We start from the raw sequence: 144,179 nt of genomic DNA, 5'->3' as shown, positions 1-144,179 counted from the left end.
CAAGAATATTTGTGGTTACACAATAATAGAGTTGTCAATTAATCTGACTAGTTCACAAGTCTTGGGGTTCCAAACAATGATCAACTTAAGACATAAACATTTTTGAAAGAACCTTAAGTGAGACATTCCAGTTCTCGGCATTATTCTTTGGATCAGTACGCATTAGCCCGAAGTGATAGAAGGGTCCCAGAAAACATCAAGGGTTCATTTGAGACAACTTCATTGATCAGTGGGCTGATACAAGCTTTAGTTTCTTTGCAGTGATAAGTGTTAGCTCTAGCTATTGAGTAGACAGTTGCCTAGGGCCACTGAATTAACTATGTTGTGAAGGAAATAATCATCAATTTTCTTGATAGGGGAGCCTCCCAAGTGAAGCGCTGTATAGGGCTTCTAAAAAGTTAGAAATGCTCCTATTGTCTACTTTTCTACAGTATGTAGGTTGGTCTTCTCAAGCAACCAGTCTAGCATGTACAGTGCTCAGCATAAATGAGCACACCCCAACAGATTTGTCAGCAAACCTTCAGTTTCCTTTCAGAATCAATATTTTCTATAGGACACTATACTACAAAATACTCCCACAAATGTGGGCCATTGATTGCAGACAAGATGTGTAAATTTTCTCACACGAAAAGTAAATGTCCTAACAAATTCATTCAAGACCATGTTGCAAAAAAGAGTACACCCCATTGAAAGTCTTAAGAGCAAAGCTAAATTTTAGACTATAAAATTCTCATTAACAATAAATCAACCACAGGTGAGTCTAATTATTCATTAAAGAGGCATTTGGACTATAAAATGGCATTACTTAACAAAGAAATCCCTTCCCATTCCATGCTGTCAGCGATGGCACTACATGGAAGAGAAAAGTCACAAGACCTGAAAAAGAAAATAATTTCTTTACACAAGAAAGGTGAAGGTTACAAGAAGATCAGCAAAGCTTTACTTATCAGTGAAAATTCTTTAGCAAAAGTTGTACACAAATTTAAGAAAGATGGAACTACAACCATATCACAGAGATGTCCAGGCCGTCCATGGAAGTTATTCTTCTGAAGGGTTGAAGAAAATTCCCATGCAAGTTCACTGCAGTTAGCTAAAGAAGGTGAAAGCCAAACTGGGGTGGTTGTCCCATGACATAATATTGTGTACACTGCAGAGGAATGGCATGCGTGGGTGTCCACGAAGGAAGCCTCTCCTAAAGCCCATGCACAAAAAAGCCCACCTAGAACTTGCCACTGCCCATGCTGAAAAAAATTAAGACTACTAGTACTCTATACTCCAGAGTAATGACACCAAGATAAATGCTTTTGGAACTGATGGTGTCGCAAAGGTGAGGAGTGCAAAGAAAAATGCATGGTGCCTACAGTCAAACATGGTGGCAGCAGGGTCCATATGTGGGGCTGCATGAATGCTGTTGGTGTCAGGGAGCTGCATTTCATTAATGGTATCATGAATTCACAGATGTACTGCTCTATACTGAAAGAGAAGATGCTACCATCACTCCATGCCCTTAGTCATTGTGCACTTTTCCAACATGACAATGATCCAAAACAGACATCTAAGGCCACTGTTGTATTTCTGAAGAAGAACAGGGTTGATACAGTGGCCAAGTATGTCTCCTGATCTGAACCCAACTGAAGACCTATGGGGAATTCTGAAGAGACTTCGAAAGTTGAGCATCCCTCTCCATCCAGAATCCAGGCTCTAAAAGAGATCATTCTTGAAAAATGGAAAGAGATAGATGGGGTAATATGTCGTCAGATTGTTTATTCCATGCCTAGAAGACTTGGTGCTGTCCTTTAAAATCATGGAGGTCATACAAAATACTAGATGTAGTACTTTTCTGTTATGGAGTGTATTCATTTTTGCATCACCTGATTTGAGTAAAACTGAAGATTTTGTAATCTAAGTTACAATATTATTAACCGCACTTTCATGTTCATGAGTTAAGAAAAAGTTCTACAAATCCCAGTCTTGACAATATTTTGGAAATTGTTCTTGTGTTCATTGAGCTATTGATTGAAATCTTACTTTTCAAAGGGGGTGTACTGATTTATGCTGAGCACTGTACTGTATATACTTTTTTTTTTGCCGAATTCCGATCACAACATAGAGAAGATTAATAATTCTACTTAGGGTAAATAGGGTTAAGTGAAGAGTCTTGCTTTTTAACAATTTTACCATAGGGCTTGTCCACTGTTCTAGAAAATTCACCATCTGGTCTCTTTTCCTTTCCCTTTTGCCAAAATCTACATCACCATAGCTGGTTCCCTGTCTTTGCCCAAAAATACTCACTGACCTGGCAAATCTACCCATGCCCCTGTTCAGTTTTTAAATAAATATTTTAAATATTTTGATAAATTGTGTTTTACCCGTTACAATTAAAATTCACTAATATAATGTACAAAATTATTCAGTTTTGTTATCAAATATTCAAAGATTCAGATTGACCATATCTTTACTGGAAGTCAAAGCCTCATAATTTATACTTAAATTAAATTAAAATATACAGAATAAGAGTTTACAGAAAATTGATGGATGCCTGGCTAATTGGATGGATGGATAAAATATGCTATCATATTATAATCTATATCATAGATATCATTAATCATAATCTATTGTTCTTAACATTTTCAGAGAGATGGCATGTAGCATGGAGTCACAAGAGTGCCATAAAAGAATAAATCTGTAAAAGAATAAGGAAATAAATGCTGAATAACAAAGTGAAATGAAAATTCTTTTCATTATTGTTTTTGCTTTTTCTGTACTGCTTTTAATTTTGCTGGATTGTATTTAATTTTATTGGATTTCTTTTACTTTTACGGTATTGCTTTTAATTTTGCGGTATTGTTCTTAATAAAGGGACACGCTGTCAATCAACTGGCTTTAGGCACGCCTTCCTGTCCAGGTTGAGTAGTCAAGTCCAGCACACATGAATCCTGGTTTCCACTTGTTTTCCGATTTCCAAATTTGTGGCCAAACCAAAAATCTAAATAAAAAAAATGTGCTCACATTTAATTTAGTTTTTTTTTCATCTTATACAAGAGGCATTACCCTTGTATGTGACAAGTTACTTTTTGAAAATTTAGGTAAAATCATGGTCACATTTCATTAGTTCTATCCCACGATATGTTGAAATGTGGGCATGTTTAAGAAAAGGCATTTTCACACCGCAGAAACTTCCGGAGCCTGAATCTTAGAAACACCACTCGATTGTAGTTCATTGGTTGTTTCGGAACACTTTTAAGTACCTATACTCCAGACTAGGTACTTTCCCCACAAACAGGAACTACTGGGAAGGCACAAGGTTAAACTTCCTGACTAGGTTGACGACAAGCACCAGGGTTAACTGAGAGGGGTCCAGCTGCAGACGCCTGTAGAGTGGAGCTGCACCAGAAATACATTACCTCCACAGGAAACACGTGATCTCAACTCTGTGCTACAGCGAATAAACCCTAACCTTAACCTCAACCCAAACCCTAACCCTAACCAGAGCTCCACTTTACGTCCTTAAAGATCACGTGTTTCCTACAGTATACTGGTTTCTAATGCTTTTCAAGTATTGTGACAGTATTGTACAAATGAATTAAATTACTGAACTGTGTATAATTCAAATACACCATGTACAGTACTATACATAAAATATAGCTTATTGTAGTTTTGCTGTTTGTTTTTCATAATTTATCATAAGCTTTGATTAGTCTGTATTTGCCATGATTTCTGTGCACGCAGCATTATCCTTGAGTAGCTAGCCAGAAGCAGACAGGTTTACCGCGAGGCAAAACATGTTTTTCAAATTAAAGTAAAGAAAACACATAATATGTCCCTCAAAATTTAATGCTTAAAGCACACTTTACAGGACATGTCTGTGCCGTCTAGGTGAATACTTATTAGTTCATAAATAAATTCCATGTTTTGTATTTGTATGGTGAAATTAAAAGCAATACGGTAAATGTAAAAGCAATACAGAAAATGAAAAGCAATACAGTAAATGTAAAAGCAATACCGCGAAATTAAAAGCAATAAAGAAAAACATTCATTTTCTTATTCCTTTATTTTAAATTTCTCTTCCTTCTGATTTTACATTTATTTGTATTTGTTTCACTTTGTTATTCAGCCTTTATTACCTTATTCTTTTACAGATTTATTATTTTTATAGAACTACTGTGACTCCATACCATTGATATTGATGATATTGACATTTTTGCCCCTCATCAGATTCACTTGTGCTTAGACTCATTAATGCCTTTTATTTAGTTGGTTTGAGTCATGGATGCTACACTACAAGTTTTCTATACAAGTTTTATATTACGGAATAAATCAATATGACTTTTCTTTGTTCTAAAGCGTACTCTGTTACCTTTGGGTTGCTCAGTAAATATTTAAGATCATGAAGGAGTTGGCCACTGCTTATGAAGAATTGTGCTGCTTCATCGTATGGGATACTGATATCAATACACCTGAGTTCTCTCTGATGTAACCCTTCCATTGTTACTGAACTATTGCATCACAATATCCTCTATGACAGAGAGTGTATGGTTACAATTGTCTGTCTGCACCCATTTACAAATTCTTTAAATTAATACTTCCAAAGAATTCCTCCCAATCGACCATGCCCTGCTTAAACCTCACTTCCCAAATGACATTGCTTCTGGCCTAACGGACAGACATCACCCTTCATACCCAATGAGCATTTCAAGTATAAGCCTCTGTGTACCATGACTTTTGAAACACTGACTAGATGGTTCTGATGGTCACTTTCATAAACTGATGGTAACATTTATGTAATTAAACATTGGTGATGCACCAGCACTAGGATTTCCAGCTTCGGTTGTACTGTGTGAAAGTGATTAATTTTGTAAATCCACCAATAAGTTCAAGAATGTTTGATTGACAGATTGAAGGTGCATCGGATCCAAAGGACAAGGGCTATGAAATCTCAGTCAGAATTCTCATTTCTACTTCAATCCTCATGTGTATTTAGAAAGAAAAAAATATTTTCTTGATTACTTTTTCAGTTTTTGCTTACTGAAATTGGGTCATTTCTAATTACTGTATGCATATATCAACCAAATGCACCTAAACTGTAACAAATCATAAGTAATTGCTTTAATAATTCTTTTTGCTGTTGGATTGGTTATATAAAATCAACACACCAACAATTACAAACTCATTACTGATGAACACTTAGATATCAAACATTCATCTGGCAGTTGCTTTGAGTATAATCTTTGACCATTTAGTTTTCCCGAGTACTGTCCCCTGCTGTGAAATTAGAATTTTATGCTTGAAAATGAAAATGGTAACTACATTAAAGAGAAAACACGCATGGTGAAACTCGCTTGAGAAAAGCTAATTTATATATATATTTTTTACTGAAAAAGATACACAACAGGGTGATAGTAGGCGAAAACACTGTTGTCTTTCCGCTACAACAGTGAGGGTTTGCATCCTGTCTCTGTTCTATGTGTGAGGAATTTGCATGACCTGCTTGTGTTATGTGGGTTTACTCCAATTTCCAATTAGCCTTGTGATGGCCTTGTATTCCATCCAAGGTTTATTTATGCCCTATACCTCCTGTGATAGGCTTCAGATTCCCCCTCTCCACACACACAACTGCAACACCGACTAAGTGTTTGAAGGGAGGGTCATATAACAGCATACCTTATATGACCAGTGGAAGATATATTGATGTTTGTACAAGGTATAGTTCACACCGAAAAAGTATTTATGAACTCAATACTTAATTACACAACCATAGTCGCTATATTTTACTGAGTTCTCCATTTGTGTGTGTGTGTGTATGTGTGTGTATATCAAGTTTGGAGGAAGAGATTCATGGGAATTTTGCCAAAGGAAAATAGAAGGCTGGTTAATGAAGTGCCCACTGTTGTCAAAGGGACAGGTTCCTGGTATTTTATGACCAGCGAAGTGTAAAACCCAGAAGGCACTTTGGTGGGCCGCAAAATACCCATTGCTGATGAATGGAGATAATAAAATTAACAGCCTATTTCAGACCCAGGATGGGGACAAAGCTGTGTGCCCAAGTTGTACTTGGAACTGGAGATGATGAAGCTTTATTATATTATTGCTAACTTCAGCATAGTTGGAATATTACTTCTTTAAAATATGGAGTTTCTGGTTAAAATATAATCCTCTGAATTTTTTTAATTATATTGTAAACTACACAAAATGGGTCGTTGTCAACACTTGAACATTGCTTACTTTAGAATGGGCTTTGAGTTTATGATTGGTAATCGCAGACAAAAACAACAGGCAAATAGACCCCTGCTGTTTTCCCTCATTCTTGTTTGGTTTCTCAGACTAACATGCTGGTCACTCCTTGGTAAGACCTTACCAGCTACTTATTCAGTAAAATGTTAACTTGGGTGTACTCATCTATAGGTCAATGTAGGTAACAGATTTTGCCTGGATAAAGCAATTACTCAAATAAGGCCATAAATTTCACTGATATCTTTATATATCTTGGAGGAGGTTAAAACCTTCAGAATGTGATGTTATTAATGAGACACAACAAAATGTCTTAAAAAATTAAACAGAGTGCAAGGCAGATGAAACACTTGCATACTTGATTAGTAAGGGAAGGTTCTTTTTGTTCAGGAACATTTCCGTTTTTCTCTTTCAACTTTTCACTTTTCAATTTTATTATTATCCCATAACTTCTACTGTGAGTAAATTGTTATTCATTCCCATTCTGGCTATTTTGAAAATGACATTTTGGCTTTGCTCAAAATATCAGTTTTCATGTAATGTAATTGCTGTAGATTTTAGGGAGGGGAACAGCCCATCAAAGGGTACAGCACAGACAGGGGACTAACCCATCATAGGGTACAGCACAGACAGGGGACTAACCCATCATGGGATACAGCACAGACAGGGGACTAACCCATCAAAGGGCACATTGCAAACAGCGGACTAACCCATCATAGGGTAAAGCACAGACAGGGGACTAACCCATTAAAGGGTACATTGCAAACAGGGGACTAACCCATCATAGGGTACAGCACAGACAGGGGACTAACCCATCAAAGGGTACAGCACAGACAGGGGACTAACCCATCAGAGGGTACATTGCAAACAGGGGACTAACCCATCATAGGGTACAGCACAGACAGGGGACTAACCCATCATAGGGTATAGCACAGACTGGGGAGTAACTCATCAAAGGGTACAGCACAGTCAGGGGACTAACCCATCATAGGGTATAGCACAGACTGGGGAGTAACTCATCAAAGGGTACAGCACAGACAGGGGACTAACCCATCAAAGCGTATGCACACAAGCCAAATTACGGATATCTAACCAGCAACTTTTGGAAAGCAGGAGGAGACCCAAACAACAGGAGGAGTACAGGCAAACAGCACAAACACAAAATTAGGATTTGAACTCCTAACCCTGGAAAGGTGAGGCAGACGTTTCCAGCTGGTCCATCCAGTACTCTTAGAAATTGTACAGGTTGGTGAGTGTGGGAGGAGTGTATGTATGTATGTATATATATATATATATATATATATATATATATATATATATATATATATATATATATATATATATATATATATCGCTGTGCCCACCTCCTGTCCTTTATGTGTCCGTAAGACTGACTCCCCTGGCTACCAACTCTTTTGGCTGTGTGACCCTAACAATGCTCATCGATCACCAATTCCATTTCTGTTTGCCAGATTCCTCAATAAATCCCCTATCTACTGTATTTGGGTCCCCGTGTTTCTGTCCTGAGAGTAGTAGTGTTCAAAATATTCTATTATTGGTGGTACATCTGACACAGAGATGTAGTTTATGTAGGTTTTGAACATTTAAGGTTGATATTTTACAATTTATGTTACTTAAACAAAATTACTCCCAATGGAACTAGTGAAACAGTCCATGCCTGTTCTTTGCAATTATATAACTTTACTGGTGAATATCTAATGCCATTAGTGATGGTTCATGTATGTCAACATTCCAATGGTAGTAAACTGCAAAATTGAACTGTGATTTCTCTCCAGCAGTAAGCCCACTCTGTATGTTTAAAGTCACACAACGATCATGGGATACCAGCTAAGAGAAAAGGAGATATCGAGGAATCTTTTGTCTATGACAGATAATGGGAATGCATGGCACTGAGGTCATAGCAGGTGTTCAGACTGTGTATATCTTTAAAAGCAGCAGGCAGATCAAACTGGTTCCAGAGTGCTCTCCCTGTACAAACACACCAAACAAAAACTCCCCCAATTGGGCTTTGTCACCCTTTCATGCTGCACAGCACCTGCACATTGTGCATAGAGGTCCTCTGAACTGTTCATATGGCTGCCTTCTGAGGAAAGGGCTTTGTGCAGCCTCATCAGAGGGGTACCGAAGTTCCTGCTGACAGACACATAAAACAGGAGCCTACTCCTTTCAGGGACATCTGTCTATTACCCAGCAAGTATTACCCTGCAGCAGCTACTTGACTGGCATTAAGTTTTTTAGATTCAATAATAGCATATTAAGTGCTACTTAAGGGTATCCTATTAACACAGATCACTGAAAATGAGTATTTTTTGAAAATAGAATATTTTTTCAGTTTACAGTATATTAATGAACTTCCAAATAGCCTTTTGGAACAAACTCAACATATAGTAAAAATCTTAGACAGTCAAAAAAATAAATATTTAAAGCTATTTATCTGAGTAATAAATGTATATTTACTAAAAAAAACACATACACACAATTTAACATTAGAACATATGCGCACTAATAATCATATGATAAATAATAACAACAATTTTTTTCTTTGCTCCAACACTTTCTGGACTTCGGGTAATACATATTTTAGCACCGGCCTGCTGCCACTGCTATCTCCACCGCTGCTGCAGATGTTTTGGTAAGGCGATAACTCCAGGTAACACATCGCAGAGGCACTGTATGGGTACCAAACTGGAACTGAGGAAATTTTGAGACAGACCACCTCAGACTGAAGCAATGCTGCAGAGTGACAGCAGAAAACAAGAGCAAAAATAAGTAAAGACAATGCCTCAAAAACCATGACACAGAACTTTTGATTAAGTGGAAGTGATTAAATTTTGAATACACATTAGATGGGTGGACCAAATGACAGGATTGCCCAGGGAATACAGTGCTGTCATTTCTGACAGGACCGTATCTGGTTTAATTAACTCCTTTAGGTGTTTATTAGACGAACCTGGTGTGCTAGGGGTCAAGTCAAAAAATACATAAACATATTGGACAGTTACTGCAAATACTGGGGGTGATTTTAGGAAAGGTTTTGAAGTGGCCATGCTGACACACTGACACATAGAATCATACGTTTACACTGTCATCATTTAATTTTGTCTGCCTAAGACTTTTGTACAGAACTGTATGTTACCTGTTCAATGTCCTTGTTATGCATTACCTTTTCCATTAGGGGATTTCCATGACTGCTGTAGAGGTATTTTAACCTCTACTTGGCTAACAGGTCTGTGTCTCTTGGGGCTTCCCACCCAAAGTTGACCGGAGGCCTCATCAAGACTGAAAAGCAAATTCCTGAGCACAAAGGCCTAGCATTTTTCTCCATATCATGTAGGCCCTCTGAAAGGCATTATGTTGTGTGGAGGTGCAGCCTCTGAAGCTGGCCTGAATAGACCCTCCTGATAAAAGAGATTAGGTTTCTGCATGAGGCTGAGGGCTTTCGATCAAAGAGTAGGGGGCTATTTTTATCATTATGCATCAGAAATGCAAAGGGGAAAGAGGGGAAAACAAGGTCATTACAAGCGATGAATGTGGCGCAAAGGAGTTTGAATTACCTGTCTGCAGCTGAATGTGGCTCAGGCTTAAAACAGTCCCTGGAAAAAGGAGCAGTATCCCAACTGATCGTAAAATTGGCTGTTTTAGGGAGTGGATGGGAATTTGCACAATGAGACTCTAGCGTGTATATATGACACAAGTCTCGCTTACCGTGAAACTACTAGCTAATAGGCGAATTACCTTGAACAAACATTATTATATTTAGAATATACTAATGTAATTTCTCAGTACAAAAAATTCTGAAAAAGAGTAACATCTATGAAATAATTATGAAAATGTATAAGAACAATAAGATTTTAAATATTTGCTTTCAGTTGCATGTGACATATTTAAATAGGAATCTTAACAAATGAAAAAAGAATGATACTCTAACAGAGTCTGAGATTCACAAAAAATCATCTGTGTATTTTATTTATTTATTTTTTTTGGTTTAACGTGTGTGTAGCGAAACCTGTGATTTGCTTAAACCGTGAATTTTGGTATGGTTAGGTTTTTACATCAAAGTAGAGCAACTGCAAGTGTAAAAACTAAAATTTGCTTGTACAGACAAATGTTGCACAAGTAAAGACAATTTTTAAGAGCTGCACCATCTCCCATCTGTAGTTTTTTCAGAAGTCACAGTAGTTAAAAAAAGAGCAAATCCAGTAACTGTAAAAGTAAATTTAAACATGTGCTCATACCCTGTATTTGGACAAAACTTGAATATAAACCCACATTATGTCAATTTAAGCCCTGGGCTGTTTACAGTGGAGTTCTGCAAGTTCCATGATTATACATTTTCTCTTCTGAGGTTCACTTCTCTCCTATTAACCAGAGATAATTGCTTCCATCAGTGACTATGTGTCTCATTGTTTTTAAGCGGAGAATATTAAATCCAAGGCAAGTCTTTGTTGGAAAGGCTGAGAGGCAACTGCAGCAGATCACACTGGCCCAAAACCGGGTGGGCTGAACTTCGCCTACCTAGCATGCCCGGGAGGGGTAGGCAGCCAGTTGGCTTTGGGTCCTCTTAGGTCTTTGTCTTAATAGTGCAGGAATTCTCTTCCACTGTCTTCCAGGATTTTATGCCTGTACAGAGTTAGGTGTGTTATACAGACACATGTGCAATGTTTTGTGATATAAATGCAATTAAAGTGAATTAAAATAAATTTTCAGTGAAGAGGTTTCGGAGATGGGCCATCTTTGGCCTCTGTTCTTGTAATGGTAGGAAGGAACAGGTCTGCAATGGTGGTTTTTCATGCCTTCTACTTTTATGATTGTGTAAATCTGTCACAGGGATTTTTTCCTGCTATGGGTTTGCTCCTGGGCAGTATGTTGTCTCAGTGGGTAGCACTGTTATCTCACATACCCATTCAATGTGTGGCACTCTCGCCGTATCATTAGGGTGTCCACTTGATACTTGTCTTTCCTCCTGCAGTTTCCTCCTGAACTGGTGTCTGTAAATTTCCAATGTGTGGGTGTCTGTACCCAGCGATAAATGCTGGGGAAAAGAATAAAATAAAAAATAATAAAATGATACAATTAAAATGAAAATAGAAAAACCAGTACACAGCAATGCACAACAATGCACAAGAGTGCAAAAAACACAAGTAAACAGTGCATGTAAACAGACTGTACAAATAACTGCAACAGAGTAGTGCAAATGTGCATTTATCAGTGTTTACAGGGTAGGTGGTAGGTGAGAAGTCTGATAGCCTGGGGGAAACAACTCTTTTGCACCGAATGTTCCGGAACCTTTCTCCAGATGGAAAGGTGTGAATAGGCTGTATGAGGGGTGCGAGGGGTCACATGTGATGGAGAGATCTTTTCTGCTGGAGGGATATGCTGTCTAAGGCTTTGCGGTTCCTGTTCCAGGCTGTGCTATGGCTGGTTAGGATGCTGTCTATGGTACACGTTACATTATTCTGTTTGAGTTCTTGCAGACATCGCTCTCTGGCTATGCCACTGCAGTAGCAGAGATTTAACAGCACTGGATTCACATTGCATAACATATTTTACACATTGTAGCCAATTTAAAACAAGGAGTAAAAATGAAGATGTCAATTTTAATCCCTTATTCCATGCTAATATTCTCTAGTAAACATTGCAGAAGTTTCAGACAACACAATCACCACTCTGGATTCATAATCAGTACGTTTACATGCGCAGCTAAGTTGAGCTACAGTTATAGTTACATAAGTATGTCCGACTCCGCTACAATAGGTGGCGATATGGCTCCTTTCAGCTTGTCAGTATTGGCTTTTTCCCAGTTGACCTATTATGTCACTGACGTAAAACGTAACAAAATGAATAATAATTTTAATAAAGTATTTTTATATACTATGACAGCATGGTATTGGAAAATTTTCAAATATTGCAAAATGTGATTTTGTTGTATTGAATACTGGGGTATTTATGAAGCAACGTAAATTTCTCATGAACCCATGTAGGAGTGATTTACACAGCAAACATGAAAATGATTATTATTGTTTCAGAGAATGCATGTAGCGTTCATGCAAAAGCAACAGAAGTAAATCTTTAAACTGATTTTTAAACATATACTGGATAACCGTGAAAAGGAAAAATCATTAAAATTGCTAAACTTGCTACGTTTTTTTCCTACGACAGAGTAAACAGGTTTTAGTGAGAATTAAACTCTCTGCTCTATAATATTTGTACCAAACTGAAGGAAAGAAAAGGCCTGATCTTAATCTAACTGACTAGCAATGTAAGAATTGTATGTGCATAACATGCAATGTTGGTATTCATATCGCACATCGTCCAGTCCTGTAATGTATACTATAGCCTTTTTTTTAATTCAATCATTGAATGTGATTCGCGTCAATACCAGTTTCCATGCTAGTGTAAATCCAACCCCTTGAAGTACCTTCTTGAAGTACCAAAAGGGACTGTGGAGAATGCGTACAGCATCTAGGCCAGTTTGAGTCTGATTGAGCGCATACATGCAGGACTAAATCTCAATTTCATTATCTGGGTGTCAGTCCAATTTTGGGAAATTCTATTTAGTACGATTTCAGTCGAACCAACATGTTTACATGCACCTCAAAAGTCCGTTTTTAGTTGGTTCGATTTTACAAGTAGACATACTGGATGTCTCAGTGTATCAGTCCATTTCCTCCAGAACTGTGAAGACTGGTGTGCCTCTGTGTCCTTTAGAAAGGTCCTTTCAACTGTTGAAATGATCCCTGTTCACAACTTGGGGGGTGAAACAGACTGGTAGTTCTCGAAACATTTTCAGTTACCATTACAGTGTGTTTCCTGGAACATGCTGTACACATCCAGAAATGTGCAGATTTAAAGCAAGCTCCCTTCTTCAGGGCTGGAGCTGAGACTAGCAAACCCACAGCAGTCTCCCAGGCAGCGGTATGGAATCAGTCAGCGGAGACTGAACTGCAACACAGGTTTTATTTTATTCCATTGTGTTATTCTTATGGTAGAATGCAAGTGTGAGTCAAAGACAGTGAGAGGAAAATACAAGATTAGAACTTGGAGCTCACAATAGTGGGATTATAGTCACCTTGGGGTCATATAAGGAGTAAGCACTCACTCCCTGTGTATAATGGACCGACAAAAATGGCAGTTATATAAATACTCTGGGTCTTGAAACACACCATCAGGCACACCTGAGGAAGTCTCTATGTAACTGTCCAGATAGACAGAATATCACAAACATGTATTTAGTACGACTATTTAGTATGACTAATATGTGTTCTCTTCAGCTTTGTAAGAAGGTTTGCCCTGGAAATGTAACAATTTATATGTGCCGTTTAAATATTTATCCATTATTATTTAGAAATGGTCTAACACCATTAGATATTCTACCGGCAATAAAACACTTAAGACGTAAAAAACAAATCACCCCGGCAGTAATCACGAGTAATGTGTCTTGTTAAAAAGTATTTGCACTGACGTAACTGAGCACATGTTACTTTGTTCCACATAAACTTGGCTTGTGAAAATAAATACGATGAACAAAACATGTGGACCACCATCACTTTTATTTAGGTATATTTTCAAGGGACCCCAAAAAATAGGCATTTCCTTTAACTCTGGATATGCTTCTGTGGGCAGCAAAAATTAATCAGTAGTGATTACCAGGCATAAATAGGCTATTTGAATAATAGCAGTGCTCTTAGGATTTGAAAGTAAAATAAAAAAGTAAACGAATAGATGCAGGGTTGCAAGAATTAGAAAAGGCTATCTTTCAAAAAAAACATTTCTATAAAATTCTTTCGGTTCTTTTGATACTGGGAAACACAAAAGGCAGGCTTTAAGAAGATCCATGATTATCAATTACCATTTTAGATTCAATCTGATGTAAAGATCGCTGCTGAATTATTCTTACCCATTTTTAAATTAGCTGAATTTCACCTTACATAAACAGTTAATTTTATATCATTTCACTAAACTGAAATATTCTCTAATAGTAGCAGAAAAACTTGGAGTGTCAATTTGGATTTTGTATTGCAGTCCCACCAACACGCTCAGTCTCTCTCACTGAAATACTGACAGCTGTGTTTCATTGTAGTTTCAGTTTCGTTAATTGCTGGTCCTAAATAACCTGTCTAGATGGTTCCCTCAGTGTGAGGAATTGTCTCGATGAGCAACTGCAGAGCATCCCTGCTTTTCCCTGCTTCTTACCCTTCCTGTGTGTTTAATGTGTTCTCCCCACTCCCCGGCCCCGTGAGTGTGTGTCCCTACCTCGTTCTCAGGGTGAGTGTGTGCACCGCTTCTTCTGTGTCTGCATGTGAGCCTGCCTTACCCTTTACTCCTGGGTCAGACCTTCTGCCTTCTTGACCTTTGCTTTCGTCACTGACTCTGATTCCTGCTTGTCATTCATGTCATCTGTTCACTCCGCATGTAGGCTCCATGACCAAGAAGATTCTCATTTCAGGGAGAACATACTGTACAGCATGCTTACAGTTATACCACAATGTGTAGTTATGGTTATATCACAAGGAGAACATATAGCATGCTTATGGTTATATCACAATGAGAACATATAGCATGCTTATGGTTATATCACAAGGAGAACATATAGCATGCTTATGGTTATATCACAATGAGAACATATAGCATGCTTATGGTTATATCACAAGGGGAACATATAGCATGCTTATGGTTATATCACAAGGGGAACATATAGCATGCTTATGGTTATATCACAAGGAGAACATATAGCATGTTTATGGTTATATCACAAGGTGAACATATAGCATGCTTATGGTTATATCACAAGGAGAACATATAGCATGCTTATGGTTATATCACAAGGAGAACATATAGCATGCTTATGGTTATATCACAATGAGAACATATAGCATGCTTATGGTTATATCACAATGAGAACATATAGCATGCTTATGGTTATATCATAATATGTGGTTTATATAGCACTTTCTCTACTATCTTTGTGTCTTATTTGGGGGGCTTTAGGTAGCATATGCTGTCTTTGGTTTGCGGGGGTTCATCTTGCCTTAAAAGCCTTTCAGTGGGGATTGCTTCATTCTTAAGTTATTCAGGTGCTTCTATGTACATTCAATTCAAATGAAACGTGGGAAGAAGCAGAAGGAGGATGTCTATGGATTTGGACTGGAGGCATATGCATGTTAAATATTCTTCATCTGCATCTGCTGAAGCACACAAGCTATTTAGGGAGGGCTTGCACATTTCAGTAACAGATATAGGACTTAATAAATACATCATGTGATACTGAATAATAAATACTCATAAAAAGTACTCACACATCAACTAAATAATGAATAATAAGTGACAAGTCATTAAAACCTCATTATACAGCTTGATGACTGAAATAGCACCATAAATCTACACTTATGTACACTGCCTTGAAAACTGAAGGCAAGGAAAGTGTCAAGAAAATTAATGAATGAAACGCGATTTGTTCTTGGGTATCATTTATTACTATGGATATGAAAGAGGTTCATTTTATTGTGCTAGCATTCAACATGTTTTGAGGCTAAAACTGATGTGTAGGTAATATGTAAAGATGTATACAGTGTACATATAATGTTAAACTACTGTTACTGCAGGATCATCTGGCAAATTCAGAGGATACTAATGCACCCACTTGTCATCCATTTGCAGCAGCTTAACAACATGGAGAGATAATGAACGGCAAATGCTTACAGCGACGAGCATGTGATTTTCCAATGGGAATATATGTCTAACTTGATGCTGGTCCTCATCCTTGTTTGGTTCTAACTGCCAAACCCTGGCAGGAGGAAGCATCCTTTTTGTGTCACTGCTGAAGGAATGTGGCTGACAGGACACACTTAACAGCCAGAGGACCAAAATCCTACCCTTCATGCCGATACCTGAGAGCAGTGACCAATTTTGAATTCAATTTTTTACCCCCCGCATTTTGACACATTGGAAAGCAGCTCTCGTGCATAGATTTGCAGGGGGGGGTGAAAGGTCCCTTTTGTGTTTTGGTGAATGCACATAGGCTGGTAACCAATTACGGTCGGATGCATGGCAGCCACAATCCCAAGTGCCATTGCAGAGCTCCCAGCGGATGCTCCGAGTGGCTGCTAATGACGCTGGCTGTCTGAGGCTGTTATCTCCAGGCTGGGACAAGGCTTCACCTGGGCCAAGGGACCTGCTGATTTATTTATGGATTTCTTTGATTATTTCTGTGGAAAAAAGAGGAGCAGACAATGGAACATAAAGCTGCCACGCCTCTTCCACATGCGCTTTATATTAGATAATTAGTATATTTCCTTTTAGAACTTGTTTTCAGATTTGGTTTTGCTCTCGACAATTATTGCAATCAATCAAGTGGCTGACAACCATCTAAAATATCATATTTGTTGCTTAGAGTGTTGAAAATGACAATCTTTCATGTAGCAGCTCAACAGCTTTTGTCAGAAATATGTCTTTGTGCAGTGGCCGTTACATGAAAACTGGGTTGTAATCAAAATGAGTGTATCTGCATTAACCTGGTAAATGTTCAGTGATTGATGTTATTCAGGTACCTAAGTAATGCAAATTTTGCAGCATTACTCTGATTTTTACTTCACTGGCTATTCTTGTGTAAAATTAAATTGTAAAATGAATCCCATGGTTTCTAATGTCTACGGAACTGTCCTGCATTTTCTTCACCATCTACATTATATCTCTGTAAATCTTACCACATGGGTTATTAAATCTCGCTACATTCCGAGGTATATAGGATTGTTTATTTATGAAGGAAGGGAATTTGTCATTAGACAATGATTGGCAATTTATCTTAGGGAATACTGCAGTTTTAGCACCTCAAACTCATTGCTTTCCTGTTGGGTTTTTAAAGGTGTTGACCGAATTACACTTTCACTAAAATCTATTCGTTTTGTTCTTGTGCTTCTATCATGCAGACTATGTATATATATAAATGTATCATTTGGACTCGTTTTATACATTATTCGTAATTTATGATTTAATGAAATATACAAGATACATCTGGAACAAATTTGAAGCTAATAAACTTAAATTTGTTTAGACAAATCATCTCCCTGTTCCCCACGTTGCGATAAATATGAATCTAAAAATTTTGGCTCTGTCCTCATGGTTTATTATTGTTTTCCCATGATTAAACCGCAATTCTTACCACCTAGTAAAAACAAACATGTCCTTTTATGATTTTGGTTTCTGAAAAGGAGATGTCAATAGCCAGGAAACATCGAAATGGTTTCTATTGATCTGTGATAATGTTCCAGTCAGAATTGTTACATAAATGTTGTCTTTTGTACAAGGCTTGCAAAAGAGCTGTCCTTTGGGAAAAGGGTCAAATGACAAATATAGCCTGGGTATAACACAGGTATCCTGAAGTACACATACTGTACAGGCTATTGCATTTGAATTTCAATGTTGTTGCAGTTCAAAATGGAACAAAACTGCTGGACTCACAACAACAACAGGTTGTTGACAGTGAAAGACAGCCTTTTTCCATCCCTTAGCTGGAGATCTTTTTCTTCTTTTTGGGGATTAACAACCCAGCAGCTGCATTTGCGACCATGGTGCTGGCAGATAAATGAATAAGATTCTGGCAATTGCCTTTGTTATAAGGAAGGCTTTGTATGAATATCAAGACCTTTGCCTTCTCAATGAAGTTGTTTGCATTATTACATGAAATCCTTCATGCCTGTTGTATTTATTGAGCCGATGAAATGTCAGATTTCACTGCTGTATGAAACTAACCTTAATCCACCCAACCTATTAACAGCTTACTTTTAATATACATGTAGCACCACGATAAAGATGGAGAAAAGACATGAATAGTACACAAGGTGCACGTCTGCACATGCCTGTAAGCAACGCAGGTAATTAGTGGTTTTGCTCACTTATTTATGACCTTGCATAATCAAAAGAAGCACCGCTTTGATTGAAACCCGCCTAAAATCTTCATGCCCAGTGGCATTAAGCAGCACATCTGTGCCTCTCTCAGTTCCTTCCTCCCATCATCCGCCTCCAGCCCCCCTGCCTGCCCCGCTCACCCTCCTCTATTCCCATGAGCCATTCTGTGGCACTGTGGCCGCCAGTTCATCTCATTCACAGCAATAGTCTGGCCAAAGCCATACAAGCTGACCGCTCTTCCACTAATGAAGGAAGTCTTTGCGTGTGAGTGTGCCTGCGAGCATTGCCATCTGTTCTGATCTCCAACATACAAATGATATGTCCCTTTACATAGCTGAAGAAAATTACCGGCTGGTGCGTGTGGGCCATGCAGTGTGTCTTATTCTCAGATATTGTCAGATAAAATGGGATAATAACAATAATTTGCTATTCATTTTACATGTTTGCACATTACCCTTCCAAGCAGCAGCTGCAAAACTTGTTAAATAGCAATTGCTGAAAGCTATTGCTATGAATCGGGAGTAATTTATTGGAGATTACAGGACGTATGATATCACAAAGCTTTCTGAAAAGCTCTATTTTTAGTATTTGGCAGAGGGGCTCCAGAATATTCTCCACAACATGCCTGGGCATTTTGGGAATGATTTACCTGAGATGCTGGATTTTAAAGTACATCAGCGGCTCTATTAAAGACTCAGCCTTTCGGCTTTGCATAGCTTTTGCACACACCCATAATCCATAGGGTTATTTGCATACGCCTCCCTTAGCTTAGTGCCCATTTACTCCGCTGTACATTTTTCACAAAAAGAATTCATATCATTTTTTGCTGCTATAGCCAACATTTCCTCAAAAGTTCCTATCACAGCAATTTTCCTCCACCTAAAATGACACGATTCAAAACCCTTACAGCATACTGCTGAATGTCAGTATGATAATCACAAGCTACAAGTTTGCTCAGGTTCGACACTGTTTGTCAGGTTATGTTGCCGTTACGCATTTATATACCAACAACACTTCCCAGTCGGACGTGTGTGAACAGAGGCAGCGGTGGTGCAGAGGAGCCTCTTTGCTGAGGTATGGCCTTCAAAGACGTCACACATGTTTACTTCTGGCATTTCACATTCTGTAGACAATTCCCTGAATTCTTAGTTTGCGAGATCCATTTGGGAAACACTGGATCTGGGCTTGGCCTGTCATTTGGATCATCTCAGAGAAAATAGTTGTTTTGAAAGCATAAAGAAAAGACCCCCCCACCCCCACATAACCTGAAATGTATCCTGATTTTTATGGTTTTTACTGGAGATTTGTTGTAGTGTGCTTACATTACCAGTGCTCTTCATATTCCTGAATAGCTGCCTTATAAGTCAATTAATGTAATAAATATAAAACAATCTTTGCAATTTTTGTTCCAAAATCTGCAGAGTATATAGAGAAGAAAAACAAACCAGACATGCTACTTAATTAACCACACATTCAGGCCCCCGGCCTCTTCTCATGCATCTCTTTTTAATCGTTTTAAATGTAGCCTTTGAAATACAGAAAGGAAAATTTTTTATTTCCCAAACACCACAAACTTTTCAGCATCTCAGATGTATGGAATTTGTCTCAGACTTTTTGCAACACTGGGGTAAAAACAAAGTTAACCAACATCTCCCACCTCGAAAAACACATACTCACCCAGCAAGAAGTGTTTGTCCAACGGAAATTTTAAGTGTCAGTCACTTTCTCTGGAAAAGTGCACTGTTTTGTGGTACATTCCATGGATATCTTTGCAGTCTACATATTTTCCATTGTCTTTCAATTCTGCTGACTTGGAAATGACAATGAATTAAAGCCATATACTGCATGGGGGGCACATGCTTCCCCCAATGCAGTTGGAGCCAAAACCCTGTCAATTAGCCCAGAGGCAGCCGTTCATGCCAGACTGACATTGTTGCTTCTTAAGCTAACTCTGTTTTCTGTCTACCTACTAGACGTTTCTCTTACTGTATCTTGTCATACATTAACCCAGGGTCTTTTGCTTTCCGTATTCCTCTAAGTGCAAAAAAAAACATTTTTTTGTATCCAGAGAATGTCCTGAGAAAGATGACATTACTCAGTATCTCATCTGAAGCTCAGCAAATCCACTTAAGGTGACACCTTCTTCTTTTTTTCAGAAAAAATGGCAACAATTCCCCATGTATTTGCATTCATCATCATGAAAACTCCACCCCGTGTCATTTTTCTGGAGTATTTCATCAAACAGTGTTACTTGCTCCCTTTTATTCTGGTAGTTCAGCCTGTTTCTGTGGAGAGCACAATGAACACAGTGGATTTAAATATTTATTGGGCAATGAAGATGCATGTGCAATTAGCAATTTATGGACAGCATGAGATGGGAAGTGGGAGTTCACAGACTGATTACCCATGATCAGCCCCAGTAAAAAAGTGCTCCTCCAATCCTCTTCAGGCTGGATGGAGCTCTTATGAAAATCACATCCTTGAACTGCTGAAAGTAATGAAACACAAAGAAGAAATGACACTGCTGGATGACTGAATGCTTATTTTGGGTCCAGTGCCAACAAAATAGAAAAAGTTAGCTGCTCAAGGGCAGAGAGAGCAAACAAAGATGCATACACACGCGTGCACACACACACGCACACACCCAGCCACCCACATACACACAGGTTTGTAATTATATCTTTGTGAATACTCTCCATTTATTTCAATGGGCAAAACTCTAATCCCAACCCCTGGCCAGCTCTAACCTTAACCATAAATAACCAAACAAAATATGAGACTTTTTACTTTTTTTGAATGCATTCACAGATCTTTGTGGGGACCTGAAAAATGGTCCCCACAACATGAAAATAACAGGTTTTTATCATATTGTGGAGGAGATTTGGTCCTCACAATGTAACATAAACCTAATCCACATGCACGCACGCACACACACACACACTGAGAGCATCAGTCTGCCAGGAAACACAACATACAGTATTAAATACTGAAAAAATATAAAACATCAATATTAGGGACGGAATAAGAATGGAGTTATGAAAAATAGTCGACTATATGTTTATGAAGAGTGCAGATTTGCTTGAACTATATTATGAGTGCATACATAGTCAGTAATTGATGGTGCAATTGAAAATGCATCATAATCATAATGACTATGGAGTCAAAAAGTTAAGTGACTTATAATATCCATCTATCACATACATGAAACATTTTTCCACGGTCATGGTGATCTGGCACCCTCCCAAGGAAACACGGCAAGCAGGGAGGTCTTTAGTATAATTACACTTCAGAGGGTGGCACGCTGAGCCAGTGGCTGGCTGGGGATTTCAATCACACCTCTGCTCTCTGTGTCCAGAGTTCGCTTGTCTTTTCAGTGTTATGCTTTACTCCCACAGTTTAAAGACATACAGTCAGGTTAATTGATGTCTCTTGTTGCACATAGTGTGTGTTTCTATGTGTCCTGCGATGGATTGGTATCCCATCCAAGCCATACCCCAGCCTCGTGCCCTGTGATGCCTGTGATAGACTCCAGGCCCTCCCACAACCCTGACCAGGATAAGTGGTCAGAAGATGGATAATTCATAGCTATTAACTCATACCTTTAATAACGAATGGAAAAATGACCAATATATTTTGTTTTCCAGACTGCAATATTGACTCTTTGCAGCCATGTCATATGAATTACAGCATTCATCACTACAGCGACATATTACAGAATACATCTTCATATCTGTTCCCGGAGGAGTCTAACATCTGCTCGAGTTGTGTTCCAGTCAATTTACATTAATGGTGGCTGACTGGGCTATTCCATACAATATTCTTCAATAGCCAAACAAATGTATTTTGTGTGCATACATGTTTAAAAAAGCCACGTGTTACACTGCTATTTGTTAATTTGTGTGCCTCTGGCCAAAGTATAAAACAGTCTTCAGCTTCAATTTAAGTTTAATCCATCACTATTTCCAGTGCCTTAAATCACCAAGCATTTTAATTAAGCAATAAACTGATTATAGTAATTGTACATTGAACTCTTATTTTAAAAAGTTTTGTATAATGCAAAAGACCCTCAGGCAATGAGATTATGTGCTATAAAGATGTCAGTAATGTTAATTACTTTTAGCACAATCCTATACAGTACATGTGTGTAGATGTCTTCTTTCAAGCAGATTTGCTGTTTTAAACTGTTTGAGTGTTGCAGGCCGGTATCTGAATCTGTCTGAACAGATCTGTCTGTTGTTGGCTGTGTATGTGTGTCCATATGCTGCCTTGCTCCACAGTGCACTGACAGTCAGCCAGGGAATGCTGCCTTTGACAACATCAGCTTGCTTTTAAATTAAGCGTTCCAATTAGCACCGTCAGTAGATGCACCTCAAACAAGAACCTGCTGAACTGTGCCATATGTAGTCATGAATATTCATACCATGAAACAGACAAGTCTCGCACCCCCCAGCTCGCTAATCTGTGATTGTGTAAGTCTGCCCCCCCCCCTTTTTTTATTAAGCACTAGTGAAAGCAGCACAAGTTATGGAAAAAGGGAACAAATAAAAGCTAATAGGATAAAGATCTTTTTCTTTTAACATATGGAATAAAACAAATGGAGATGCACTGGGCATCCATGAAGGGGACATGCAGTGCCGGTGCTGCGGTATGAAAAGGCCAATATCATCCGCCTTGGAGCCCATGCAGCACTGAAATACTCTGGCAAATAATTCCCTGTCATTATTCCTCATTAATACCACACTATTATTCTTCATAGATTCAGTCAAACAGACTTGATATGAGACCACCTGCATTTGAACTAATTCTCATTCTGTGTCCCCTTAGGCATAAGCAAATTGTCCTAACCCCATTAAAAAAGAACAGACCTTGGCCTTGTACCACCCGCACTCCCGTGCCCACCACCTGTACTCGAAAGACTCTCTTGTGTCAATGTGATGGAACATTCGGATTTCATACTGCCCCTGATTGATCGCCAGCTGTCAGAGCAAACGCTGCCGTGTGAATGAGCTCTGCACAGCCATAGTTTTAAATGCACTTCCTTTCACTTGGGTGCACAGACATCACTCAGCTGGAAGGGGTACCTGGCTTATGGGGACTGCAGGCCTTTGCGGCTCACCTGAAAAGGAGGCTACTGCCTGATGTATCTACAGTATGGTCCTGTGTAGGGCTAGGTGATATAAACAATATATTGAGTTATTGTCAAATAAAATTGAAACGATAAGAAGGGGCAGGGGCAGTTTGAGGATTCAGTGACTTCATAAATCACAGATTTCCTCACCAAACAGATCACAGTCAAAATTACTTAAGTCTGAATGACTTATTCCATATCTGATATGGAGTTCAGTAACACAGGGATGCCTCATGGGATAGTACTGTCATTTGTATTTCTTTATTACAGAATAGATTTCAGGTACAACTCTGCTCATATTGAAGTTCTCAGATGAATCTATAGCCACAAGATTTATTGGCAAATGAAGAGCAGTCTGATTGAAAGTTATTTTGGGTGCTCAATATCAGAAAGACCAAAAAGCAGGCTATGGCCTTCAGCCAAAGTCAAGAGCTACTGACTGTTCTCATCATCCAAGGGTTCTTCCACACCAATCCTGCCCAACCATGTCTTTATGGACCTTGCTTTGTATACTGGGGCACAGTCATGCTGGAACAGAAAAGGGCCTTCCATAAAACAATTCACACAAAGTTCGAAGCATGCAACTATATAAAATGTCTTGGTATGCTGAAGAAAGGTTCACTGAAACTAAAGGGGCTTAGCCCAATCCCTACAAAACAACTCCATAGCATTATCCCTCCTCCACTAAAGTTGGCACAATACAGTCAGGCGGGTAACATTCTCCTGACATCTGTGCTTTTGTGCTGAGGTCAATACAAGAAAATTTGGAACTCTGCAGTTATTTAGTCGGCAGAGCTTTGGCAACTTTTATGCACTATGCATCTCAGCATTTGGCGACCTTTACCTAATGGTAGCTGAGTTTCTGTTGTTCCTAAAGGCTGCCATTTTGCAATAATACCACTTACACTTGACAGTGGAATATCTAGCAAGGAAGAATTTTCACAAACCTTATTGCAAAGATAGCATCCTATTACGGTACCACGCTTGAATTCACTCACTATCAAGCTCTTCAGAATGACCCATTCTTTCAAAAATGTCTGTAAACCTGGCTGCATGACTGGGGTGCTTGATATTTTACACCTGTGGAAATGGGTCTGAATGATTAAGTGTGTGTTCCAATACTTTTGTCCATATAGTGCATCATACATTATTAAAAGATTTGAGCTTACTAATATAAAACCCATAGTATTCACACACTTCACTCTAGCTTCTGACTTTGTGGTCATGTTTTCTTTAGGCATGAAACATGAAGATGAAGAACATGAAATAATATAATGTTAAATTTCGCTAGACTAAAAATTATTTGGGGGCTCCAAATGGCAAATTGAGAATACAAAAAAGTAAGCCCTACTTGTAATCAATGAAACCCAATGGGTACAGTATGGTTAGAAAAGACTTACTATAGGGGATATGCTGCTGTATTCGTGACATGAGGAGCATGTTGCCCCCCATACCCAAGGAATAGCCTTGATGTTGTCAAAAGCAACACAGAGAGCACTCATTGGATGGGAAGCCCGTGGCCTGAGGACCATCACAGCCTCTTTCTGAATGAAGAAGAAGAAAATCTTTATGAACATAGTGTGGTGTTATGTACTGGAACTGATGGAGGAAGAGGAGTCAATCGACAGTAGATGGAAGAAAGTGAAAAAAGTTGTGACGACCACATGCAAAGACATTTTTGGGTTTATGAAGCACCAAAATATGGAATGACTGTAAATATAAACCATGAAGAAGATCAAAGACAGGAAGTAAAAAAAATCAACCATCAACAACAGTAGAACAAGAGCCGGAAGAGCAGAAGCACAAGAGGAGTACACAGACGTCACCAAGAATGTGAAGAATAGCATTAGACGCGATAAAAGAAGTTACATTTACAACCTGGCAACAGAAGCAGAGAGACATGGAGACAAGAAGGAATTGTACTCTATGTTGAAGAAGTTGTCAGGAAAATTTAGCAAGTCAGACAGATTAATGAAAGACAAGGAGGGAGAAACACTGATGGGAGAGGAACAACAGTAGAAAAGGTGGGAAGAACATGTTGAAGAGTTGTTAAATAAACCAGCACCACCAAACCTGCCAAATATACCATCAGCAGCAGAGGATCTACCTATAGACTACTATCGCACACCAACCAGAGAGGAAATCTGAAAGGCAATAGGATAGCTGAAGAATGGCAAGGCAGCAGACCCAGGCAACATAACAGCAGAAGCCCTGAAGGCGGACATAGACACCATGGTGGAGATGCTCTTCCAACTGTTTGAGAATATCTGGGAGAAGGAGCAGGTGCCATCAGAATGATGGAAGGAAATCTCATCAAATTACCAAAGGAAGGCAACCTCAGTATCTGTGCAAATTACTGAGGGAGTATGCTCCTGTCCGTACCAGGGAAAGTGTTCAACAGGATAATGCTGAACTGAATGAAGGACCAAGATGCCCAACTAAGAGATCAGTCGGCGGGCTTCTGAAAAGACAGATCCTGTACAGACCAGATTACTACCCTTTGCATCATTGTTGAACTGTCATTGGAATGTAATTCTTCCCTGTACATCTGTTTTGTGGATTACGAGAAGGAGTTTCACAGCTTATACAGGAAGACTGTCTGGAACTTTCTCAATCATTATGGTGTGCCAGCCAAAATGGTCATCATCATCATAAACTCAGATGTTAGGATGACCGATAGAGTAGTCCATGGAGCGCAGCTCACTGATGCCTTTCAGGTGAGAACCGGAGTTCGTTAGGGGTGCCTACTCTCGCCTTTCCTCTTCTTCCTTGCTATTTACTATACAAAGAAGACATCAGCTGCACAAACAAGATCAGGAATACATTGAACACCCTTCGCATAACTTGACGAACTGGATTTTGCAGATGACTTGGCACTACTGTCCCAAACCCATCAACAGATGCAGGAGAAAATTAACAGTTTGACAACCTCCTCTACTCAAGTTGGCCTGAACATCAACAAAGGGAAGAGGTAGAAGCCTTCATCTACTAGGGCAGTGTTGTCAAAAAGTTAGATATAACCAGCGCTGACTTCTAGACATGAATAGGCAAAGCAAGGACAGCTGAAGGCTGTCTACAAATGAAGGTCAGACTGTTCAACTCCAACATCAAGTTAGTTCTCCTATATGGAGCAGAGACCTGGAAGACAACAGACAATAGTAAAGAAAGTACAGGCTTTCTTTAATATCTGTCTGTTATATCCTCTGGATCCGCCAAACACCATGACCAACCAGGACCTATGGCAGAGAACCAACCAGCTTCCTGCAGAAGACAATATCCTGAGACAGTTTGGTAGTTGGATCGGCCACACATTCCGCAAGCCAGCCTCAAGGGTCACCAAGCAAGTGCTCACCTGGAATCCCAAAGGAGAGAGAAACAGAGGATGGCTCAGAAATACATGGCATGGAGACCTTGACCTGGACACCAGAAGAATGGGATACACCTGTAGTCAGCTGGAACAAAAAGCCCAGGACTGGGATACCCGAAGATCCATTGTTGGCGGAATATTTCTCAGGAGGGGTAGTTGGTGAAGCAGTAGCAGCAATAAATCAGTATGTGTCACTTAGGAGCATTCAGGTAAAAGCACACTTATTAACGTTCACATTTCTAGATTATCTGTTCAGTACTTCTAGAAATTCTATAGGTTGGTGAGTGTGGGAAGAGTACGTATGGGCAGAGCAAATGAACAAGTTGTCTGGGTAATACAACACTGTTGTTCCAAAAGCCCCCCTTTCTAGATATTCATGTATTTATTAGAGTTGGGGGCATTTTGGATCTTAATACTGCCTTTTTGTAGCAAATAACACTAGTTACGTGAGAATGACGTTTGTACTGCACTCTTTTTTTCTCCTCAAAATCTTGATAACTTACAAAGGACATTCATCAGACTTACCACTCAATATAATATAATGTATAATTTGATGAATTAAAGAACCAAAACTGAAGTATTGCAGAAAATATGGACAAGTGCTTCTTTCAGGACTTCTGTAGCTTCTAAAATCCTATGTTTAGAGCAAATCATCACTGTTAAAAACAGGGATTCCACGGGGATAGTAAGGGTCTTATAACTGAAAATGAAATCGATATAGTAAATGTCCTGCCCCGATAATCCGCTCCTTCCATGTGCCACGCCCCTTCATTAACCCCATGTAGATTCCCCGTGTTTACCAGCTGTTTCTGATCGTTGTCATTAGTCCAACATATTTAGTCCGCATTTCCGTTTGTTTCCCCAGTCTGGTCATTGTATTGTCAGTCTGCATTTACCTCACTGTTCTTTAATAACCCCATGTTTCCTTAACTTCTGGCATCCTGCACTTTTGTCTGTGCTCCAGGCCCATTATTGCGTGACAGAAAGACCGGACTCACCCAAAAGACGCCTCACCTCACGGAGGAAGAGTACCTCGTCCTCGCCGATGAGGTGATCTATTGGCTCCAACAGCCCGAGGTGAAGGAATACCCAGCTGCCAGAGCCTTTGCTTCCCGTGCTAGGGTCTCCCCGCTGGATGACGCACACCAGGCGGAAGCGGTGCGGCAGAGCCTAGCGCAGCTCAGAAGCGGAGCCGCAGAGAGTATGAGCAGGCAGGTATACTTGGACTGTGGAGGGATTCCTCCTTTACCGTCGGGGCAGCCCGAAATCGTCATCGCCCCTGCTGTACCTGCCCCGCGTAAGACGCAAAATGTCGCAAATGGGGGGGCGTGTCCCAAGCTCTTCCGGGATCTCCCGCTTCGCTGTGGACACCTGACGTCTCTGTGGATGCCTCTCTCCTTGTGCACGACGCCCGTCTGCCTGCCCCTCCGCTTGGGCACGACGTCTGTCTGCCTGCAGCTTTGCCTAATCCTGCAGGTCCTGCTCGCTCCTCTATGGCCCATAAAGGTGTCAGAGCTGCTGAAGATGGGATTCCCTGGGTCCCCAAGCTCCCCAAGAAGGGGGCACCGGCTCCAACTCTTTTGGTTCCCACGCCCGAGATGGGAACGTCTGCAGCTTCACCCAAGCCCGAGACCCTGACCCACCGCTTCTTCACTCTCCAGGGGCTTTATTGGCGGATAATGGGGGAGCCAGCAGTGCAAACCTCCCCTGGAGCTGCCCTCATCCTGGAGCAGCTGAGAGGGGAGCTTGCAGAGATTACTCCCAGAAGCTGGAGAGAGCAGAGAAAACCATGAGGAGGCTGCTCCAGTGGATGGGGATGGAGGCCTCCCCGATAGGAAATGCAGTGGAGCTTGAGGTCTCTGCTGTGCCCACCTCCGTGGTGCATCCCCTGCCAGTGAGTCCTGAAACGCCCCCCGTGGTCCCTGATCCGGCGGCTCCAGCTCTGCCCCCGGAAGTTCCTGTGCGGACAATAGATGCTCCATTCCCCGAGGTTCCAGCAGTTTCTGCTTCACTTCCTGTGGTTCCTATAGAGGACAAGGAAGCCATAGTGCAGTTGGTTGTGAAATTTGTGAGTCAGGCACACTACATCATTTGAGACCATGAGTGGTGTTGGATATTTGGAACTAGCTCAGGGTTTAATCAACATTGGAGCACATGCAGGTAAAGGCTTTTGCAGGCTTTTGCCCGATCCAACTACTGTCTCTCGTAGACATAAAAAATATGCCGAAGACACCAGACAAAGCATTTCTCCTGAGCTGAGGTCACAGTTGACTGACAGTAATGGGGCTGCTACGCTTGATTTGTGGACTGATGATTTCTGAAAAATAGGTTCTCTGTGTGACCTTGCATTACATTAACAGAGATTGGGAGCTGAAGGAGCGAGTGCTTTGCACCCCGCAGAATGGGACAGCACTCTACGCAAAACAGCCGACAACATTAGACCAGCTGTAGTCCATTCCCTACGTAAATTTGGACTTGAGGAATTTTTTTCTAAACTGGTGTATGTAACGGACAAGGGCTCAAACATTGTCGCAGCCCTTCGCACAGTCACAAAGTTGAATTGCGCAGCCTATATCCTAAACACAGTCTTGCATACCACACTGGAAAAAACACGGAGGAAGATCTGTTTGGTGAGGAGGTATCTGGACTGAGTCTGCCAAATCACTTGTAGCTTATTTTAAGCAGTCACATCTCCAGAGTTATCTGGATAAAACATTAAAAGCACCCGTGGGGACACGGTGGAACTCACTGCACACAATGCTGAACTCTATCAGCAGCCAGTATGAGGCCATCCGTGTTCTCCTAGAGGAGCGAGGAGAAGATTGTTTGACCTCTATCAGTATGGAGACTTTGAATGACATCGTGGCTTTTTTGGTACAATTCAAAGAAGCAACAAAAGCCTTAGAAAAACTCCCACCATTCACTTGACAGTTGTGTGGTTGGAGCGTCTCAGACGTCATATTCAGCCGTGTTCAACTGACAGCATGACATTGTCATCACTGAAGGAAAAATGTCTCAAGGTTCTTGATGACAAATTTGAACTGCATCCCCTGCACAAACTGGCCATGTTCCTACACCCAAAATTAAAAAGCCTTAAGCTGCTGTCAGACCAGGCTGAAATAATGAAAAGTTTGGCTCCATCTGATCTTTTGTCCGATGTTGAGGATTCCAGCGATGACACCGAGCTGACTGGAGACGTAGTCTCTGCATACATCGAACTCAAGCCACCCAAGGGGGACTCTTTCAATGTTATTTTGTGGTGGAAGCAGCATGAAAAGACCTTCCCCAATCTGGCAATGGTCACACGGGGTGTACTCTCAATCCCTGCATCGAGCGCTGCCAGTGAGAGAGATTTTTCTTTAGCTGGATTTGTCATCCAAGAACACAGGACCTAGCTCAAACCTGGGACTGTGGATGATATACTGTTCCTACACAGTAACCTTGATTAGACTACATTGCAGCAGACAATGTATTGTAGCGAGCGGCACTACATGATTCATGCTCTCGTGAGGTGTTGCGGTAGGGAGTAATTTGCATGTAGGGAAATTGCGGGTATTTGTTTATGTTTTGGTGAAGATTAGAGGGGGAGTAGTTGTTATAAAATAGAAGTGGGGAATTGTTGTGGGTAAAACTTTTTGTGTTTGTGTTTTAATAAACAGTTGATTTGGGTCCTTCTCGCCAGTCACCCTGCTCCAGAACGTTAGTGAGTGGGGAGCTGTTTGAGTGTTTGTGGCACTGTAGAGTGTTAACAGCACGTAGCAGTGGGGGTGCTGTATCCTCTGTGTGCAAAACTGGTCTTCGAGGCTCGTTGAGCCAAGAAATAAAGAATCCCTGCTGGAGCGTGTTGTCGTATTGTCTCACCCTTGTCACAGTATGGATAGTTTAGATCTATCTGATTTGATTTTGTGTTAAATGGACATTTTCGTTTCAATTCAAAATTCATGTAGGCCTAGCACTTGTCACGTTGAGAGGTGCATAGAAAAAATAATCGTTTGTAATTTATCACGGGTATGGGTGGGTAGCGGGCAAAATGTTAATGGGGCCGGGCGGGTGCAGATTTAACACGGGTCCACAGGTGGGTGTGGTGCTGTATTGTGCAGGTAGGTGCAGGTCTCCAAAAGTGGACCCGTGCCTCTTGCTTCGCCCCCCATGGTACCTGTGCCTCTTGCTTCACCCCCCGTGGTACCTGTGCCTCTTGCTTCACCCCCTGTGGTACCTGTGCCTCTTGCTTCACCCCCTGTGGTTCCTGTGGCCTTGAGGCCCCTGCTGCTGTGGCTGCTGCTCCACTCGAGGCCCCTGCGGAGGCCTCTCTGCCTTTGCCCGCTGCTCCGCTCGAGGCTCTGGCTACAGTGCTGCCTCCTGCACCGCCTTCTGTGCTGCTCGCTGCTGCGCCTGACATCCTGACTCCGCCCGAAGTCCCGGCGCTGCCTCCTGCTCCACCCGAGGTCCCAGCTGCGCCCATACATTCTGCTCCGCCCGAGGCGCCACCTCCCCCTGCTGCTGCACTGCCTAAGGTGCTGCCTCCGTTTTCTGCTGCACCTGAGGTACCTGCGATGCCTGAGGGGCCTCCCCCGCCCGAGGCACTGCCTCCATCCTCTGCTCCGCCCGAGGTTTGGGCTGTGCCTGCGGTTCTTGGCCCGGCCCAGGCTCCGCCCCTTCCAGTCCCTGCTCCAGTCCCCATGATGGCCGCTCCTCTTGGATCCAGTCCCAGCGGCTGATGCACCGCCCCCTGAGGTTCCTGTCCAGGCAGCCGATGCGCCCCCACCTGAGGTTCCAACTCCAGCCCCAGTGGTCCCTGTGGTGAAGGTCCCAGCCCCAGTGGCCCCGGGACAGGCTCTGCTTCCCCTGGTCCCTGCTCCCTCGGCCTCAATCCTCCTGGTCCTTAACCCCTTGGCCCCAGTCCCCCGGTTCTTATCCCCCACAATACAGTCCCCGTGCCTCCAGTTCCCATGGCCCTAATCCCCGAGGAGGTCCCTGAGTTCCAGACTACCGCTCCTCCCTCCAGTGGAGCTAGAGGAGGAGCTCGAGTGGGACCCCTTGAGGATCTCCTTGACTTCCCCTACAACTTCCCCAGGGGATCCCCCCAGTGGGTCCCACCAGCTACCACCCCCTCATCGTGGCAGATCCCGGCCGGGTGACCGTGTCTCGGTCTTCCATATAGGGAGGGGACACCAATGTTGGGGTCAACTCCCTGACTCGCATTCGCTCCCTCAGGCCCCCGGCCTCGCCCGTGGAGGCTTGTCGGCTGGCTGTGGCCCGGTCTCGGGCGTTTCATCGGTCGCCTACGGGTCCCCCGCCAGCAGCTCATCGGTCACCTGCGCCTGGGCTGGCTGAGGCTGCACCCCCGCTTGCCATGGCTACGGCTTCCTTCTCCCATCCGCCACAATCCCCTTCGGCTCCCTCCTCACCTTCTCCACCAGCCCCTTTACCTGCTTCCTCGCCACCCTCAGCATCCCTGTCAGCACCGATTCTGGTCTTGGGGTCGCCTGTGGCTCCAGCAGCCCCCGCCTTATGCCCACCGAGGGTCCCTTCAGTTCCCTGTTGCCCCTTGCCCTTAGCTCCCTTGGCCCCTGTGTTCACTCCCCATTCTGTCTCACCGTCATTCCTCTCTAGTTCCTTTGTGCCCTCCATGTTTGCTCCTCGTCCTTCCGTGCCTTTGCTCCCTTCTGGTCCCTTTGTGCCCCCCGTGTTTCCACCTTGTCCTTCAGAACCTTCTGGTTCTTTAGTGCCCCCTGTGTTTCCTCCTCATCCCTTCGTGCCTTCGTTCCCTGGTGTGGTCCCTCCGTTGTTCCCTGGTCCTGTGTTTCCATTTTTGGTGTCTTTGCATTTGTCCGCGTTCCCCGTGGTTTGTGGCTTATTGTTTGAGTTGTCTTCCTTGTACCAGTTCTGTGTGTCTGGGCTGTTCTCTGTGCCCCGTTGATGTTGCTTTTGTCTCCCCAGATGCTGTTGTGTCCCTGGTCCCCGTCGCTTCGCTCCTCTTTGGGGAGGGAGGGGGTTCTGTCCTGCCCCGATAGTTCGCTCCTTCGGTGTGCCACGCCCCCTCATTAACCCCATGTGGATTCCCCGTGTTTACTGTTGTTTCTGTTCGTTGTCATTAGTCCAACGTATTTAGTCCGCGTTTCCGTTTGTTTCCCTCACCTTTCATTAAAAACCCCATGTTTCCTCAACTTCTGGCATTCCGCGCTTTTGTCTGTGCTCCGGGTGCCTTATTGCATGACAGTAAATGAATTTAATGATTATTTTACACAGGCGTTTACAATAGAGAACACAAGTAACTTGCCACCATTTAGTACAAATACAGCGTCTATGACTAATACATGTATAAATGAGGCTCACGTAGTACTAAGCCTAGCTAAGCTCAAAATAAATAAATTGCAAGGTCCTGATGGCATCTTACCTATAGGGATGAGGGATATTATTAGCTAACCTTTAACCTTACTATTTCAGAAATCCTTATCTATTGGTGTAGATAAACCTTCTGATTGGAAGCATGCTAATATAACACCCATATTCAAAAAAGGGATAGAAGTAATCCAGCAAACTATAGGCCAATCAGTTTAACATGCATAACTGGAAAAGTAATGGAAGCTACAGTATAATGCAAGTGAAAATGGTAGATTATCTGGATTCTAAAAATGTTCTGAGGGACAGTCAACATGGATTTAGGAGAGGTGGATCCTGTTTAACTAATCTACTTGAGTTCTTTGAGGAAGCTACATGAGAAATTGATTACAAAAGGCCTATGACGTGATCTACTTAGATTTTCAGAAGGGCTTTGATGTTGTTCCTCACAAACGGTTCTTGATTAATTTCAAAGCTGCAGGGATTTTAGGAACTATAGCAGCTTGGATCGAAAACTGGTTAAAAGACAGGAAGCAGCGGGTAGTTATTAGAGGCACAATGTCGCAGCAGGGGAGTACCATAGTGGGGTACCACAGGGTTCAATTTTAGGACCACTATTGTTCCTAATTTACCTTAATGATATTGACACCAATACATACAGTAAACTGGTTAAATTTGCAGACGACACCGAAGTGGGTGATGTAGCAGATACTGATGTAGCAGCACAGAGGCTACAACAGGATCTTGACATGATTAGTGACTGGGCTGATACCTAGCAGATGAAATTTAATGTAGATAAATGTAAGATAATCCAAGCAGGGAGCAGAAATATAAAATACAGATATTTTATGGGTTCCACTGATATAAAGGTTATGAGAAGGACCTCGGTGTGTATGTTGATGTTTCTATGTCCCACAAGAGAAGCAATAAAAAAGGCGAATAGGATGTTGGGTTACATCGCTAGGTGTGTGGAGTTTAAGCCAAGGGAGGTGTTGCTACGATTATATAATTCCTTTGTAAGACCCCACCTAGAATATTTTGTGCAGTTTTGGTCACCATACCTTAAAATGGACATTGCTGCTTTGGAAAGGGTGAAATGATTCTAGGTCTTTGAGGAATATTTTATGAGGAGAGGATAGCTGAGATGAATCTGTTCAGCCTCGAGCAAAGGAGACTAAGGGGGGACATGATCCAGGTATATAAGATTCTAACAGGTCTGGATGCTGTTTAGCCAAATGGCTACTTCAATATTAGTTTAAATACTAGCAATCTTGCCCATAAGTGGAAATTAGCAGGAGAACATTTTAAAACGAATTTGAGGAAACACTTCTTTACACAGTGTGTAGCTGGAGTATGGAATAGTCTTCCTGTTCATGTAGTGCAAGCTAAAACCCTGGGTTCCTTTAAATCAGAGCTAGATAAGATTCTAACAACTCTGAGCTATTAGTTAAGTTCTCCCCAAACAAGCTTGATGGGCAGAATGGCCTCCTCTCATTTGTAAATTTCTTATGTTCATACATTTCTTTGATTTTTACATTCAAAAATAACAATAAAGCACCCTTCCCTATGCCAGAATGTTTATGTGAGAGAGAGGGAGTGGGGAGAGGGTAAAGTGGTAAAGCAGAAACAATCTGTTTCTAATTAGCATCTCCACCGCTGCTGCCAGGAGGCGTGTCTAATTTAGCCATCGGTGTGTCACAGAGGAGCTGTAGCAAATGATTGCAAGCTGACATCTCAGTCCATCTGGTACCAAACAAAGACGGACCAGTGCTCACAATGTGCAATTACTGATTATCACAGAGGCGATGCAGACTGGAACAGCAACATTGACAAGCTGCTATACCTCTTAGTCTGTGAAATATTTGCTGCAATTTGCCTTTCTGTTTTTATGTACATGCATTAAACGTGCCTGATGCACCGAAATCAGCTAATACTTAACATTTCATCATAATGACCGAGACACAACTGCAAGCCACTGATTCACATTTTTTTTTGTATTGTTCACTAAAATCAATCTTTAATTGACTTAAAGTGCTTTTGTTGACTCCTGTTCCTATACATTACCAAAGATATATGGGGAAATGGATTACAGTTAATAATATGAATATACCTTAGTAACAGTAAATAAATCCAGGTAAAAGGGCACTCAGTTATTTTACCCCAATGATTCAAATTTCATCAGCCAAGAAGGGGAGTGGGACTTGCCTCAGTAGATTTTGCCAATGGGCAGGAAAGGAACAGTCTTGGTGTCTGGATCACATTGTGCTTCGGTCTGTATGTGGACCGGAACCCTCTTCTTAAGTACCCCTGTCCTAGTGACTGTGCATCAGCTGCATGGAGCATGATATTCTTCTCATCATCTCTGTCTGTGAGTGCATATGTACATGTGCTGTATGTTTGTAATTCATGCAGTATGTGGGTTTTTAAAATAGCATTCAATATTTCTGGAAATCTGCATTTTTGTGAGGGATTGGAATAATTAAGTGATATCTCCACTCTACTCCCTAATGCGATTCAGTGTTTCACAGCTGAGTGTGATTCTTACTCTAATGAGGGATCATTCCAAAGCCTCACCAAGCGATAATCCCCCTCCATACATTCCGGGGTCCATTTAAAATACACCTCATAACACCCTGTCAGCTAGGAGAAATAGATGCGGTTCCCCAGTTTGGTGCAGCTCTTACCCAACTTTGCATAATATCTGTCCTTATTCTACGTTTGGCAAAATAAATTCTGTGTCTAATGAGGTCCCTGCCACCACACAGGCACATACAAAACTGACTTCACTTTGAATTGCTGTTTCGAATAGAACTGGGGTGCACTTATGACAACAGTCTTCACAATATTAAGTCTATTTGAAATCCTTAATCAACTTCTCACACAATAAGCTAATCTTTCAGAATATGTGATGCCAATGTGAAAAGTGTGTGACTGGTTAACAGTAAAGGGGGTCATGTTGTAAGCTATAATTTTACAAGGTAGTAAGTAGGTTATAAATACTTAATACACTGACCTATAATCCAATGTACTTCCAAAAAAATCTGTTAATTCTATAAATATGACAGACAGAACTTTATCATCCACACATTTTTTAGTGCAAACATTTACACAAATAACAGATTTACACATTTAGACAAATAATAGAATGTATATGTCTCCTACTAAACAATATAATTTATATTTAATTAGTGCGAGGTCACAAAAAATAGAAAATGAGACGATTAACTGTTGCACTGGGTAACATGAAGGAGAGCGTAACTATAATATGAATTATTTGTAATAACAAGCAGTAATTCCAATTTGTCCTGTAAATATGTTAGACAAACACTACACTCACATTATTCCATCGAAATGATGAACTGGCAGTTCATTATTTCTCGAAACATAATTTTATTCATAGCACAATGTCATGATCCGGTGAACGCGGGTAATCGCACCGGCAGGCAGACGGGCAGGAAGCAGGCAAAGCAGGCAAGGGACGGGGTAAACGGGGATTTATTGTACGATCGGGAACAGGAAACATCGGACGCGAACTAACATCAATGACAGACCATCAACTGAGGCAAGACAGGGACTGAAATAGACAAGACAGATCAAAATAACAAGACATAGCTGGGTACGATCGGGGAAGCACACGTGGATAATCAGGGGGGCGTGGCACACACGAGGAGCGGACGAGCCGGGCATGACATACAAGGCCTTCACTTTTTTATGTTGTGTATTAGCTGCCTCCCTGAACAAAGAAAAAAAATGTTTGTGTGCAGCTAATGCTCCTTAAACTCAGGCAGAGGGACGGCTGAAAGGAAGGCAAGAGTGGATTAGCCAGATCACACCACTGTGGAGATAATCACTGTGTGTATCAACCTCAGAGACAACAGCAACTGTCAGTATTAGCACTGTTTATTTTATCTTTAACAACTCTAACAACTCTGAAATCTATCTCCTTAGATAACATAATATTCTACAGATGGATCTCTGTAAGCCTTGCTCAAGCACTATGGGCCAGAGAAAATAAATCCTCATCTGGCAAGGTAGTGGGAGACAAATACCATTGAATCATGTATCATTTGGAAACGGTAGAGCTATTATGGGTCCTTTAACAGATGAATGGGCACTAAGGGGTTGCTCTTCTTTGACTGCATGAATTCTCTGAACGTCAGCTCCCCACTGGCTCTTCTGAGGATTTCTGCAGCCAGTAAAATGAAAACAGCCCGATCAATGTCTTAACTTTGGTGCATTACACTCCAGGAAATACTATAAACATTTGCAGAATACCTCCTGTGTTTGTAAATGTGTCTAGAAATGAATAAAGAACACCTGGAAGTCAAAACAGACCTTGGTGCTTCATTTATGGGAGCCAAGTGTCCTGCTTGGCTCTTTCCCGGCTTGCGACCAGGCTGCTAAATCCAGCTTAACATGTGCTTTGTAGCAAAGGTTCCTGTCTTCACTGAATGGAGGTTCAATCAGGTTGTTGGATGGTGTGTGATTGGTCATGAAATTCCATGCATTATGCTGTCTGGGATGGGCTTCAAGTTCCCAATAACCCTGATCAGGATAGATGGAGGGATGTATGAATGGATGTAGTCTGATATTTGCCATGGGTAGATGTTTTGTGCTGAGTTCTGAAGATAATAAGTACATATTTTGGACCACGATGCCTTGAAGTAGTTTCACTGTGTCAGATATGTGTCCAGACTTCCCAGTGAAAATTAAAAGATCCCTGAGGTACAGACAGAATGTTTCAGAAAATTACTGTGATTTTATTCAACACTATTATAGGGAAATTTGAAACAAGATGGCAGTATCTCCATTATATTACACGTATTTCATAACAGATAACAAAAGGTGAGGCACAGTAAGGCTAGATGTTTTTACACAGCAATTTTGACCAGAAAAAGGTTGAGCCGGCAGGAGGGCTCACATCCAAGAGGATGGTTCTGAGTTTGTGATAAAAAGAAAAGCTTTTTCTCATTTATGTGGAGGAGGCCCTATTTAGTAGTGGGAGGGATTCAGTATTTGATGCTGTGTTCCGTTTACCTCGGAAGCCGGGGATGGGAATGATGTCACACCTGAGTTAAGCTACATTAGCCATTAGCAATCAGCAATACCAGTTCTAGCCAGGTTTATTGTTAGCTATTGTTATGAATACCAGCTAATAACAATACATGATAATTTAAAAAACTATAGCATGTTCCCAGATACAGTAGAGGTTGGACAGTACTGTGCATACGAGTCATTAAATGGGACACAAATAACTCAGAAATTCTGACTTCGCAGTTAAAATGGAATGTACCATGGGTGTTAGGATATACACTATAAGCTTATGGACTCTGAGCGCCTGGCCTGCCCCTGAGAGAGGGCCGGTCCATGTAGGGGCACCTTTTTGTCCTTCATGTCTCCATCACCAATCCAGGTGAGTCAGCAACCTTTGTTACTGCAAAGTCAGCTTTTAATCAGGCTGTGACTCTCTGGTGGATTCGGTGATGGCTGCTTCAGCCTGAACCAGTGACCTGAGTCTCGGGTGAAGAGTCAGTACAGATAGAAAAGATGGTCCATGAAAAACACCCTGAATAAGCAAATAAATGTGCTATTTTACATTATTGTATAGTTAGGCCATTTTATTTTCTTCTTTTTTCAATGGGAGAAAAAAGTTTGAAAGACACAAATTTTTTATGTAACAATCCACAAGGCACTATGAATTGTTGATGTTTTACTAAGGAATTTTATTCACTATGGATACTGCAGATGTAAAGCTTGAATTTACTGCCTGGAAAAAGCTGCATGAATACCCTAGTCATTTTAGTCCAATGCAATGGATTATTAAAACATAAGGAATTACAGCAACCAAAAATGGAGAAAAAATTAGGATGGATTTTCCATCATATCTGCAAAGTAATCATGGGAGGGAAAATTGTAGACAGTCCTGGACAGGATTAGCTGAAATAATGGAATGCAAAACATGTGTCTTTGTGTTGATATAAACTACAAATATAGAAGATGATATTTCAATCATCTAATCCCACAACAAAGACAAGAGTTGCAGAATGTCCATTCATCTGAGACTGTGCATTGTTTAATCAAAAATCCAGTCTGAATTTCTTTTAAAGAAATTAATAGGCATGGAACTGAAAATTGAGTTAAGTTTTTTTGCGGCCAGATTGCTTTTAATCAGAGCAGGCTGTGCATTTCTGTGGAATATCGCATAACCATGAACTCCCATTACAACCAATTAAGTCTCCATCCATCCATCCATCCATCCATCCATCCAGCCATCCATCCATTTTCTGTACCTGCTTGTCCATCTGGTAAAATCAAGCAAAGTACGCAAAGACCCCCACAGACAGGAATGGAGTGTATAAATCTTCCTTGCATAATTTGCTTTGGTGTATTTTGATTTGTCTATGTTTGCCTTTCACATGCTAATTTGTGTGCTCACCTGGTGACTTTCCTATATACCTGAAAAAATAATGGATCCATCATTGCATCACAGCCCTAGTGCCTGATTGTCAGCATTTCAAAAAGCTTTCGGTAACATTTGATTTGCCTTTATCATGCAAAAATGGGCAATTATTCCTATTGAAAAACAGCCCATCACAAACACTTCATTAAACAGTAATACACATCCTGAATGATTCTTGTCTTTTGTATCATTGCGCATAAGGTTAACTTTTATATGTCTGAAGTACTTTAAGCATGATGATAAATCTTTTATTTGTCATTTGCACAAGTAAATTAGAATGCGTCTGTTCACCTACCCCATCTTGCTCTCCATAGATTGGGGGTCACAGTCCAGGATCAGCCAATGTGCAGGGCCCTTGAAGCTGGGGGTTAAGGGCCTTGCTCAAGGGCCCACGGACATGTGACTGTTTTACCAAGGCCAGACTAGTGATCTTGTAGAACCAGTGATCTTCTGAGCCACTTATCGCCCTCATGGGCCTGCCCCCTTTCGTGCTCCAAAGGTTGATTGGTCTTACGGCCACCAGTGTATGGACCCCTCCAGCAGGTTCACATTTACAATAAGCTGGCCATTATCAGTCCTCATATGGGCCATCTTTTGCAGATGGCTTGAGGGATGCTTAAAATTCCTCATCAATCCATTGTACTTGCCAGGATTATTTTTCTGTGTTCTGTGCACAGTCTGTCTGTGAAATTTAGAAGACAAAGCTGATTATACACCACTGATTTTTGATCTTCTATATACAAGTGCATGAAAGTCTTTATATAAAAAAACGGTAGTATTACTTCGTGGGAATGAGGGCACAAGGATTGTTAACTCCTCAAATACAAATTAACAAACAAATGACTAGTTTGCATATATAATAACAATTAACATGTTCTATCATAATTACAATAGAGTCATATATCATCTGATGTAAATCAGTTATTTTGCATTATAGTCTATATTATATCTTCTGTGGAAGTAGGAATGGCAAGTATATCCCAGCAACAAGTTCTGAATAATAAGTTTCTGTTAAATAAATTATATAGCATCTGTCAGGAAGAGACAGTGACAAACCACAGAATGGAGTTTGGATATCCAGATTCACAGGTAAACACATCAAAAGACCTTTCTATGTAAGCTTTGTTGGGTTTCACCCTAAAACACTGGCACAGCGTGCACTCAGTTTGTAAGATGCACAACTTTCTCACTTCCACCCACGGAGCCTCTGTTGTAGCTTGGGTTTCCAGCCCCCCCCCCCCCCCCCCCCACACACACACACACTCTCTTATCAACAGTGTCTATGGGCCAATTAGATGGACTCCTGCTGGGTTACTAGCTTTCATTCTGCAGAGAAGGTGCCATCTGCAAACTTCCACTGCATGTCAATTAGTGTGCAGTCATATTGTGTCACTCAACCATAACTTCACAAGTTAAATCTGCATGCACCACAGGAAAAATGGATATGTTGATGAATTTTTATTTTTACGCATTTATAACTTGACATGCAGTCATCTTAGTAAATTTGAGAAAAAAATTTTTGACTGCAATATTTTGAAGTATCCACCTTAAACTTGGTCGAACATATGCAGGTATGGTGTAATATTAATATTTAATAAGCAGACCCCTGATAGGCTAGGCTTCCTAAAGGCTCTCTTTTGAAAGACTGCATGTGAAAAATTGTATCCAAGTGCAGATTCTTTATTGGGACAGTGAAATCGATCAGTACCAAAATGTAGTTCATACATGTTACTCCAAAGGACAAGCTAGGGTCAGAAAACAGGTCAGGTAAATGTCAGTTTTCCACTGCAGAAAGAAATGCTTATTTACTGTTTACATGGTGTACATTATGATTTACTATGCGCTGGTTTCCTAATTTTCTAGCACAGCTGTGTTAGATGTTACCATGAAGCGCTAGCAGAATTAGCATTCAGGTTCATAACCTACATCATGAATCCATTCAGCTTTTCTATAGTACTATTAGTACTATACAAAACAACACACACACACACACACACACACACACACACATATATATATATATATATATATATATATATATATATATATATATATATATATATATATATATATATATATATATATATATATATATACACATACATACATACATACAAATATATAAAATACCCTTTTTTCCTTCAGATAATCCATGATACACTGGTATCTCCCTTCATTTAGACCAATCAAATGGTGGTGATGCAACCAGCTTAGTTTGATCATGCTTTCAGTTCTGCTAGTAAGCAGGGTCATGTCAGCATGCTTACAGCTCGCATACTTTACCATGGAAAACTGTCAGTTCGGGGTACGGCTCATGCACAGCTCAGTTCTTGGTGGGAGTGGAAAACCCCTATTAGGTTCAGTACAGCAACCTCATATTGAGGAGTGGGAATGTTGATTGAATAGCAATAATGTGACATACCTAATTAGTCTGCCAGCATCTCATCAATGAAGTTCTCTGCCATGTCCTTCAAAAATGAGAGCGACCTGGTAAAGTGTCCATAAGAGTTTAAGGCAGGAACATTGAACTGTCTTGAAATGCCAGAAACATTGAACTGATTATAATAACCAGTCCTGCAATTGTCACCTGTCTTTTCAATGTTGCTCTCCTTCACTTCAAACAGACCAGATAATTCAACTGCAGATGTCCAGCTTCTCAAATTTACAAACATAGCTTGTTTTCTATGTGGCGGGAACACTCTTTTGGGGAATTAGAAGTAACTGGAGAGTTTACCTACCATTTCCTCTTCACGTTCAGACTAGATTATCAGTAGATACAAACATCTGGATGTACTGGTCCAAACTGGCTATATCTCTCCAACAGGCCTGTTCAGCATGCACCACTGATTCTTGTTAACATATGACCAAAATCATTGTATTGGGTCACGTACGACAAAGACTGTATCAGAAAACTCCACTTACCTAGATGCCCATTATATGCAGAAGAGTGGTTGAAACAACAGGAGTTAAAATTCCAGCACAGCTCTACATCATCACAAGGGTACTAACTTTTGAATGTGTAATCTTTACACACAGCTCCTGCATGTTGATTGGCTTGAGCTTGCCCTCAGCATCCCCGAATGAGTTTCTTCCAAAATAGGTAAACCTACAATTACACCATAGCCTTTCAAAGGTCTGATCTTGTCAGTCGAAGAATTGACTCTTAATAAACAACCACATACTCTCATCAGCACATTATTATGAACAGGTAACCTACATTTCAAGAATCTAGTGAGAGGGTTTATTGACATTCACAGCAGTTTGTTATACCTCAACAATATGCAATGTTTGGTTCAATCAATGCATGATGAATGATATCCCTGATTGTAAGTAGAACTGCAGAAGCAAGGGATTGAGTGTGAGAGCTTACCTGAACAAGGCTAAATAAGAAAATTTGCATTAGAGTTTTATCCAAGAAACCTCCCAAAAAATGAGAGAACCTGAAGCGTTTGGAAAGTTAATCTGTAAATGAACACTCCATTATCTCAAAATTCCTCACTGAGATTCAATTCAGTGGTTTGTTATTTGGCATCCATAAATGAAATTTTGTTCACCTGTAAAACTGTTGGTGAGATTTCCTTACAAAAATGGAAGCAAAATACATGTCCATACCCTGTGCCTTTGTCTGCATACTGTCTCCTAGGCCAACTGCCAAGCCTGAAACCAATGATATACTGTAAAGTCATTTGTAATCCTTTTCAGATCATTTCTAGTAGACTACATATCCTACCACAAGATAAAGAGGCTGAATTCATTACTATGAATTGCAATACCATATGGCTTTAGTTTATCTTTAGTGAAAGTCTATATACCATGAAGCATTTGGACCTTGTGTGGCCTAGTTTCTTCTCAGCTATTGTCCCCACCAGAGCTCCATGTTTTCGGGGTCAATCAGGTTGATCAGTTGTCTTATCCTGTCTTCAGTTATAACATACCCTTTCTGGATTTATCATAGTTGTAATTTTGGTACTCTTGAATTTCTCCACTAGCAGCTATCTCACTTCTCAAAAGTACTGGGAAAATTACAGTTAGACACCTATATGATTCTTCTGTCTGAACTGACACACTTTTCAGCAAAAAGTCTGTACATTAATTATGATTCAGGGGTCAAGATGAATTTTTAACCCCATTTCAAACTTTTGTGACTTGTGTCGCGTGATCACCATGTAAATCTTAATCTTGAAATTTCAATTTTAATCTTGACACTTTGGCTAAATTCTTGAAGTATAATTTGACTATTGTGAGTTTAATATAGAAACTTCAATTTCATTCTTGACATTTTGACTTGAAATGAAACTTCTCAAAATGCTGTTCTTGTTTTTCACTAGGTAGTCCCTAATACACTTCTTTAGGATCAGTGATGGATGTGAGATTCTTTACTGGGACAGCAAAGTTGAATATGAAATATGAAGTCAATATGAAAAGTGAGGGTTGTGGTACTCCAGTTTGGAACTGGGACTCAAATTCATTCTCCAGTCCACATTTTCTTGGTGTCCTTTGTGTTACAAGAAACAGGCAGCCAGTTGTGATCTTATTTTGCATTTCAAGTTGGATTATGTGAATAGAGATGCTTGTAAAAATGCAGCATCAAAGTCACAAAAATTACACCAAAATCCAGGAGCCTTGTTTCAGTAACTTCATCTCTACTGATTCAAATGAGATTGATGTCTTTAATATGTTGGCCATAAGAAAAAGTCATCAATTGAGGCTGAAACAAGTCTTTATTCTCTTTAACTGTCTTTTCATCAGTCAGAGAAAAGTTTACTATTCCTTTGGACAGAAAGATGAAAGTGTCAGATAAGGCAGGTACAGAGGTGGATGAAGACGTGTTTACAGATTTGGTGACGGCCAGAGATGACCATTACATGCTTATGAGCTGCAAATAGATTTGTAGTAGCACCACTTTCTTCAGCTCATAACAAAACTTTTTGACCCAAGCCCCAGTAATTAGTTTGAAAACAAAAGTTGGTTGTTCAATATTGCCCATTAATTTTAATTAGAAATCTCATTCTATATCAGCAGTTTTAAGTAGGCTAACATTAGTTGAATCAATGATTATAGTAGAACATTTATTTACTGCTGTGATCTGCCTGGCTGGCACTATGTGTGTGGTAACAGAGAATTAACCATCAGTCTTCTAGCTAATCAAATTTGAGAATTCAATACCACTGTGGTATAATAACATTTTATTTTAATATACTGCTGTTTATGCTATACTGTACTGTATATAGTATAGCACTGTGTTGATCTCTTCAGCCTTTGGCTTTTTGCCTGTGAACACCGTGCCAATATTGAGCCCTTCATCTTACAAATAATAAATTTGGCACCTGACTCTTAATATTGCAAATTGCTTAGATGATTTTTTCCTTGAGCTATAGTGAGGGAAATAATTATTTGACCCCCTGCTGAATTCTTAAGTTGACCCATTAATAAATTAATGAGAAGTCAATAGTTTCACTGGTAGGTTTATTTTAACAGCAAAGGATAGATTATCAACAAAACAAGCAAGAAAATGTCATTATGTAACAGTTACAAACCAATTTGTAATTCATCTCAGGAAATTAGTATTTAATTCCATGGAACACATGCTTTAGTACTTGGTGGAATAACCATTGTTTGGAAGCACAGCTGTCAAACGTTTCTTGTAGTTGGTCACCAGGTTTGCATGCAGATCATCACTCCTCTTTGCAGACCTCCTTCAAATCTTTAAGGTTTTTAGGCTGTCACTTGAATAGACGAAGCTTGAGTTCCCTTCATAGATTTTCTATGGGATTAAAGTCCAAAGACTGGCTAGGGCCCCCCATGACCTTAATGTGCTTCTTCTTGAATCACTCCTATGTTGCCTTGGCTGTATGCTTAGGGTCGTTGTCTTACAGGAAACCCCACCTGCTGAAGGGGTGGCTGAAGGAAGGAGGTTCTCATCCAAGATTTTACGGTACATGGCCCCGTCCATCTTTCCTTCGATGCAGTGCAGCCGTCCTGTACCCTTGATGTCAGGCACCCAGAAAAACACCCCCAAAGCATAATGCTTCCACATGTTTGACAGTAGGGATGGTCTTCCTGGGGTTATAGTCAGCTTTATTTTTCCTCCAAACACGGCGAGTAGAGTTGATGACAAACAGCTTGATTTTGGTCTCATCTGACCACATAACATTCTTTCAAGCTTAATTGGAATTATTCAGGTGTCCACTGGCATACTTCAGACGGGCCTGAACATGGGCCCCTTTGAGCAGGGGTACTGTGAGCACTGCAGGATTGTGGTCCCTGCTGCTTTGAGATCATTAGCGGGTTCCTCCCGTGTAGTTTTGGAGTTAGCCCTCACCATTCTTAAGATCATTGATGCCACATGTGATGAGATCTTCCTTGGGACCCAGACCGAGGGTAATTGACAGTTATTTTGTCTTTCTTCCATTTGTGAATAATTGTTAACAGTTGTCACTTTCTCACCAAGCTGCTGGCTGATGGTCACGTAGCCCATTCCATATTTGTGAAGGTCAACAATCTTGTGTAAGCTCTTTGTTATTTCCCATGGTGATAAGGTTGAAGATGTAGACAGGTTAGTGACCCAAGAATACTGCTTAACAAAGTAATGCCATTACATGACAATGCTGGCTTGGTATCTGTTAATACTTAATTAAGTACTACTTGTGTTGTGTTAGTGCACATGTACTTGACCTAATTTCTTGCTGGCTTGTAGGGGATCAAATAATTATTTCCCTAGATAAATGACAAATTGATTTGTACCAGCCGAGACCCTGACGGATAAGCGGTTTGGAAAATGGATGGATGGATGGATTTGTACCAGTTACATAATGATTTTTTTTCTTGTTTGCTTTGTTGAAAATCTGTCTTCTGGTGTTAAAATAAACTTACCAATGAAATTACAGACTTCTCGTTTTTTTTATAAATGGGTCTAGTTAGTAATTCAACAGGGGGTCAAATAATTATTTCCTTCACTGTATTTTTGAAGTAGAACAATGTGATGATACAGCATCACTTTGAAAAAAAGAGCCTTTCTTTACAAAATCCATGCTCATCCCAAACAGCATCCAGCACAAATACATTTTCAATTCAAGTCGGAAAAGCACTCTTAATATTTTGAGTCCTCTGCAAAAGAGAGCACACTCTGTTCAGAGGCCAAAGGGGTAAGAAACCCAGCTATTTCCATCCTCAAATAATGAGTTTTAAAGTGCATGTGGCTAATATTTATGCGTTGTTGTTAAAAGCAGAACTTTTTGGAGAACAGAATGAAATTTTTGTTAGTTTTTATTGTGTTACTGTTAATTGTGTAATGTTAAATTATGTTTTCTTACAAATAAATATGCACTAACTGGCAAGGCAAATAGCTTTAAGCATTTTTCACTCATTCCATTCTAAATATATATATGCTTGAATGTTTAACTTCTAATTTTAGACATCAGGTAATACAAAGAGTATCTAACAGTAATTTTGAAATGCTCTGATGAAGCGTTTGTGTATTTATATTATACCAGATTCCACATATTTTAACAGATTCCTGTGATTTTTACATTAGTTGTTTACTGTTGAGTATTCTTTTACAAATCCATCTGTTGTCCTGTCCATCCAAACATCAACCGACTTTCTAGATTCTCTAAACACAGATGGTCAAAGTAAATATAGAGAGGAATCTGTATAATGCTCTAAGTGCATTCAGACTAAGTCACTGTCAGCTTTCCGCTAGCCTAGAGATTTTGCTTCTTTAGGAGACGGATTAAAACAGAGTGATATTCTTAGTCCAGCTGTTAATAGCCTGAAAGGTACATCCCATTAATGTGCTTTTACTGTATCCTCTAGAAAATGACACAGTTAACACCTGCAATTGCTTCGTCCATGTCACTGTTTTTTCATAACTGGAAATAAATACATTGCTCCCTAATATCCATTAGATTAAAAACCAAAGGAGATAAAGGAGCATAAAACCCCCAAAACTCCCCTAAAATGTAAAAAGGAATTCAATCATTTCCCATAATTTTTTCCAGATTTGTACAGCCTGGGGTACAGGGATGGAAGGATCCCAAAGATCTGCACTTTTTGGGAAACACCGATTCTGAGCTCATTTTCCCCAAAGATTTCAGAACCTCAACTGGGTGTCATAATAAATGTAGTCTGCAGCATTGTTTATGCAGTATACGCTGATTTTAAATATCCAAATATCCATTAATTCTCCAGTCACAATAAGAACATTCTAACTGTAACACACACACACACACACACACAAGTTGGTCTTCGTATCTAAATGGGGACCGTCCATTCAATTCTATGGGAAAACCCTAATCCCAGTCACGACCCCCTTAACCCCCACCAGGCCTTACCTTAACCATAAGCAACCAACAAAAATACATGACTTTTGGCACTTTTACTTTTTTCATTGCATTCACAGATGTTTATGAAATTGAGGTTTTCCAAATGCGGAGCTGAAAAAATGTCCCCAAACGTAAAGAAGTTTCAGGTTTTACCGCACTTTGGGGACATTTTGGTGAACTCAGAGTTTTTTATGAAATCCAGGTCAACTTTGTGGGGACTGAAAAAATGGTAAAAAAAGGTAAGAAGTTACAAGTTTCTATGAAATTTTGGGAAAATCTGGTCCTCACAATATAATAATTAGCAAAATCCACACACACACGCACGCATGTAGGGTATACCTATCCTTCTGGGGCCTGCTCATTCACTTCTATGGGAAAAATGCTAACGCTAACTATGACAACCTTAACCCCCACCCTGCTATAATCATAACCATAAGTAACCAAGCAACATACAAGAGTTTTTGCATTTTTTACTTTTTCATAGCAGTCACTGATTTTTATAAAATAGACTTTTCCTTTATGGGGACCAGGAAACCGGTCCCCATAAGGGAAAAAAACGGATATTTATCACGTTATGGGGACATTGTGTCCCCATAAGGATAGGTATACCCACTCACATATACACACACACACACGCACACACATAGGCAGAGCAGAGGTAGGATTCATGCTGCAAAGCTCGGAGGTGTGAGGCACCATGCCACCTACTGTATGGAGTATTTGTGGCTAAAACAAAGGTGGATCATTGAAAAGCCCCGTAATCCTTCTTTGTCTCATTCTATATAAACACTATTCAGAGGCAGTGGCACACATACAGCCACACTCTGTTACATAAGATGAATAATGAGCGTGCGACAAGCCCACTTCTTGGGCCTTGTCTGCTCTCCCTTTGGGTGAAATGTGTACTCAGCTTATCAAAAAAAAAATTCTCATCTCTGTGTCTCTGCATTTCCCTGCAGCCCTGGACCTCAGCCGCATTCTGCAGTGACACAGAGTCTTGCCATGCACACACATCACTTGCCAGGGCTGCAGAACAACAGCGCATGAGAAGGCCGTATCCCTCCGGAATTGGAGATGCCTTCAACATGTCTGTTTGGCTTTTTGTTTCTTCCCCGTGGAACGTTGATGTTTCTCCATACCATATTATCTTTGTCTCCAGTAAGAATTATGAAATAAACCACATACTGCTGCATTTAATTTTTTTGGGATCTTTGGAAATTTTAGGGAAGCTCTTGATGAATGTTGGAATTCATTACATTTTCATATAACACTTTTGTGGACACTGCTTGCTAGAAAAAACTGTAAAGAACAGTTACTTTTAGTTTAGTTCTGATTTTTTTCTTATGTGAAAATTGAATCCAGGAACTGGGGATAGATGCCACAGAGTACATCCAAAGTACATGGCCCTGAGAAAGAACTGAATCGCCCTGATCATTTTTTTTTTGCTCTAATCTACTTTGGACTGACCAGCTCCTTTTTACAGTACATTACTGCTTTGAGTAGCAAAAGCATACGTCTGGTCACTGATTTCTAGTATGTGGGCGAGGGAACGCACTGGGGGGGGGGGGGGGGGTACTTTGTTTGTGAATATGTACCTTGGCAACAGCACAAACCTGCACTGTATAGACCAGATAGAGAGGCAGGGATCTGAGGAACGCCTGGACAGGGTCAGACACGCTTGGGAAAGACAATCAAACTATTTGAGCACATAATCTCATAGTGAGCCTCTTGTATGTCAACTAAATGGTACCTTGAATTTACCTTCTAGAGATGAGGCACACGCTAACCAAAGATTACTTTTTTGTCCACTGAATAGTGCTTTTCCACCATCCAATACATTAAGTATCGTTGAGAATGTTCATAAATTTAAATTTTGTGTAAATTCCCTCTCCCTTGCTGATTCTGCTATAAGCAGCATCTGCTTCTCCTACACAGTGCTCATACCTCATCAATTTCAGTAGAACATCTCCCCCTGTTGGATTCTTGTAATATTAACATCTTTCTCAGAAAATGCATGTTTGTGCCTTTGAAGGGTGGGAGCTGAAGAGTAGTACAGTAAAACCTCGGATTGCGAGGTTCATTCCAGAAACGTGCTTGTTATCCAAAGCACTCGTATATCAAAGTGAATTTTCCCATTAGAAATAATGGAAACTCAGATGATTCGTTCCACAGCCCAAAAATATTCATATAAAAATTATTAATACAAAATATAAAGTAAAAATACATAAAACACTATAACTAACGGAATCACTGCTATCTGTTGGCTCACTGCAATCTTTTTCTTTTTGTGCAACTTTAACAAGGAACCTATCCAATGACAGCTGCTTTTGCCTCCTTTCCGATTTCGCGGAAATGTGGACAATGTTACGCCCTTATTTGGGTGCTGCTTTTCTACAAAATTTTGACTATATGAGTGAGGCACGCCGACTGAGACCAAACATGGGAGACGATTATCCACAATCCCACAGCGAGAGAGAGAGAGAAGAACCATTGGCTCAGTTGAGATCACATGACGCTCAGCAGACAAAGCATATACGTAATACTCGTATTGCAAGACCTCGCTCGTTTATCAAGTTAAAATTTATAAAAAAAATTGTGCTCGTCTCGCGAAACACTCACAGACCAAGTTACTCGCAATCCGAGGTTTAAAAAAAAAAAAAATCTGTTGAGTCAGGTGTATATTCTGATTGTGCTTTGATGTACTTTCTATTTAAAGATTTAAGATGCAGCTGAGGTGGTGTATGGTGAGTTAATGAGCTATAACAGAAGACAAACACACCTGTCCTACATGAAGCAGCAGCCTCTCACAGCAAGAAAGGATCTAAACTCGTCTTCTTTCTTTGAAGATCACACCCTGCTTTGTGATGCACATAATTCAATTTGTTCTGTATTTTCTTGGCTCAGGGCCATGCAGATTCTCCCTTTGAAAAATTATGAATTGGATCCAGCTTGGTGACACAATAGTCTTTTGTAATTGTACTATATGTATGTATTGTGTACATAACAACATACATTTTCCTTTTTTCTCTGATGAATAAACTTAAATGTAAACGTAATGTGCAATATGTGTGTGTAATAATGAATGTTTTCCTCCAGAGGATAACACAGCTTTGAGGGTAATGTCACATAATCCTGACCTCCGCATGCATTTATCACTCCTAAGTGAAAACTGAGAGTGTGGAATGGAGATAACAAAGGAAGAAGATGGCTTAAAATTTATCTTTTTCCATTTACTTTTGTATTTGCACCTCTTTGCATCTCTGTCAAAAAAAAAGAATGTTCTTTGAGATTGTTTTTCTTGTTTCATATAACCCCAGAAAATGGTTATAAATGAGTTATGCTTCTTTGACTGCAGGTTCCATCGTGTACTTTTGACCCATGGAATGGGCAGTCTTCTGAGACGGAGGCCCACGGTGCTGCGGGGAGATCATTAGATCTAACACATTTAGTACAGCTAGTCCTCTCCCTGACCACAAACACGTATTGATACATTGGCATTTCTGTCTTTGTGGGGACCTCTCATTGATGCACACCACACATGTAGTCAATGATTCCTGCTTCATGTTCCCATAAATCTAAAAGAAAATGTTTCATCCATGGGGAAGTCCCAGAACTGTCTTTGATCTTTTCTCTAGAGTGTGTGTTGTTCAGCAGGCTAAGTCTCTGTGCCTATGACCAGAAGGTCACTGGTTCAAGCCTGGCCTCAACCTAACTGTCACAAGTCTGCGGGCCCTTGAGCAAGGTCCTTCACCTCCAGGTGTTGCAAGTTGGCTGACCCTTCGCTGTGACCCCAAGCTTGCTCTCACCTGCACGTGTCTCATGGAGAGCATCATTGTCTTTGCACAGCAATATTAATTCTATTTATTTTCTATTTTTCAAGCTTTGTACCCATAAATAGAACAATACTGACACACACACAAGCTGCTATCTTTGAGGACATCCAAAGATGCCACACACTCTTGTGACTCTCTAATGTCTTGAGTAGGCACATAGCAGCCAATCAAGATATGAAGACTGGGTCTCTAACAATAACGTTACAGTGTTATGGGAACAATGCCTTGAATTGATTATGTCTGGTTGCCAAGTGCAAGACAGAAATAAAGTTATTAGCATCTGAGTACAATTACTAAGCTTTTATGGTGTAATTTAATTTTGAAGCCTAATATGGAGAGATCACTATACAGTATATACCAATTTATTGTCAAGGTCCTTTCTAGAGTTTTTCATAAATCAATCAATGTTACAGTAATATGAAATAAAATAAACTTCTGTCACCAACATGGTAGAGAATGATGTTTACCAATAATAACAACAATAACAATAAGCAGCATCTACCTACTCACCCATCCATCTGTCCATCTTCTAACCACTTTGCAGAGACATACAGAGCAGTTTGAATTTAGAATTTTTACAGTACATGAATGAAACATGCTTATTTTCATGTTTTTCAGCCTTCATATTGTTATAGATAGTGAATGACCCAGTAGCCTACTCCAAGCTATTTTCCCTGCCAACTCCACACCTGGCAAAGACATTAGGACATTATTTAAATCCTCATTAAATATTTGGGCAGATTCTCCCTCCCTGTATAAATACACAGCGAGGAACTGATAGGCAGATATTTTAAGCACCTTAGTGCTGTCTCCCAGTTTCCTCCTTAGAGCCACGTTCAGTGGGCCAAATATATATATATATATATAAAACCATATATATGGAGGTATATATATAACCATTGTTTTTACTCACCCATGCATTGCTCAGCACAGTGTGTCAGAACACTTATTTAAGTCAGAGCACTAATTTGAGTCAGAACACTAGAACACTCATTTAAGTCAGAACACTCATTTTGCTGTCTCCCGAATCACAGTTAATGCATCAACAGCATAAGTCAGTTACATAAATGCAACATATGTGATTCATAAGATGGGAACTTGTCATCATGATAGACCAAGTATCTGACATATGACAGATGCTTCTGTTGATCATTTACACTGGGAAAAAAAATGTCTTTAGTACTAAAATGGGATTCAGTGTCAGTCCAAGCAATTTGATTATTAAAATATTGTAATGTCCTGATTTATCTCATCAGTTTCTCCTAATAGTGGATATAAAGTGTTTTATATAATGCCTTCTGGCCATAATTAAGCTATTATTACCAGATATGTAGGAGAACAAAACAAATGACTGGTCTTAGGAGACATTTAAGTAGCCATTCAAGAAATGCCTCAAGACCCAACTGAATTTCTCCACTAACCTGATGCCTTTCATGGTTCCTGAGCTCCTAGGCAATGTACTTAGTCGACTCTTTGACAGCATGTATGATTGCAATGTGCGATTTGCCTGACTTGTGTGTCACTTTGGACAAAAGTGTCTGATAAATGTGAAAAATGTAAATGTTAGTGAGTTGTAGCTTTTTGAACATTAAAATAAGAAACGAAAGTAGTAACATAAATACACAACATAAGGAACACCCCTGTCTGTATTTTATCATATTTTGTATTTTTATGACTACACTGAAACACAACAATATGCGAAAGCTCAGTTCTAAACACAAATGCAAAAAACCAGACTAGGTGTATTTAAAAAGTCTGTATTCCTAAAAATAATTTGCAATGATGGCATTCCCTCCCAGAGTAAGCAATAGAGTCATTCTTAGCTGCTGGTGGAAGCCTGATAGTCATGTGGCAGTATACTCAGATGTAGGAAGTAGAATGGTGCCATTATTCCTGCAAGCTGCTCGGTGTTCACCGCAGTTGCTTCCTATTGTCAGCTTACAATATTAAAGATTTATTGCACAGTACTGCTAGAAGGTCATTAAATACAGTGTTAACCCAGAAATTCCTTGACTTTTGTATTCATCCTTCTAACAGCCCCATCTCATTCCTCCCTTGATGAAGTTGTTTTCTTGGGACAAATTTATCTTATGTTGACTTGTGTAAAACTGAGGTGAGAGGCAGGCAGGGAATCTAGAGGGAATGTATGCTGATGTTATGCTGATATATACTGATTTTTCAACAAAGTCATTCTATTCAACAGGGCTCTGGCTAGTCAGAGCTGGGGTAAATACTGGGTAACATGCTGAGGTACGAGCTGGGGTATATACTGGGGAACACGCTGGGGTACGAGCTGCGGTACACACATTGGGGGATATGCTGGGGTACGAGCTGGGGTACACACTGGGGTACACCATGGGGTACATGCTGGGGTACACGCAGGGGTATGAGCTGGAGTACGCACTGGGGTATGAGCTGGGGTACATGCTGGGGTACACACTGGGTTATACGCAGGGGTACACATTGGGATATACGCTGGGGTATGCGCTGGGGTACACCCTGGAGTATATGCTGGGGTACACCCTGGGGTACACGCGGCGGTATAAGCTGGAGTATACACAAGAGTACATGTTGGGGTATGAGCTGGGGTACACACTGGAGTACATGTTAGGGTACACGCTGGGGTACACCCTGGGGTACATGCTGGGGTACACACGGCGGTATAAGATGGAGTGCACACAGGAGTACATGCTGGGGTATGAGCTGGGGTACATGCTGGGGTACACGCAGCGGTATATGTAATTTTGGATCATTTTAAAGTATCTTTGTTGTACTAAATGTGGCATTGCCATCATTTAATCAGTTTATTTTCTATTTCAAGTTTTTTTTATAAGAGCTCCCATGAAAACCTGACCGTAATTTAATATATTACCTCCAGATTGTTCTTCACTGATTGTTCACAAAATTCATAACCAACTTAATGCCAGTCAAATTACTTCATAAATCAGTAAATTGAATATTATAAAACGCGTATTTTTTGTGTCAAGACATCAAGCATGACTTAGAACTTAAATTTGCAATAACATATAACTATATTTTAAAAGGGCAAATATGTTGTAATGATCCCTTACATGGCCAGACACAGTACTAATTGTACTAATTGCACAAAGTAAAAACAGAATATTTTTCTTAAGTACTACATCTACAATGGTTACAATGTCTCATTGTTTTGAGTGGTTATGTCACAATCGAACACAAGGAATGAGTGACAATCCATATACTGCTTTGTTGGAGTAAACAGGACTTAATTACAGGACAGAACTCACAAAGGACCAAGAGGGGTCAATACAGGAGGCAGGGAGGTTAAGGCAGGAGGAAGAAATGGAGGTCTAAGCCCTGGGAAAGCTAAGGAAAACTACAAAACTGAATACAGACATAGACCATGGGGATCATTACTGAACAATCACAATGACCACCTGGGGAACTTGATATGGGCAGGCACTTATGTACAAGTATATATACACAGGGATATGACGAGGGTAAACAGGTGTAGGTCATTGACAATACACCAAACACTAGGAATCACATGGAACAGAAAACAGGTGATGGTAGATGAGGGGGAAGCTAACAGGATGGCAAGCAGAGACCTCTGCTGGGCAAACACGAACATGACAGCATGAACGGGAGAGACGGATCATGACAAGTTATAGGAAAATATCATGCTAATTTCTTCCAATCTTTGACTAAAACAAATCAGACACTTAGGATGTCTTAATTTTGTCTTTTTTCCAATGTATACTTTTGTTAATATTCTTGCACAATGGTCAACTTCAAACACAAGGCTTCACTACAAATGTATTCAGCTATTATACAGCCTAATGAACTCCTCCATATCTAAAGTACTCTGCCTCATTTTTTAATTCAAATTTTTTCCCTCATCAATCTGCCATTTCAAATCCATGTGGCACCCTTGGTAAGCATCACTGTAAATAGCAAAAACTTTCCATGAATCTGCTTTGTTCATGACAGAGAAAAAAATCCATATAGGCTATGGTTTTTAAATACCATGCCCACGGTAATTACTGCATCATCAAAATGTCCATTAGAATTTATCAGTGTTGACTGCTGAGCTAGACAGACTTCATCTACAAGACCTAGGTTTACAAGGGTGCCTAAGAGTGCATAGTACCCTTAAATCAGGGGTCTCTATCTCCGGTTCCGGAGAGCTACCTTCCAGTAGGTTTTCTATCATACCTGGCTTCTGATCAGCCACACCTGCTCTCAGGTAAATACCAGGAACAGGTGTGGCTCATCAGAAGCCGGGTAGGATAGAAAACCTACTGGGTAGTAGCTCTCCAGGAGTGGAGTTGGAGACCCCTGCCTTAAATTAATAGTGTACACCCTCAGGTGGAAGTAAACTACACTGACTATACTGTCAAAAAAAAAAGGTACAGCCATGGTACAGTTTTGTTTCCCATGGTACAAACAACATTGATATATCCTCAATGGTACAGAAATGTTCCTCAGAGTCCATTTCTGGACCTTAAAAGGTCCATTTACCTGCAACTAGATTACAACTGACAGACCCTTAAGGGTACAGCCCCAGTGACAGATAATTGTACCCTCAAAGGTACAAATTGGCTTTTTTCCTGACAGCATGTCAGATGCACCCTGAATGATTTTATTCTGGGCCCAGCACTGCTAGCTACCTGTTGAACTTACTAGATATGCATGCAATTCTGGGAACTATTAAAGTAATAGGTATTAGGAAAACTGTACAGTATTCTGAACTAATCGCAGGCAACAAGATCGGGGTCTACCCCAGATGGGATGTCAGCCCATTATAGAGGCTATAGACCCGCACAATCATACAATTCTTTGCATTTTAAAGACACCAATTTTCCCAGGGGTTTCCAAAGTGGAAACCATACCCACAATCGGTCTATTGTGATAAATCTAGGGGGACCACCCCCTGCATCAGCGAAATGGGGGCCATGAGTCTTTAGTACTCTTATTTTGGTGGTTGTCGGCTGAAAAGTTTGGGAACCCATGAATTAGTTTTAACAGCATGGTTTTGGTATAGGAATGAAAACCACAACACATGGGAAAACTAGGATTAGAAACCCCAGGCGGGAGAAGGGAGGGAGACACAAGGCTAACCACTAAGCCAGTCAAATCAAGATATCAGACTATGCCCCCTTGCTGCTTGTAAGCAATTGTATCGTCATTAAACATAATTTAACCTTGCTGTCATGTTGGGGTCGGCACCGACCCGTTTGTAGGTTTAAAATGCATAAAAGCACCACATCGATTTTTGTACTGCATCAAGACTTTTTGACTTTGTCAGGAACCTCTATTTATACAAAACAATAATAATAAAAAATCACTAAATTATAAATGCTCTGGTCAAGATTATAACAGCTTATAACAGACTTTGTCAGGAACCTCTATTAATCAAAATAAAATAAAATAAAGTAATTTTTCACTAGGCAAGGCATGCCCAGACATGTAAGGCAAGATAAGACCAATTCAGTTTATTTATATAATTTTCTTGAGGTTTATTTTACCATTATTTTTTTAATGAAAATGAGAGGTACTGTATGCTGTCAAAAGAAAGGTCCAGAAAGCCACACCAAAAATATTAAAACCGATCTTTTCATGGTTAAGGAAGCCTAACAAGGTAACCAAGAGGTAAGAAACAAATTGGATAATAAATAATTGTTTTGAGGGTATTTTATGGCTGATTTAAGACACGGGTCAGCACCGACCTATTTAACATAAGAGATAGGAACCGAAAACTAACACAGGACAAAGGATAAACATTATGAATATAAACATTTTGTATTTTAAAGAAATGACTAAAAGTAACTGCAATTTCAGGTTAAACAGCAAGAATTTGTTACATAAATGCTTTACCAGAAGTACATCAGCAGTAGGAGTATCCTCAGAATTATGAAAAACACGCAGATGAACAGAAGGAGAACACAAGGCCAATTCAGTTTCAGTGTCATTTTGAGTATTAGTGCTACTTCATCTAGGCCACAGCCAGTGCCCAAACCATTACATTAAGTATAGATAATGGTGCCACGGTAGAACTGGTTTGCATCTTATATTTATGCACCATTTCTGAGGTATTATCTGACTCTCTAGCAAGTCGCTTTTGAATAAAAATGTGGGTTTCTGTATCATTAGAGATGATTCTTGCAATTTAATGGCAGCTATGCAAATATCATAAAAGAAATGAAAGGGATAAGATGGACACAGGGCATCTAAATGTTCCATATCACAATACTGTGGAATTCTCGAATCTGATTGATTAATTTTTTATAACCACGCATGCAGTGCTGGCCAGACAAATCACAGTAGTAAATCAATGCAGAATTATAATCTTTAATTTTAAGTAACGTTACGTAATGAAATCAATAAAAGCAAAGAAATTGCTACAAGTCACTTAGACAACAGCAGTGCTTCAGGCTGAGGAACAGAAGCTGTAGTTGGTGATTAAATACCAAAATGATTTACTGATGTAATGCAGGGCTGCCAGCTCTCAGACATCTGGCGTGACACTCACGCTTTCAGACTAACACCCACGCAAGAAATGTTACGGCAAATATATATTATTCCATTATGGACCTAAAATTAGCCACATGAAAAGCACCGGGGCAATTTGCAAACCCTACATATTATTTATAAGGTAATAAAACTCTTACATACATGTAAATGCGTGTGCATGTGTGTGCAGAATTGAAAATCTCGCTCCAGCTGACAACCCTGTGCAATGCACTTGTGTCCAGTCATACTTTACAGTTCTGTGTTACCTGCCTAATCTAGATAGTACGCAAATCGGGTTTAAGAATGACACAGCTGACTAGCAGGAGGTACATAAAGCTAAATTAATGGAGCAATAATTATATATTATTATATAGAATATATGTAATTATAGTTCTTTGTCTTCGCAGCCATTCATTTAAGAAGCGAACGATGCACTTCTTGGATTCCATTTACCTGCTTATACCATGGTTACTACACACTTGGATTACTCCTCTCACTCCTTTATATATAAATATTCATATATTTATGTCCTCAGCTGAAACACTTCTCCACATCTGCTTCTATTCTGCACTAGAAATGAACACAATTTAGTGTCTGTCACGATCAGTGCCGGACGGAACGGAGATCGTGTGGGCAGGCGTGCAGGGAGCAGGCAGTAATCGGGGTAAAACTGGGGTTTATTACGGAACGGGGAGCAGGAGACACTAAACCATACAAGATCCACAATGATCACAACAAACTACAATGACGCACAGGGGAAACGAGTCAGACCAGGACTTAAATACACAAGACTGATTGAAAGTAAACGGACACAGCTGGGTACGATCAGGGAAGCACACGTGGGTAAGCAGGGGTCGTGGCACACACGAGGAGCGGACGAGCCGGGCATGACAGTGTCATTTCTTGATCTAACTATGAATGATTAGGGTGCAGACCACCAACAGACCACCAACAGCACACCTTTAAAAGTTGTTGGGGTGGGAGGTCTGCTGTTACATAACAGAATGTCTACACTGTGCTTCTGCACTTTCTGGAGCCTATACCTACTTTGCAGAAACATATATATATATATATATATATATATATATATATATACACACACACACACACACACACACACACGCACACACACACACACACACACACACACACACACACCGGCCACTTTATTAGGTACACCTTGCTAGTACCGGGTTGGATGCCCTTTTGCCTTCAGAACTGCCTTAATCCTTCGTGGCATAGATTCAACAAAGTACTGGAAACAATCCTCAGAGATATTGGTCCATATTGCGTCACGCAGTTGCTGCAGATTTGTCGGCTGCACATCCATGATGCGAATCTCCCGTTCCACCACATCCCAAAGGTGCTCTATTGGATTGAGAACTGGTGACTGTGAAGGCCATTTTAGTACAGTGAACTCATTGCCATGTTCAAGAAACCAGACTGTGATGATTCGAGCTTTATGACATGGTGCATTATCCTGCTGGAAGTAGCCATCAGAAGATGGGTACACTGTGGTCATAAAGGGATGGACATGGTCAGCAACAATACTCAGGTAGGCTGTGGCGTTGCAACAATGATCAATTAGTACCAAGGGGCCCAAAGTGTGCCAAGAAAATGTCCCCCACACCATTACACCACCACCACCAGCCTGAACCATTGATACTGTACAAGGCAGGATGGATCCATGCTTTCATGTTGTTGACGCCAAATTCTGCCCCTACCATCCGAATGTCGCAGCAGAAATCAAGACTCATCAGACCAGGCAACATTTTTCCAATCTTCTATTGTCCAATTTCGGTGAGCCTGTGCGAATTGTAGCCTCAGTTTCCTGTTTTTTGCTGACAGGAGTGGCACCCAGTGTGGTCTTCTGCTGCTGTAGCCCATCTACCTCAAGGTTCGACATGTTGTGCGTTCGGAGATGCTCTTCTGCATACCTGGGTTGTAACGAGTGGTTATTTGAGTTACTGTTGCCTTTCTATCAGCTCGAACCACTCTGGACATTCTCCTCTGACCTCTGGCATCAACAAGGCATTTTTGCCCACAGAACTGCCGCTCACTGGATGTTTTCCCTTTTTCGGACCATTCTCTGTAAACCCTAGAGATGGTTGTGCGTGACAATCCCAGAAGATCAGCAGTTTCTGCAATACTCAGACCAGCCCGTCTGGCACCAACAACCATGCCACGTTCAAAGTCACTTAAATCACCTTTCTTCCCCATTCTGAAGCTCGGTTTGAACTGCAGCGGTTCATCTTGACCATGTCAACATGCCTAAATGCATTGAGTTGCCACCATGTGATTGGCTGATCAGTAGTTTGCGTCAACGAGCAGTTGGACCGGTGTGCCTAATAAAGTGGCCGGTGAGTGTATATATATATATATATATAGATGTATCAGCCACAGAGACCACAGGACATATTCTTTTGTTTAACCCAATTCTCAATTTATGGGTGTGCATCTGTGAATAGCAAACTGCAGCCTGATTCTTTCCCGTTTGAAGGAGTTCATCCTTTTTTTTATGGCACTTCAGTCCTGCTTGTAGGAGCCCGATATGCACTGCCCTAGCAGTGCACTTCACACCTGCACTTAATGTTTCCCATTGCTGTTGAAGATCACTTGATATTATCGTATGATTCATGAGAAACTGCTGCAAAAGTTTACAGTCATCTCTGGCATTAGAAAGTCGCTTCCACCCATTTCCTGGCTGGTTTTCTGGTCGTTCCCAGTGTCTCTTGTGTTCTACTCTTTGAAATTTTGAGCCTGGGAAGCAACCTGCTGCTGAGCATAGCATTCTGCCAGCAGAACCACGATTAAACCAGGACTTAAAAATGCAGGTTTCTTTAAAAATATAGAATGGTTTCTTAATTTATTCCACGGCTATATATCTAACAAATATCCAGGAGCAGAACCATATTATGGAACACACAATTTGTTATTAATAATGACAGGGCACACGATACTGCTTTGAAAACTTTAAATAAAGAATAAAATTCACACTTCAAAAACCAAAAAATAAGAATTTCAAATACTACAGTATGAATTGGTACAGTGTAACACTGTAATTACAATATATAGTATATGTCTTATATGCCATATCTTTACACCTTTTTAATTCTTTACCATTTCTTCATATGTTAATGTTAAGAGTTTGAAAATAATGTAATGCACAAAGTTTCTGACATTAGTCCGTTTTACTCAAAAATGAATCATGGAAGCATTATGCTCTCATTACATATTAGGACATCATCTTCACCTTTATTCACACACAATTCAAGCCTTGCTTATGTGATAAATATGCAAAAACTTCCAGCAGGACATCCAGTAAAATGATAGCTTCTGTTGGTTTGCAATGACAGCTCAGTTTGCATATAATAAGATGTAAAATAAAATCAATAAAACCATGACTCCTTTCCACAGTGAGAATGTTAAACACTTGCTCAGACATCTTCTTGTGTACAATGGTACTTACTTACTTCAGTGTCCCAACAAGAGTAGCCACTATATTTAAAAAGCATTCAAAACTAAGGTTCAATAAATGCGAAATAGGTCTGACAATAAGACTGCTTTTGGGCTCATTTGCATCTGCCGATCCAGAATAATTTCTCTTTTGTTTATCGTACCCCGCCATTAAACACAGGTCAAGATGCCGTTGCCTATAAGAATTTCTTCTATTGAGTATATCACCATTCCCTGGTTTTGGCAATGCAGAACTAATATTTGCAATGATAGCAGAGCCAGGGACTACAGCTGAACTGCATGGACAATCTGACAGGGATGTTGTGGCATGTTATGCGTCAAGTTTTTCAGGTATGTCTGGAGTGAACAATGTTTCAAAAGTGAACAGACTCCAACATCATGCTTGTCTTAGCTTGATGCATTACTGAGCTACTGTCAGCATAGCTGTTTACCTGTCCATGTGACGAGGTTACGAGAATTTAAACAACGTATGTCTCATCCCATTCTTAAAGAGCCCATTCAGAATGATATAAATGCGATCTGCCATTCATTCATAGTTTTGTCCATATTCTGGAACTTTTAAACTGCTATATAATTAAAGAAATGTCTGCAGAACATTCCAAAGATCCTGGTTGAAAACCTACTCTCTGCAACGATATCTAAAATTCATAAGAACGATATATTGTGTTAGACTCCTTTTCTTCCTTTGAGCTCATGTTAAATCTGATCTACACGCTGGAGAATGTCACATGCAGACAGCTTTCAGCTGTTCAGGAGAGTGTGACCAGCACAGTGTGACAGAACATTAATTGGCTTCATGGGCACCTCATGTTACCATGATAATAACCTTAAATAATAGGCACAAATTGTGAATATCTGAAAATACCAGGACTCCTATAATCTCTCTGCTTCCCAGACAAAATCACATCCTCTGTTAAACAGATTCTCCCTAGCTTCACATTTAAAAATAGCTTTATTTCACATACATTTTATATCTATTTTGGGTGGGTTGTTAGGTACTTTGTCTGCAGTTTCTGGGTGAAACAACCCAATTTTCCCTTAAACAAAACATGTTCATTGAATCACCATTAAATGTGTCCTAAAACCTGCATTACAGTTTGGCAAAAACCTCGAACAGAGTAGCCCTTTCTGTGGTTGCTGGGAAATAGTGTGAATGTCCACCCACACCTTACATTATTAATTACCTGTGGGTTATTATCAAAATAAGAATACATTAAGTGTAAAACAGTGGATACTTCATATCCTTCCACTAAAGTAGCAATACAACAGTGGCGGGATCCCACTTTACTTCACTTTACTCCAGGTAGGACAGTCACTGACCTGCATGAATCATTTACATCTGACACAGTTCCCTATTTCCACAACTGGAGCAGGGCATATCTAGATTTCATTTTAATGACCACATATCCAAATGAAGTGCTTGCTGTAAAAAATGATATAGAACCCATACTTTCATTTTTAAATAGCTGGCTACTAATTAACCAGCGAGTCTTCTTCATGAATAACAGCAATAGAATTGAAACCTCCATTTTAAACAGGTTATCAAGTTCTCCAGCGCATCCTTAAAATGCCCCCCCCCCCCCAATTTCTCTAAACTCAAATAAAACATGGCAGGAACCAGCGTACATTCAGTACAGGAGAATCACAAGCTCAAAAATCAAAGAAACTGTCACATGTTTGGTCTTTATCCAAGTGCAAATATGGGTCACCAAGAAAATGCCTGCTAATCTGATGTCATTACAGTTTACTGTATAAAAAAAAAGAAAACCTTCAGAAAAATTGCCCATGACCTTTTATCAGACATCTGATCTGTGGCTTCTAGCATTTTCTTTGTATATCAGCACTTTGATGCAAGAACATGTATGTATGTGTGGATGGGTGTGCGTGTGTGTGTGTGGATTATGTTTATATTATGTTGTGGGGACCAAATGTTCCCCACAATGTAATAAAAACCTGCTATTTTGACATTGTGAGGAACATTTTTCAGGTCCCCACAAAGATATGTGAATTCAGTCAAAAAACTAGTCTCGTATTTAGTTTGGTTACTTATGGTTAAGGTTAGGGGCTGGGTAGGGGTTAAGGTTATCTTGTGAAATGAATGGAGAGTCCCCACAAAGATATAATTACAAACCTGTGTGTGTGTGTGTGTGTGTGTATATTTATGTATGGATAGACCAATCTATTCCAGATCCACTCAACAGAGGGAAATACTACAACGGTGCTTTGAATGTTGTGCTTGTTCCCTACTGAGATGTTTATAAGAACTGGGCCATGTGTTAATAATGAGCAATGCGCCCAATTTAGCTTTGAATCTAAGAAAATGTTTTGGCCAGAAAGCAGATGCCTCATTCTCTTTTTTAAATGTAGATTTTCATCTTTTGGATTCATCATGCAACAAGTTATGATACACAATGATGTACAAGGCTCTAGAGAGGACCAAGGCAGGCTACTCCAGGTAGATGTCTTCTGTTGGGCACGTGTATTCCACAAACTCCTTGTAGAACTGCTGGAAAGCTCTCCTGCTCAGGGACAAAAAGTGGGACCAGTAATGAAACAGCTAATTTGATGACAATGAAACTAGTATCACTGAGTAAGTACATGTCCAGCTACGGTGGCTGAATTTGTTATATTTTAAACACCATTGAGGTCAATGACTCCACAAGTGATGCACATACAAATCAAGATTAATTTATTTCTTTAAGTAAATAACAAACACAATTTAGCATCAAAATATATGCAAATAAATTCTAGTACAGCAAAAAATAGAGAAGTCGTACTCACCCCACGGATCCTGCCAGAGGCTTAGTGGAGTGCTCAGACACAAACACATGACAGGCAAACCTTTGATCTGCTGGGTGCTTTGTGATGAAGCCGAAATACCTGGAAGTAACACAGGTTTTATCTTTCACTCCCTGCAAAATTCTAAACCACACCCAGTGTCACACAATGCCCCCATGAAAAAAACGTGCTGTTAAAGGGCTGCGCCAGGGAAGATTTGAAAGAATCATGTGTGAATACATTTTTCATATGGGTATGTAACATGACTATTAAGTATAAAATGTTTAAGATTCTTTGAAATTGAAATATTGACTCACTTATTGTTCTTTGGGTGATATCCACAGAAGGAGATGTTCTTAAGCTGAAAGAAGTGACTGCATGTATTCTCCTGCGAAAACACAAAAAATATGGGTCTTGCACACCCAATACAAGGCAGTGTCACGTACAGTACATAACTCCACAGATGTTTATCACACTGCAAACAACTTCAAGTTCATTATTTGCTTTCCCAAAGAGAATTATTTACGTATGTGTGTACATTTCCAAAATAGCTCTCCATTTCATTTTACAGATATTGTGTTTTTTTTTTCTCACAGTACTCCAATGCTTCTGTAAATTCCACATACACTCATACATTTTTATAACAACCTTAAAACATGGTTTCAACCTGGACTCTGTGACCCCTCTGCACTGAAAAAATATGTAGAGGGAGATGCTGCTCAGTTTCCCCCACCCCCACCCTTATTGTGATATGGTCAGAACAAAAAATACTCTGTGATCAGCACAATGTCTGCCTCTGGTGCTTAGTGCTTAGTTACTGAAGTGGTCACACATTAGTGGTGGGGGCCCAAATCTCTGATTATTTTCACAAGGGGGTCCCTGGTTTCAAAGTGTCTGAAACAAGCCTGCACACAACCACTGACGGAACCTGCCAAGGAAATCTGGAATATAGTGGCGGGTAGTGCTGGCATAACCAGCAGGTACACAGGCCTGTCTCCATGACATAACGTTCTCAAATGCACCACACAACACTCATTCTTCTCTGAAGATGTCTACAGCACACCATTCAGGGTCTGTGACAGGGCAAACTCACCTCACAAACAAGATAAAAGCTCTAAGCTGTTCAGAACATACAGATTGCCACTTGGTGAACATTACGCAACTGAATTATTACATTACAGGCTATATTGTATTTCACTGTCCACATGGGGGCAGTATCCACCTTCCTTGATGTGTCGAGCTTAATATAAGCAACCATATGAGCTGGTCATGCGATTTTAGTCAATTTTGAAGTGAAGCTAATTCAAAGAGTAAGAACTGATCTGTTGCATTAGAATATACTATATCTTAAATCAATTTATATTTAACTATATATTGTCAAGTGCAAAACCTTCAGTAAAAACCGGCAGTATAAAAAGTTACATGAAACTATTACAGCGTGGTGACATACTCTGTAGTCATTCTGCACCACGATTTTCACTCCTTTTAAGTTGATCTCCAGTATGCAGGATGAGGGTGGATTGAACTGCACTGTCATTCTTCTGTTGGTGGCAATCTGGAACAGATGGCAAGCACGTTAGCCTTAAAAGACCCACACACCTCACATTAATACCAAGAAGTGTGCAGTAAGCCCTCACATCCCCCTAGCTCTCCTGCTCCCCCGTTTTTCTCCCATGATCCCACAGTACCTTCTGCATTGCAGCGCAGAGGATGTCATTCCCTTTGTGGTATGGCACCTGGACGGAGCCCAGAAACTTCACCCTGAACTTGTCCACCCAGTCACTGCTTCGCTCTGTAGGACAAACAGCCGCAGATTAGAAAGCTCAGCTGTGGCAAAATGTTACACATTATTATCAGCATGTATACTAATATTCACAGCAGGTATCCCTGAAAACCTACACAATGGAACTCAAAGTAAATTCATATTTTTAAATAGAATTTCCCCATAAAGAAAACATTTCTTGGCAATGATGACCAGTTGTCATGGCAGCCTCACCTTTCAGGCTCTCAGGTTCCTTGGCAACCTCGATAGCATAGTAGGCCGGGAAGATGCCGCGGGTCCCAGTGCGCATGTTGTAGCCCTCATACCAGTAATCCTCCGCCTGCACTTCCACAAGCAGCGGGTCGTCAACTTCCAGCTCCAGCTCATCACCATGGCGTGGGACGAACCTGAGGCCCACAGTGAGCGGGTCGGGGGGGTCAGGCAGGGGTGGGAAGGTCAGGTCCTCATAGACACCAACCATCATTCCGAAGGAGGATGCTCCGCTGGAGCTGAGCTGGGATTGAACCATTAGCACACAAAGCAGATCTTGTGTATAATCTGCCTGCTGAGTTTTTGGCTTTTAATTGTGTAATTATTAATGGGGTTCTATTAGAAAACAAGTAGAAAACAAAAATGGCTGCCATAATCCTTATGCTATTTGCACTAAATCATATCTGCCATCGTTTTTTTGCCAGGGTCCCCATACATTTTGTTTTCCAAAATTCCATATTTTTCCAGACTGTTCCGGGTGGTTGTCAGGGCTAGGTGGTGGTCTCCCCCACCCCCCTGAAGATGCCACCCTGGCCAATTGCCCATCTTACACTCGCCAAGATCTTCCGCTGACTGTGACTAGATGTTAATGTTTCTGCCTGCTATGTGGTAAGAACTCACTCAGGTTCCAGATGTCGAACTTTACACATCCTCTGCATTTTGCATTCTGTTAACATTTGGAATCCTTAGCCAACCAGTTACAATATTTGGTTAAACAAAAAGGATGAGAACTTGCATTTCCCCACAGTAAGCATTGTAAATTACAAAGTAGCCTACATCAGTCTTTCTTGCTGGAAACTATTCAAGCGTGCAGCCCATAGACCGACCCCTAGTCCTTTGCTTGGGATGCTGCCCTTAGATGTGAACTCAGTGCACATTCTGGCACAAACAACCAGCTCACATCAGTGATTTCATAAAAAACATTTAAAAAGCACATTCATATGATTTGTTTAGTATACATGTTGTAATAGTCTGGAAATGTTTCTGAAATACTTTCTTTCCTTTTTCTATACTAATCCAGACTTGGAAAACACCAAAAAAAATATCTAAATCAATACTTCTCCATCCTGTGTAGGAACCCTGTAGTCTTCTTGTGACAGAGTGCACAGGGACATGGCCTGAACACGTTGGCCATATCACAATAACAAGCCTCGGTGAGCTAAATACTGTCTACTCAATAAAGTTTCAATCATTAAACTTTTGCATTTTAAAAACAATATGGAGTTCTGAACTGCAATTGATGTGTTGACGTTTTATAATGTAATGCCAAGATCCTTTGATTATCACCGTAACTTATGACTGACAACTTAGTCCTGTTTTTACCTCATCCATAGTTCATGGCACAGAAGCGGAGTGTGCAGCTCTGTTCTTACAGCCTGCAGTGAGGAATCTTACTCTCTCACCTGAGCCTCACCCTCTGCCATCGCAGATAGAGATTTATTGGCTCCACTTCCTGGAAATGCGAAGGCCAAGAGCCAGTGAAGCATATTAGATTGGGCTCAAGCTAAATCTCTTGTGTTTTTTTTCCATGTTTGACAGAAAGTACTTATGGGAAAGGAAATACAAGCCTATTACGAAGCAGTTTTTGCTGGATTTTGGCATCGGAGAGCACAGTGTATGATACTTGATATGTGTTGCGCTGGACAAAGTGCTGACGAGACCCGTCGATATTCCCCCGATTCCCCCCGATCTGGGGTCTTTGGAATGGACTCACCTGAATACTGCCCTATGACTCTGGTCCCTCTCCTCCCCATTGATGAAACAAGAGAACAGCCCAAAGGACTCTGCACCTGGGGGAAGGGTGTATAGAGACTGTGTGCACATTACAGACACATCATCGTCACAGGCAAAACCAAGACAGAGCAGTGACAGTATCACATCCTCGGTCCACATCTGCCTTCACAGTCAAAGAAACTGCATTTCTAAAATCCATGCGAAACTATTCTGCAACAAAATCAGGACCTACACTGAGGAAGTGAGAGCACGGACCAGTTTGAAGCATCACAGGCTGGTTTAAAATAGTGAGTTAAATAATGAACGTGATCAAATAATTAAATAATTTGCAAATATATTTTAAAAGCATTCTACTCTGAATTATTAACATTAGGAACCTGGCACAGTTTGAAAAGTGTATTTTTATGCATTTCTTTATAATAAATGGTTTGCCTTCTTCGTGCTGTGTACTCTCCCCCCCCCCCCCCCACACACACACAAAAAGAAGAAAACATGCACGCATCCATGTCAGAGTAATTCACACATAATTAAAGCCCATCTCTGCACCCCCTAGGCAGGACATGTGCCGCAGTGGAGGGGGTGAAAAAGCATGTTAAGCAGCACAGGCTCTGGGAAGGTGGGGGCTTTCCAAGGTGACTCAGGCTCACAGGGAGATTTACGCACACACCCCGTGTTGTGGTAACCTGCTCATCATCCTCCTGGAGTTCCCTCCCCCTCCCACCAGCAAAGCTCCTAATTTAAAACCTCGTGCAGACATTTGTCACTCCAAGTGTTGGAAATCTGCTGCAGCTAGATGCCTTATCAGGTATTTAAGGTATAGATCTTGAGAATAGCTGGGGGTTAGGGTCTTACTCTGCTGGTCCCAAACCTATGACCTTCTGGACATGGACATAGAACCTTCACCCACTGGGGTACACTCCACTGTGATACATGATATGTAATATCTAGCGCATCTTTAACATGATACTTAATACTTAATCTTCCCATAATAAAACTATATGCAAACAAAGGTATCAGGGTGTGTGGCTCAGTGGTTTACGACTCTGATCGGAAGGTAACTGGCTCAAATCCTTGCTGGCAGAGTGATTTTACTATTGGGCCCTTGAACAAGGCCCTTAAATCCAGTTGATCAATGAACATAAATCATTATCCCAACATTGGCATTTAATGCTCGTCTGCATTGAACTATGTATCTTAACATAGAGGTGAAAGAATTAAATGGGCATCCTCTCCAACTGCTAGCAAGTTCAAAACAAAGTGCTTGATGGGAAAAGTCCAGCACACACAGGGAGGGCCACTCTCTAACTTTGTCTTTTGTACGTGCTGCCCATGATCAATATTTAATACAGGAACTATGAATTAACTAGAAAGTGGGATTATTAGCATGACAGCATTGTATTCCCCGGACAGTCCCGTCACCAACTCCGCCCATCTAATCCATACTCTTCCCACAATCACCATCCTGTACAATTTCTAGAAGTACTGGATGGATCAACTGGAAATGTGGAAGCCAGCAAATGTATATTTACTCAAATGTTCTGAGTCCTTGTTGGGACAAGTAATTCTTCAAACTACACCTATTCATTTATTGCACATTCCACTTAGATGTCACTTTGCAGAATCTTTCCCCACCAATTGGGGGTTACTTGTATTTCTTTGTCTTAGTCTTAGACATTCATATTATTCATATTTTTTATATGTCTAAATTTTCCATTTTCCATGACATAACTATATGAACTGTGACAGACACACTAATGAAAAGGCCATGGACAGTTATATTTGGGCATGATGTACCAAACTGTACACCAAATTTAGTTTGAAATTCCCCTGAAGTGTTAAAATCAAACTCATATAATCCATAAAATGTGTACGATTTACTTTTTTGTGCTCTTAATTTGCTATTTCAAGCTCTTGAATTAATGTTCAATCTAATTAAATTTAATATTTTAGTTATTTGTTTTCTTGTCTAAGGAAAACGTGACCACAAATCCAGAAGCTGGAGGGAAGTGAGCGAATTCCACAGATTTTATGGTCAACCAATTTTATGACAGAAATTAGGCTTATGGTTATCTAATTCTGAATACTGTGCATGGTAATAGCCAATATATGCATAGATCTCTGAGTGTGTATCTTTACAGTAATGCATGTCTTCCATTCCAAACTCATTCTCCTGTACACGTTTGTCCTGGACAAAAACTACACTTTGTACTCATTTGGTTACCATACATATTTACGTATCAGGTAGTATTTATCAGGAATTTACCTTGTATTTTAATGAGTACATTAAACAGCTTTACATTACGGGTTTCCTGTACATTACATTGCAAACCACACAACAAAAGCCAGAATATCATCATAGCAGGAAAGCACATCTGTAGTCTCCTGTACTGTCACCTTCATCATGTTCCTAAACATCAGATCCTAATGACTGAAGAATTTAATTACAATAATCTGCCACTTCAGAATCTCGTTGTTTTTGCTCACTGTGTGTCTGGGTAACTGGAAACATAATGTACACCTTCAGCGATCATACAATCAATCCTCACTAAACCCGCCCTTTTACGAAATAAGAGAAATACTGGGGGCCACAAAAGAACAATACAAACTGCATCCCATATTTGTTCAAAATGTTTTTTCTTTTCAATGAAGGGCCGACCGTGCAATATACAGCATGGCTTAGCTTCAACATAGCTGGCTCTAATACTGAGATCCGACTGAAGGGCCAGGCATGTTAAATTAGCGCTGCACCTAAGCTCTGCAGAGTGGTAGGTCTCCAGAGGCAGGGGAGGGCAGGCCTGCTTTAAACCATCAGACTGTGAGAGAATGCTGGTTCCCTAGCTCAGTACTGTAGAGACCAGGACAAAGGGGCTTCTGTATTAGTGTAAACAAGAAATCTAAACACCCTATTGGATACTGTTCAGGGAACTGTCTACGTCCCATTTCTGATGAAAATCTTTAACATTTTTAATTTACTTGGTTTGTTTGGCTGCTAAAAACACTGAACAGTCAAATTTTATGTAAATAAAAGGTACCATATGCAAGTGAGAATCTTGTTTGAAATCTTTGTGTCCCCAATTAATTTAATAAACTAATAATATGATCTTATTAATATGAACACTAAAGTGGACTTTACTTTCAAAATGCAAAATAAAGTTGTCACTGATTAAAAAAAACCCCAAAACTTATTAAGTGCTGTAGCAATACGGCACCACAGATGGGAACCACTGACACTACAGTATCTATCAGTGAGGTCTGTGTACTAATAGCCCTATTATTTTTCATGATTAGTTTCTAGCAGAAATGTTTGACACCTAGCAGCCCCAAATCCTCCAATCTCCAGCCTCATCTCTGAAACCAAGAGGAGCTATGAGGTTGGGAGCTGGGCCATTTTGGGGCACCTAATTATGCCTAGTATTTATGGAAAAGGAGTAGTTCCACATATCTGAGCTGTGGAGGCCCTTCATATAAATCCTGTTCTATTGTGGGAATACTATGGGAATATTGCTATAAATATAAATATTAAACTACAAATACTATGAATACTATATATTATGGGAATATTACTATAAAGATTTGTCCATTTAGTGTTAAACCATCCATCCATCCATCCATCCATCCATCCTGTAGAACATCTGTTCCAGTGCAGAGTAAAATGACTATTCTGTTATGTTGTTTTTGGCATAATCTGCATCAAACAGTAAAATACTAAATTAATTCTATAACACAAACCATTTCCTTCTTTAAATAAGTACAAATAACTCCTGTGAGACACATAAAAGCTGAATTTAAGTAATCAAACAGATTGCACCTTTTGTCACATCACTCCTTTCTTGATCATCCTTTAGTCAGGGCTGGAGTGGGATTAAAAACCGGCCCTGGACTTTGGGGTCCCCTACAGTACATTCTGCTGAGACAGGGGGGCACACACTCATTGGCCCACCAGGAAAATGCCCGGTATGGCAGGTGGCCACTCCAGCCCTGCCCATATCCCCGTTGATGGTCAGACTTACTGGAAGAGCGCGATCGCCCGTTCATGAAGACATTGAGGAACTTGCGGGAGAACGGCAGGTCAGCCTCAGGAGTGGAATCCTCAGACAAGCAAGTGGCGTCTGGCCGCAGGCTGCTCGTCTCCTCTTCCTCGTACTCCTCACCGACGGCCGACTCATAGGGCGAGGAGACACAGTTGTCGTAGACAGTGGCCGAGTCGCTGTCGTCGCTGTAGCTCTGGTAGCACTGCCTTAGGCTGACCAGCTCCAGCTGCGCATGCTCATCCACCACCAGCGTGTACTTCACCGAGTCGTAAGAGAGCCCACTGGCCTCCGAGCTGATGGAAGTCCGTGCTGCACCTGCCTCGGCCCCTAGAAAGGTGTCATCCTGAGCCTCACTGGCCCTCCTGGGCCCCGGCCGCCGTGCGGAAACGTCCAGGGCAGCTACGGTGGAGGTGGCCAGCTGGTTTACTTCATCCTCCTCACTAATTGAGGGGTTGGTTCGGTCAGGGAGGGGCTGGTAGGGTGGGGGGCCTTCGGCATCTGAGCTGACAGACATGCGGTTACTCTCACTGGGCTGAGACAGGAAGGGCCTGTCCTGCTCAATGGGGTCAGAGTTCTTCTGCACTGGGGTTAGGTAGATCTCCTCAGTGGGCTCCAGGCACACATCCGTGTGGTAGCGGATACGCTCGCGGTGAGCCTCCCCCACCCCACTGACCTTGCCGCCTTGCACGGGGGGCTGCGGGGGGGGCCTGTCTGGTACCTTGGAATAGGTGCCCCCACTGCTCTGGGTGGACAAGCTCCTCTGGCATGGGCCGTCCGTGGAGGTGCCTTTGTCTTTGGTGTGGCCGCTGCTGTGCTGAACCTTCTCCTTCTCGCTCAGGCATATATGGTCATGTGGGGGTGTCAGATCTCCTGTGAAACACAAATGCAGCATCAGTAACAGCTATGGCCTGGAAGTGAGGGAAGGGTTTGGAAGAATAATATCCATCACATGCAGCACTGAGGATTGCAGCCTAACAGGTATAATAAACATGGTGTTTATCCATCCATCCATCCATCCATCCATCTATCCATCTACTTCTACAGTCCAGTGGTCCAGTGAGTCTTACTAATACTAATTGTTTTACTAATACGTAATACTCCATGATTTCCTTAGTATTTTTAGAGGATAGCTTCAGCAATTACAGAGAGAAAACAAAATTACAAAAGCCTTACAGTGTCTGAGAATTTACTGAATCATCAGCAAAACACACCCATAAAGGTATTTCTTTGCTTTCATGTTATTTATTATATATACACTAGCATTAATACCTCTTTATATATAAACTGAACATAAAAAAAACACTATATACCTTGCAGAATTTAACAGCACTAATCTTTTTAAATCTGTTACCTGGTTTCTGCTACACATCCTGTTTTGGTCTGGCTTATATTAATTGCAACAACAAAAACCCATTTTAGCAGTGACAGCTAACTCTAACCTCAGACGTGGGATAAAGAATAGGAATACCTGGTTCAACACGTCATAATTACCGGCAATGCTCACTTTCACAAGACGTGGGCAAATTATATTCTCCACAAACTCACCACCTGACACTCAGCTACCCAGGCTAGCTGCCTGGGTTTTCACAGAGCTAAGAGTCAGTACTGACACAGCAGTTTTTCCTCCTCATGAGCATTCCTCCCAAGCAACATCAGCTCAAGGATTTTCATACAAACAGTGCGGGCTTTTCCACTGAGTATATGAGTTATGCAAATGTGTCCCATCCTGTCAGAGTCAGAATGGGGAGAGGAGCTCCAATTCCTACGCAAACACAGGCTAGCGCACAGAGAACTCCCAAACCAAAGATGGTGTGAGTATCCCACACTCACCTGTCTTGAGTGGGGATGATGAGTGTGAGACCTTCTCTTGCCAGCTATACTTCTTCCCAAGCGAGTTGTTGTTCAGCGTGTCCTGGGATTCGATTATGGGGGAAAGAGATGGTGAGTGAGCAGAATGAGAACACACACACACACACACACACACACACACACACAAAAGGGGGGCCTTTTACAGACTTACGCAACCAGGTCCCTTTGTGTCCTGTGCAGACATGCAAATTTAAAGGGGACTGACGATTTTCCCCTCTGTCAAAGCTTTTAACCCCAATCACACACACATTAATTTGTCTTTTCATAGTTATGCTCAGCCTTATAACTTGAGGAAACATATTCCTTCCAGTTTTCATTTTCATTGCAACATTTGCGTGACTAAAAAGTTAATTTGAATACGTTAAAATAAAATTCTGATATCTCAGACATCATGATTTCTGAATCCATTTCTTTTACAGATATAACACCTGCCTATGAATGAAAAATAACTTCACTGGATTCTGTCATGATTTGCGGGACAAAGGACTCAAGGAATGGTGTTCTAGTGAAACAAAGGGGGTTTATTGAATTAAATGACCAAAATCTGGAAACAAACGGGACCGATAGGGAACCAAAACAAGTGGAAACAAGGAAGGACACAGAAAACAAGAAGGTTTGACATTAATAACCAGACTGGGGCTGACAAGACAAACAGGTACTTAAATACAGAGACTAACAAGGGGTAACAAGCAGTGACTCATCAGGGCCACATTAGGGAGGAGACAAAAGGGTCAGGCAGGCAGGATGTGACAGATTTTATGATTATTCTAATCTCTTGAGAATAAATGTCAATCTGCCAGCTTTTTATTTGCCGGATGGTTTTCTTAACTAGGTTCAATTTTCTTTAAGTAGAAATACCACAAAACCATTCTAAGAGATACATTTGGAGATAAGATAACACTGGCTGCCAAATTTCCACCCCACCCCATATCTATCTCTTTTTGCGTATCTCAAACAGACAAATAGAGAAGCACGGCAGCACACAGACAAATATAGTAGAATGGGTTTCCAAGAAGAGTAATATTGCTTGTACAAGCTGGCAGCTGTGTACAAACAGCAGAGGTGTTTGTTTTGGGTCCACATATAAGCTTAGCCCTTCTCCAATCGCTGACGCACCTCCGTGATGTAGCAGGCAGAGAAGGTGGGCTGTTGCCATAGTAATGTCACTGACAATGCTGTGGTGGAATTGATGAAGAAGGGAAAGGCGTGGGAATGACGAAGGCCCACAAAGACTGCTTTTTGGGAAGTGATGTCATTGGGTGAGTCATGGGAATGCACGACCACTTTTGACTGTCTGGAAGATCATGCGCTTGGTACCCTGTTTGGTTATGCCAATGGCTGATTGACTGTGAGAGATCTAAAGAAAAAGTGATGTGATTTCTATTATATTTTTAATTATAGATATCATAAATCATTAACCTAGGTCTATGTAGGTCTAGGTCTTATCAGCTATAAAAGTATAATACATACTGAAAGGAAACAATGACAGAATGTGATTATTTACACAAGAAAAACACGATGGCAGCCATTTTGAAGAACTAGGAAAAACAAGGTTTCTCAATGATCCTAACGAGATATCCGTAGACAGCTGTATTTTTATGCGAATATAAAAAGAATACAGCATCATTCTATTTAATAATGTACATGAAATAATTTTGCGACTACAAAGACTAGGGGCAAGCCTACAGTCAGGGTTGCACACAGGCTTGGCAGGCAGCCAATCCCACTAATACTTTGTCCACCATGAAGACAAACAAGGACCCTTGTATGTGGATGAAAACTGAGCGTCAAATTTAATGTATCCTTAACCAGCATCAATTAAAAATAATAATTTTATGGAAAGTATTGAGATATGCAATTATGCAGACTTTCATAAGCATGCAATTATGCAAAATGCCGTAGCACCTGCAGTACTATCTACAGTATGTGCAGTCCCTGACACCAATGTGCCATTCATCACAAGGTCAACAGTGATCCCCATAGCAGGGTGTAAATACAGACAGAGCCTGGCAGAGCCCAGCTCCGCCTCCTTATGTCCAGATCACACCCAAGCCTCATTCAACCCTCATCTTTTTTCTTAATGTGCCAAAACGTAGTAAAAGATCCAAAGTGAATGGTTTAATAAAACATTAAAAATAATGTTTTATTCTCTCAGCTTGAATGTTCTTTTTCATTAGCAGCTCTAACCACACATTCATTTCTCGAGTGGATGAGATTCTCTGACATGAAGCCTACATTTCTGTCACGTGCTTTTGAATTTTATCTTGTTTCACTTACTACAGCCAAAACTTCACCTACTAGCTAGATAAGACGTATGTGAGAAGCAGTGCGTGAATAACTTAAAATTTTCCTGTTCATAGGAACGATATGAATAGATAAGCAAGAATATTATTTGTAGTGATAAGCCATTTTGGTGAATTTTTCATTTACATATTATGTTTAAAAAAATTCAAGTAATATTTAACCATGTGATATGTACAATACCAGTGCCAAATAAGAATAACTTTTTGAGCAGATTTTTTTGCTGATTTTGTATTGCTTTCAACTGGTAACACAGCATGCACTTTTCACTTTATCAGCTTTCACTTTCAACATCATTATATTAGAAACCAACTTATTCTAGATGACAAGAATCAGAGTGGGCCAAGAATATTTCATAAAAGTCGTTTCTTGGCCCCATAGGAAATGAGCTGGCTTGGACGTCCCTAGTCAGCTCTCAATTATTCATTACATTAATACATGTGGCTGGGCTGGCGCTGCCCCAGTTATAACCTCTGAACTGAAGACTACATAGAAGTCATGGATCTGTGCTGGACGTCTATCTGCAGAAATGAGTCACAGTGTCTCAGAAAGGGGCTGTGGCTGAACACAGGGAGGAAACCAGGCAAAAGACAAGAAATAAATATCATGGTGGCAACTAACTAAAGTAATGGGGGTGGGGGATCACGGGGCATAGTGCCCTCATGCAGGAGATATTCCCGTACAGTTCCTACGCTAACGGGGCTCCCTTTTGCTTTCATTCCTCTTTACTACTTCTAATCCCATCTCCATTCCCATCCCCAAGCAAAACACTCATTCCTGCCTCCCATCTCATTGCCATCTGGTTCTGTTTGACAACCTCCCTTTGGTAATAATAGTCACATAAGAACAGACATTTTGAAAGAACCATTTGCTGACAAAACCTCGGTAACAAAAAATGAGAATTAAAACACTTGTTATTTGATCTCATCTGCTTCAGTAATCAATAAGGCTGAAACAGAATTCAAGCATGTTCCGTGGGATATTGTGATATTATAAAATATCAACATAAATTTTAAACTGTGTAGCTAGACAACATACAGATACATTATAACAGTGTTTATGACTAGTTTCTACTTCAGGGCTGCAAGAAAAAATCACAGAGCACTGGTGCTTGTATCAGAATATTAAAGGATAATTACTGCCCAAATAATGTGCTGTATGAGATTTTCACACGAATGTTGCTCCATTTACTATTATAACACTCTTAAGGACAAGAAAAGCCCTATTAATCAGGAATTCAGAGAAGTATGCAAGCCTAACTGGAAAATTAATTTAACGATTTGACTTTCTTGGGCTTGACAGCTCTGTCTATTCACTTTCACTTGCTAGTGGATCTACAGATCTTCCCACATGAAAGCTCTTTGCCCTCAAACAATCCTTTTGCATTAAACTCGCATACAAAAATAGCTCTGCACACACGCACAGACTCTGACAGCGACCGAAGAGATGACAGCATGGGGGATATGTAGCTCTGGACACCTTGTTCTCGCTTAACAGAACCAAAAGCCCAACCTGCTCCAGCCCAAACCACAGCTGTGCCCCCTGTCCGCTGTTTATTGTCACAGCCAAGAAGCATCATACACGACTGCAAATCTGTGGCTGTATTCATTCTCCCGTCACTCAGGGAGCTCATTGAGATTCGAGCTGAAGTGATGCTATTGTCAGAAAGGAGAGGTCCCAGGGTGGCAAGGCAAAGGCAGGTCACACAGATACATTATTCCCCACTGAGGCCATCAGACCCCCTTTTTGTCGTAAAACACAAAATAATCTCCTCCTATAAAAGGATGACATTCTCTGCAATGATGTTTCATACACAGCCCCACAGAATGTTAAACACATACATTGAGATATAAAGGAGCATTTCATTAACAGCCATCTATCTAGGCACTCCTTAAATGGTCCGCAATGCTGCTTGACAGTATACCCATCAAGCTGCCCAACCCACCTACAATCTAAATTTAATCTCATCCCTTAAAAAAAGAACAGATTTCGGATAAATAATAAGCAATGGCGGATATCACGGTACCTGTGTCCGAGGCACCTGTGGAAAAAGGTTAAGGGTGGTGGGTCTCTTGGGCCGATAAGTATCCATGGTAACGGGAGCTATTTCTTTTGCTGTGGGCTCCGTGGTGGGTAGTGCAGCTTCTTCGCCCTGAATCTCACCCACAGCATCGATCAGGTCCAAGTGAAGCATCTCCGCCTGCAGCTTGCTGGCCACGTTCCCATCGGCCTTCCCTGCGCCGCTATTGGACTCCCGTGTCATGTGACCCTGGGAAGATTGGATAGTGGTATTTCAGTCAGAGGACTAGCTGCAGTACCAACGATAGGGAGGAGGTGGGGAGGTGGGGGGCTGGCAGGCCAGCCAATTATAGCCGAGCTTCAGAACAGGCTGTAACCCTTTAAGTGCTGGTATTTCCTGCTGTGCTCAGCGTGGGTAGAATATGACTATGCACGACATCATGGGAGAAAAAGAAAAACGCGATTAGACCTAAATTGTACTGTCATTTGCACACTACTGCCTGTTCCTTGTATCCAGATATTTGCAACAGTAACGTAATTTCCATAATATTAACTACTGTGGGGTGGGAATGAGTGATTGTTTATATTAACATTAGATCTTTTTAAACAGAGAATCACTAAATAAAATAGGAATGTTCTCTGAAACATATGAGAATAGGATGTAAAGACTTTAAAGGTCATCAAATTTCTCTTCACACAAAGAAAATATCCCACATCTACTGTAGCTATATCCATTGCATGTAAACTTAAATGCAAACGAAATTAAAATCCAAGCATAATGCATGCAAACGTTCAAAACGTTATATAGGCGCTGCACCAAAATATTGATGCACTACTTATTAATAAGTACATTAAAAGGATCAACCTGGTTTAAAGCTGGGTAACCTTTTTAAAACCAGCATCACCCAGCAAACTCCTGGCACAACCTGCTTCATGTAGATGTTACACTGATAATCACAGGTATCAGCACAGGGCAGCAGACAACTTTGCAGAAAGAATCAACCTGCGGGTTGAGTTTTCAGCTACTCGAACTCCCCTAATACTCCCATTCATGTTGATGTGGCCTGTGCAAATGCAAAGGATAGTCTGGTTATGTTGAACATCCATGCTTTTTAAAATGAAGATTACTAAGGCGCAGTCCACAAATGAAATGAGCAGCTACACTCTGTATTGTTCTGTAGTCTGTGTGTACGTGGCAGTTTGTGTGCAGTGACACGAAATAAAATGATAATTGACTGGCTTGTTTCAAGCCATAACACTTCATTATTTCTCACTTCCTCCACAGCTCAGTCCAGGTACTGGTACAGGAATACAAATGAGCAAATGAGTAACTAAGTGAGCTGATGTTTACTGGGGAGGTGATATAAACAATACCAATGCCGATTAATGACAAAGAATCTAATCAGGAACTTCACAAAGCCTGGTGACCTTTCCAGGCAACACTGAACCTCGGCATCTGAAGGTCTGACGGCTCACTTACTGTGCCTTGCTCTCCGTGACATCCAACGGCAACAAAAAAGGAGTTATCTGCAAGCAGGCCGATTAGTGCATCTGATTAGTGCAGATTAAGCAGGCTAAATGCATTTTCAGTCAGCATGCTAAATTCTAATCCTATAAAACCACTACATGTAAGAATGAACACAACTAATCATAAATTCACAACTAAACAAAATTTTTATTCACCCCTTTATTTATTACTTATAGTACCTTATGAATAAATTATGCTTGACAACTTGACCCTTAAGTACTCTTACCCTCTTAAATACTGTGTACCATTAAGTGTAAAGTTTTGGAGATAAAGTTTATTAATCTCCAGTGGAAAATATTGATAATTAATGAGGGTAAATGAATGCAAAAATGAAAGAAATCTTGGAATCTTAAAGTAACTGAATCAGAAATATACAGTACAATTTATATATTACAAGCGCTAAATTAATGTCTTAGACAAAACCTAATAAGCAAGCTAATGTGAATGTCCTTTTGGGAGGAGGCCATGTGGCGTGTTCCTCGTGTGTTCCAGTGCACAAGGCTCCTTTAAGAACTTCTCCGTTGTTGCTTGGCGACCGCTCAGAAATGACATGGTTCTGAGACATTGCCAGAGGATTTCTAAGCCGGCATTGGTGTACATCCTGTTTCATTTTCCCTGCTGTGTCATATGTTGTACATCTCAAAATTTTAGGAAAAAGGCATCGACATCAAACATAAAGCAATAATGAATATTAATTCCATTCTTGCAAATATACTAAATAATTAAAATACACTCGTACAATTCTTACAGGAATTACAGGAGTATTTGGACCCAGACAACTGCCAAATACTGCTACTGCCAAATCCCTTTGTTCAACATGCACAGATTACAGTTCATGTACAGTAATTTTTTGTCATTTTCGCACATCTAGGATAAACCCAGTAGATCACTTCCAAGACTTAAAGGCAAACACTGTAGATTTATTGATGAATTCACAGCTATACGTAACAGCTTAACAGCTTGCTTGTAATACTTCATTCCCAAGATCAAAACAAATAACCTTCTAAATTCTCCTTTCCATTTGCCATTAACCCTCACTGATCACCAGAAACCAGGGGGAGATCTGCTATGGGACACGTGTGTCACAAATGGGGAATACCGACATTCTCCTTTCATACATCCTCATCCTACACTGAAAAGGAGGGTAGCATCTATGTCTCTGTACATGCCCAGGAAGGGATTACCTCATCTCTGAGCTCACCACTGGGAAAAAGCACTGCCTAACCTCATAAATTATGGGCTCATTCAGGACAGTAAATTCTGGGCACTAGTCCGGTGTTCATTTAGCTGGAGAATGAGGTGGGCTTCCGTGGAGTGGGCTGAGGTATACCTACCACTCTTATGGAAGCCATGGAAAGTCTCCATGGTGCATTATAATGTATCTGACATGCATTATAGTGATGGGAATTTAAACAAATATGCTATGGGAAATCAATAAGATGGCCGTACAAAGAAAAGACACATAAGATGAACTAGGAACATGGATGCAGATAAAAGGTAGTTATGGGTCAACATGTGTATTTGAAAATGCTAACCAAGTGGTTCAATTATCTATAATGGAGACGACTGAAATATCTCGTTCATGTAATGAGCAAATTAAATAAACTTTCTATTTTGGAAAACACCGCTTGCATTACAGAGAATGTCTGGGAAGCTAAAGCCTTTGTTAGAGGTTCAGGGATACTAATGAACCAACCAGGGGCCAAGGAATCCCATTTCCATGGTAACTGGATCTTTCCTGAAAGTGCAGGATATGAGTGAATCACAGAGCATGCTTCTGACACTGATGCATACAGACAGAAGTCATTGTAACTGTGTGGTTAGAACTTAATCCCCCAGCAGCTGGTGCTGACTGGATTATCTCATTACAAGTAGAATTTAGTACACATTTAAGGCAAATTAAGCACAAAAGCCAATTTCAATTTGCAGTTAGTCAAAATGACGTCAACACAATGTCTTGAGACCAGCACAGATTTGGGTATGGACAGTAGGAATAATATTGTGGTAGTTCCCCGTGCCTTTAGGGGGCATGGGGGTTGGGGCTGATTTTGTCCCTGAATACAAACCTACAAGACTTGAAACTACTTGTCCTGTCAGCGTCTAGATTAAATTCTGATTAAAGAACTCTTGAATTTCTGATTAACAAAGTGCTGTCCATTTGATATTTGATCTATGATAAATTATGATATGTTGAATTGATACACAGCAGGAAATTAAACAGGAAATTAATATACATGAATTGATACACAGCGTAAGAACTTCACAGTTAAATTAAATTTGAGGATTCTGTCAACAATCATTTACTTAACTCATGTGCTTTTAGTTCAAAAATCAATTTACAGAATCAATTCTTCCAAAATCAATGCAACTAATATGTCCTTTTTCATTCCATGGAAAGGTGAAAGATGAACACAGATTTGCTGATTTCGAAAGAATAGAGAACAGCAATGATTTTTTTTTTTTTCATAAATTATTTATAGAACCTAACCATTGTTCTTTGGAGTTATATTTGACCTGATTGATGATGTATTAATTCACTATTGCACAGCAGCCATATGGATGAGAAAAGCCCTACCCTTTAAATAACAACATTAATCCCGTAATTTTCATTTGCCACAATACATAGGAATTTGCTTTTAAGGTGTTTGCTACTTTTGTCTTAACTGTAACAAACTTCACCTGTTAAACCAAAGCAAAAAGGGCTCCCAGTCATTCCAGCATTATGACAGTGAGTCCTAGGAGTGGGACGTGATGTATTTTTAGGAAAAGTCTTTAACTTGAATTAATCCAGTAAATATCATCAGAATATGCAAGTTCTGCCTACACTATACACACTGGCCAAGAGTACCTACACCTTAAGAGAACGGGGTATAAATATACAAATTCAGTATCAAGCGTGTTTTATATTCATTAATTATTAAGAGCATAGTGGAAAACAACCAGCAGAAAACAAACATGCAGTAAAAACATTTTCAAGGTGTTGACACATGCATCTGTGCCAAAGCAATTTTCCTATAATTCACAGCATGTCTCATGAATGCTGGAGTAGTAATAGTTGTTTCTTATAGTCATCTCTTTCACACATGTAAACATAATGGAGTATTGTATTCCTTGGAGTACTATTTATTATAAGAAGACTGTTCTTTGCCATTACTCATTAATGTAATAAAGATAATCACAGATGGCACTGGATGTACACAACTTGCTAACTGTGTGTTATTAACTATTTATTCTCTAAAAAATTATCCTGAGGCGATGCAGTACTAGATTACAGATAAAGGCGCAGCAGCTAAGAAAAACATGAAGTCTACTTTAGACCATTGTTTGATATCTTTTATATAAACCCACCTCTGCCTGATCCATCCATCCATTTTCCAAACCACTTATCCTACTGGGTCGCGGGGGGTCCGGAGCCAATCCCGGAAGCAATGGGGATGAGGCAGGGAACAACCCAGGATGGGGGGCCAGCCCATCGCAGGGCACACTCACACACCATTCACTCACATATGCACAACTATGGGCAATTTAGCAACTCCAATTAGCCTCAGCATGTTTTTGGACTGCGGGGGGAAACCGGAGTACCCGGAGGAAACCCCACGATGACATGGGGAGAACATGCAAACTCCACACACATGTAACCCAGGCGGAGACTCTAACCCAGGTCCCAGAGGTATGAGGCAACAGTGCTAACCACTGCACCACCATGCCGCCCCGTCTTGTTTTAATCATAATACAAAAAGCAGGGGAAATATTCGGGTGAATGTCAGGGTAAATTTGAAATATAAAACTTGGAGCAGGGAGAATTATTTAAAATATTTTCTGAAAGGATTCATCCCTTACCTTTATGTCCAGACTATTGCAGTTAAGGCTCATGCCACACTCATCAGCAATCTCAGTGATTTCAGATAGGTCTTCATCCTCAAACTCATCCAGACTGATGTCATGGGTCAGCCTGGAAGAGAGTAAAATCAGTGGTCATGTTTCCAAGACAGTGTGTAAAGGCTCAGGAGCACGTCAGACTGTTTTACTTTTATACAGTGGATATACTTTAAAATAAGCTCACACGTCTGTTAAAATGGCAGGTTTTTGTGAAGAAAAATAAATGAGACCATGATAAATTGTTTCAAAACTTTTCCCACATTTACTTGACCTATGACCTATACAATTCAATTGCTCAACAAACAAATCTGTTAGAGGGGAAATATTAAAAAAATAAATAAACATACAATGAGCTTTGCGTAAGTGTGCATATCCTTAAAATAATACTTTGTTCAAGCACCTTTTAATTTAATTATAGTATTCAGGCTTTTGGGGGGCAAACTGGCATCAATTAAAGTGACTCTGATTAACTCCAAATACTCGGCTGCCCCAGGAGGATTTTACTGACATTTACTCCGTTGCATCCTACAGCAAAAGCCACAGAGCTTACAAAGCATCCAAAGGGATCTGAATGGTATCAGTCAGAAGAAGGGTGCAAAAAATTTCCACAGCATTAGATAAATCATGGAACACTGAAGACAGTCAGCAAGAAGTGGAGAAAACATGGGACAACAGTGACGTTACCAAGAACTGGACGTCCATCCAAAATTGATGAAAAGACAAGATGGAAAACTGGTCAGGGAGGCTGCCAAGAGGCCTACAGCAACACTGAAGGAGCTGCAGGAATTTCTGGCAAGTGATGGTTGTGTACTGCATGTGACAACAATCTCCCGTATTCTCCATATGTCTGCACTATTGGGTAGGGAAACCGTTTGTGACAAAGAAAAACATTCAGGCCCAGCTAAATTTTGTAAAATAAAAAAAAAAAAAACAATTCTTCCAAAATAAGATACTGTCCTAAGTCTCAGATACTGCAGCAAAATTCAAGTCTCCCAAAAACATGTGGGAAAATGTGTTATGGTCTGATGAAAACAAGGTTGAACTTTCTGGACACAATTCCAAAAGGTATGTTTGGTGCAAAAACAACACTGTGGGCAGCAGTAGACTATACCCATGGTGAAGCATGGCAGCGGTAGCATCACGCTTTGGGGTTGTTCTCTTTTGAACTGGGGCTTTAGTCAGGAGACCCCAAGCGTTCATCCAAATCAACAAAAGAATGGCTTCATCAGAAGAAAATTAAAGTTTTGCAATGGTCCAGCCAGAGCCCAGACCTAATCCAATTGAAAATCTGTGGCATGACCTGAATAGGGCTCTGCACAAGAGATGCTCACAATCTGACAGATTTGGAGTGCTGTTGCAAGGAAGAGTGGGCAAATATTGCAAAATCAAGATCAGGCATGCTGATAGTCTCTTATCCAAAAAGTTTGAATGCTTCAACAAAGTATTAATTTAAGGGTGCGCACACTTATACAACCAGATTATTGTACGTTTTTAATTTTTTATTTTCCCCCTAACAGATTTGTTTGGTTTTCAATTGAATTGTACAGATTATACTGTAAGTCAAATAAAGGTGCCAAAAATTTTGAAATGATTTACAGTATTGTGGCCTCATTTTTTTACATCACAAAAACCCGTCATTTTAACAGGGGTGTGTAGTCCTTTTATATTTACTGTAAATATAGAGGAGAAGTGCCTAACATAGGAGAACAGATTCTGTCTCTCAAAGCAGTATTTATACCGATATTGGAGTTATGTTGCAATTTCATTCTTAAGCACATTCTCAGAGATGTGCTGCTTAAAGCTGTAACTATTGTCCTGCTGAAGTGGAACCAATACAGCGTAAAGTATTTCTGTACATCAACATGATTTATAAATCTATTGTTTCTGGCTGCATGATCACATTTACGATTGTGCCAATTAGCTGCAAATATGTGTCGTATGTGGAGAAAAGTATCAGGAATAGACAAACCTGGAAGAGTATTTGTGTACAGAGCAGGGCAAAACTCCACCCACATTTAATATTTACTCAAGCACATTATGTTTCTTTATGTTCTATTCTCAAGGATACGAATGAACCTGTAACTAGCAGCAAATAGCATAGACTAATTTCATTCCTACCTAACTCCTGGATACTAATTACTCCAATTTGTACTTGCAGATTTTCCATCACAGAAGCATTCCTAATCAAAGTTACCATTGATCAGGGCTGCCATTTACTCCTGCCTCATCAGATCGAAAGAACATGTAAAACACAGTACAGAGCAATTTTCAAGCACGCATATCAGATAAACATTAATTGTGTTCATTTTCATTACAATCACTGTCAATACACAAGAACTGCCAAATGGAAAGAGAGCTACGTACAAAATAGTGTCTTTCTACATTTAAATGGCCTTAGAAAAAAATATATACTGTGAGAAAAGAAAAACAATTTGAGGCTTGAGCATAGAAAAGCCAGAGAGTGTATAACATAATACACCTTCCATGCCGATTTATAATGTTGGGTGTTACAACTCTAACACTGAAACATTATGACACACATACAGTAATGAACCTGAAATTACGATACTCAGCTTTGTCAGGTACTGCTGACAAAGCTGAGCATCCACTGATGAGTAAAAATTCCTGAGAGCTATGCAAAATTCCTCTCAGTTTATTCACAAAAAAAAATACAGAGGCAATCTTAACATTTTTCTTATAGATGCTTATTATCAGCTTAGATTGCTCCATGAACTGATATCGTTTTAGCAAAAATATCTTCTTCCTGGCTGTAATGTTAGACAAAAGTCACTATTCGGGGGTTTGGCTGAGCTGCCACATCCCTTGCGTTAGTGAAAAAGTGAAAGGAAATGGCTTTTTGGGTCACTAGAGCTGGGAGCACTGGGTAGAACGGCCAGGACCTGCAAGGGGTAACCAGACACATTAGGAAAGCTTTGAGGGGACCAGAACATTCTGACTTCCTGGGTTAGTGACCAAGAAACCTTTAATATCATCATACTTCCATATTATGAAATTTTGTTGACATCTCTTCCTAGTGCATACATAAGAGGCGAATTTCCCGAATGTCAAGGAGAAGCCTGACACGTCCTTCGACCGTGTGCCGTAGTGAACTGAACTCGTGACCAGGGGACACTGGGCAAGGCTTATAAAAAGATGAAAACTGGACAGCAGCCAATATCCAAGGAATCCTTTAGCTGTGACCCCACAACAGGGGCTGTACTCTATGTGAGCTGAAACCCATTCATTAAACCCATTAATTAATCTATTAATTAACGAACTAAATCGGTTAATCAATCAATAAATTCCTGTGGTTGTTAACGCTCCTGAAAAGTCAGAGAGACTGAGAAAGCCAGCGGTACCCCTCCACAGAAGCAGAAGTGACATTCCATCCATCTACGACGGTAGATGGCAGGGGGACCCCCTGGATGCCAATCCATTGCAGGGCAGATAGGCGCACATACAGTACTCACACTATCATACAATATAGTGAATATGGAGAGACCATTTAGCCTTTAACTGCATGTTTATGGACTATGGGAGTAAAGTGGAGTACTCAGAAGAAGCCTATGCTCCATGGGGAGCATCACTTAGTGGAAGCCAAAGGAAAGGTGAAAGCAGACGACATTTGACCCTGTTAATGTGATAAGTGTCTACTGTTATGTCCTGGGAAATGATGGTTATAGTGCAGAAGAAAATAAATAAAATACATATACAAAGGAATACAAGTAACCACCTAATTGATGGGGAAAGATTCTGCAAACTGGCATATACTGTAGGTGGAATGTGCATTAAATCAGTAAGTATAATTTCACAACTAGAACTCAGAGGATTCAGGTAAAAACACATTTATTAACTTTCACATTTGCAGTTAATCTATCCAATACCTCTAGAAATTGTATAGGTTGGTGAGAGGGCGGAGCAGGTGACTGAATTGTCCAGGGAATTCAATGCTGTCGTTTCGACAGCCTCCCTTTCTAGTAAAAAAAAAAAAAATGTTTGCAAACATGTATCACAGAACATTCTTATGTGACAATTTTCCACAATACTGAAGTTATAGCTAATTAGAACTTTTTAATATTGGTGGTCTTTTCCTTTTTTTAGATTGTGTTAGATTATGTTTAGATTGTGTACATTAAACAAAAGTCACCACAATAAGTTGAACAGATCTGTACCCTGGTTTCCCCCGTATAACCGGTCAGTGCATACCGAGTTATCTTAATAGCTCTCCTGAGGATCTTGAAAGCAATATTCTGTGAGGTCATTACGGGAATTCGATCCCATGGAGAAGAATTATAAGTCAGTGTGGAACACTGACCAAGAGAAGAGCTTTGGGCAATAACGGAAGAGCAGAGGTCACTCTTCCACCAGTTGGCTGGTTGACAGTGAGGCTTGAAACCTAGTTGCCGCCTTTAAGTTCTGGGCCCTTTTCAGCAAAGACAGATTAGAGGTTCAAATTAAAATTTCTTTCATACAACAAAAGGCAATGAGTTGTTCTGTCCATGTCAGGTGTTTCCCCAAAAAGAGCATCAATGTAGCCATCAATAGTACAAAGATTCTGAAAGATGCAGAAATGCAACCCCACTACATGCATGAGAATCTCTCAAATGACTCAGCAATTTAAGTCAAAATGCCATTTTAAAATCCCTAAACAAGGAAGACACGTTTCCTGTAATTACTGAAACAGAAAAAAAACCTTGATTCCAGTTACTGTACATGTCACATAGGAACAGAACTAGGAACTGGAATTAAATAAAAGACCCAAGAGTGCAACATGATGTCCTGACAATTTTGACGAGGTGCAGGATAGGAATATTAGGTATTAATAATTTAGTACGTCCAGATGCAATGACACTGAACTCCACCATGGAAACAAGCAATGTTTCTCTCTATTACCATGAAACAGGAACAGCGTGTATGGATATATCTTAGAGCACATGTGAATGCCTTTTTTCTGGAGTTTCTTTCAAAAACACATTCGGAAAACACTTTTGTCTGATTAGCTGTGACTGCAATGCACAACTTACATAAAACAAGATTCGAAAGGCACTGATATCACTCACAGTCCCCCCCCCCCCAATGAGATTTAATAATAGGCTACACTGGAGCACATTATTTTTTAGCATGATAAACATGTTACCAAAACCATAAACTTCTAAACAGATTACTTCGATGCCTAATTATTGAAATATCATAATTACACCACCATGGTGGAACTTTACTTTTATAAGCAATCTGTTGTTCTGTAGTGGCCAAAACACTCATATATAATATTCATATATGCTTCCCGTGTCAGCTTAATATACTAGCTAACTTCTAGTTTTCAGATGCAGCCTTCCACTTGTAGACAAACTGAAAAGCTGGTGTTTTTCTCCCCAATCTGTTTACATTTAGCGGCATAACTGAGTTGCATAGCCTGCATAAACCACTGCTCACACCTATAAAACTTCCAACACAACAGTACAGTATTTTGCTAACATTTACAACTCTTGCATTCATCCCCAGTGCACTGAAATACATACCCGTCACGAGAGAGGTAATCATGATTCAGTAACTTTTAGTATAAACCTCGTATTTTTTTCTCATTTTCAAGGGCATTGCTCCCTAGCAGAGCTGTAGTGAGCTGCAAGCCATCAGCAATCCCGACACATGCACACAAACTCACGCGTGCTCACTCATACACACACACACACACACACACACACACACACACACACACACACACAAGTCACAACAGCACAACACTGCTCTAAACAAAAAACCACAAACTTGGCTGATGTGTTTCCTACCATTTCTCCCACTGATCCTCCATCCAGCTCTCTCCTTCCTTGTCTGACTCCATGATGACACTAAGCGGCATACGCTCGGCGGCTCGTGAAGGAGACTGGATAAATTTATCAGGCTATTATGGAGCTAGCCTGCATCCTGAGTGCCATTCGCGTTTCCTGGATCTCCCGGTCCACAAAGCAGCAGTGAGCAGACTGCAGACTAAATTTGTTATTATATAACGTATCTCACTCTACTCCACTGTCTACTCTGTCTTTTTTATTTACGTTGTCCCAGGACCATCAGAATTACCACCCACTGAAGGGGAAAATGCTACCCTGTACAGAAAAAAATGCTAAATGCACAGCTTGAACGTTAGCTGAAGACACTTCACTAAAAAGCTTGCCTCCTCAATTATTAATGGTGGATTGATCCAGCTCAGGTTGCCCTCTTGGTCTGTCAGTGCCCTCCTGGAAAAACAGAACCCAGGATCCGCTTGATCAATGACAACCGCAGAGGGATGAGTCTCCTCATCGTCACTGAGGAAGCCTGCGAGGTCAGCACCATGTGCAGTCATATGCCTTCTCCATCTTCCACATACGCCGCCGTTCTGATGGGGATCCTCCTAACCACTCCCTGCACTTATCCAAGGTTAGTACGTGGACAAAGGGGACAGAAGAATCGCATACCTATTTTTAGTGCTCTGCCTTTGAGTTATAAAGTCGAGCATGAGAGTGGAAGGACATGCAGGACAGACGGGTTATTTCAGCAAGACCCAGCACTTGAGTGGAGATGCTCCTTGATTTAAAAGAATCGTGCCTGTCAACATGCAAGGACAGGAAAACCATGACAAATTATTCTGCAATGACATTCACGGGTTCATACGTAATACAATGAAACAATAAAACAATAGAGACAAACCTAAAAGATCAATGACAGAATCTCTACTCAATATAATTTCATACAGTACATTTCCATTCATCAAAGAATGCTCAAATATTTAAACCAATTTAGATTTCACCACTAACTCTCTGTGCTCCGTATTTGCTACTCGAAGATGAACCCACAATACAGCACAAAATATACTTGCCCCTATGTAGCCTGTGACATATATAAAATAGAGAATTACCCAAAAATATGTCACCTGAATGTCTCCAAAGGTGAATCCAACGAACATTCAGATATTAAAATGCTTCTAAAGTCATTGACTTCTAGAACATCAGTAAAAGGTACATTACCTATATAAATGTTTTACTTTCTTTGAGTTATTTTTATATAAAATATTGTGGTTTAAGAATGTGTTCATGTCATTTTGTAGTTTCACGAAACTAGCTGCCTTACAGAGGGTCTGATTAATTTCACAGAGCATTTTACTGGGTAAATCTGGGAACAGCACAGCCACTTGCTCTCTGCTCTCAGCCTTACTGGGCGAGAAGCCTGCAGGTGGGTGGTAGCCACTACAGCCCGGCCATAAGGCTTCCCTTGAAATACCAAATAATCCTCTCTGACACTCATTCCAAGGACAGAAAGAGAAAGCAGGTTTCCGAGACAGAATGTGGTCACCATGGGGTCATGACTTTACAGAAAAAACTGTAGAGAAAACAATGAGAAAATGCCTCATCTCTGTAGTGCAGAACAAATAATAGTGAGAATGCTAAAATGCTCTCTCCAAGTGTAGCCAATTAAAAGCTGCAAGTATACGATCACATAACCGGGACAGGGTCACTGCATGGGTCCAGAGTCTGTCTCATGCAGTACAGGGTCCAAAAGCACGGGGACATCCTGGATCTAATGCCAGTTTTTCTAAATAAAAACATTTTCGAAACAAACCAATGGACATCTGATATTTTTCCATAAAATTCCTTTATAATTATACATAAAATTATGCAAAAAGTGTTATATCACACAAAAAGGACTGTAGCATATCCATATAGCTTGCAAGCAAATATAAAAACAGCGGCTCAGTGACACAGTGATAAAGGTAAGTTAGCTGAGTGTATGTTTGTGTGCTCTGCAATGCACTGGCAACCCTTGTGCCCTATGCTAAATGGGATAGACTTGGTCCCCTCCCTGTAGGGTGACCAGATAATCCATGTCAACGAGGGTACTTTGAGCTACTTCAGGTTTTACAAACTACTTAAAACTGAACGGCTCCTGTGCTTGTTCAGGAGCATATAGTTCTGTTTTTCTTGTGTTTTTTTCCTTCATCCAGCTGTTTCACATTACCCCCCGCGACCCAGTAGGATAAGCGGTTTGGAAAATGGATGGATGGATGGATGGATGTTTCACATTATCATTAATGACACATGTATGATTATAGGAGACTGACCAATCAGCACACAGCAAGAATTCAGCGCTTAAGTGAAATACAGGTCCTTTTATTGAAATAGTAGTTTACAAATCCTGTTTTAGGTCAAAGTGTCCTGCCTGACATGGATTATCCAGTCCCCCATACCTCCCTGCGGTCCTGATCAGGATGAATGGTTGGAAAATAGACCGAACAAGGACGACCCCTGGTGATAAGAAGTAAAACTGCAGCTGAAATCTATGATTTAAGACCTCGCATAGACAACACAGCCCGCATTCTGGAAGAAGCTCCCTGTACTGTATGACGGACAATGCTACAATGTCACTGCCAGGCACTGCGGCGCATATGCTGACACCCAAACAAGTCCGGAAGCCTTTTCCTGCCTTATTTCTGCCTTTAAAGAGTGAATGAGAAATAAGGCCAAGAGCAGGATGGCAGCATGTCTGCAAAATAACTGGAGTACATAGTGAGCTAAGCTAACAGCATATTACAGTAATATATTGTTTACATTGTCTCAAGCATGTCATATACACTAAATGTTTTAAACTACAGATGGCACTGATCCAATACTCACTATTGGAAAAAAATATCAGATTGGTACCAGTATAGGCCTATCAGATAAGAAAAAATTATATACTGCCATCAGTACTTTAAACCCACAACCCCGCATGGAATGAGGTCATTTTGAAAATTCCGACACTTGTTTCAGATAAGAACAGTGACTGGATGTGACTGGAAAGACAAACTTCAGTAACGAATAATGGCCAATAATACATGTCCCATACTCACTATGACCTCACTGTGAAACGATCTGCTCTCCTCTCTGCCAGCTGTGCTGCCTGTACCACATGCAGACGCGAGGAGATGGCAGGTCCGACTCCAGGTCAATCTGCACCCAACGCCTTTGTTCAGGAGGTCTATCATAATGCCAGCTGAGAGCTATAGCAACTGCTGCTAAAAGTGAATGAACGTTGAACAACCAACACTGAACACACACACCAAAGACAGTAACAGTGGAGTGTATTTCTGTAAATACAGAAAGAGAGCAGAAAATGAGAGGGTCTTATTATCTACAGTAGTCTGTTGTCCTGATATTCTGAACCCCTCTGGGTGTGGATCGGCCATTAGGTGCCACCCCACTGGTCGGATGAAAATTAAGGCCAAAAAGCTCTTGTTCCAGTAAACCCCCCCCTCTCCCCGCCCTGTGGCACAGAAGGACGGAAGCAGCAGAGCAATGCAGGACACATGGCAACAGCGTGAGCTGCTGCCTGCCCCCACTACGTCTCAGTGAGACTTGGATGGAAGCTGTCCCAGCAGAGCGAGTCTGCCATCGCCATGGAGACCAGTGTTGGGACACGCCCTTCACCATGCACTCCGGAGAACACCTCACCATGAAGACAGCAGAGACTAGCTGCTGTTGCCCCATGGGAGGAGTGATCTGACTGTATGAAACACGGTGAGTGAACAATGGGAAGGCAAACTGCAAAGGAAACAATGGATAGAAACAGAGCCATAGCCTTAAGACGGGCAAGGACAAAGGGCTAGGCTTGAAACTGTGTTCTTGCATCTTTTTGACTGCTACTTTATTACTACAGCAAATCAACACTCTCCAGACAGTCCCATCATCTACTCTGCCCATCTAATCCGCATTCCTCACACACTCACCACCTTGTAGTTGATGAAGTCAGCAGCTTTCAGAAAGGCTATGATATTCATACAGGACAATGCCCCTTCCCATGCATCAAAGTATTCCATAGACTGGCCAAGAAAGACTTTAAAGGTGATTGAATTATGACCTTGCAGCCCCTTCATCGCCTGACTAAACAGTCATAGAGAACTACTGGGCCTTACTGAAGTGTGAGATTTACCAAGATGGCAAGCAGCACACTTGGCATTAGGTACCTCAGCTGATACATGATGCAATCATACAGGCTCCTGATGGTTATAGAGAAGAAAGGTGGCTATACAGAACATTAATCTAGGTAAATTGTTTGTTATTCCTTATATGGATTGAATACCTAAATCTGTTTTAATTATTTGTGCTAATGGTGAAGAGAGAAAAATCCACTTAGTTTCTGACTGCCTAATAATTGTGCATACTGATAATAATTTTTTTTTTTGTTTGTGACCAACTAATGTAACATTTTGTCTTTAAGTACATTTTTGGGCAAAAGAAATCTTCGACTCAGGTGAGTCAGAGAGAGATGATGGCCACGACGACAGTTGAGGGGCAGCTTCCAGCAAATTCGGTGAGATCGTTATTGAATAACCCTTTTGCGAAAAGGACGATGGTGGAAAAAATCCACATTAAGGAGCTGGGACCCGACAAGCCCGAAATAAATATCACCCAGCCAACTAAGGAGATTAAATTATTAGTTTTTGCCTTTCAGTTCTGAATTTGCTGCCCAACTGTCATTGCATTTAATTTTGGATCTGAATAAGTGTACTTTTTATGCAGACTTTTATTTCATATTTTTGTGAAGTGGGTAAATACAGTAATAATAAGAAATAGGTTGATCCTGTTCATAAAAATAAGCCATTAAGCATCTCATCCTTCTCTTTGCACTGTTGCTTACATTCTGGTATGATTTGTCTCAGAATATGCAGATCTTCTGCATATTATCATGCTGACAAGATCAAGTGTCTGAGCCTGCTCTTCTCTTTGCTATCACTAGATGGTGTTGCTTCAGTTTTGGTGCAATTTCTCTCAAAATTCAATCAGATCCAATGCTTCACCCTTACAACATGTCTGCAAACACTGAAAAAGATCTGTCAAATACTTTATGACTTATCAGATTCACAGTGTCAAATGTCTGCTTTCCCCACTTCCATTTGCAGCCACTAACCGGTGTTGCTTCAGTTTTCAGGTAATCTGTCTCAAAATGCAATTAATTCCACTTTAGCACCTATACAAATCTTCTGCAAAGTTTGAAAAAGATCCATCAAACGATTTTTGAGTTATCACCTTACACACAGAAGATGTGCTGACCATATGTATTCCCCAAAGTCCAAGGAACACAGTTATCTGTGAGTTCATAGACACAACACCAGAAAACCATGTTCAGGCTAGGCATCATTCAGAGAAAAAAAACTGTTCTTTTACTATATAAATGGCATTTTCTTCTGAGAGACTGAATAAGGTAATTAAAAATGTCTGGCAAGATAAGCTGTAATAGCTGTGTCATGCCTGCTTACTGGAAAACAGCCTGGCTGTCTGTGCACTGCCTATGTATGACTGCATTTAAGCTCGCCTGCCCAAGCCTCAGGCAGTGAAGCTGGCGCATTTGTGAGGTTGCATGTAATTTGTTATGATGCTCTGACAGCCTTTTGGTGCCTTTAGTGGCTGCTCTTCAGTGTGCTTACACTGCATTATCCCAGGATTCTGGCCATGCACAATCCAGATAAAAAACTAGCCAGCATGCTTTTTTCTCCCTCACTAATCATTTACTCCACATTCCCAAACAAAATACATTAGGAGCTATGATGTACAGTCATGTGTCGCATAACGTTTTGGTCGGACGGAAGACATATACGATAGTGAGATTATAATACTTGATAATGATAATGTTACTGGTTTGAGTATTTACTATACTCTACTTTCTATTGTTATTTTACAGCGTACCCTTATTATATAAAACGTTTAACGTAAAGCAGTGTGCTGTGTTACGCATAGTGTGTAAGTCGATATTTGCACAATGACAAAATCGCGTAACGATGCATTTCTCAGATTCCTGTCGTTAAGTGATGTTGGATTGTACTATATTATATAATATTATATTATAATTGCAGCTGTTTTGAAATGAAAAATGTAGTCAGCATGGGATAAGAAAAGGGCTGTAGATGGCTGTCTGTAGTGTGAGTGTCCTGCGATGGTCTGGCATCCCACCTAACATGCTTCCCGTCGTGTGCCATGTGCTGCCTGAAATAAGTTCCAGTGGTTAGAAGATGGATGGAAAAAAAACAAATTAGAATTAAGCATTAAGTATAATTCTGTAAAATCCTTTCATATCCTTGTGTGAGAATAAATAAAAGCATCAAGTGATGAAGTATGGGATATTTACAAATATACATCAGCAATGTGCTTGCCAGCAGTTTTGTGGGATTTGACCTCGCATGATAACACAATGGCTAGGAAACCCCTTTAACACCAGAAAAGAGGTAAGGTTACAGGCCTGACCTAAGTGGCCATTAGCAGGCCCAGCTGAGGTTTCCATCAGTTAAGCCCCTGACCCACCAAGCTCAATCGCCTGCATTACCTCATGACATTACAACCACTTTTGTTTTGATAATTGCCCAGCGACCCACAAGTCCCTCACAACCAGAGACATGACAGCCCTACTGTTCTAAATCCCGTTTCCAAAAAAGTTGGGACTCTGTAAAATTTACATAAAAACAGAATTCAATGACCTACAAATCACATAAATCCATATCTAACTGAAAAAAGAACACAGACAAAATATCAAATGTTGCAACTGAGAAATGTTATAGTTTTATGACAAATATATGCTCAATTTGAATTTGCAGCAACACATTTTATAAAGGGTGGGACAGGGGCATGTATACCATTGTGCTGCATCACCTCTTCTTCTTAAAAACACTCTGCAAGTGTTTTGGAACTGAGGAGAGCAGTTGCTGGAGTTTTGAAAGTGAAATGTTGTCCCATTCTTGCCTGATATAGGATTTAAGCTGCTCAACAGTTCAGGCTCTCCTTTGTTGTATTTTTCTTTCATGATGCGGCAAATGTTTTCAGTGGGTGACAGATCTGCTGTGTAGGCAGGCCAGTCCAGCACCCAAACTCTTATACTGTGGAGCCATGCTATTGTCATACACACAGAATGCGGTATGACATTGTGTTACTGAAATATACAAGGTCTATTCTGAAAAAGATGTTATCTGGATGGCCAGCTGAGCGTAAAGATTCAGTCACTCAACTGGTTGGTTGAAACAAAATCTTTGTCTGGATTTTTACTTTCTGAACCTGAAATCTCCACCTCTGAGAAAAACTCTCAATAAAAGAAAAAAGATTTAGGTGAATTTATTACATTTGACAATAAATACACATTTCATCATTGTCAAGGGTGTGAGACACAAAGTCACTTCAGTATACACACATACCGGTACATTTCTCATAGGCATCTAAAACACAAACACACAAACATGAACATAGGTTTGTAGTTATATCTTTGTGGGGACTCTCCATTCATATCTATGGGGAAAACTCTAACCCCAACATGAAGAGGTTAACCCCAACCCAGCCCTAACCATAACTATAAGTAAACAAACAAAATACGAGACTTTTTGCATTTTAACTTTTTTGACTGCATTCACAGATCTTAGTGAGTTCCTGAAAAATGGTCCCCACAATGTTAAAAAACGGGCTTTTATCACATTGTGGGGGACATTTGGTCCTCATAATGTAATACAAACTTAATCCACAGAGAGAACGAGAGAGAGAGAAAGAGAGACTGAAATGCTCTGATTATTAAGCTACTGAGGCTGGATTTCGCAAATGTACAGTATTGTCTTCCTGAACATGTTCCTGAACACATACATCTGCGTGGTCACCCTAATATTTAAAACCTGCTTCAGTGGGAAGTGGGTTCGGATATATTGAGGGAACATTCACCTCTGACATTCACAAGCCTAATTATTTTCACATCAGCGCACAGCAAACGGCATTCCAAGCCCTCCAAGAGCTGCACTCTCTGAAAATGACAATAATGTGATTTTCATGATGGCTGAGATACAGATGGATTGTAACATAATCCACGATTCTCCTTATACTGTTGGAATGGATTCCAGAACCCATCCATTAGCTATAACTGACCAATCAACAATTATTTACTGCAACATTCAAGCAATAAAAATTTAACTAATTATATGCTTTTATCAAAGTGGTCTTAATTGCATTGTTTACCTGAATTTCTAAAAAACCAAGGAGCAGATATTTTATGCTATCTGCTCATAGGAGATTGTGTAGTTTCCTTATAGAATGTACGCAGATGAAGGATTGGAGGAATATTTAACATTGCCTCTAAACATCATTCATTAAACACCTAAAGAATAGAATCCACTGTAAACATTGTACATTAATACCACAGTGTGTATTGTTCCAGTGTAAAAGGAGAATGATACTAGACTGGGGCTGAAAACTATAGCTACAACAGCTACTGCAGGCATCTGGTTATGGGGAATATGTGACATATTGTGACATATCTTTAACTATATGTGTCAATCTATGTTTAATTATGTGTCAATCTATTGTCAAATAAATACATCATTCAATTTATTATTGCAAAACTTTTTTAACTGTATATTTCACGCTTTACTGAAGACAGATTGAAAATAGAGATGCACTGATCCCATATTCAGATCAACATCGGCACCACCCTTATGAAAATTCACCATGGTTTCCTTTGGTTTTCATGCAGTTACCATAGTTTTACTATAGTACCTCATGGTACTTTGGTACTAACCATAGTACTACCGTGGCTTATCTATAGCACTTCATGGTAGCTGTGGTACTACTATGGTCTTAAAACGGATCCAGCAAAAGCCCATCCGGGCTTTTGTCTGGAAGTGTGGACTAGGGGCAGCCCACACCAAACCTAAATGGGCCCATTGCGGGCTATGATGAAAGTAATGATATTGCAAAACACTGTATTACAGGCACTTTTTTTTATTGTAGAATCTTCCGATAGATTGTACATTGGCTGTAGAATTTATAACTTTAAAATGATTTCATTCAACATTTCTTTCAACAGTGAACACACACACACAAAACATACTTTCACTTACCATGCAACATCATGTTATTTATTTTAGCAAGCAATCTTTAATCCTGAATATCTGTCTCTCCTTCTGTTCCTCTCTCTTATACACACAGAGTTGGACCCAGTGATTCCATCCCAGACAACTGAGAATGAGACCTGAATGCCTTGCATGTGATTTAATAAAAATATACACAGACTGAACGATTCTCCCGTTTTTATGGCTTTTCGTAGCTAGATGGAAGCATGAAGTAGGATTTTTAAGTACATTTGCTGTTACATTACAAATGGCCTACTATTTCTTTGATGTATGCATTATTGCACTACAGTTTTGTGAAACCACATTAATGGAGCTAGAGATTTAAATAAGAAAACCATGGTTTGTAAAAAGCATGGTTTGGAAAGACCATGGTAAAACAAAAACCATGGTTTATGACCAAGATTATACTAGGGTTTAACTGTAGCATGATAAAACCATAGTCATGGTTTCCATAGTTACCCAAAAAAACCATGAAAAACGGCAAAGCATCGTGAACCATGGTGACTTACTCATAGTAAAACCATGGTTAATTTTCGTAAGGGTCCGATCCACGTCCGATACTTACTTTTTAGTTCGATACTTAAACTATTTAGCTTTAGTTTTTAAAAATATAGTTTCTACTTCTCGTTAAATCAATTTGAACAATCAATCGCATGACAGCTTTTTCTCATTTTAGACATGTTTTTGCCGCATTCAAGCTGAACACTCACGCCGCTCCTCTTTTTGCCACTCAGTGTGATGTCATGCGCTTACCCTTTACAGCAGGAGGAGATGAGATGATGACAATTTGGAAGTAATTTACGTTTTTAATAACTAGTACTACAGCGATTTGCAGTTTTGTAAAAACAAAGTTTTGAGAGGAGAAAGCAGCGCTTAATGGAAAATCCCTCTAAACAAAGCGCACGCAATTGTGCGAGACAACACAAGTAATATGAAAAAAAGCAATGGATAATTTTGGAGTCGCTAGCTTGGGCTGCTTTGCGCACGCCCTGAAGCTTGTGATTTCAGATATTGGGGTAGTTTCAGCTTCTGTTCGGCGGATTTTAAGCAGACCTTGGGCTGCTTAGCAACACTGGTCTCATTCCTTTTGTGTACACAGAAGAAAGTGAGGTCTTTATGATTTCGTGGACAAAATGTAACTGGAGATTGTCTTTCTGTGGACAAAATAATGCTTTTTGTGGCACAGAATGTATTTTGTGCACGAAAATGAGCATTAGACACTTGGAGCCCATTTATTTCTGCTGCTAAATAACCAGCCCAGTTTTATGTCTGTGAGCTGTTGTGGAGTGTCTGGGTGATTCCATTGTATGGAAAAAAATAATTGCTATTTTCTTAAAAATGAAAGCAGCTGAAATCCAAATTTTTGAGGCACAAAACAGCACAAATGTAGTGCTAATCAAACATGCTGGCACACTGCTGGCTGACTGTAAATAAAAAACACGACAATAAAACATTCTTATATACAGTATATATATGGGATTATAATCAACAAAAACAGCATTTACCTATAAAAGTGTTTTAAACTCTTAGCTATTTGACTCATGGTACTTTTCCACAGATCCAAGAACGCAAACGGAGACTAGTAACAGTGTTGGTTTCACCTGGCATCGGTATTGCACTGCAGAAGGATTGGCTCAGTAAAGGTGCTGCTGGGTTTGGAAAGCGACAGCCTGCAGTTCACATCCTAGAGATGGTGGCAGTGGGAATTATCAAGCTTTCTGACTATGAAGCATGCCAGCAGTCCTGGTAAAGAAGAAGGATAGGTCAAGGCGATTTTGTGTAGACTTCCAGCATCTGAAGACTATGACCTGGAAGGACTCACACCAGCTTCCTCGATGATGCGCTGGATCATATCACTGTGATTGACGTGGTTCAGCTCCTTAGGCCTCTGAAGTAGCTACTGGCAGGTCATGCCTTTCGGGGTCTGGAAAGCCCCAGCCAGGCTGATGGAACAAGTACTGGCTCAAATCCCACACATCCAGTGTGTCATTTACCTGGACGATCAGTTCACCCACACTACTGATTTTGATGGAATACTCAACCTGCACATGGTCTTCAATGTCATCTGCAAAACTCGCTTGAGCCTTAACCACTGGAAATGCTCCCTCCTGCACTAAAAGATGGAGCTCCTGGGTCATGTAGTAAATGGTGAGGACATGGTGGTGCACCCAGGAAAGACTGCCAGGGTAAAGGTCTGGCTGACCCCGCAAAGTATTGTGGAGCTCTATAGTTTACTAGGTCTCACCTCGTACTGTTAGGGGTACGAGGCTTCATCAGCACCACTATGCTGTTCCACCAGCTCACCGAAAAGGGGTGGCCCTTTGAGTGGTATAAAGACTGTGCCACTGCCTTTAACCACCTAAGATCTGCACTCAAAGAGGCCCCAGTGCAGATTCTTCCAGCTGCATACCAAACACCCATTCCCTCACCTTCCTATGCTTACACACTCCCACTCCTATTAGCTTTGTTGCAGCCAGGACACCAAGCTGTTTGTCTGGAAATGCACCACTCAGAGGGACCAAGCTGCCAGCTCAGAAAGCCGCTGCAGACGTATCTGTTGCTAATGGAGAGGGTTGGGATGGACGTGCTGGGACCCATTTCCTGTAGTGACCCCAAGAACCACAACGTACTCATAGTTATGGATTACGCGGCTCCTATCCACAGTGCAGTGACCACAGCTCATGGAGGAGTTTTTCCTGATGTTTCAGCGTGCAGGAGGAGCTGCACAATGACTAGGGGTGAAACTGCATGGGTGAGGTGCAGATATTTGGCGAGGTCTGCAGTTATGCAAGAGGTTGGGTATTGTGAAGAACTGCACCACTCCCCTTCATCTGCAAAGTACCTGTGGTGCCTCAGGTAGCATCTAAGAGATGTACACAAGCCAACTCTGCAGCAGGATGCTCACTGCACACACTGACACAGGCAGCACTTTGGCAACAGGGACCCAGTTTAAGTGTACTAACTTATCCGCAAGAAGGGGCGGTCGCCCAAGGACAATCACTGGAGAATGGAGGGGGAGATCCTCCAGTGCCTCTCCGTTGTCGTTTATTACTTGTGGCTGCCTGAGCGACTTAAGGCTGAGGTGCTGCATGGGAACCGTCTGGCACTGTACTGCCCCTGGCCTGACCCCCCTGCAATGAGGACTGCAGCGTGCCAACCATAGTGGCAACACCAACCTCTGCAGCATTTGTCGGACTTTGTGGTCACTGGAGACGACTGACCCCTTAGGTGGGGCCAATTTGACGCCATGGGCTGGGTAGCAGAGACATAATCATTTACATATTGGCATGCCTTGTGCAACACTTAGGTTGTAATACCATCAATAAATTAATGTATGTATTTGAGTATGTTGCAAATAGTAAGTGCTGCAACATTGGGCTGTAATGTAGTGTTTTTGGTTTGGTGTGGCTGTGTAGTGGTTATGCTGAGTGCCCGTGTTGTGTCAGCTGTTAGCTGTCTCTAGCAGTGTTAATAAAGGCAAACGAAGGCAAACAAAGAGAGCGTGTCTGTTTTCCTTAAAGCATGACCCACAATGCAGACCTGGTTATGGCAGTTTTGATGCAATAAGCTATGAGATGAATGCAGATATTTTCTGTAAGTTGACCAGTGCCACGCAGCATTTGATTTCTTTTTAGATGTATTAATATGAAAGTTTTCTAACCACTATTCCGTAAACCGTATTTCGGTACCTCCTACTGCAAGGCATTTAAAACCACAGTAAACGTTTGCTTCACATATGTTGTCCCAACGTCTTTTTAAACTCAAAGGTACAATTATAGTAAAAGATTCAGGTACCTTAATATGCAGCATGCGTATCAAATTTCACTTTAAATCAAAACACAATATATAATTTCAGTAACCTTGTATTGAATCTTATTCTTACGTTTAGTTAATATTTATTTCAACATGCGGCTATTAATGAAAGGATATTGTTTCAGTGGGCTAATACGCTATTCAGCGTCTCCACCTAAGCGATCGGGCCAGGCTACGCCCTTCAATTTACATATGACAGAAAAGATGTCAACAAACAATGTTTCTCAATGGATTCGTTGCACCACTTAGGGTATTATTGTGTTTTCTTAATTAATCTCGTTTGCAATGAAGGGGCTGAATAAAAGCCGTAGGCTGCTGATCTCAGTGATATCAACAAGCATTTAGCATCGCAGCGCACGCTTACTACCTGAGCGCTTGATCCCTTTCCAGCTGTAATCTTTCCGCACCCGGCGACAGTGAATAAACGCTTCAGAGAAAGCCGCTTACTTGAAATGGGGAGGAGATACAATGTGCAAGCCACTGAAGGGAGATCCAGGTGATGCCGGTGTGCGTTTGTCTCTATCCGCCATTTGCACCCTTATTCATCCATGCATGCGTTACCTCTGAGACAGCAGTAAGCTGATACGGGCTGGGAGCCTGTGTGTGACTGGGGCGGGCGGCTGGATGGATGGATCACGAAACGACAAGCAAGCGGGAGCGCGTCCCTGATTTCCCCTAGTAATAGAAAAGCGGTTCTGCGTTTGAGTTCATTCATTTCACTTCAGCACCGATATTATTTTCATATTTAAACATATACACTTGTATAGATCATATAAACGTTCGTATGAAATTCATGAGCTTAGTCTGCAGTGAACCTCGGTGTTCTTCAAATTAACTACTCTTATTTAACGTGTAAATGACATCATTGGACGCTTGTATTTATTTGGATGTACGGATAAAATTAATGTTTAATATTTCTAAATATTGACAACTTCGATAATTAAATGCTCATTTGCAGGGTTAGCATGTACCTACACGTTCATATTGCACGGCCGCATCATTATTAATTCACATTCCACTGACATGTGGTATGGAACTATCTCCAACCTGCGCAAGTCATCCAGCAAAGGGCTCCGTTGCAGCACCTTAGAGGATATAATGTTATGGTGTCTTCAGCATGACACTATTTACTGTGTTATAAGGTTATGAAACTTGACAGAATGGGATGTATACTAGAGCATAACTACTTCACTTTGTAGCCGGAGCAGACAGCTTCATTTTCATAACCATATTTGACATCTGCACTACCGGACCAACATGGTAGTCTCACACCTCTAGGGTAGTAGGGTTGAACCCAGTCTCCAACTGTGTGCGTGGAGTTTGCATGCTGTTTCTGTGTGTGTCTCATACTATCTCAAAACATGGTTAGATGAACCAGTGTCTCTAAATTGACTGTAAATATAGTGTATGCTGTGGTGGACCAGCATCCTGTCCAGGGTCTTCCTCAGCCTGGTGCATTATGGGATAGACTCCAACTTAAAATTGGAACTCTTTATTTCATAAGTCTTTATGGACACACACAGTTGGGGACTAAGTTCAACCCCACAACCCTGGAGGTGTGGTGCTGTACACTCACCGTTAGCAGTAGTATCATGGCTGTCATTTAAAACATCTCAACGTACAGTGAAGGAGACATACTGATGTAGATCCTGCAGCTTCGAGGTATTCATATGTGTGAATGTAGCACTCCGGCTAACATACATCTTTTATATTTACAAAACCCTGACAAGAGGTTTGTGAAAATTCTGGTTGAAACTAAGATTACATCACATTTTAAGTATGGTTAAAATGTGATTACCAGCACAGAGATCATTAACATTATCATTGCAGTGCATGTTGAACTGAGAGCTTGACCCATTTTCAGGTGTAACCTTTTACAGACTGTGAAAATTGTGTTTTTTTACTTTATTACACACAACTCATTTCCAAACAATCTATTGAACCTCTCTGTGGTTTTGCTTGAAAATTTCAGCTACTGGAACCTGACAAATATTGTTCTACTAGCTCACCTGACGTTTAATTTGAACAAGGATAAGGGAAGCATATGATAGTTACAGAAGCTTAATTTAAGAAAAAGAAAATTATACTTTACAAATAATGTAAAACACAGATGTACAATACATTTCACAAGAGCATAAAAGCCCTCATGGATTAAAAATCATATTTTTAGAAATATAATTTTGCAGATATAGCATTCTTAAAGATTTCATGAAGCATTACTTGTTAGGGATGTCTGTTCATAATTGCTGCTCATGACGTTTCTAGGCCTGTGTTTTGAGTTTTGTAGGGACAGAGAGCCTTCACACATTATAGTTAGCAGCACCTCAATAAAGTTAATATATTTTGTGAAAATGCAATGCAGTACTTCAGCAGAAGAAGCATGTCTGCCTCTTGTGGATGATTCACATTCTGCATCCCAAAACACACAGGATCATTGATTAAGAGCATGGTGCAACCCCCACCACCCCATAAATGTTCTCAAACATCTAGGCAAATATGCTTGTTAAAATAATGTAAATAATGTAATGTAATAAAATGATGTAAATTTAACCCAGTTGTGCCGGATCCAGAAGAACAGGGTTCAGTTAATACTGGTGTACATGCCCAAGCAGGAATTCTTGTACAGTTTACTAAACATATAGTAATTTTAAGCTTGGTTTGGAAGTTAAATATATCTCCAGTATTTTTTCCTTTATCAGGTATTCATAGGATGGTATTTCCACGTGCAGCTTCCCACGTCGACAGGAGACCTGATGGGATGCTTAGGTTGTCGATTTGCCAAGAGCTGCACTGAACTATTTGTGAGGCAGCTGGCCTTATGTGCTGTCGTTCTGTCTTTTGAACACCCTTAAACAAGATGGAACCCACATGAAGATGTAGTGGTCCGCTCTTGTTTTTGGGATCACAGATGTAATATACAGCCCCTCACAGACTACAGCAATATGACACCTACAGTACAGAGCTGAAAAATGACTTCTTGTTAAAAACCTCTTTACTTTTCACATGTTCAAATAATACTATATTACTAAATTTGTTTTTTAGTCACAAATCTCAAATGCAAACAAGATAAACGCACATGTATGTTTATGCATCTATTGCCTTTCATCGCCTTTCTACCACAGCATTTTTACACATAATAACCCTCGCTGCTACCATATAGTACCTCAAATACTGTATCCAGACTATTACCATGGTTAATTTGCACTGTATGTTGTCTTGTCAAATTGTTTTTATTGCACTTGTGTCCTGTCTGCACTTATGATGTCGCTCTGTTTTGTTCTGGTCTGTGTTGCACCATGGTCCTGGAGGAACGTTATCTCATTTCACTGTATATTGTGTGTATGGTTGAAATGAATATAAAACCTACTTGACTTGACTAACACAATTAAATTTTTCATTAAAAAATGCAGATCAATGTGTGTTTTCTCATACTTCTAGTATGCCATAAGTACAGATTATACAGAGAATAATTCTTGTGCCTAAACTATTATGTGATGGCAGCACAGTCAGTACAAACAGCAGAGACTGAATTTTGATTTAGGAAACCGGAGTGTTCTGGATTTATTGCTTAATGGAATGCCATGCTATGTTAAAAGACAACCCAAAACCACATGGTTAACAGAAAAAGGAAAAACTCACAAATTAGTACCGCTGCACTGCTCAAAAATTTAGTAAATGCAGGAGACGTTCAGAAATGGCAGGCATGAGCATCTTCTGTAACCTTGTAGTGAGATTCTCGCATATTACTTTTCTGCTGACTGCTGCTGTCAAGAAGCATTTTCACACCTCAGGGAGCACAGGAGGGCAGCACAGGGTAGAACATCAGGAAAACCCTTCGTGCCTCACGTCAGAAGGCTGCACTCCAGGTCCGGCCAGCGCCATCTGGGACACATAGCACATACGTCACACCACAGACTGCCACTAGCCGCAGGGAAGCCGAAGTTGTAAGTTGCAAAATATTCCTGAGAAGAAAGATCAGAAATAGTAAAATATGTTTCAATTACTCATAGTTACTCAAAGTATTTAGGGACTCAGCCAGACACAGAGAGTCCTTATCTGCAGTGTTGGGAAGCACCAATGCAGTTTGAGAGGCTGGGTAGTTCATGTAAGGCATAAGCCAGTGCCAGCGGTACATACTGCTACTGCTGATCATCTGCACTCCCGTCTGGCGTGCTGATGCGCTGCACCTTGGGTGGTGTGCATGCAGCTGCTCTCTCCGTCTTTGCTGGTCTCTCCCTCTTCCTCAACAAAGCCTTTCTGCTAGCCTGAGTGGGGCACATGTCTGTAGCGGAAAACGCATTAGAACCAGCTCTGTTAAATCCAATCAACCAAATGTGTTTGCCATCAGCATTTCCAATGATGACCGCAAATAATTCAGTATTTATCCATTTGGACAGCATTTTGTCCCCTGTGCTGATGGAGTACGTAATAGAAACTAATATTGTACTCAAAGGTGCACTATAATCATCATCATCATCACTATTAAAACTTATTTAAAAATACTGTTCTGAATTTAACTGAATACATCATTAATAATGAAGAACTTCTAGTTAATTTACATGCCCTCCATTCAAATCCATTTATCTTTCCTGTATTTAATTTTACAACGGAATAGGAATAAGTTGTACTAGCTAAAGGGACCAGTTGTACCAGTGCTGCTGTGGGCACCCGAGCCCTCCATCGCTGGTGGTTCTACCTCCTCTTGAATAGTGGGAACAGTGGCCAGTAAGCCTGGAAGAATGAACGGACTTCAGAACAAGAAATGTTCATAAGGCAACAAAGCTAAAGGCTCCTGCCCCCTGCAGTACAATAATTAAAAAGCATTGCGATAAAACTTCCATCCATCCATCCATTTTCCAAACCGCTTATCCTGCTGGGTTGCGGGGGGTCCGGAGTCTATCCCGGAAGCAATGGGCACGAGGCTGGGAACAACCCAGGATGGGGGGCCAGCCCATCACAGGGCACACTCACACACCATTCACTCTCACAGGCACTCCTACGGGCAATTTAGCAAGTCCAGTTAGCCTCAGCATGTTTTTGGACTGTGGGGGGAAACCGGAGTACCCGGAGGAAACCCCACGACGACATGGGGAGAACATGCAAACTCCACACACATGTGACCCAGGCGGAGATTCGAACCCAGGTCCCAGAGGTGTGAGGCAACAGTGCTAACCACTGCACCACCATGCCGCCCCTGCGATAAAACTTCATTTATGGATATAAAGCACATTATTAGAAAGATAAGGGAATGATACAGTATAAAATACTGTCATCTTGAAAACACAGATAAGTTATATTTTAACAGAATCCCTGCCTTGTGCCCATAGCTGCTAGGATCGGCTCTTGGCTCCAGCAACCCTGCACAAGACAAGCGGGCACCGAAAATGGATGGATGAAAAACAAACTTAAAACATCATTTTATCACTTACTGCCTACAATTCCATCTAGCCCTGATTGAATGATCTTCAACACTAACGAGGTTCATACATCACCGGCCAAATCTGACATGGTCTGCCTGGGTGAACTAAGCTTTCATAACTGTGGGCCACAGCTCATTGAACATAATCACATTTTCAATGGATGAACATGTCCACTACTTCACTACATGTTATGCAAGTCTTTGCCATGGAAAGGCTGGGTAATAAGCAAGCTTGAAGTTCAGTCAGCTTCGAAGCACAATACTGTATGAATCTAACAAGCTACTCTCCCAAAATTACAAATTCTACTGTTCACAGAAGGATGGGGGTCACATTCATTTTTCTCTAATCTAGGGCACACTGTTCCTGATTAGCTACTGAAACACTTCAGTTTGACTGCTGCCATAATGGAGCCAAGCTGTTCTGCTAATCAAACACCTACATCTTTAGCTTTCTATCTTAATAAAGACCTGTTTCTACATAATGGCATTATGCAAGTCAATCACGTCGTATTAGAATCAGCATTATATAAAGGTTAGACACATGGGACAGTGCTAGAAAACATTATGTGCTGCACGCACGCTCTAAAATGCTATGTAAGGTCGCAGATGTACAAGGCACCACGTGGGCAAGTGGTGTCACTACAGCATCTGAGTCAACTGTGGATGTGAGTAGTGCATGTGCGAGTGGTGCAAGCCAAATATATCCATCCATCCATCCATCCATCCATTTTCCAAACCGCTTATCCTACTGGGTCGCAGGGAACAACCCAGGATGGGGGGCCAGCCCATCGCTGGACACACACGCACACACCATTCACTCACACATGCACACCTATGGGCAATTTAGCAACTCCAATTAGCCTCAGCATGTTTTTGGACTGTGGGGGGAAACCGGAGTAGGTAATCAACCATTTTAAGAAAATTCACGCAAGTACATGAGATGGGCCTTAACTTTCTAGAATTGGTAAGGGTGCAACTTTGGCAGATGGTCTAAAGTCGTTTATAGATTAATACTCGAAAAGATTAACTACCATGGTTGGCTCAGATGGTGCAGTGCATGCATGACTCACATACAGAGTTGATTCAGATCCTGCAGTGACAGGTGGTACACATCGGGTAGTTACACTTTGGATATGTGCTATGTTCACAAAAATACTGACTTCCTAATAGATTGCTGTGCTGATTCACCAAATTATATCATGAGTCTCTACCACAGGGTCTCTTTCCTGCATGACGCATTTGAAAAACAATTCAAGGTGAGCTATAGGCATGGCTGATGAAGAGGTGTTGTACAGATCGGCTAGTGACACCTTGTCACTTGTTCACATCAAAAATGATGTAAAATGACTTGTTAGAGGGATACTCAAAAGGGTGACCACAAAACTATTTGATTAGAATGGCAGGTTGTTGGAATGACAGGATTGCATTCCCTGGACAACTGCATCACGCATGCTGTCCATCTTTGGATCCATACTTGCCCCACACTTGCCAACCTGTACAATTTATGGAATGTACTGGGTGAATCAACTGGAAATGTGTAAATCAGAATCAAGTGTCAAAACTACTCATTTCTCAATTTTGGGGAGATTTCAAAATTTCACCAGCTTTAGTTCCTCACCAATACAATGACTATGAAAAGTCAATCTAATGGTTTTTAGGAGTTATCATCCTAACAAGCAAAGTATCTGCAGCAGCTGAGGTTAATTATTAAAAATAATTAAGTGGAATACTAATCATCACACCAAAGAATTGAAAGCAAAGATCTGATGCCCCCCCCCCATCCTGGGTTGTTCCCTGCCTCGTGCCCATTGCTTCCAGGATAGGCTCCGAACCCCCCGCGACCCAGTAGGATAAGCGGTTTGGAAAATGGATGGATGTATCTGATGGCCTTCATTTTTAGTAGGAGGGAATGAGCACTAGATTCCCACACCCATTTAACAATGAAGTCAATTTTATTTACTAACAGCTAGAGGACCTTGATGTAACATCTCATATGAAGAACACAGCCTTCGGCAGTTATATGCTGGATCTTCGTTTGGTCTAGAGGGAACAGTGTTCCCTACTCACTGGACACAACTTCCGGTAGCAACTTTGATATTCCCAGATGTGTCCTACTAAAAAAGTAGCTAAATCCTACAGATATTTTAAGGTAGTAAATGTCAGAGGATAATATGGCTTCTGTTACCACTTACTGAGTCCCTTGTAGTGTGACAGCTGCTGATAGACCTGCTTCATCCGTTCTATGTTGAGGCGGCTGCTCTCAGCGTGGTTTATCATAGGCTTGGGGTAGTCCTTGCCCACCACGCAGTTAGCTGCTTTCTGCACCGTCTCTGGGGCATTCCAGGGCTCATAGATGTACCTATTCGGATAGTTCTTCAGCTTTGGTATGTACCTCCTGCAAAGAAGCACATGAGAAATGAGCATGAGGACCCAGGCACTATCGTCTGCGCAATGATACGATTGGTTGGTGGAATTTGGTAGAAGAGTATAGAATAGTTCCTACATTAACCTGCTCACAACAAAGTCTGTTGATTATCTTATCGTGTCATGATGTTTGGTAAGAGACATTGCTGTTGAATTTTTCCCAATGTATTTTTTTAGCACTATACTATACTACTATATCCATCTGATCTGTATTTGTCCTACACTCACCAACCTGTATAAATTCTTGAAGTATTAGATGGATAACCTGTAAAAGTGAATGTTAATAAATGTGTTTTTCCTGAATACTGAAAGTATACCTACTAATTTGTTGCACATTCTACTGATGTGACAACTTGCAGAATCCTTCCCCACCTATTAGGTGGATACTTGTATTCCTCTGTGTCTTTTAAATGTGTTTTAGTGTGTTTGAAAATGTCACATATTTTTTGCTTAAATATTTATAGTTGATTTTTGTATTTTGCACTATAACCATTTTTTTCTGCGACATAACAGTAAGAATTGTAATAGATACACTAATGGTATATTCCAGAGTTTTCTGAACTGTAAACTTCAGTACGTGACTGGTCATACTACACACATACTTAATCGTATGTATGAATTACATGGCATTGATGAAAAATGAACTTCTAAGAATGAACTTTTAGAAGGAAACTGCTTGGACTGTTAGTCACTTCTAAAAATTCTGATTAGGGCTGCCAAGATTAGTCGACGTAATCAATGACGTGGATTCTGTACTCGTAATTACTTTAATGATTTCTAAAATGCTTCAGCTCATTATAATAAATATAACTGCATAATTATGGGAGTAGTTCAAATTATTACAAAACAAAAAGATGATTTGCACACCGTGCAAAGTTCGATGGCATACCATAGCAGCACTAGCGCTATGAAGAAAAAACACACAGGTGCTTTGCAGATGATGGACTGCCAGAGTAGGCAAAAATCACTGTTGATTATTGTTGATGAAAGCGTTGATTATTAATGTTTATTAAATTTCTATTAGTACAGAGAGCATTTTAATATCTTTTATCCTTGTATTTACCAAAAAAAAAAAAAAAGTGTCAGACTTTATGTGCTGCAAAAAGTACCGCCACACCACCAATGTCGTTATATCTAGTCAATCCACAATATCTCCTCTTTTAACGCTTCCATGACTTACCAAAACAATAGCATGTGGCATGCTCTACTAATCAAATTTAATAAGAAGGATGTGTCAAATTTAAACATTTAAACTTTTGGGCATCACAATACGCATATCATTAATATTTTGGGCATACTACCAATCTGCTAGTTGAATTGTGGGCAAAATAATGCCCATATAGCGCCAAAAAGCCGGCGTCCGTTATCAAAGCCCTGCAATAACATACAAGTTGTTGTTGTCAAAATAAAATGAACTTAAATTAAACTGCCAATTTGATTTTCTGGAAGAAAATTAATCAGATTAAAATCAACCATTCAGTAAAATAGTGAATAAATTAATTCATAGGAAAAGTCATTAGTGGCAGCCCTACTTGCAATACTGTAATCTGCAGTTATACTACTTGAAAATACAATAATATACAGTATACAATAAATGTACTTGGTATGTTTTACAGGGTTCAAACTCACAATTGTGGCACCTGATTCATTCATATGTAGAATTTGTATTAACAGCGTAATGCTCTAACAGAGGTAATTATGAATGAAGGACTGCCTATAACACAAGCCTGCTTCAAATAAATGCTGTTATTTCTGTGGTTTAGGTGCATAAATGCCCTGGCCACTATGAGGAAATGCGGCACACACACACACACAGTTGAGCCAGCGACCTTGAAGCACTTTGCGTGATACGTTTACACCAAAGTCTAAACTTTTTTATAGAATATTCAAAAATCATCTTGCGCCCCACAGTTTTAGAATCACTGACCTGTACAATGTTCCTGGGAAACTCGCAAAAAGATCCACGGAATAAGTTTAGATGGCAGATGGCTATGTTTTGAATCTGATCAAGAGTACATTTTTAGGTGTAATTTGACAGTTTTATGAAAAGTTAAAAAGGCCCATCAAAATAGGGTAAATTGCACATAAAATAAATGGACCAATCCTATTCACAAAGATAATCCTCCAGTAATCTCATCCTTTTCTTCCCTGTTACTAAGTGCCATTTCTTCAATGTTGGTGTGATTTGTCTCAGAATTTGATCAAGTCCAGATCATCAACCTTACAACAAAAGATCTGTCAAATTCTTTTGGCGTTACCACGCTAATGGGATCAAACATTTGTAACTACCTCCCATTATTTTTTTAGCCATTACTGACTCAAAATTTAATCAATTCTTCTTCATCATGAGTATAATCTGTCTGAAAAGTTTGAAAAAGATCCATACAATACTTTTAGAGTTACTGTGTTCACGCAACCAAGTATCTTCTACAGCTGTTATTTCCTTCCTTGCACACAGCTGCATTTTTGGGGCAATTTGTCTGAAAATGAAACTAGGTGTAGATCTTCATCCACAATTTTTTTTTTGCATTTTATATTGTTTTGCTTCCACTAAGTCAGTGGTTCTCAAAGTCGATCCTCGGGTCCCACTGCCCTGCTTGTTTTCCAGCTATCCCTGCCCTACACACTGCTGCTTACCTGGTGTGTTCAGTCAATTAGAAGCTGAAAGACAGCTGGGATTCGTGTGTGGGGCAAGGATAGCTGGAAAACAAGCAGGACAGTGGGTCCTGAGGACCGAGTTTGCGATCCACTGCACTAAGTGATGCTACTTCAATTTGTAATCAGTTCCATTTCAGTACTCGTACAATGCCTCTGCAAAGTTTGAAAAAGATCTTCAAATGCTTTTTGAGTTATCGCCTTATATACCAAAGCAACTGTGGCAGCATTGGCGTCTGTGCGGAGATGGTGGCTTGGTGCTTAAACCATATGTATTACCCAGAGTCTGGGGAATGCAATTATTAAGGAACTACTGTAGTATAAATAAATTACTATTGAACTCTTATTAATTAATCTGACACACCTCAATATACGGGCACACATAACTAGTATAAAGCAGCGTACTTTTTTCAATCTTAAGTGTTTTGTTGTAGGGATAATGCGCTGTATGGAGAGGGTGGTCTGTGAGATCATCAAGCAAGGACCATTTTTAAATAATCTAGAATTGATCAAACACTTATTAAATGTGAAAGAAGAATAATTCAGTTAATACCTGATGTACTCTCCATTGGGATCTGTTCTTCTTCCAAAGCCTACAGGGCAGTAACAGTGGAAAAACTGCTGGAAGAAGCCACTGCAGGACAGCCACATCCAGCTCCCCGCATTCACACTCCAGTCCGCATCCAGAAGCAGCTCCTCGAATACCTGGGGCAGAAAAAAGCTTCTAGCTCAAGTGCCTGCACATACCGTGTGGAGAAAATGTAAATGGCACTGACGTTACTACTGATGGACAATGCAACTTACGCTAAACTCTAGCAATGATAACCAGGTAACATTTTGAAAACATCAACATTTTCATTAATTTTATTTTGTACTGAGATCAACAAATCAACAAGCAAGTTACTTCTCCAACACTTTCATAATGTTTGATACCTATATAAGAAATACTTTTATACTCAAATATAGAGGTCTCTCATGTCCAGACAAACAATAGAATCACACAACTAGTGAAAAAAAACTATTCTCTTAAAGAAAAATAAAATCCAGGAGCTGGGTTTCCCATAAATTATTATTTTTTTAAATGGATGGATGGATTATAAAACACTGCGCTGACAAGTAATGCAATTCAGAATTCACCACTGGTATCATACTAATTGTACCTTTTTGTGGAAAATGAGAGATGGAACTCATAGCTATAAATAACCTTGCTTTCCTGTGATATGGCACATGCACTGAGTGGCCTGATCCTTTAAACAGCAAAGCATTTGGCTACAACTGAATGTATAAATGTAAAGCATGCAGATAAGCATAAGAACTGCTAAGGCATCTGATCTAAGAGATACATTAAAGACTGAACCTTCAGTCTATTTCTGGATTATAGCCTTTATATTTATCCTTGAAATAATGACCACATGCCAAACTACCTCAGAAGCACCATCAAACAGGTGAAAATAACAGTTTCCTTCTGAAAACACCACCTTGTACTAAACACATTCCGGTGAAATTCTATAGGTGCATCATCATGCTCTTCTCTGGTCCTGGCACTGCACCCCAAGAGCAAAACTACGGCATTTTGCCAAAGCCTCAGAGAAGGTCATCAGCTACAGCGTCTTCTCATTTATGATTCTGCACACCTCCAGAACACATGAAGATCGTCATCAAACCCTCTGTTCCACAGAGTGACCTTGGGAAATACTACAGGCCTTGTAGGCCATAGTCAGCTTATATTTAACTGATTTCTTTCTGGTCAACAAGCAACCTTGGAGAACTTTCTGTGAGCCATTATCCTAAGCCTCACCTCCAATTACAGATGAGTTGCACTTACAGACTATATGGTCAGAGAGATGTTTTCCTGCTCATTATCTGCCAACAGACACCCATCAGTGCATATCAGTTTCCCCTGTACCCAATAAAGTAAAGAAGTTCCAAGATACTAAACCCCAACACTGATAAACATCCTCAAATAGCTAGCTGAGAGGGATCTCCTTGCATAGTCAGCAGCTACTACTGTTTGCATTATATAATCATGAATCTAATCATCTGAACTTTAGGACAAGCCCCATTCTCAATAGGCACAGCACAGCATTCCTAGGACTTGATCCAGTAACCTTTAGTGTGGGAGACCATACAATTAACCAACAGTACATCAGTGAGAATCTTTCATGGCCATACTCTCATTCCGCTCTCCCAGCTGAGCCACAGGTCTCCCCGTGTGAGGAAGCAGGCGACAGCATGCCGAGCCAGCGGGTGAATCCAGCCCTCCTGCCGCAGCTGCGTCATGATGGCGTCGATCCAGGGGAAGCCCGTGCTGCCCTCGGCCCACTTAGCCAGGGACTCGGGGTTATGGTCCCACGGTATCTGCACGCAGATGGGGTTTCCCTCCATCCGGTCAAAGTTTTGGTTGTTCGTAGCTGCCGTATAGAAGAATTCCCTCCAAAGCAGCTGGCCATAGAGCGAGAGTGGTGGGCTGGTGTGCTTGCGTACCTTGAGGGGAGGGAAAGGAATATTCTGTTAGCATCCCTCTCTGAAGCCATTACATATAGCAACATTCATTATGTAGATCACATTTTCAAAAGTCTTTATTACCTTGAAATAGAGGTCTCGTAGTTCGTAATAGAACAGCCGAGATGACAAGCAGCCAAACCGCAGGTAAGGACTCAAACCAGTAGGACTGGCGATGAGGGAACAAACATTGATCTGGGGCCTTTCAAAATTTGCCACCCAAGCCTGAGAAATCAAAAGGGGGAAAAACAGATTTAATCCATGGATTCAATCAGGTTAAGTGGTGGAATTTAAGTGGGTTTTATTTTGATAATTACACTGGTCCGTGTATAAGGTGGTAAGTAGCGTATTATGACAATATAGATTTAAAATAAAAAAATAAATTAAAAAAAAGCAGTTGAAGCTTAATGTGGTTAAAGTAAATAAATGATTTCTGGTTTATACCCATAATGCACGCACACACAGAGACACACATGGCTATGCACCTTTCTGTCCAAATGCTTTTTAAGCCTATCCAGGGCTTCCATCTCACCACCCTTCCACACTGCAGGGCTCAGTCCCTCTGTATTAAACCCTGAAAAACAACAAAGGCAAGTGAATTCTCCAGAGGTTCCTGTTATGGGGTCAAAGGTACCAGCGGCGGTGCTTGTAGGTTTATGGTCAGGGTTCTTTCTAATGAAAAGTGATACTAGAAAGGGGGGAGGGCTGTTGGAATGACAGTATTGAATTCCCCGGACAGGCCTGTCACCCACTCCGCACGTCTGATCTGTACTCCTCACACTCACCATCCTGTACAATTTCTAGAAATACCAGAACTGGAAATGTGAATAGTTTTTACCAGAATGCTCCAAGTCCTAATTGTAGCATGTGACTCTGAAACTACATCTATTCATATATTGCACGTTCCACCTATATGCCAATTTGCAGAATCTTTCCCCACCAATTAGGTGGCTACTTGTATTTCTGTGTGAATGACGATGTCCATGTCTTAAAGTATCAAATTATTCTTTTTTAAATATGTCTATTTTTATTCTATTTATTTCTCATTTGCACCAAGACCAATATTTTCTGTGACAATAAGAACTATTGCAGATTCACAAATAGATTTTTTTTTTAAAGCAATCTGTTAAATCATGCAGCTGAAATTTTGCTCATGTGATCCCTAAAATGTGCACATGAATTACTTCTTTTGTTTTTGCTTTTAATTCACTATTTTGAGCTCTCAAATTAATCTACCATGTAATTAAATGGAATCTTTCGGTTATTTTTTTCGTTAGCTAAAATAAGAAAGCAAGTAGGTGGAGTGAAGTATGCAAATACTATGGATTTTACGGTAGTAAATTTATTCACTCTTTGTAATAAAGCAAAAAGATATTGCTGCTATGAAGATTAAACCTACATAAACAATTTATCGGATCATCAAGAACTGCAAGGAGAGAGGTTCAATTGTCATGAAGAAGGCATCAGGGCACCCAAGAAGGTCTAGCCGGCGCCAGGACCATCTCCTAAAGTTAATTAAGCTGTGGGGTCGGGGCACCACCAGTGCAGTGCTTGCTCAGGAATAGCAGCAGGCAGGTGTGAGTGCATCTGCACACACAGTGAGGTGAAGACTTTTGGAGGATGGCCTGGTGTCAAGAAGGGCAGCAAAGAAGCCACTTCAGGGACAGACTGATATTCTGCAAAAGGTGCAGGGATTGGACTGCTGAGGACTGGGGGAAAGTCATTTTCTCTGATCAATCCCCTTTTCATTGTTTGGGGCATCTGGAAAAAAGATTGTCCAGAGAAAAGGTGAGCTCTACCATCAGTCCTGTGTCATGCCAACAGTAAAGCATCCTGAGACCATTCATGTGTGGGGTTGCTTCTCAGCCAAGGGAGTGGCTCCCTCACAATTGTACCTAAGAACACAGCCATGAATAAAGAATGGTACCAAATCACCCTCCGAGAGCAACTTCCCCCAACCATCCAAGAACAGTTTGGTGACCAACAATGCCTTGTTGACCCATGATGGGTCACCATGCAAAAGTGATAACTAAGTGGCTCAGGGAACAAAACATCTAAATTTTGGGTCCATGGACAGGAAACTCCCCAGACCTTAATCCCATTAAGAACTTGTGTTCAATCATCAAGAGGCGAGTGGACAAACAAAAACCCCACAAACTGCAAGCATTGATTATGTAAGACTTGGCTGCCATCAGTGAGAATTTGGCCCAGAATTTGATTGACAGCATGTCAGGGCGAATTACAGAGGTTTTGAAAAAGAAGGGCAGTCAATATTGACTCTTTTGCAAAAACTTAATATAATTAAGTTTCACTTATGAAATGCTTGTAATTATACTTCAGTATACCATGAAACATCCGACAAAAAGATCTACAATCACTGAAGCAGCAAACATTGAAAAGCAATTCTCAAAACATTTGGCCACGACTGTAGACTTGTTGAAATACTTCTGTTTGCTACATAACAAAATGGTAATAACACTGATTCACTACGCCAGAAGAAACAAATGGCCATTAAAACCAGGGGTTCAAACCACAAGCTCATCTGGACCCAGCTGGTAATGTACCTTATGAATCTAAATGGTTAAGCGTAAAAAGGTTCAATGTGGCTTGAAATACAAGAATACAATATAGAACCACCAACATTTCTACATACACATAACTCATCACAATTACTGCACCCCATGACAGAAAGCCGAAACAATCAAGTGTTAAACCAGTCTTTACGTTAAGTTCCCATAATTGACAAATATTGATTTCCACATTGAAAGTCTAATTCATTAAATTTCATGAAATGTTGTTCTGATACAGAAATTGTTCCGGACCTACAGTATGACAAAAATCTGATGTGGACCTAAAAACAAAAAGTTTGAGAGCCCCTGGTTTACACAACAAAGGCTGTATAATTAAAGAAAAAGAAAGATAATGATCCAGTTATGACCCATTATACCCCCCTTTGTCTTAATTCTACATTTACGGATTGATTATCCATAGATAAATATCCATGGTTTTGATGTAAATTGCGATTATATCATGATTAATAACTAAAAACTGTGTGATGAGTTATTTATACATACAATTCATGTACTTGCACACAGACACACACAAAGCTTCTCTGTGCCTGCTGCAGAGTGTCTAAACACACGTGTTTGTCTCTCCCGGCTGCACGTTTTGTCGCGTGATGGGCTCTCACAGACTACCACTAGATGGCAGCACTTTGTGAAGCACATGCAAACACACACAGTTGACAGAGAAGCTTGGCATCAGGGTGCGGGGTCAGGAAATTTGCTTGGTGCCTCAAGAGCACTTTGTGTGACTCGTCTTAAAGTAATTAGGTTCATCAGATCTGTGCCTGTTCTTTCATGTGTCATCACTGAGTTAGTGCATCCCTGCAGTGATACACTTAAATTGCCCCATGATAAATTTGACTAGCGGGAGAGAGACCCCATTCGTAATTAACTGAGCAAGCGATACAACTGCAGAATAACGATAGGCTTGAAATGGTATCTTACACACTACACAAAAAACGCAAGTGAAGAGACCAGCAACCAAAAACACATCAAAGTTTATTACACAATATTCAGAAAACCACCTTCTACTGCACAGTTTGAGAATACTTGACCTGTACAGTATGTGAAAGGAGTCAGGACTCAGACCCTAACCTCTGTGCCTTTCCACTAACGATCACAGTGAACAGGACATTAAACACTAATTTAGATTTAGCCACAGATATTCACTTCTTATATTAATATATGATCTGAATAGTAGTAGCTCAGCTGGTACCTCAGGTACAAAAAAATGGTATTGTTAGGTGTGGTAATTAAGAGTTTCTATTTATTTCTTTTAAGAGTGCCAAAAATAAATCAAGGACTAAAAGTGGCACTGTGTGCTATAGATAACCCACATGGAGGACAGAGAGATTGACGCTGATCCCTCACCTAACTCCTCCAGGGAGGGAACCCCAAACTGCTCGTCATGGTTGACCAACACATCTGTCCAACAGCTGTCCATCTGCTGCCGAGTTACTGTCGCCAGGGGCTTTTTGGGCGGCTCCAGACGGTTAACGATCGCCTGGAACCGTTTGAAGGTGAGGGGAGGGCTGTTGTTGTTCAGTTCAATAATTCTGCACAACAATAAACAAGCAAACCTCATTTTAATATTTTAATTGGAAGCAGCCTGTGAAAAGGAGGAGAAATTTTTAATACAGGTGTTAAGGAAAGTAATAACACAAGGAACATGACAGCTTTTTAAATCGGCCTAAAATCATTTGGAAATGGACTCGTGCAACATCGTACTTTGATGTACATTTGGAGATGGCAAATACAATTATTGTATGAATTGTAATACTCAATCCAGCTGACAGACAATACCAGTCTCAGGCTATTACTCTACTTTTACCGCAAGTTAGAGGAATGCAGATAAACAAGAAAGCATTTAGAAATTCAGTAGTACATTCTAGAGAATATAAGGACATGCCTTAAGGACTTCTCCTAATCCTGCCCACAACACGGAGATCAACGGCTGAAGCTTACACAACAACATCTATAATCAGGGACTGATTTACTCCACCGGTTAGATCATTTCCTGCCAGTACTCGTCATGTCATGAGGCCGCCATGTGCCTGCTGCAGAATGTCTAAGCACACGTGTCTGCAGTGGTGACTGAGACCATATCTCCTCCCACCTGGCTGCACATGTTTTGTAGTGTGATTGGCTCCCCCAGACTACCACTAGATGGCAGCACTTTGTGTGCCACACATTTTCCAGTACAAGCAAGATTCTGTCCCAGCAGCTTGTAACAGAGCTATTTACTTTGGGTCAAACCTAGGGATGCATAATAGCAGCTCTCACCATATTTATGCAACCCAGACTGTGCACATTCCAGACACAGCATGAAAAGTTTGCAAGACACTAAATCCCAAACAATAATTCAAAGCATGACATGGTAAATAATACCTTATTCTTCCACATAATTTCAAATGTCACGTGAAAAAAAATCCAAAATAGCTTATTCAAACTGGATTCCACTTCAGTGTTTTTTTTACCACTTTTGATTTCAAGATAATAAACAATTAAATACAACTAGCATCCATTGTCTTAGTAAGCAAAACAACCTCCTGGCTTCACTGTATTCTTATTAGCTCTACTCTTTAGCTGTATTTTATTGGAATGACGTTTTACTTCTAATATTACTGAATGCAAACATGTTTGCTAGTCATTACAATGATATTTGATGAACAGTACGAATTACTGAGAACATTAATCATTTCAGCATTTCCTAATGTTATCTAAACACAACAAGCAAGCTAAATATTATTCAACTGTAAAAGATCAAGATTTGACACAGGCAATGCATATTTAATCCACAGGGTTGGGATATACTGAATGCATTTCTTAGCTGGAAATACTGTGAAACCTTCTTACCTGTCCAGGTTATACAGTGTGTGTGAGTTCCGCACAACAGTCTCTATTCCGAACTCTTTTGCCATTTTAATAATTGTAGCATCCCGCTCTTTTCCATACGGTTCAGAGTCATATTCAAAGGTCAGACGGGTGACATTCCACTCCTAAAGATGGATGAGAGAGAAACATGACACCTTAGAGAGTTTACCATGGAACAAAGGGAAAAATGAGGGCACAGCATTGGCTCAATGACCAAGGTAAAGGAGCGAAAGCATGTAAAAAATTAGAAAATACCATTTTTTTCCAGGCCACAATTAAGACTGAAACTGGGATGCAAGCTCTTGCTAATATACCTAGTGTTTTACCATGTACTTACCAACAAAAAAAAAAGATGAACAAGAATCCAAGTGTCTTTTAATTAGATTAATGATTAAAACTTTAAATGCTCTTTAAATAGATTTTTTTTTACATAGCAGATATAACACTGTACTTTAATGAATCTTCATTTATATGTGACAATATTTCTACAGTGAGTCAATCTAAACCAAATTCATTACAGTAATATGCTACAAGTGTAGGAGTGGCATCCTCTACACCACTTGTTGATGTGCATATACCTTCAGCAGCACGGTAAGGAAGATTGACATGTATGCATTAGACATGCTCCAACATCCAAGAGGACCGTTACAGCTACCAAAACTGAGTCCTGATTTACAGCACTGAATAAACAAACCTCTTGGTAACTAGTAGTCCAGGAATTCAGTGGCTTTATTTTACTGTATATGTTTGCTATATCAATGGCACAGAGAAATGGTTCAACTGGAAGACATAAAGAACAACATGTCATGACCCGGCTCGTCGGCTCCTCGTGTGTGCCACGCCCCCTGATTACCCGCGTGTGCGTCCCTGATTGTCTCCAGCCTTGTCTGATTACTTTGCTTAGTCTTGTCCTGTTTTAAGTCCTGGTCTTGCCTGTTACCCTTGTCCGTCATTGTGGATGATTGTTAGTCCCTGTCCGATGCTCCCTAGTCCCCGTTACTTTAATAAAACCCCGTTATTCCCCGTACCTGGTTTCCCTTGCCTGTTTCCCGCACGATCGCCGTCTCCAGTATTTCCGGATCGTGACAGAATGACGGACCAACAGAAGAAGAGTAAGCGGAGGAAGAAGAGGGTCCCAGAGGAGACAATCCGTCTGGGAGCCTGCTCGCTCTCCCCTACATGGCTCCCTCCAGAGAACGAGGAAAAGGTACCCGAACTGGCTACTGCCCTGGAGCCGGTCCGAAGGAAGGAGTGCCCCGTAGCGATGTTATGGCCATCGAGCGAGGACGAAGAGGAGGAGCTCTTCCTCTTCCCGGACCCGGAGCCACACACTGGAGAGCAGCGACCGCCTTTAGGGCGGGTACCTCTTTCGGCCCGAGCGGCTGGCTAACCGAGGTGTCAGAGCGATGAGGGACGTTATTCCCCGGGTACCCCGCGCTCTGATAAGGGCTACTTCTGCCCTACCCGCGCCGGACGTCCCAGTTCCACCTCCCGCGGCAGCCACCCCGGAGGCGTATCCCTCGCCTCTCCCAGGGAAGACGGCAGCCCTCGCCAATCAATTCTTCGCCCTCCAGGGGCTGTTCTGGAGGGCGTTAGCGGAGGTGGCACCTCCAGTGAGCGATGAGGTGGAAGCGCTCACTGTCCGTCTGAGAAGGGGCTTCGACGCGTTTACTCCCGCCTCCGAGCGGGAGGACCTCGACCGGCTGGCAGGGGACCTCAAACAGCTTCTCCAGCTACAGAGGGCCTCTGTTTCCCCGTCGGAGCAGCCGACTCTGACGGCGGAACCCGAGCCGGAGCAGCCGTCCCTACCGGCGGACCCCGCTCCGGGACAGTCGCCGCTGCCCGCAACACCAGCGTCCATCCAGCCGCCGTCGCCGATGATTGCACAGCAGTCGCTGCCACCGTCTGTGCAGCCGCCGCCTTTACCCGCGCAGCTGCTGCCTCTGCCTGCGCAACAACCTCCGCAGTCATCTCTGCAATCGGCTCCAGCGCCCGATCCGCTGCCCTTGCCTGCGGCTCCGGCGCCTGAGCAGCCGCCTTCGCTCCCTGACGCGCCCGGAGACGCGCGCCTTGGAGAGGGGGCTCCCACAGGGGAACGACCGCCTCTGCCGGTGGACCCCGCGCCCGAGCAACCGCTCCCGCCTGCGCACCCGCCTGCGCAGCCGCCTTCGCTGCCTGCGCAGCCGCTGCCGCCTGCTGTTCCAGAGCCAGCACTTCCCGTGCCTGCAGCAGCTCCAGCGTCCACGCCCGAGGCGCCCCCTGACCGCGCTGCTGCAGCCCCAGAGGCGCTCCCTCCGCCTGCTGCAGCTCCTGTCCCTGACTGCGTTCCAGTTCCTGTCCCTGACTGCGTTCCAGTTCCTGTCCCTGACTGCGTTCCAGTTCCTGCAGAGGCGCCCCCTCTGCAGCCGCCTGCTGCAGCTCCCGGGCAGGCGCCCCCTCTGCAGCCGCCTGCTGCAGCTCCCGGGCAGGCGCCCCCACTGCAGCCAGCTCCAGTTCCTGACCGCGCTCCAGTTCCTGACCGCGCTCCAGTTCCTGCAGAGGCGCCCCCTCTGCAGCCGCCTGCTGCAGCTCCCGGGCAGGCGCCCCCTCTGCAGCCGCCTGCTGCAGCTCCCGGGCAGGCGCCCCCACTGCAGCCAGCTCCAGTTCCTGACCGTGCTCCAGTTCCTGCAGAGGCACCCCCTCTGCAGCCGCCTGCTGCAGTTCCCGGGCAGGCGCCCCCACTGCAGCCACCTCCAGTTCCTGACCGCGCTCCAGTTCCTGACCGTGCTCCAGTTCCTGCAGAGGCACCCCCTCTGCAGCCGCCTGCTGCAGCTCCCGGGCAGGCGCCCCCACTGCAGCCACTTGCTGCAGCTCCAGGGCAGGTGCCCCCACTGCAGCCACCTGCAGCTCCAGGGCAGGCGCCCCCTCTGCAGCCGCCTGCTGCAGCTCCCGGGCCGGCGCCCCCACTGCAGCCACCTCCAGTTCCTGACCGCGCTCCAGTTCCTGACCGCGCTCCAGTTCCTGACCGCGCTCCAGTTCCTGACCGCGCTCCAGTTCCCGGGCAGGCGCCCCCCCCGCGGCCTGACCGTGTTCCTGTCCCGGCGCCCCGGCGACCTGACCGTGTTCCTGTCCCGGCGCCCCGGCGGCATGCAGCAGCTCCAGAGGCGCCCCCTCCGCCTGCAGCAGCTCCAGAGGCGCCCCCTCCGCCTGCAGCAGCTCCAGAGGCGCCCCCTCCGCCTGCAGCAGCTCCAGAGGCGCCCCCTCCGCCTGCAGCAGCTCCAGAGGCGCCCCCTCCGCCTGCAGCAGCTCCAGAGGCGCCCCCTCCGCCTGCAGCAGCTCCAGAGGCGCCCCCTCCGCCTGCAGCAGCTCCAGAGGCGCCCCCTCCGCCTGCAGCAGCTCCAGTCCCTGTCCTAGTCCCCGAGGTGGTCCTGGACAACTCCATCTTGGCTCCTCCCTCTTCGGAGGTGGAGGAGCTGGAATGGGACCCCTCGGGGACAGAACTCGTAACCCCTAGTCCCTCGCCCCGGCGAGATCGACCCCGAACTGGGGTCGGCTTGTCTGTGTCCCGCAGGGGAAGGGGACACAGACGCAGGGCTGGGGTCCCGCCCGCCCTGCCCCCTGGCTCGTCCTCCCTCGCCTGCGCTGGGGCTCGGTTGGCGCCTGCGGGTCCTGGCCCTCCGGGTCGGCTGTCGCCTGCAGGTCCCTCTCCGGTGCCTCGTCGCCCTGCCTCGCTCCCCTCTCTGGGTCCTGGTCGGTCGCCGGGGGGTTCCCCGACGGCGGCTCCTCGGTCGCCTGCGGGGCCCTTACCTCCGGCCCTTTCCCGGACGTCGCCGCCTGCTGCGGCTCCCCCCTCCTCCGGGCCTTCGCCCTGGCCCCTTCCTACTCCCTCGTCCCCTTCCCCGGTGCTCCCTCCTGCTCCCTCCCTGGCCCCTCCGCGGGTCCCTCGCCCTGTCTCCTCGGCCCCTCCGGGGTCCCCTCCGGCTCCGGCCTCCCGGCCGCCTGCGGCCCCTCCGGCTGCCTCCCGTCGCCCGCTGGGGCTCCCTCGGGCTCCCCTTGGTACCCCCTCCTTCTCGCCCTATACCTCTGCCTTCGTACCTCATGTCTTTGCCCCGTCTGCTTTTGTTGCTCGCCCGTCTGTTCCGCCCTTTCCTGCTCCTCGTTTCCCGATGTTCCCTCCTTGCACTCCCGCTCCTAGTGTCCCGCCTGTTCCTCCTGTCTCTCCCTTCCTGGTCTGTCTCTCCGCTTTCCCGGTCCTGTCTCAAGTCCTGTCTTACGTTCTGTCTCTCGCTATGTTTTGTGCCTCTGTCCTGTTTCCGGTCTCTCGTTAGTTTTGTTCTTTCCTCGGTCCCGGTTCCTGTGTCCCGTTCGTCGCCTCCTCCCTGGCGCGCCCGGTGAAGCGCGCCTTTGGGGGGGGGTTCTGTCATGACCCGGCTCGTCGGCTCCTCGTGTGTGCCACGCCCCCTGATTACCCGCGTGTGCGTCCCTGATTGTCTCCAGCCTTGTCTGATTACTTTGCTTAGTCTTGTCCTGTTTTAAGTCCTGGTCTTGCCTGTTACCCTTGTCCGTCATTGTGGATGATTGTTAGTCCCTGTCCGATGCTCCCTAGTCCCCGTTACTTTAATAAAACCCCGTTATTCCCCGTACCTGGTTTCCCTTGCCTGTTTCCCGCACGATCGCCGTCTCCAGTATTTCCGGATCGTGACACAACACACCTATGAGAAGTTAAACAATTGTACAACTGAAGCTATATATTTAGCAGATTCTTACTGACCTTGAACAAACGTGGAAATACATCTGCAGGTTGCCCACGAACCACAAAGAGCCTTGAATTCAACTTTCGCAGGCTTGTATCTAAGTCCTCCAGAGATTCAAGTAAAAACCTGCAAGGTGAAAATAGTTTATGCACGTTAATCTGACATTTGCTCATATGGGTGCAGTTAATTTAACAAATGTGGAAAACTCTCACCCAGTGCTTTAGGTTAACGTCTAAAGAATTAGCCTCATCCAAACCATCTGATTACATCAGATATTAATTAACCCATATATTATTTTTATTTGGTGAAAATACGAGCTTTTTGTCAACAATTGCCTGGACACCTAAACAAGTTGCTCGGTTGAATATTGACGGCTCCAACAACAACAACAACATCAACAACAACAACAATAATAATAATAATAATAACGTAAAAAATATGTAAATAATTGTAAACATTTCAAAAACGTAATACAACAGCTAAAGGTCAGGTGCAACTAAATGGATAGTAGAATCATGTGAGTGATAAACTGAATATTGAAGTTTGATGTAGTTGCATAAAATGCAAGTCACCGGGTGGGAGTGTTCGCTAGGACGAACTAGGTAATGAGGTACATAACTGATACAGAAGAGAATGAAAACGAATAATAAAATAATAATAACATAATAATAATAATAATGATGATTAAATACAACGAAATAAGACGTTCAACTCCTTCAAAAACGAATCTCAGTATTTCATTCAGTGTTACAAATTACGATGCAAATTGTCATGAACATCATCAAAATTGCTTAGTTATTAGGTCAATGACAATGTTCAGCTAAAAACCTTTCAATTAAAGCATGGGGCATTATTGAAGATTGGGACACTGAGACGGGACATGTTAGCCAGCCATCGAGCCGATGGAATTTGTAGCAAGAAAGGTGATGGTGGGTAATGCACAGAAGCAAGCACCATGCATGTGAGACGTGATTCACATCACTGACCTGCATCTGTTGATACCCACGTTAGCAGAACCCGCAAACCAAGGATCCAGTATATAAACACACCGCACAGTATCTGCTCCGTTCAAAGCTTCCTGTAAAGCCGGATTATCGTGAAGCCTCAGCCCTTTCCGGAACCAATGCAAAGAATTGACGACCATGATGCCAGTTCTTTTGGACGGGAATGACGCCTTTTCTCTTGCGGTGGTTACACCCGTGTCACTTCACATACTCGCAGATACATAAGCTCCTCCGTACCTGCTTAGATTTTAAGCCTGACCAGTAAAGGGTGAAAATGATTCCTGGACCCTCTCCTGCAGTTTCTATTGGCCAATCTGCAACACGTGAGTAATATTACAATAAGCGCTGCTCTCAGTCGCTCTTTATTGGCTACATGGCACGTGTTGGCCAGTCCCCCAACGTTTCTCTGGTGCGTAGCTAGAATAATAATTAGGAGCGGAAAATGCCTCTTCGAGTCATCTTCGAGTAATCTTCGAGTAATCTTCACAATAACATCGTCACTTTTAAAGCAAATCGATTATTTTTCATTGTAGTACTTCAGAAATTTATGAATTAATGTGAATGTTCAAAATTCACCATGCAACCCAGTAAAACAATTGGAAACAATTAAATTTGTATTTTTTATTACATACAAACTAACCGTCACCCAAGGCATTTAAAGAGTTTATTTTTAAAAGAATCTCTACATTATGTTTATAAACCGTATAATTAGTTATTTGTCAATTTAGATTTGTGTAGTACACTTTGTGTCCTGTTTGTTAATCGACAATAACAGAAATGTTCACAGGTTTCGACAATATACGGATCAAACAGAAAAACAAATTTTAAAACACATTTACAGAAATATTTGAACCATCTCGGTCAAATGGAATAAGAAACAGGATCAATAAATACAACTTACTGGAAATTTGACAAGCTTTCAATACTATACAGCATATTGATTGTCATTATTAAACTAACTGAATACTATTCATAATTTAAACAATATATATATATATATATATATATATATATATATATATATATATATATATATATATATATATATAAAATCTTAAAACAATCTTTAAAAAAGGAACGGAATGAAAGACCACAGCTTTTTGTGAGAACCAGCAAGGACATAAAAATCCTAATAAATGTGAAACTGCTCCATCTAGTGGTGTTTTCAATATAATTTTCACATCCTGCAGTTAAAGATATATCTATTAATGTATACGTTATATTAACAGGTAATGCTATACACGGGAAGCCAATCAACATATGAAACTAAATAAAAATGAAATGGATTTAAATGAAAGGAAGTTAAACATACGACAGAAAAAATCTATTGTGTAACAGGCTTGGTGAAGGTTCTTCAACAAAATCAGTAAGGCTACTCAGATCACAGAAGTTGTTCAAATAGCAAACCTGAAAGGGTGCAGAATGTAAACTTCAACTGCATTGGAAATTACTGATTCAACCAACAGTTCAACTAATTTTAATTTCTCACAAGTTATATTACTGGAATCAAACAAATCAAAATTTCAATATACATACTATTCAGCCAGTATTGAAACCATTTTAATTCAAATGTATTATGATTTTATCAAACATAACAAAATCTGATAATTCAAATACATTTTACATCTTTATTCTGACAACCACATTTAACAACACTGCCCATTACATTCCAACTCAAGAGATCAATGATGTGTTAGTTATTCACCACACAGAACACCAGAGAATCTGTCTTTAACCAATTTTCTTTCAGCTTCCCACTCCAACTCTTGCAGGTATTTATCCTTGTCAGGCCGAGTCTGGAGCCTATTCCAGGCAGCACAAGGCACAAGGCTGGGGTATACCCTGGATGACATGCCATTGCAGGGTACACTCACACTTAACAGAATTGAATTGAGCTGAATTAATCACATGATCAATTTAGAGGTGCCTGTCAGCCTAACTGTATAAACTGCAGGAGGAAACCAAAGTGCCCAGTGGAAACTCACACAACACAGTAAGAACATGTAAACTGCGCATGCGAGTGCACACACACACACACACACACACACACACACAATGGAGGTGGGATTTAAACCCCAAGCCTGAAGGTGTCAGGCATGAGTGCTAATCAATGAACCACCATGCCACTCAGTTTACCACTCAAGCCAAAAAATAAAACACAATCTGATACAAAAGCACCCTGAGTGCTCTTAATTAGAAATCCCAAAACTCCTTTAATTAATCTTATAACATTGATTATTCTTTGGTTTCTACTTTTAATGAACCAGATACAATTTGTCATAATTAATGTTGATTTTTTTTTCCCCTTGTTGATATCGAAAGGCTCCAAAAGTCAACCGCAAAATTTGAATACGCCATACTTAGACACAAAAGCAGACAAAAGTTTTTTTAGTAGAATGACATAAGTATTTCTAGTTTGAAACCGTACTTGCTTTGTGATCTCAGACTGCAGTGTCTAATACCAAAATACATGGAATGAGTAATGCAAATAAATAATCTGACAATAACCCTTTGTTAAAGAAGAGAAAAATACATCACATAAAAATAACACAAAACACTGTATGTGCTACATGAACAAAATAAAAAAAAAAAAAGCAGGCCAAATAGAGGCAACGAAATATATGTTGCATTGCTCATTGCCAGCATTAGGATATTATCTTGTCCACTTTCTTACACATAAAGGGTCTTTGCCCTAAACAAAGACCATCCTAGATTCCTTACACACCAGAGTCATTCTTTTGTACCTTAGCTTTTGACTGAGGCTCATCCTGAACCTTTTTCATTTCCATCCCTTTAACCCAGGTGTAAGCAGAGGAGCCACCCAGCACCATCAAGTTACTTGTCCACCACAACAAGCTCTTGATACTGGAGTGGTACACGACAGCCAGCACAGTCTGTGCACAGGCTTTGGCCGTGCCCGACACATTGTGCGTCAGCGGACTTGTGTATTTAATCTGAAGGCCAGTGACGTAGCCAATGGCAAAACCAAAGATTCCCCCAGTGATCATCATGCCCCAGAAGTTCCAGTCGTCCATCCCGTTAAAACTGTAGACTTTTGGTGCCTCACCGAAGAGAAAGATGAGTGGAACGAATAGGACACATGCGTTGATGTTGTTGTAAAATGACAGCTTCCATATGCTTCCATCCACAACTGGCATCACCTTTTTTGTGTAAATGGCATTTAGGGACACGCACATACTGGCAAGGACTCCATAGACAACTCCTAACCAGGACAGTGATCCTTCTGCCCCCTCCTGGTCGACACCCAGCCAGAACCCTCCTGTGTCAAATTAATAAAAGTTATTTAATCACTTCCATGCCATTTCAGGCCTTATGCTCTACAAATGTCAGTAATCAGAACTTTAAAAAAAACACCAATCCCAAAATTCAACGATAACCTTCCCTTACCTCTCTGCAAGATAATGTATCATTTATTATTAAATTCATAATAAACTTGCAGCTAGAATAAAATAAACCCAACAGCTCAAGTTATAAAGATTCTATATATAATTATATATAAAAGCGGCTGAGTGACAAAAAGTAAAGTAAAAGGAAATATACCTACCTAAAATCACTCCGCAGCACAGAAGCGCATATAAAGAAGTGGTTTGCTTGAGTATGACATAAGACAGGATTACATTAAAAACTGTACTGAGCGACCTTCCTACAGTGTAAAACGCAACCCCCAAATGTTTCAGGCACAGGTTATTGAAAGTAATCATGCCGATGAAGACGAATGACAGTGGCAAGACTTCTCTTGAGACCTTATGGTCAAACTTAAGGGAGGGGAAGTCCACGACACCGGGGCACAGCTTCGACGTGAGGTGCAAGAACCAGCAAAGACCCACGGTTACAAGGCACTGGAAAAATGTCACGAACAAGGGGGCGTTCAGTTCACGGATATCTAGCAAATGGTTGTTTAAAAAGACCATAGTAATAGATATAAACCAATAGAGAGCCACAACAAAAGTTATTTTGATGGCTCTCATTAAAAAAGTCTCCGTCTCTCCATCTTGATCCACGGAATCCAAGCCTGCGAGAGCCATGCCGAGAATTTTCGACCGCTTCAGTTGCGTCCTGTTCATCGTGTTTTCAACAAAAACAAAGAAAATGAAGCAGTTAGCATATAAAACCCATTTATATGCTATAAACAGGTAGGTAACTGAGCTAGCTAGCTTCTCCACACGCACTGACGCCCGCCTCCTAGAGGGTGCAGTTCCGGGATCATAGACACGCCCCCAAACAGCAGCCTGCATTTTCTTAAAGGGACCTTGACCAACGAAACCAACTGGAATTCATTTGCCAAAATCGCTTTAGTATTACTATGATCGTAATTTGGACTGATGCTGATTAAATTTACATATTACTATCATGGTGGGCTTACGGAACGCAACCCTGAACACCGGCCCCTGAAATCATATATTTTTTATAATGTTACGCGCAAACAATACAAACACTTGCTGTCATACAAATTAATTCCATCCGTAGTTAAAATACAAGCGATTGTGTAAAAAGTAGGAAAAACACAACCAATCACCCGGCTTCTCAATATTTCGCATAAATCTATTTATTAAACATATAAATTGCATATAATTATTTAAACTTCTTACTTTATGGTAGTGTTCCAACGTCTGTCGTTAGATCAGGGAAGTAGGAAGCAAAATAATATGATCTTCTGCTCCTCCTCCATATAAAAATTCAACCAATGAAATCCTCTCCTTTGACCGTAATTATTAAAAGAATCTGCGGGAATTTTTGAAAGGTACTGCTCATATACAGTCCATCCATTGTCCAGCTACTTATCCTGCAGGGTAATGGAGGGTCCTATACAGACTGTGTACACACACACACACACACACACACACACACACACACACAGAGAGGTTTGTAATTATATCTTTGTGGGGGCTCTCCATTCACTTCTATGGGGAAAACTCCAATCACAACATGACAACCTAAACCCCTACCCAGCCCTAACCTTAGTCATAAGTAACCAAACAAAATAAGAGACTTTTGGCATTTTTAGTTTTTTTTTTATTATATTCACAGATCTATGTGGGGACCTGAAATATGATTCCCACAATGTAAAAAAAAAAAAAAACATGCACACACACAGACAGGTTTGTATTCATATCTTTGTGAGGACCATCCATTCATTTCTATGGGCAAAACCCTAATTCCAAGAATGATAACTTTAAGCAAGTTATTATGGGAGGGAAGATACTTCAGATGAGAAGTCAGTAATCATTAAGAACATAGGTGATGTCAATTTTTGAAATTGTTAAGATGACTGGCAGGCACGATTTTGCTATGTATGTGGGAGAATTGATTGCAATTAAGGAAAGGTCAGATAAGCAATTGCTGATGAAAAAGCCTTTAGCCAACAGCAAAGAGATGTTGGACGAAGTTGGTGCCACCAATCTATCAACATGAAGATGATGTAGAATTCTCTGCCACTGAAAATATGTAAAGCAAGATTTTTGACCTGTTTGAAGGACAGCATGTGGAATGGCCAGGAAATACTAGAAAGCTATACTGTTCATTGACTGACTCTTGATGACCATAATGGATGGAGCAAAAGTTGAGTCAGAGATGACAGACCTTGTGCTTTCAGACTGAGACTCCAGCAAGGAGGTAGTGGTGTGATGGCCAGCAACCGCTAGTGGTGAGCTGATTGGTCATTGGCGAGTTCCTGAAGGTATAAATTTGCCTGGAGATGCTTATATTGTGTTTTTGAAAAACAATTTTTTGCTATGATAAAGCCTCCAGCCTTAAGACAAAAGGTGATATTTATGCAAGACAATGCTATGTCACATACTGGCAAGAAGACAGAAGAGTACTTGATGAAATTGGACTTCAAAAATCGCTATTTGATGGAGCGGCCAGCATCTTCTCCCAATCTGAATCCCAGTGAGACCTTATAGAGAATCATCAAGCAGCAATTGTATGCCTCTGGACATTAGCTTTCCTCAAATGATGAACTGTGGGGTGCTTATAGAAGAACTCTACTAACAGAAATTGCAGATCATCTTGGGAAAATCTATCCATGAGAAAATAAGCTCTTTATCTAGGGGCATTGCTATATAGGAATCAATGCAACATCCCTGCTATCTGTTCTGATACAACAGAATTACTCTGTTTCTGCAACAACCACCTTCATGAAACTGTTGTTGTCACACATTTCATTGATATTACACAGGTTTGCATAATAGGGTGACACAGTGAAAAGTGAATTTTTTGGTAAATCATAAATAGATCTCCAAATATTTCATAACATGTCCCATGATTTCAACTATTTATGTATTCATAAATAATGCAAATTTAGTGCAATTTTCATTAGAATCTACTCATAATTTTTTTAGATATAAGATAATAAATGTTTTGCGTAATAGCATAACACAGAGTGCATATCACTATGGTGTATGGGCAATTTAAAGGTAGCAAAAACTACAAATTAGTAGAATGGAACGCTCTTAGTTTGCTGTAGCTTTAAATAGCCTACATAAATCTCTCCACTAGGTGGTAATATTACAAAGGACACAAGACCGGCAGTGAGCTCCCCCCCACCAGCCCCATCCCTCACCCCACCCTCCCAGAGCTCAAATCAGATCAGAGTTTAAGTAGCACAAGATATCTGGGTGCTAACCAGCTAACTCCTGTCTATTTCACAATAAAAGTACTGAAATATTAAAACGAATGTAAATAACTGTAATGTCACAGAATGCACTTCAATGTGCCCCCTAATGAAATGATACCTTAGGCGATCGCTTATGCTGAGTACAGGGTGGGCCAGCCATGCCCTGGATCACAGGGCACACACTACTTGCATGTTTTTGAACTGCAAATCCCATCAACACAGTACCTGCGTAGAGATCCAAGCTATTAGTAAGTAGGAATGAAGCATCAGACATGCAAGGATGGGTAGAAAGCAGATATTAAAAAATAACATCTATTTGTAACAAAGCAAATAGCGCAGCAGTTAAAATGCAGTGTTCTTATTCTTGCTTAAAACTGTGTGTGTGAAAAGAAGCAGAACTACCAGATATGAAGAATTATGGCAATCGATAATACTGTATATATGTCTGATATCTCATTTATGAAATATATTCTCATAGTCACAGTTTTTAGACCAGAGAATTATCTGGCTCATGTGCCAGAAAATAAGGGTCAGAGAGTAAGAAAAGAAGCAGCTATCTCACCACTCTGGCCTTGGACGTGGAGACTGCCTTCTCACAATTTATTGATAATATTTGATAGTGAGAAATGAGGCGTCTGTAGAGCAAGCAGCGCCCAATTATTGGATGTTGCTGTGCAGAAGTTTGGATGTGACCAATGAACTTACGCTTTCTGTAACCTTTGAAAAGCTGCGTAAGCTATGTATTCTTAAAGACATGACCAAAGTATGCCCTCAAAAAAGAGGCAATTTCTCCCTTTTATGCCTTTTTAATCACCTAGATACCTACTGCAATGCTCTCAGTTTGCCTTATTTTTCAAAACTCTAAAATTAGAAGGAAAAAAGGAACACCATTTGCCACCAAAGTGGCAAATCACAGAAAGTGGTCTAGTGATTTTTGGTATATATTGCTGTGAAAAAACAGTGGCAGAGAATGAAAATGACTATGCACCAAATGTTCAAACTATTGACTAAAATCACTTATCTTCATCTTCTACCATTCAAAGACATCTCATTCTTTTTTGCATCAGCACAAACAGCATGCTTTAGCCAGACTAGCTTTTCATAGTTTCCAAAACCTGTGCCAGTGTGCGACTCACTTAAGGCTTCTCGGCTAGTACGCTAAAGCGTCAGTGTTGTGCTGGCAGGTTATGGAACCTGATGGGATTCCCCATCAGCCATCTCCACACTCTACACTTCTGACCAGTAGCATGAAATATGAATATATCATGTTTTTTGCTAAGGAAAGTAAGATTCAATAGCAGTCGAGTTGTCAGTAAACCTAACCCTAAAGCACATATGTCATACTCACGGCCAGCAGGGTACATCTTTACAGCCCACAATTTTGACATTCTGATTAAATTGGCCAGGGAATAGGGGTGTAACAGTACATTAAATTCATAGTTCTGTAGAAACCTCAGTTTTGGGTTAATGGCAATTTTGGTACAGCAAGACAAACACAATCAGAAGCAACTATAAACTAAAGGCAATGTGTCTCAAATCAACATTTCTATATAACAAAAACTAAGGGATGAATTCAGAAAACACAACCATTCAGAAAACGCTACAACATTATCTAAAACAGATAGATACAGTACTTATTAAATCACATGGCTTTGTCACTTATTGGATGCTAAGTATATCTATCATAACAAACTCTGAAATTGTAACCTAATGGTAAGTGCATACCTTTTCCAGTTTCAGCTAATGTTGCTGTGTGTTCTGAATTGTCATTATGTTTTCTGATTTTTTCATTTGTTTTGCATTTCAGGGCTTGTGTAAGCAACATGTCTGAGTCTGGTATATCAGGAGCCAGCAGACATACTTGGTCTTATCAGCTACTCTGTCTTCAGGGTTGGTGTAATTTATTGGGAAAGCAAAATGTTCCCAAACTGCTGATTATGACTAACTTTAACCAGCAATGGGGTGATCAGATAATCCATGTCAGGCAGGACACAGATCTAAGACAAGATTTATAAGCAATCTGGTTGTTTTTACTTATTGAGACTAAACTCAGTCCATTTCTCATTTAAAAGAAGGATCCAGAGGAGAATGTCAGGAAAAAATTGATGAATAATAGTTCATGAAGTCAGTGGATGCATTTGGTTTAATTCACTATGTTCGGAGAGGTTTTTGTATATCACTGTTTAGTTTTATTTACAAAAAGAATTTCAGGAATAATGCTTCCTGTAAAGTTAACATTTGTAAATGTTACTTCGATATACAGAAGCAATGATTTCAACCGAATAACTGCAAAATTTGGGTCATACTGCAATAAATGAGCCTTGGTTGGCCCACAAATTCATTGGTGGTTTTTCATATGGTCCATTCAGTGACTGAGTTTGACCCCCCTGCCGTCATGTTTTCCCTTTCTTAACATGAGTTAAAATGCTAAAAAAGCACGTTCCTACATTTAATTGCATTTAATACATTTATTAGTTAATCTTGTAGTTAAGGTTAGTTGTAGTTAAGGGGTAGAGTGAGGCTCAGAGGGCTAAGTCTCTGTGCCAGTGATAGGAAGGTTTCTGGTTTGAGCCTTGACCTCATCCAAATAGTCACGCATGTATAAGCCCTGAAGCAAGGCCTTTAACCCACAGCTCCAAGGGTGCTGCATGCTGGCTGAACCTCTGCTATGACCGCCAAGCTTCTCACCTCTCTGTGAGTGTCTCATGGAGAGTAAGTTGGGGCAGGCTAAAAGAGAATTTCCCCATGAGGATTAATAAAGTATCTCTATTCTTTCAGAAGCAAACACTATTATTTCATTGAACCTGTTAAGTATTATCAGTTGTGTGACCTGCTTAATATATTTTTCTCTTTGTGTAGCTGTAGACAATGAATTATTTACCTTTGTTAACGGTATTTAAAACATCTCTGCGTCTCATAGCATTTAGCTTTGTTGAAACATCTGACAGCGTCAGCATCTGTATCCTAACATTCTGTACTTGTGCCACACTCCCCTATATTCATTGCATAATACATTGATGGTCAATAGGTACAAAATTAACAGCCAGTGTTGTAACCATGAATGTCTGGGCTGACGTTAATGTGTAAGTGCTCCGTACTGTTTTGTCTGCAACAGACAAAATGAAGCATGATTGAAAAAGGAAATTTGATCCTCCTTTCTATTTTAATAAAAGGTCCGAGTACAAAATAATTTATGTGTCATGTAGTACATAATATGGCACATAATAATTTGTAAATGGCCTGTATTATATTGATGAAGGATAATTGGACAATTTCAGATAAAGGGATCATACTCCAGCACTACTTCAGCACAATTTTGTTAAAATATTTATTAATGCTGGGAGGCAACTAGCTGAACCTGACATGATATATGTAAAATACAGCTTCACTGATATTACTGCTGCTACTAATGTAGGAAGGCAATTGTAGACTTTCTGAAAGAAGGCCCATAGAGTTTAGCTTAGATGAGTTCTGCACATACATGTGTTTGTTTACTTTCTGTAGTTTTTTATGTTTTTTTGTAATGTTTCAACTCCATCTATGATGATTCCCCATGAATAATACTAATCTGTAAAACCCGAGTTCCCATTTCAGCTTCTGAAAATGAACACTGTGAGGCACTATAGCAATATAGCCGTTTCTTGTTTTTCTAAAAGCAGTGATCATTATGAATATATGCATCGTAAACCATTCATACAATAAAAATGTAGCACATTCTTTAGAGATATAACCTCACATTACTATTTTTAAATGAAATAATTCTATTTATAAATAATACAGTTCTTAAAAGTATTTATATTTTATAATCATGGTTTTGTAAGAACGTTTAGTGTTGTTTTAGTTATGTTTAGTTTTAGTCATGCTGATTGGCCCCACGAGGTCATAGTATATTCAATAATTAATATTTTAAGATTCTGTAGATACATGTTTTTGTACATGAACTAGTTTCATTCTTTCTCTTTAGTCACTGAATTCAACTGACTAAACAAAATAAGTTAACTGGCTTAACCTGACAACACAGAATGTGTAGATATCAGTATGACAAATCAGAATGTATCGTAATCCATCACAGTAATGCACATACAGTAAGAAGCAAAATGTTAAACAGGTCACTTTAAAATGGAATTGTGCTGGGGGGGGTGACTCAATCTGTTTGAATGCAATTAACTTTGAACAAATTGCCCAGGATGAATACACAATAATAAAATGCTCTACAATCCTTGTGGAAGATATACTGCAATAAATTACAGTTAAATATAGCTAAAATCAATTTGCGGAATCCAAAAATGACCAATAAAACCAGCATGCATTATCCACCGATCCATCCATTTTCTGTTATCGGCAATATAATCTACACAGGGTCAAGGGGGGTCCGGAGCCCATCCCAGAAGCTACGGGTGTAAGGCAGGGAAAAACTCAGGACGGGGCTCCAACACATCGCAGGGCACACTCGCACATCATTCACTCACTCATCATTCACTTACTCATCAGTCACTCACACACCATCACTCACACATCATTCACTCACTCATCAGTCACTCACACATCATACATTCACTCATCATTCACTCACACATTATTCACTCACTCATCATTCACTCACACATCATTCACTCACACATCATTCACTCACTCAACATTCACTCACACATAATTCACTCACTCAACATTCACTCACACCTCATTCACTCACTCATCATTTACTCATACTGTACATGCACACCTATGGCTATAGGCAATTTGGTAACTCTAATTAACCGCAGCATGTTTTTGAACTGTGGGGGGAAACAAGAGTACCCAGAGGAAACCTTACAACAACACGAGGAGAACATGCAAACTCCACACACATGGAGCTATGGTGGAAACTTAAACCCTGGTCCCAGAAGTGTGAGGAAACAGCAATAACCACTGCACCACCGCACTGCCCCCAGCATGCATTATACACAGTTTAATTAAAACATTGTAATTTGGTCAAGTGGCAAAGCTAAACTGCTTGGGCTTTGTTTCGGAAAACAAGCAGCTGCATTCTGACATTTGTATTAGCAGCAAGACTTTTAGTAGTGACACTATATTTTACATATAACATCTGTGTTTAAACAGTGTCAATTGATATGTGTATTTATGCAAATATGTTGTCAATAGTTAGTGTCTCAACCATGTAATGTTTGCAGTTGAATGTGTGTGTTTTTGTTAGCCTGCAACTGTGAGTGTGATTCTCCTGTAAACTGTATGTGCCACTGCTGCACTACAGACACGTCTTATTTAACAGCCTACCTGTTCAAAATCCGCCCAGACGTACAACCAGCTCTCTGACCAGTCGGTATTGTACACTGTACGAGAACATTGGTTGTGTAAACAGCAGTGTGGTGTATCAACATCAAACGTTTCATCTTGCATCATCCTTTCTTGTCTCAGTCTCCTTCTCGCAGTTACTCAGTTATTCATTACACTGGCGTTTGCAATCTCCAACGCTACATACACTGAAAAAATTAAGACACTCCATTAAATATTTAGTTCTTTATTAAGAAATATCAAGATATCAATATTAAAACTTCTTTAAAATTATATCTGTAGATAAAGGTAATTGCATCACTAATGTAAAAACAAGAAATAAATTCACTTATTTAACAAAAGAAATTAACTAAGATGCAAATTTCCATAAGGATACCTTATGTACTAATAGCCAATATTTCCCTCATTGGCTGAAATAACCTCAATGAGACTTTTTCTATAACCATTTATCAATCTCTGGCTGCCAGAGTTTCCCCACTTTTCAATGCCAAATTCCTTAAGCTGTGTCATGTTTGAAGGGTGTCTTGCATGCACAGGTTTATCCTGTGTTTTGCTGTCAGGAATAAAGATCATCCCTCTTGTACAGATCTGCGTCAGTGTCTATTTTTGGTACTCCTATCAGAAGATCTTGCCATATAGGATGGAACCAGAGGATCAGGGAAGTACCCAGCATCTTGTGGACGCCCTGGGAAAGCAGGGAATTCCTCCTCGGACATCTGCAAAACAAGCTGGCTGCTATCGGAGAATCCCTGGAGTCTTTCCATGCCAGCCTGACGGTTTACTACCAAGCTGCTGTGCTGCCTGCTCTTCTCATCCGGTCAGTGAACCTCGGCTGTCATCTCCAGGGCAGTACAACAGGCATCCTGGGTTATTTCATGCGATTTGTGTTTGATCACTCCAAGTTCGATAGGGAAGACGCGTGTGAATTACTACTACTACGGTAAGGCAATCATTCGGTCTCCAAGTACTCTGTTTAATTCCAGACATTAACAATGTCCTGTGGCTGGGGGCAAATGGCTCAATTCAACACGTTTTATTAGGGGCTCTCAGAGCAAATTATGGATGAGTTGGCAACCCAAGAGCTACCAGACGCATTGGAGGATTTGAGCGACCTTGCAATCTGAATGGATAATCGCATCTGCATGTGGATGTCCTCCTGGGCATACTTGGGAGTATGGGGCATTTTATTGCTGCCTGCCTGTTAACAGGGGGTGCCCGCCAGTGATGCGGAGGGCACCGGTGGATGTGGCAACGGTTTCACCCTCATCCCCCAGCAGAACCTTCTTCCTGGCAGTGGTACCCTGGGGGTCACATCATCAGTCCCTGGCTGCGCTGAAGACAACTTTATTGATGCCACCCCTGTGAAACAGTGGGGAATTTTCACTTCTCCAGCAGATATGCCCTTAGTGGTTTAAGCAGAGACAGAATGGCTACAATGACCCACACCACTGTTCCGGTACGCCTTTGACTTTTGGGTAATCACGTTGAGATCATCTTACCATTTGTTATTGACTCTCCCTAGGCATCTTTGGTCCTGGGGCATTCATGGTTCCTGAAGCATAACCCGCATACCGACTGGGAGAAGGGACAGATCAATGCTTGGGGGCACAGTGTACCTCGCAGTGTCTCCCACTCCAGGGGAGATACCCGACTTGTCCTACAGAATATTGGGATCTGGAAAAAGTGTTCACTAAGTCCTGGACCTCTTCTCTCCCACCGAATCATCCTTTTGATTGTTCAATAGACTTCACTCAAACCTCCACTCCACCCTGGTATCAATTATAGGGCTCTAAATGAGATCACGATTAAGAACCATTATTCCCTGCCTTTGTTATCATGTTAACTTGACTACGATCTTCACCATGCTGGATCTTCAAAACACCTACCATTTGGTCCAGATCTGGGAGGATGACGAATGGAAGACCAGCTTGAACACACCCATAGGACACTTCGAGTATCTTGTGATGTCCTTTAGCCTTACAAACCCTCCAACGTGTGTTCCAGAATTTGCTTAACAATGTTCTATGAGACATGATCAATAAATTCGTTTTTGTTTCTTTCGAAAACATCTTGATTTTCTCACAAAATTGACAGGGCTACGTGCAACATGTTTGCGAGGTACTCCAGAATAAGATGTATGTTAAGGCAGAGAAGTGTGATCTCCTTTTTGGGATTCGTCCTTTCTGAGGGATCAGTTCAAACGGATTCTGCCAAGGTAAGGCCTGTCATTGACTAGCCAGTACTGAGATCATGGAAGGACCCGCAATGCTTCTTGGGGCTTGCAAACTTCTACTGGCGTTTTGTACAAGGGTCCAGCATGGTCACTGCCCCATTAACTGCCCTCACCTCTTCTAAGGTTGCATTTTGGAGCTATGGAAGCACTTCACTATTGCACCCATTTCATAACTCCCTGACCCCTTGATACAGTTCTTCGTTGAAGTTGATGCCTCCTGGATGGAGGTAGGAGCCATCCGGTCTCAATGTTAGAAGATGGATGACAAGATCCACCAATGTGCCTTCTTTTCCAGAGTGTTAAGTCGAGAACAAACGATGACATTGGGAAACCATTTTTGGTTTGAAGCTCCTGGCACACAGGTTTTTGTGCTGCGTATAGGAGCTGCATTTATGTTGGCAGACTCTGGCAGAGCCAAGCAGTGTTGTGATGGAACCCTCACCCACTAACAAGTTCATGACCTCTACATGTACAGTACTGTGCGGTGGAGGGCACCCAATGCCGATCTCTGGTGGATATATGGTCCACCATCACACTCACATGCCCAGGTGTCCTCCCACACACCGGCCAGCCAGAACCGGTGGGGTGGAAAGTGATGGATGTCCAGTTCATTTCATCACCAGCATATGTGTGGCAATGAAAGGAATGCGATGGCTCAGCATCACGCTAGTGGGATGGACCATGGAGTAGGAAGTGAGACTGGCTGGCATCTGTGACCCTTGCATCATCTGGCTGGAGTTGATGCCACCTTGGTGCTCACACAAATGTGTCTAGAACCACAGTCTACCTTGGTGCAGATCCAATGACCCTCCAGAAAGATACCAACCACAAGCAGAGCCAATGAACATGGCAGTGAACAGTGACAACAGGGACTATCTTGACCCCAACTGCTTTAGGATTTCCCGACATGCAATCAACCCCCCCAATGTAACACAAAAGTGATGACAAGGTGGCACAGCCCTCATGTGATATGGTGCAAGCAGTTAGCGAAATGTGGCAGTGGACCAGCATGGGTCTGAGGCCAGAGCAGTGGCACCGGTTAAGGACACTGCTAGATGGATGCATGGATATCTTCACGGCCTCAGACAAGGAGTGGATTACTGTGGTTCAGCTCCTTAGACTTCCAAAGTGGTTATTAGCAGGTCAGATTGGCTCTGGATGCCTGACTGAAGACTGCATTAACTGTAGGTCAGGGTCTATGGCACTTCTGAGTCATGCTTTTCGGGGTGTGTAAAGCCCCTGCTGCCTTAATGGAGAGAGCCTTGGCCCACATGCCATGGACCCAATGTGTCAATTATCTGGACGATCTGCCCACCTACATCATCAATAATAACACAGGAGAATAAAAACTACGTACTAAAAAACGTACTAAAACAAAAACACTGTAGTATAAGGTAAAATATCTTTAGAGCAAAATCAAATAAACAGACAGTGGGCATAAACAAATTGAAAAGTGTTTGTTGACTACCATTGTTTCTTCAAAAACGCTTTCAGTTTCATTTTCTTGTGTACACCATGTCTGGATTGTCATGGTACAGCATCCAGCAGTAGTCGGCCATCATGCTTTCATTCCAGAAACCTTGGTATCGATGCTCCATTGACTGAATGTATTTATGAAAACATTCGCCTTGCTCATCACTCACCATACCAAGATTCTCTGGAAAGAACTCTAAATGGGAGTGCAAGAAGTGTATCTTCAATGACACTCGACAGCCCAGTTTCTGGTATGAATCAAGCAGATTCTGAACTCCTTCCTGCTGGAGACTTGTGGTTTCCCAGAAAGTTTTTGCACAGCCACTTGAATGCATCCCAAGCTTCTAGCTCAGATGCTGAGAGCGATTTCCTAAAACCTTCATGCTGCAAAACAGACTTGATCTGTGGACCTATAAATATCCCTTCCTTAAGTTTTGCAGCACCTCAGCCAGGCATTGACAACCTTGTCACTTCTCCTCGCCGCCCAGCTGCCCCCCAGATCGCTGCCCCGGAGTGGTATTACGGGGTATCACCCCGAGGTTGGAAGAGACCTGGGGGATCGGTTATTGGATTGCTGACAGGGAGCCTGGTCCGCAGCGGAGTTCTCGCTAGAATTCTGGACCATCGCTGCTGGGCTTCGGTGGACAGAGGATTGCCTGTGCACAATCTTTCACCAGGCACTAAACCAAGAGCTGCAGGAGGAGCTTGCATCTCGTGGGGAGTCAGGCACCTTTGACGAGTTCGTCCGGCTTGCTGTCTGCCTGGACAACACAATCCAGCAGCCGCCATTCGCCCGCTGCACCCAGAGCACTATCTTCACCTGCCCATGCAGCTAGGAAGATCCCTGTCGTCCATCAGCGAGAGACGCAGACGAGCCCAGGGAGGGCTGTGCCTGTACTGCGGGGAGTCCAGCCACGCCCTGTGCAGTTGTCCCGTCCGACCGGAGCAAGAGGCGCCCAGTCTGCTGGTAGGTGTATCTGCTTTCTGTGCTGCCACGCACACCCAACTAACCATACCGGTGGTGATGAGAAGTGGGGGCCACTCCACTGATCGATAGTATCTGGTCGATTGGGTGGATGGTAGTCCCGAAGAGTGCTCCTGGATCCCGGCCTGGGACGTTGAGGACTCTTCCCTCAAAGCTGAGTTCCACCAGGCTCACCCCTCCAAACCGGGGCCCCGGCCGTGGGGTCAACCCCGCCGGCGGCACCAGCCTCCTGGAGGTGGCTGTTGGGGTGGGGGGGGGGGTTCTGTCACGCCCTCTGGGCGTGGATCGGTGGAAGCAACCAATTTTGGTTCCATACAGAGTACTATAAAGAAGGGACGCACGCAACACCTGTCGCATTAGTTTGCTAATGTTTCATTGCAGTACCAAGCGTTTTCCTGTCTCGTGTCAATCCCTCATTCCTAACCTTATCCGTCTGCCTTTTGTGTGCTCCTCACCCTGCCTGCCTTCCTTCCCCAGACTAACCCTCGTTCCTGAACCTCCCATCCTGCCCTTCCTTCCAGCCCCTGGACCTCTCCTCTTCCCTTCCCCTCGTGTCAGTGTCCCGTGCTTGTCCGTAGGACTGACCACCCCGGCTACCGACCCCAGCGATTGTCCACCCGTCTCCTCGCCTTGCCCCGTGAAAGCCTCTTACTTGCCCGATCTAATAAAGATCATTGTGTCCCGCATCTCTGGGTCCATGCTTCCCTCCAGGGTTTCACCTGACAATGGGCTGGTGGAGCAGTTAAATCACACTCTTGCCATGAAGATTGCCATCCAGTTCCCCCACCACCCGTGTCACCGGGACCAGCACCTGTCTCTGGTCCTGTGGATATACTGAGTGGCAGTGCAGGAGAGCACTCGGTATATGCCAGTTGTGCTGATGTTTTGGAGGAAGCAGCACATGCCAGTAGACTTGGTGTTCAGGCTACCCCTGGAGCCAGAG

At 41.3% G+C, this 144,179-nt stretch overlaps 4 protein-coding genes across 6 annotated transcripts; 1 reads left to right on the top strand and 3 right to left on the bottom strand.

Annotated features, from left to right (window-relative positions):
- The first annotated feature begins 53,923 nt into the window (after positions 1 to 53,923).
- LOC125723489 (keratin-associated protein 6-2-like) lies at positions 53,924 to 54,349 on the top strand. Its single transcript, XM_049000103.1, has one exon. It carries the CDS (start codon positions 53,924 to 53,926, stop codon positions 54,347 to 54,349), a length of 426 nt encoding a protein of 141 aa, XP_048856060.1.
- A 6,709-nt stretch (positions 54,350 to 61,058) lies between these two features.
- Positions 61,059 to 103,027, bottom strand: LOC125723479 (C-Jun-amino-terminal kinase-interacting protein 1-like). 2 transcript variants are annotated; one of them, XM_049000088.1, is made up of 12 exons: positions 102,889 to 103,027; positions 83,709 to 83,820; positions 78,348 to 78,590; positions 73,982 to 74,063; positions 72,131 to 73,021; positions 68,101 to 68,176; positions 66,351 to 66,523; positions 66,043 to 66,146; positions 65,805 to 65,909; positions 64,672 to 64,742; positions 64,358 to 64,456; positions 61,059 to 64,095 (listed from the first exon to the last, which is right to left on the bottom strand). In XM_049000088.1, the coding sequence occupies exons 1-12, from the start codon at positions 102,969 to 102,971 to the stop codon at positions 64,023 to 64,025; spliced, it is 2,112 nt and encodes a 703-aa protein (XP_048856045.1). In that variant the 5' UTR covers positions 102,972 to 103,027; the 3' UTR covers positions 61,059 to 64,022. The 2 variants fall into 2 exon arrangements, with proteins under 2 accessions (XP_048856045.1, XP_048856046.1); XM_049000089.1 differs by lacking the exon at positions 102,889 to 103,027 and adding an exon at positions 102,809 to 102,849.
- A 1,459-nt stretch (positions 103,028 to 104,486) lies between these two features.
- Positions 104,487 to 126,956, bottom strand: LOC125723480 (cryptochrome-2-like). Its single transcript, XM_049000090.1, has 12 exons — positions 126,599 to 126,956; positions 125,630 to 125,738; positions 120,862 to 121,004; positions 119,377 to 119,561; positions 115,927 to 116,015; positions 115,526 to 115,666; positions 115,112 to 115,423; positions 113,493 to 113,644; positions 110,053 to 110,255; positions 107,092 to 107,172; positions 106,579 to 106,723; positions 104,487 to 106,323 (listed from the first exon to the last, which is right to left on the bottom strand). Exons 1-11 carry the CDS (start codon positions 126,754 to 126,756, stop codon positions 106,581 to 106,583), a joined length of 1,716 nt encoding a protein of 571 aa, XP_048856047.1. The 5' UTR covers positions 126,757 to 126,956; the 3' UTR covers positions 104,487 to 106,323; positions 106,579 to 106,580.
- A 1,121-nt stretch (positions 126,957 to 128,077) lies between these two features.
- LOC125723483 (GDP-fucose transporter 1-like) lies at positions 128,078 to 131,293 on the bottom strand. Of its 2 annotated transcripts, XM_049000099.1 has the most exons (3): positions 131,227 to 131,293; positions 130,182 to 130,693; positions 128,078 to 129,896 (listed from the first exon to the last, which is right to left on the bottom strand). In XM_049000099.1, exons 2-3 carry the CDS (start codon positions 130,660 to 130,662, stop codon positions 129,334 to 129,336), a joined length of 1,044 nt encoding a protein of 347 aa, XP_048856056.1. In that variant the 5' UTR covers positions 130,663 to 130,693; positions 131,227 to 131,293; the 3' UTR covers positions 128,078 to 129,333. The 2 variants fall into 2 exon arrangements, with proteins under 2 accessions (XP_048856056.1, XP_048856055.1); XM_049000098.1 differs by lacking the exon at positions 131,227 to 131,293 and having other exon boundaries at positions 130,182 to 130,939.
- Positions 131,294 to 144,179: the final 12,886 nt, after the last annotated feature.

This window comes from Brienomyrus brachyistius, unplaced genomic scaffold (assembly GCF_023856365.1).
Source record: "Brienomyrus brachyistius isolate T26 unplaced genomic scaffold, BBRACH_0.4 scaffold49, whole genome shotgun sequence".
In the NCBI taxonomy this organism is placed as follows: domain Eukaryota; kingdom Metazoa; phylum Chordata; class Actinopteri; order Osteoglossiformes; family Mormyridae; genus Brienomyrus; species Brienomyrus brachyistius.
Note: the sequence above shows the minus strand (reverse complement) of the source record. Positions and strands in the feature narration are given on the sequence as shown.

Excerpts from the sequence above, each read along its gene's own strand:
- LOC125723479 (XM_049000088.1), bottom strand. The coding sequence starts at position 102,971 with ATGGCGGATAGAGACAAACGCACACCGGCATCACCTGGATCTCCCTTC. Across the intron at positions 66,147-66,350 it reads GGAACCTGAGAGCCTGAAAG|AGCGAAGCAGTGACTGGGTG; the intron begins GTGAGGCTGCCA and ends TTTGTCCTACAG. Across the intron at positions 64,096-64,357 it reads CCTCTGGCAGGATCCGTGGG|GAGAGCTTTCCAGCAGTTCT; the intron begins GTGAGTACGACT and ends GTCCCTGAGCAG.
- LOC125723483 (XM_049000098.1), bottom strand. The coding sequence starts at position 130,872 with ATGCAGGCTGCTGTTTGGGGGCGTGTCTATGATCCCGGAACTGCACCC. Across the intron at positions 129,897-130,181 it reads GTGCTGCGGAGTGATTTTAG|GAGGGTTCTGGCTGGGTGTC; the intron begins GTAGGTATATTT and ends AATTTGACACAG.
- LOC125723489 (XM_049000103.1), top strand. The coding sequence starts at position 53,924 with ATGCTGGGGTACGAGCTGGGGTACACACTGGGGTACACCATGGGGTAC.
- LOC125723480 (XM_049000090.1), bottom strand. The coding sequence starts at position 126,756 with ATGGTCGTCAATTCTTTGCATTGGTTCCGGAAAGGGCTGAGGCTTCAC. Across the intron at positions 113,645-115,111 it reads GCTGGGAGAGCGGAATGAGA|GTATTCGAGGAGCTGCTTCT; the intron begins GTATGGCCATGA and ends TTTCTGCCCCAG. Across the intron at positions 106,724-107,091 it reads GGGTGCCCACAGCAGCACTG|ACATGTGCCCCACTCAGGCT; the intron begins GTACAACTGGTC and ends TTTCCGCTACAG.